Genomic DNA, 144179 nt, shown 5'->3' on the forward strand with positions numbered 1-144179 from the left:
CCAACGGAAGACCTTATAGTGATTGTTAGGTTTTTTCTTTCTTTCTTTCTTATTAAGGTCTTCCGTTTCCAACGGAAGACCTTATAGTGATTGTAATGTTTCTTTTTATTATTATTATTATTATTATTTTTTTCCCCTTTTTCTCTCGTGAATTTCTCAGAGATGTCTTGATGGTTTTTTATAAAATTTTCAGGAATGACAGAAAATAAAAAGATCTAGAGGATTTTAATTAAAAATGTTCTAAATTCACTTCCGGTCGTCCGTTTCCTGTCCCGCGACAAAAAGCTTGTCACCTCGAGATCTAAGAAACGGTAAAGACTTAAACATTCAAACTTTGTGGGATGATAGACCTGTAGCTGTAGATGTGTTTAAACACTTTTGTTTTGTTCGTCATAACTTCCGGTCGTCACCGGAAGCACTTAAAAAATATTTTTTTTAAGCATCAATTTTTTTGTCAATAGAATAAATATATAAGAATAAATCTATTCATAGGAAATCTCTGCGATGTAATATCAACAAAAAAATTCTACTTCTGGTGAGATATCTCAATTATCTCAGGTAGCTTTTTTAAAACACATTTTGTACCCGCGAGATATCAGAAACTATAAGCGATCAAGACACGAAACTTTCATAGATGATAGACATTTGATTGAAGATGTGTTTAACCGGTTTCATTTTGTCTTCCGTCACTTCCGGTCCATACCGGAAGAGTTAAAAAAAAGAGCTGTCTATCAGTTTAACTGTTTTCCATTGATATATTTTAGTTAGATAAATGAAAAATAATGTACAAAAGGCAAGTATACAAGAAATATTGAATACAATTTAAATTAAACAGTTCCGTTTGCCCGTTTCCTGTCCAGAGACCAAAAACCTGATTTCGACGAGATCTCAAAAACAGTAACGACTTGTTTTTATTATTTTTTTCCCCCTTTTCTCTCGTGAATTTCTCAGAGATGTCTTGATGGATTTTTATAAAATTTTCAGGAATGACAGAAAATAAAAAGATCTAGAGGATTTTAATTAAAAATGTTCTAAATTCACTTCCGGTCGTCCGTTTCCTGTCCCGCGACAAAAAGCTTGTCACCTCGAGATCTAAAAAACGGTAAAGACTTAAACATTCAAACTTTGTGGGATGATAGACCTGTAGCTGTAGATGTGTTTAAACACTTTTGTTTTGTTCGTCATAACTTCCGGTCGTCACCGGAAGCACTTAAAAATTAATTATTTTTACGCGTCAAATTTTTTGTCTATAGAATAAATATATAGATATAAATCTATACATAGGAAATCTCTGCGATGTAATATCAACAAAAAAATTCTACTTCCGGTGAGATATCTCAATTATCTCAGGTAGCTTTTTTAAAACACATTTTGTACCCGCGAGATCTCAGAAACTATAAGCGATCAAGTCACGAAACTTTCATGGATGATAGACATTTGATTGAAGATGTGTTTAACCGCTTTTATTTTGTCTTCCGTCACTTCCGGTCCATACCGGAAGAGTTAAAAAAAATCGAGCTCTTTATCAGTTTAACTGTTTTCCTTTGATATATTTTAGTTAGATAAATGAAAAATAATGTACAAAAGGCAAGTATACAAGAAATATTGAATACAATTTACATTGAACACTTCCGTTTGCCCGTTTCCTGTCCAGAGACCAAAAACCTTATTTCGACGAGATCTCAAAAACAGTAACGACTTGAACAACCAAACTTTGTTGGATGATAGACCTATGAATGAAGATGTGTAAACACTATTTTGTTTTATCCGGCGTAACTTCCGGTTTTCACAGGAAGTACACCCAATTTTGATATTTTTAAAAATATTTTGGTTATTTAGCATTGAAGTAACATTTTAGCTATAGAAATAGAAAAAGTCATCTACACACGGTAAAAAAAAGATCTACTTCCGGTGAGACATCTCAAATATCTCAGGCAGCCTTCTTTTTTAAAAACAAAGTACCCACAAGAAACTGATAGATCAAGACTTATATAGATATTGGACATTGATTGAACATGTGTTTAACGGGTTTCATTGGGTCCTACGTCACTTCCGGTTAATACTTGAAATGTTCAAAAGCAATATAACTTTTTTTTAAAACTTTTAACTTTTTTAAAAACATTTTACTCAATGTGATGAACAGTAACGTACGTAGGTAAATGAACTAACATATCTACTTTCCGTTTTTTAAATCACTTCCGTTTGTTCGTTTCAGGACCCTATATAAAAACTTTTTTTCAACGAGATATTATAACTAACGAAAACTTGAACATCCAAACTTTGAGGAAAGGCAAAATGTACATATATCCATTTTCTGTTTACAAGATAACTGGATTTTTTGTGCAGATTAATACATGAGGAACGGAAGACCTTTTTGTTGCTATAGCAACAAGAGTCTAGTTATTATTATTATTATTTTTTTCCCCTTTTTCTCCCGTGAATTTCTCAGAGATGTCTTGATGGATTTTTATAAAATTTTCAGGAATGACAGAAAATAAAAAGATCTAGAGGATTTTAATTAAAAATATTCTAAATTCACTTCCGGTCGTCCGTTTCCTGTCCCGCGACAAAAAGCTTGTCACCTCGAGATCTAAAAAACGGTAAAGACTTAAACATTCAAACTTTGTGGGATGATAAACCTATAGCTGTAGATGTGTTTAAACACTTTTGTTTTGTTCGTCATAACTTCCGGTCGTCACCGGAAGCACTTAAAAAATAATTTTTTTTACGCATCAAATTTTTTGTATATTAATAAATATATAAGAATAAATCTATACATAGGAAATCTCTGCGATGTAATATCAACAAAAAATTTCTACTTCCGGTGAGATATCTCAATTATCTCAGGTAGCTTTTTTAAAACACATTTTGTACCTGCGAGATCTCAGAAACTATAAGCGATCAAGACACGAAACTTTCATGGATGATAGACATTTGATTGAAGGTGTGTTTAACCGGTTTCATTTTGTCTTCCGTCACTTCCGGTCTATACTGGAAGAGTTAAAAAAATTGAGCTGTTTATCAGTTTAACTGTTTTCCTTTGATTTTTTTTAGTTAGATAAATGACAAATAATGTACAAAAGGCAAGTATACAAGAAATATTGAATACAATTTACATTGAACACTTCCGTTTGCCCGTTTCCTGTCCAGAGACCAAAAACCTGATTTCGACGAAATCTCAAAAACAGTAAAGACTTGAACAACCAAACTTTGTGGGATGATAGACCTTTATATGTACATGTTTTTAAACTATTTTGTTGTGTTCGGCGTAACTTCCGGTCGTCACCGGAAGCACTACAAAAATTACGTTTTTTCTTTATTTATTTCTTTTACATGGAATGAATATATCAGTATACAATCTTAGATGTGTCATCTTTATAATGTTAAATTTTCAAATAAGTGTTACTTCCGGTGAGATATCTCAAATATCTCTATGTAGCTTTTCTTTTTACAAATTTGACGCCCGCAAGATTTTTGTCACTGTAAGTGATTGAGACACAAAGCTTTCATGAATGATAGACATTTGATTGATGATATGTTTAGTGGGTTTTATTTGATCAACTGTCACTTCCGGTTTTCACCGGAAGAATTCAAATTAATCATATTTTTAACAAGTTTAACTAAATTTCTTGGGTGTTTCATGTAGCCTGATAAACAGTGATGTACGCTTAGCAAATGTACGAAAAATACCAGCTTTTTTTTTTATTAATCACTTCCGTTCGTTCCGTTTCCCGTGTCCAGACAAAAACTATTGTTTCAAAGAGATTTCAGACTTGGCAGAAATGTTAACAACCAAACTTTGAGGAAAGATTGACTGATGATTGTACAAATTTTTGTTTAGTTCGGCATTACTTCCGGTCGTCACAGAGAGTACTTCAAAAATTGATTTCTTTTTCAATCTCGTTGTTTTACATGGAAGTAACGTCTGGATATATCATTCACAATAATTTTCATATCAACTATTTTCTCTATGTGAGAGAAGCAATGTCTACGGTTTAATTGATTCATGTATATCAAAACGGAAGACCTTTTTGTTGCTTTTGCAACAAGAGTCTAGTATTTAATATATAATCGTACGATGGTTTAAAATTATATAAATATAAGTAAATGATCACTTCATAATACTCAAAGAATGATTCCTTATTCCTTATTAAAAACAGCCGACAGACAACAGGATATATTATGAAAGTTAGCTAGTTTTAAACTCATCTTTTCACCTACATTACGCAGATCTCGTGTTTCTGCGCAGAAAAGTTAATTACTCGCAGTTTGGCACATGTGGTATACATCACTGCTAGAAGTGACATTTATTGCTTTCTTGTATTCATAAACAGTCTTTAGAACATGTATTCTTTTTACGGCTACTGCGGCAACCACACAATATTTATGGGGTCAAATCAAGTGATGGTGTTTCCTTGATACCATTTTAACCTTTACAGCTGTTAATTAGAAATAAGGATAGTTTTATGCTTATTGTTTAAAGATTGCTCCCATTTGATATGCTTTGCACGTAACAAAATGGCTGTGATGTCATAAACCCATCCGATACAATCCATGAATATACCTTAAATAGCCAAATGATTATCAAGTTTTCGCTAACGCATTTGCATTGTCGTCCTTCAAACTACCTTTCTTTCAAAGGCATGCTAGTAAATAATCTGTTTGTAATTAGCAAATAACTTGTACTCATCTTTTTTAAAAAATTAAAATAACGCCATTCAATTTGTGTAGGATATTTTAAAACTGAAATAGTTTTAAAAAAACAAAATTCAAATATTTTTCAACTTTTAATAAAAATAATAATTCATATCAATGTAAAATACTAACAACGTATATACAATATCCTCGACCAAAAGCGATTGTCCTTCGCTGTCATTTTAAAACAGTCACTTTCACACCTCAAGTTAAATGTTGTCCTTTCAAGATTTTCCTAATTCGGGTTTAAGGTCCAGCAGGTTTAGCGTCCTTGGCCTTTTTACCCTTGTTTGATTTCTTTGAGCCATTTGCTTTCTTATCCTTCTTTTGACCTTTCGATCCTTTGTTTTTCTTATCCTTCTTTGGTGCTTTAGGACCCTTGTTTTTCTTATCTTTCTTTGCTCCCTTGGATTTCTTTGGTCTCTTTCCCGGTTTGTGCTGTTTAGGTCTCTTGGGTTTCTTTGTTTTTTTAACAGGTTTTTTGGTAGTAGTCTCGGGACCGGGTACAACTGGGCCGGGTGCAACAATGGGTTCCTCTCCAATGACAACAGGTGTTCCACCAGGATTACTAAGGACCGCGCGTCTATGTCTCAGTTCTGAGAAATTTGAGATATGACTTTTATTAATTATAAACTTTTTTGGCAAATAAAAATTTTCGAAAATTTTTTCGTACATGTACTTAAATTTTATATCCGAAACAGATGCTTAAAATTGTATGAATACAAACTTACGACCAAAATTACTCTCCGCAATTTCATTAGTCTCTGCACCAACCTGAGGGAAAAATGTTTATTTAAATTGTTTTCTTAGTTACAATAAAAAATAACTTTTGATTTGATTTTATCTCAAATTTTATTTTGATGACATGATTAGCTATTAAACATATATTCAATATACCTGGTGCAAATATTCTGTTGCTAGAAATCCACACAACACAGCCAGCACTGGGAATGCTGTCTTCATTTCGGACGATGGAGTTTTGATAGAACAGAAGAAGAAATACAGGTATATATAGGAAGATGTCCGTGCTTAATTATACAAACAGCTGTCACGTTTTAAAATTTGATCATTTTAAAAACATGTCAGTCTTTTTTAATACGCTTATACGATTACGGAGTTGGATAGGCGTTGAAAACATTTCTGAAATGCATTGTATATAATTATTTATATTTATGCAAATGTGACAGCTTTATTAATTTGTTACACGTAAAATGCAGTTTAATCTGGTTTGAGCTGGCTAGATCTTGTTGGAGACCATGTTTTGACTAACCTTAGGATCTGAAAGACAAGGGGGTCGATCAAATGAAAGAATGAATACGGGGTTAGAATTTTTCATCAGAGCAAAAACTTTTAAGTTTCTATTATTAATTTGACAAGGAAATAAAAATCGTTAAAAATTTTGAAAGAGCCGACATTTTTTGTGCGGATATTCATATCGGTTTTACAGTAAGTTTCGATATTTCAGGTATAACAGTTGGAATTCTGGTACATCTGAATGAATTGATACACTTTTAATATGTTGGACTACATATTTGAATAATAAAATGTGTGATTTCCGATGCCCCTGTCCCTTTATAACCATTACCTGTGATAATTTAATACATTTTTTTCTTTTATATATTTATAAAAACACAGCCGACAATATGCACCTTTTGACAATAGATTTGTACTAAAACAATAAATTTAAATACATGCAATTAAGATATATGCATCTCTTTAAATCAACTGAGACTGTATGTTGTTGTTGTTTTTCTTTTTCTTTTCATCGTAAAATTAATGTCTCTTTTTAATTTAGAGCCGAACAAAACAATTATATAGGTAAAAAATGTATCCGTCTTCTTCATTTCATTACATATATATGTACTTTCATATCATTGCGTAGTTGTTTTCATTACATAAATGTCACTATTTGGTTTTTAATTACTGGTATCTGGTGTTTTTGACATTTACTTATCTAAATACATGCTCTTATTTGTGATTATTTTCACTAGAAGCGGTATGATTGGTAATTGTTTTTACATAGATAAACAAAAATCTTTTTTTTTCTTGTATTCATAAACCCATGAAGTATCAACTTAATACGAAATTGTTTTTTTATTTTTTAATTCAAATTATTGTCTTGTCCGCCTCTGTCAGATGTCATATGAGAATGCAGAGAGAAAACGTGATTGGATTAAAAACAGTTTTAAAGATCGAATGTTGAACACGATTTTTAAAAAACCCAGCTCCGACAGAATACAATATGAGTTTCACAATTATACATTTTGTTGAAGCTGAATTTATGGCATTAATCATTTGCATGCCTGAAAGTTAGTACAGGTATGCTAATGCAGAAGTTAATACCGTTATTTATTGGATATAGCGTAAATAATATCTCGGAGGATTTTACAGTATCTGGATTTAATTCTGTAAAAATATTTTTGTAAAGGTAATATTATTAACTTCGGAACGGTGTTTATAGATGGATATTTTGAAGATGTTTTCTTGAAATTGTTATCTTCCAAAGTATTATTGATCTTTAAATATATCTATATGGAAAGTAAAGAAAATTTGAAGAAAATGGGGGAATAAGATGGCGCAACTGCCCGTTTGGTTAAGTCGTAAAATACAATTTCAAATTTAACATTTTTTCAATTAAATATATTTGATATGTTATAATTCAAGTTGACAAAAGGGTAATTTATAACTATATTCAGTTTGAAATATTTCAAAAAACGATAAGAAAAAAATTATAAATCCTTAAGTTTTGATGGTATCAAACCCACAACCTAAAAACTTAAGTTCTATAAAGTTACTTAATGTCTGGTGCACTAACCACTGAGCCATTTCATTCACAACAAAGAGCGTTGTTAAAATGCTATATGAGAAGTTGGCCACGAATTTATGGATTTTTATTATTTTTCTAAAACGTTCAATTGTTGGGCTACCAAATGACATTTTTAAAGTATAGTGGGTCATCTCTCTACATTTCCGTTGATTAAAATCGGCTTAAATTCCATTAAACCGCATTTAGACTATGACAAAAATATGGAGCTCAGACCCACTCTGTAAAAGAAAAGGCATTGAAGTTTTAAAAATGTCACTATTTTGAGGTTTTGACAAGCATACGCCAGTTTAAATCAACCTATTGCAAGTAATTAAAATATTTATGGGTTACATACCGATGTTACGTTAAATATACATTGTTCTCAATTATTTTTTTTAAAAGTATCAGATTTAATGATATTTTAATTTTGCAGTATCTAATCATTCCTCTTATGGGCATTTTACATGCCTTATTCACCCATCTTCTTTATCATTAGTATTTTTAATCGTTTTAGTCCGTCATTTAAAATTTGTACGCGTATTTGTGAAAATGAAATCCACTCATTAGACTAAGAACCTTTCTTTATTGTGCAGAAAACAAAGAAAAAAGAAGAAGACGTAAACTATTCTAGGAAATTATGAATAATACATGATAAGAAAGAATCGTTAATATAACAAAAAATCGTAGTCAAAAATATAATCAAGGTCATTTTTTTGTCCGAGGTCTATAACAGCATGGCGCCCGGGGTGGTGGGAGTAGTATTTTGTTAACTATCCTTTTATAGAAAATTAAATTTTTAAGCGAACTTGTCCCTCCACTTTTTTCAGACATTGTAAGAAAATTACATTGAAAGTTGATGTATTTATTCTTTAAGATATTAGATTTGCCCCCCTCCCCCTCCCCGTTTTGGAATTTGGGGTCAAGCAAGAGTTTTCCGGTTTCGATGCTTCGTACTGGATGCTGTTTAAATACATGTATTTCACAATTTTTTTTTAAATGTTTTAAAACGGGAATTGCTTTTTGAATTTGATATTCTTTCATCCTTATTTAAAATATCACAATATGTCGCACACAACCTAAAATACCCTTATAAAACGCCATCGGCATCTAATGGATTTTTTTTTATAACTCAGATTTATCCATCAAATAAAATTTAGAAATTGAATACTCTGTCACATCAAACTTCGTCATCAGTTTTCACTTCGCTAAAGATAAAGAAAAACGCATTGTTTTGTACATGTCCATCATAATAAGGTCATCCTATCCTATAAAAGAATATTATGTGACCATTCACTGTTTTGTCAAGCCTTAAGTTTTTGTTGGGCGGGCAACATACCTTATTTACTGCTGCATAGCATGAATAAACAGTCATCCCCTTTTCCGTTTACTAGGTCAGCGAAAGGTAAAAAACTATGATGCAAAACCTATTAATGTGTCTGGTTTTCCTTTCAAATTACAAGTGTATACTAGTATATCAATTTAGATAAATTTTTTAACTCCTGGGGCCCGTTTCACAAAGCATACTTAGGACTAAGTTGTATCTTAGGAAAGAACTTTTTCCTAAGTTCATTGCTTATCCGTTTCACTATTCCAATCTTATCTTATGAATTTCCTAAGTTATGTCTTAACTTTAAGACAGGTAAATCGATGTCTTAAGAACAAACTTAACATGGCGACTGTCTATCTTAATTGATTATATGCATATTAAGGTTAAACAAAGCTATTATCAAGATTTTTAATCTTTTCAAAAAGACGCAATATATGTTCCTTATAATGTAAAAATTAATGACTGGCCATAAAAATGCGAGATTTATATGGTATATGGTATAAAATTATTCATTTCAAAGCTCCGTCGATAGATACATTACCCTAAACTGCAAACTTAAAAATTATCAAAATATACCTATATTTCTTCATGATCAGTTAAATTTGTGGTGTAGACTTCTAATTTTTACATTTTTTAGATTATCTGATCGCACACGCAGATTGATAGCGGGTATAGTTATAGCTAGTGCACTGATGTTAATTAAAATATTCACGCCCGGGAATCACTGATCTCTTATATCGTTTGATAAAATCAGGAATACATACTAAATAAATACCCAATTACAGATTGACTGGATGAATTGTCCTATCCCTCCAAGAAATAAGCCTTTTTTACGGGAGAAAATTTAGGTGCTAGGTGTGTGTGTGGTTTTTTTTTGGGGGGGGGAGGGGGTGTTAATTGATTTTTTTTTGTTGGGGGATGGGGGTAGGAATGACCGGGGAGTGTTTTGGGAATGTCGACGCTAAATCCTCCATAGGGATGCTGTTTTACACAGTAACTGAAAATCTTGCCTTACATCTTCGTTTCATCTATCAGCCGAGATGCATTTATTTGCAAATTTCGATTTTTTTTTCTTTTTTGTATAAAACTAAACAAAACACACCATTTTTATATCAATCATTACAAGAAAACTAGCGTTATATAAAACTTAGTTTAAAAGTTCCACATATGTCCATTCCAAATCCTACTTGTCACTGCATATGATTATTGTATTCCATTTGGAACATACCCTATGAAACAGTAAAATAATCTGGATATTTCAACGATCGTTTTCAGATTTAGGAATAAGCATACAATGTATCAGTATTCGTTAACACAAGCTGTTTAAAATGGACCAACTAGACAAAAAAACCCACACTCGAACATTTATAAAAATAACAGAAATTATAGCAATGACCAATGTTTCCATTAATTTATGCGGTCCAAAAAATAATATTAAAATATAAATAACGAAATACATGTATATATAGCTAAAAAATATAGTACGATCTATCCATTTTCTCAAATAAAAAAAAATAAACTATACGAATTTATTACGTAATTTTGATCTACTCTTTTATGCATGTGAATGTAAAAATATCATTCAAAATTTTAGTACATGTACATAGACACTACACTATTTACATTCTATTTACACGTTTTACTTTTTTTTTTCTAAGATGTTTCTAGGTGAATAAGGGAATGGATTTTTACATTCATTGAAAAAGTATATATACAATCTGTCATATTGAAATTTAAAGAATTAAAATAAACGGTATCAATTTAGAGTTACCAATATGATATGAAAGTGGCTTACATTGTATCTTAAGATAAGTCAACTGCGATATGCTAAGAAAGTTTTGTGAAACAGCTATGACAAATCTTAGGAACTTCCTAAGTTATAACTTAGGCATATCTTAAGTTCTATCTTAGGAAACATCTTAGGAAATCTTTGTGAAACGGGCCCCAGTTCTATTTTCACTCACAAAGGAGAGAGAGAGAGAGAGAGAGAGAGAGAGAGAGAGAGAGAGAGAGAGAGAGAGAGAGAGAGAGAGAGAGAGAGAGAGAGAGAGAGAGAGAGAGAGAGAGAGAGAGATTCTCCATGAATTGTATAAAGTGAAGCTAAATTTGCATATTCTTTGCTTTAGAGAATTACAAAGAAATTCTCTTGGTTTTTTTTTTAAAGAAAAGACTTTATTTCAGATGTATTTTCGTGTCCATTTCTCTATTTAAAATTCCTACGAAGATTCTCTTCATAGTAAATGTGATATGTAAATGTTTGTGACATATTTTCTCCAAAGGCAAACCATAATCAACAGCGGTCTATACATTGCTTTGTTTTTACTGTTTGTTCCTCGATGTTGTCAATATAGCGGTAATCATTGATTTTGGTCGCTCATTAACGTCCGTCTGAAGAATGCGATGATTCCAAGTCATAGCCTTCATATGTTATGTTGTTTTTATTACTATAATGAATACAAATATCATAAGAATAAAAGACAAGCAAGGTGCCCCAATATTAAGGTATGTACATGTAATAATTTTTAATTTCCTAAATCTAAGGTGTTAAACATGATTGTAATATCATATACATATTACTGATTCAATTTCTTGCTTCGAGTAATATTTAGTGAAGAATTTTCAATGACACTCGTAAAATCAATCAAACAGAGTAACAATATATTTTTCCACTTTAGACTTCTAAAATGCAAGTAGCGGTATTTTTCCTTGTCACCTTTGGCAGTTGTGCAGGTGTCAACGTGCCTATTTATGAAAAGGTAATGCAAATGCGTGAATGCAACTAAAAACCAGTGTCATATTCATCCGAAACTAGGTAAAATTGAGTTTCAAATCATTTTGATTAAAAACTTAAAATCTTAGCGAATATGTAAGACAGAAAAGTTATATTTCCATAATTACTCGAATATCTTATTTACAAGTACCCTGGTTATAATTCGGAGCAACGTGGCATCAGGTGTGACAAGTAATTATATAGTCAAAAAGGCGCTCAAAGATAGATAAATAGTAACGATTAATTTATCATAGAAGTTTAACAGTACATGCCATATTTTGCATCAAACACTTTGATAGATGGGTATTTATGTGTCTTTTGAGTTAAAACATAAGGTGACCATAATTTTTTTTTATTTAAATCTCATCTCACACGAGAGTTCCGTATAAATAATTAATTACGATTAAATATGAATTAAGTTTTTGTTCACTAAATCACTCAGTTTATGAACTTTTTAGGCTTGTCGGATAATTTGTTGACACCAAACATTCAGACAAATGAGAGGAAATCTAGCAACGGTCTCAGTTTCATTTTTTTTTTTTTTTAGATGAAATGCATATTTACAAATAAAAGTAAACCTAATTACATTTTATTACATTCACATTTTACTCGTGCATTTTTTGACGCTGTTTCCAGTAAAGTTTTGTAAATATATCTCTTATAAAAATGTATATTAGTTTTTATTATTGTTTTGTTAAACAAATATCAGAAGTTCTGAAATACTCCTATCTTAAACAAAGAGTATCCACTGTTGGAAATATTACTTCCAAATTGATTCCAAATATTTCATAGTAAAGATTTATTTTCTGACTTTTTCTGTAATAATCACTTTTTAAATTAATACCAGTAATAAAATAAATCTCTATTAGTTTAGAATTTGAAAGCAAATATCTCCAATTTGAAGGGAGGAGGCTTATTTTGCATGCTCTAATACTATGCAAAAACATAACGCGTCAATTTTATTAGGAAGATAAATTTCCCAGCGAAGACCCTATCTTGTCCATTAACAGGTGAGTTAATTAAGATTCTTAGGGAGGAGTAGACCTCTACGATTAACTGCCGACATTTCGCCCTTGGCAATGGCATTTTACGTTTTCTCCACGTTTACATTAACGTGTAGACGCGGACAAATTGAACAAAGCATCAACATGACTGACCCACATTACGCCATGTGGGCAATCGGTTTTGGAACGCAGTCCGCAGTTCACTATTCGCAATTCAAAAATGAACTGCACTCTAGAACGCAGTTCGCAATTCAAAATTTATAATTCATATTTGGGGTATGAAAATTTCATGGTATCTACAGTCCCTGAAACGTTCTACTTTCCCATTTTTAGTGCGTTCCCAGTGCACTGACAGTGCGTTCACTTGCGTTCTCCGCTCCGATCGCGCTCAATGTGCGTTCATAAAAAAATTTGAATTATCAAGGAGTTGGCCCCCACTTTTTTTGCAAAAAAAATTGATTTGAAAATATGGAAATGATATAGATGTTCAACATATAATCATATTAATAATATTTTACTGAATTCAAACTTATTGAAATCCCAAAGCAAAATCTTTTTTTTTTTCATATATAGGAAGTAAAGATGAATTATGGGTAACCAAGTGATTACCAAGTGGTTAACTCAGTTAACACAGTGTTAACTGAGAGTTTCGGAAAACCGGGCCCAGGCTATGGAGTAAGTTACATCTTTCCGTCGATGAAATCCTTTTAATAGCCATTTCGATCAGACAACAGCCATTTTGTGATGATGTGTTATTCCACCTTATACAATCTATTCTATCCATTTAAAAAAGAGATTTCCCCGGAAAAGTTTCTGGCATTATATTTTTACCCGAGTAAGCGTACTATAAATATCATGTTCAATGGCTGTTCCGTCTTTTATCGTATCGTAACGTGCGGTATGTCGTAGAGAGGACACTAATGAACCCTCTTCATATTATTTCAGATTTTTAAATCTTCAAAATTAGTCTGTAGCTGCGCAGTTCGACAGCTGTTCTTAGCGATGAAAAAGGCATCCTCCTGTTCTTGTATGCATACTTTTCAAACAAAAAGACATGTAGGACCATATTTATTGCTTTTATATCTTTTGGCAACAGTTTTGGCCAATTTCAGACAGAAATATGCCAGTTCAAGAAATATATACATTCTTATTCTCAAATGTACAAGATGACCGCACATCCCCTTTAATTCTACAGACTAAATTCATACTGAAATGATGTTTTATGTGTAATACAAGTTTCTTTCTACCTTTACGCACGGATTCTTTTCTCATTCCATTTCATCACGGATTAAATTCCGAATAGAATGATGTTTTATGTGTAATATATAAAGTTTACTTCTACCTTTACACGCGGGTTCTTTTCTTATTTGCTGTGACTCGGAAAATCCGATCCTTTCATGTTGGAGTTCCGAATGAAAATGACTGAACGATAAGTGAACGCTAAACGAAAGATGAACGCTATATGTAAATTTTTAAAAAAATTGTTCTTGCGAGAAAAAGTGTGGGGGGGAGGGGCAGCCCCCCCCCCATGCTACGTGCCTGCATTTAGTATAAACGACACACATGTTCTCTATGCACACGAGGCCAGACAATACTCTCTGTGCAAACGAAATCAAATACCTTAGCCATCTTCCAAAGAGTATACTAGTACCCTTTCATTTTTTATTGGTTGTAGTTCACGCATGTATCCAACTGGAAAGCAACCGACTAACAAATTGATTGAAACTTGAAATTAATTATAAAAGATCCTGATTAATTCGATTTTGTCAATAGTCGTTTGGACAAACGGGTATAGAGAAAAAAACTCAGTAGATCCAATTTAGTAGAGCAAGTTTCTCTTAGCTTTGTCCAACTGAAATTAAACGGAAATTAACTAATCCAAAATGAATACACACCATGTACACAATAAACAAGAGGCCCATGGGGCCACATCGCTCACCTGATCAACAATGGGCGTTCAAAAGATATTGTGCCATATGGTCCCTCGGTAGAAAAACAAAAAATAAATATTGTCAAGTATTCGAATTTTACACTTATTTTTGCATACACGTAATCTTTGTACCTTCATGAAATACTATTTTTTACCAGAATAAGAAAATCCTACGCAAGATATAAAACTAAACATTTGGTAGGGGTACACTGTTAAGCGCCCCCCCCCCCCCCCCCACTTTGTAAAGCGATCAAAATATATGAGAGCATATAGGTACATTTTTTTCATCAATTTTTTCACTAGTTATTGTATTTTAAAAAAAAAATATACCCGAATAGTTATTGTATTTCATTTAAAAAATCCTACATGTATAGATGTGAAGAAGAAAATTGTACCTCAATGTGCTCAATTCCTCAAATTAAAAACATTCAAAAATATAATTTGTCTTCTCCATTATAATTAAATGACTGTTATTTACCTCGCGTACAAACCAGGATAATTTTCCGCTGTGATATTTTCTTACGAATAGCGATAATTACTTTATCCCCGCAACAGAAATGTGTCAGAACTATGGAAACTGTTTTAAAGATGTCGTTTTTATTTACTCGTGTCTGAAAAACTATCAAAATTGATGTAGATTTCACATTATTTATTGTATAAAGAGGGGGCCCCAGAGAGTAGGTATATACAGAATATCATTCTTTTATTTTGTTTGTACAAGTACATACTCTAATTCATATAGAATTTCTAATCTTCAACCAAAATTTCAGCGTCAATCGTAGAATTATAAGCAAGAAACAGAGCTCACAGTTCCCCTAGATTTGAGTCATATTTTGTTCAAATGAGTTTTTTATATTCAGCTTAAGATTTTTATCTTGGTATTTCCTATTCAGCATTTAAAATGGAAAAAAAGGAATGGCCAAAGATTTTCAATTCTTTTATTCACTCAAGACCAGTTCACTGGTATTTGAGGTTCAAAATCAGTTTATACAAATGTACACAAACACAGTGAAGGATCACATGTACAGTAGGAGTAATAATGATGAAAAAAGGTTAAGTTTACAATACAATAAGTTGTTAAAGTTGGTTTCTGGAAGAACAGACTTTGAAAATTTTCTTAATCAAATATTGACAAATTTTTTACTTTTTAAATCTTTTGTTTTTAAGATCTAGCTGTGTACAAACATAAAATTGGGAGCAAATCTCTGTATCTTGCTTATAATTCGAAGCTTAACACTCAAATATGGTTAGTAAATAGAAATTGTAAACAATTAAACACAAGAAACATGCACAATAACAAATAAAGAACACAATTTATTTTTCGAAATGAATCATATATATACATGTATATACCTACATATTTCCGTCAGCGATATCAAACTCTATTTAAACTGAATAAACTCGAGAAAATGCCGAGCATCTCAACAAAACCTATTGCATTAATTAATCTACCATTACGCAAAAGATAATGCCGAATTACCGATAGAATGAATTGTATTTCAGTACTTTTTTGATACATCAGATTTTGCTTAATTTGCGCAGGTAAACAGTTAACTGTTTGATTTACCGAAGTCTCTGTTTGATTTGATACGTAAAAATCACGAAATACAGACGAGAGTTCCTAGCTAGGTTACATAGCATAAATAATGAAAACGAAACGAAAATCAGAACAAGCTAACACCAACGTCATGTGTGAAAACTCAATCTCCCATGCAGAGTTGTCGTTCGTTCCTCTCTCAGTGAATGTATAAGCCGATGGTAGAGAGTGGTGAAAACTGTCAACGCATTGAAATATTTAGCCTCAATTTACTTCACAAAATCGGCACCAATATATTTTGCATGTTTCAAAAATTTCCATTCATACGCCAACTGTTGCATAACAAGTAAATTCATCATAGTCAGATCGAACCTTTTTCGTATAATGTCATAAACTACGTTGAATTGGACTCAGTAGTTCTTGAGAAGAAGATTTTTAAAAATGCACCCCCTTTTTCTACAGTTTCAAGGTTTTCTCCGCTTTGAATACAGATCGGACTTTTATTTCTGCAATTTATAATCGCCCTCCCATAAGGATGCTTTGTGCCAAATTTGGTTGAAATTGGATAAGCGGTTTTAGAGAAGTTTAAAATGTAAAAAGTTTATAGAGGGACGGACAGACGGACAGACGGACGGACGACGGACAAAATGTGATCAGAATAGCTCACTTGAGCTTTCAGATCAGGTGAGCTAAAAACGAATATTTTTGTTATCTGTTTACATAATGAGAGACCAAGCCCCGGGGCCAAAAAAACTTAGATGAGCTCACTTTTGATCTCATTTGTTATCTGTTTACATAATGAGCTCACTTTGATCTCAGTCTTACTTTTCCACAAGGAATATATAGTAGAAAAGTGGGACTTAGATCAAAAGTGAGCTTGTCTAAGTTTTATGGCCCCGGAGCCAGCTCAAGACGGGGAATCTTATATATGAAACTGTTTTTTAAAAATATTCAAAATGACTAACTCTTAAATCATTTCAGTTTGTGCAATCCATGAGTACTCAGTTCTCGCCAAAAGTGTTGAAAAATATAAAGTTGAACTTGAAATTGTTTTTCAGAGGTAACTTTATAAATATTATGATATTGAATTGAAAAGAACCACACAAGAAGTATGCACGTAGCTGTTTCGTGGCAATTATCACTTTAATTCATAAAATATTATCTTATTACTGCTCTCTCATTAAAACTTCCTGCGATAACAGAGAACTCAATTTCCATCCATCTTTCATTCGCAGAGCTAAATGAACCACCGAGACATAAACGAGGTGCTGATGTGATGCCAAATTCGGTTCGAGATTTCATTCATCTCATTGGTAGGACCAACTCTGACTCAGCAAAAGAAAGTGGGCGGACGGCGGCAATAAACATCAACAGTTCCTTGGACTACATCGCCACAGATTTCACAACGCACGTACTTCCACACCTTAATCGTCTGCTGGGAAAGATCCGGGTACTTCAGAAAAATGGCGCTGACATTGGAAGCCATGCTCAGGCATCCATTTCCTTTGTACAAGACAGTCTCGGTAAAACAGTGTCCGATATTGATGGGACAATCGTCCAGAGGGCAACCAATTAACTGATCAACAAGAAATTTGATATCTTAAAACCCATGAACATACGACCATATATTATCATTTAAGATGTGCTAAGGTTTATGAACGAATTCTACCATTGTGATTAATTTTTTGCAAATAATTAAAAGCTATATGCAAAATGGAATTTTACATCGCATTGTTATTTTTAACTAAAATTAACTTTAATCCAATTAACTAATCCAATTTGTATCTTCGCTAGCCAAGGGTTTTCAGTCCACTCCGCTCCCAACAGAAAGGGTTGTGAGAAGAGGTGCGGATCAGAAACCCTTGACTTGGGAAGATGAAATATATGTGGCACCTTGACATTATATTCTGAGTATTAACAAAATCTGTTTACAGCCTATTATGGACAACAGTTGTTGTCTTCAAGAAATTTATACTCAGTGGTAGTAGATATGTACAAGAGTCTGAGTTGGTTAAGCACAAGGTAGCATTTTTACATTACAAACAACAACACAGAAACATTCGTTCTTTTTATTGTAAATACACGTAAAACGGGTCAAGGCAGATCACATGTGGAGTAGCACTAGTCACACATACGTATCAACATGTGTTGATGACACCTCGCCATTTGTCCAACTTAACTCTTTACAATGTATATCTTGGTTTCAAAGTGAAAAGAACTGTGATTATAGTTTGGGAAAAAATGTTAAAAAGTCTTGATAAAATGGAGGAAAGTACCAAGTAAAAACAAAGAGTTAATAAACATTTGAACACCTTATACTGAACACATTTCTATCGATTATTTAACTTCCGCTCATGTAATAACATAACACATTAAATTTCTCATCATCAAAAGGAATACATAAATGTACGACGAGTTTTAAATGAACTGGTCATAAAGACAAAATATTTCAATTTTTTTTTATAAATGCTTCAAAAATATTGTCAACTAAGTATGAAGTCCTAAATTATTTCACATTTATCAAGACAATTGGAAATTTCCTTTAAACTGAGATTACCGAACTCCTGTCTTCTTTTATAAACAATTGCATCATGATTTGGGGCTATAAATATTACTTCTACACTTAAAATGTACACATGAAGTATTGAGGAAGACAATATAGAATTTATTTCAAAAGTTTCTACTCAGTATTTGATAAGAGGTAAGTCCAAATCAAAATGACAGCTCAATTTTGAAATCTTACCCTTATTATTTTTTTAAAATAGGAAGTATAATTTAATAGATATGGTCAAATCAGCCAAACTGAATATCAATCTTCGTTTCAAATTTGTTTCCTTAGTTCTAAATACTGATGCACATCAACTATATATTGTGAATGTTTGCAGACAACATGTATTCAATAACTTGAAGCACTGTTACCTTTTCATGAATTCAGGTGAATACAAGTGGAAATGTAGATCTAAATAAATACTCATTTGAATTTCTTGCTATCTTTCTGATCATCACAATACACAAAGTAAGAAATGGAATATTTTTAAAACTCTCTCATACACAATGATTAAAATTGACTAGACTGTTCTTCGCTGTAATAAATATCGATCATTATAATCTAAATATCATTATAATCATATCTATTGCTTCTCAAGAAATCTCACTCCCTCACTGCAAAAATTTCACAAGATTAAAAAAAAGAAGACTAAGTCCATGCTTTATACATGGGAAATAACTCATAATAATGATCATGGCCTTCTTCTGTTTGCAATGTTTCCTTACATCTATGCACAACTAGTTTACAAGTGCACAAGTTTACACATATCTCTTGAAAAAGACTGCAAGTTCTCATATTACTTTGTTCTTCAGTCATCGTTTTCTAACTTCCTTCGTCTCTGGATGAACTTCTTAAGGTCCCAGTTCTTGTGGTTCAACATGTGCGGTCCATTGTAGACACAAAGGTACGTCATGTTGCCGGCGTAGTTCATGTCGGGCAAGAGCTGAAACGGTAAAAGAACAACAGATTAAATGTAAATATATGAAAATAACATCTGATTGAAAAAAAAGTACGCGAGAAATTGGATTTACACAATGTCTGTTCCTAAAACATGAGAATAAGCCATTGGTCAAAAACAAACAATACTCTAAAAACTACACTGGTAAACAAACCATTTTTTGTGTTTTGACAACATGTACCAGTATAATCAGTGATTCACAGCTAGATGATAGGATATATAATTATTTACCTTGGGACTCAGCAGAAAGTACTGTGACCTGGACTTCTGACAAACAGTCTGGACAACCAGTTCAAACACTTTCCTCTCATTCACCGGATCCATGCCCTGTTAGACGTAAACATCATCAAAACACAAAAGTTATATATAGCAAATCAAACCCAATGGACTTCATACTGTAAATGTACATATGCAATATATTTGGTGTGTACGATATTTGGGGGAAAAAAGTTTTTGAACAAGTTGGCGTGGATTTAAATTGGCGTATTCCTGAATGTGACTATTCTTATATATATATGCATGGCATTTAGCGATGTACTTGATTTAACGGAAGCCGCATTCCGCCAAAAACGCTCAGAATACAGAGGGAAATGTATGTTTACAGTAATTCATATGAGGCAATTACTACCCAGTAAATCATTTTCAGTTCTTCCAATGATCATGTTACCAAAATTTTCTTCAATGTCAAACACTGAAATGTTCAGTACATGTAGATGTAAATATTGTACTGTGACTACCGGTAGTTAAAAAAATCATTCTCAAGACTTGAACCTAATTAAGATGTCTTTTCATGAGAAATTACCTTCCTTTTTCTACCAACTTATACAAAATATCGCACTGTTGTTTTGATCTCTGCCCTGGTAACAACCCGAGTGGTTGGTATCAGCCAAACACAAAAGAGTGCAACTGATACCATCCTACGGCTGATACTAATGCTAAGATCAACAGTGTGAAATTTTTGTTTTTTAATATTTCTGAAACAAAAGATAATTCTTAAAAATCAAATCTTTATTGATAAGTATTTTTCAAGATTAAATGAGCTCATTCATTTTTAATTCTTTAATTATTATATGTTTGACACAGTAAGAGTTATCAGACTTTCATCACTGAATTTTGAAAAGAAGGCCTGAAGGGGCCAAAGATGAAATATTGTCTTCTAGAATTCAAATTATCGACAAAAAATATAAAAAAAAAATGTGAAAATCTGACATTTCATGCACAAATTACTATAGGGTCCAATAGTGCACAAAAATCGATAATATTTTAATCTTGAAATAATTTATATGGTAATAAAACTTCAAGCAACTTTTTTCATCAAAATATCTAAATGTAGATAAGAAATAATTAAACTCAGTCTCGTTAAAAACATATACTATTGGGTTACAGGTCTCGTTAAAAAATATTATTCTATCAAGCTACAACACTGAGCTGAAAAACACGTAAATCAATTAGTGTTTGATCTTGTCAATGTGAATTGCATAATCTACATTTTGAGCACTATTTTAAAGAAAAGAACTCTAAATTTTGAGCTCAATTTAGAAAACATACTTTTAAATCATGCTTGAACATTTCACTGACATACCTGGTTGATTTCGTCGACACATCTGAACGGACACTTGGCGAGTTCCTGGAGAGCAAGCAGGTAGAGAACGGTCGCCACGCTCCGCTCGCCTCCACTCTGGTGGTACATGTTCAGCTCACGTAGCTGCTCCGCGTCCCTATATTTTACTTTGATTCGAACGCCATACTTCTCATAATCCTCCTGTAAAACAGGCAAAAATTTGCAATTAGAACCACAGGCACCAGATGTTATAAATTTTTCCCATAATAAAAATATAAATATCCTTTACGTAATAATAGGTATAGGGTATTTATTTTTATTATGAGAAAAATTTATAATGTCAGGTGCCTGTGCTCAGTACTATAGATTTGACCAAGAATAGATATTTTTTTTTAAAAATTACATACATTTTCTTTACATAAGTGTAAACTTTATCTTTATTCATTAATATTAAATTTTGTTTTAAAAATGTTTTTAATGATTTAATGACATGGATCCTTTGTTGAAAATGATGCAGATAAAAATTAAAATAAACAGAGTCGTATTAACTTATTTTAATATACATGTGTAAGGCTATCTTTGTTGTTACTTTCATTCCTTTGAAACTGATGTTAATTCACATCCAGGGTTTGACATTAAGTTTTTGAATTACTAGACCAGTTGGGCTACCTCAGCAATGTTTCACTAGCCCCGACTCCTTTATCACTAGCCCTGATCAATTTTGACAAAAATTAACATCACCAAATATTACAGACTTTTTTTCTGTTTAATTGTATTGGTTTATCTTTACCAATAATGAATCATTCAAACCGTGTTTAAGATTCAATTCAATCAACTTGTATGTAGAGGATTTTTTTTTTAAAGATAACTGTAATCAAACTTTATGATTATTTAGCATTGATTTGGCAGAGTTATTAACTATAATTACAACTTACCAACCAACTGAAATATCAACACTGGGTCTAGCCTAAAAGTAATCAACATTGTTTTGCACAACATGTTGTTGCATCACCTGTCTTGATCGACTTATTCGTCACAACAGGTGTTAATTAACTTAGTCTGAGCGGATGTGTTTAGAATTAGATAATTATTAATTTATTACATCTGTGTTCATTTAACATACACGATTGTGAACTCAGTGTACAGGGTGACTTGAACTTTTCTTTCAGAGGAAATTCTGGAGAAGTAACCGATCAAAAAGCGAGTACCGGTATTTCGCCTACATCATCTCCTAGGTTAGTCATTGGGTTGTACTTGAATTACGGTAGTTTGTAGAATTTATGCCTTTTATAGGAAAAGGTGCTTTTAAAGTTATGTGCACATTTATTTTTTTTTCACACGACCAGTCGGGCTACACATTTTACCCCGACGGACCTATCATTTACTAGACAAAGTTGGTTGGACGTGCCTTAGTGTCAAACCCTGACATCTTTTAAAATAAGTTCATTACTTTGTTTATTTTCAGAAAAATTAAAAACAGTCACTCATTTGCATAGCAAATAACATCACAGAAAAATTCAAATTGTATACATCTACATGTACTATAATATTAAAGTTTTAAAGAAAAGCAATCAAATGAAAGATGTATGCCCCTGTTTACTGTGGAATCATTTTTATTCATAGGGGTCAATATTGGTGGGTAGCAGGCTTGGGGTAATGCTAAATGTAATGGCAATGCATTGTAATGCATTACATGTTTTCAAAGTAATGCTAGTAATGTGTAATGCCACAAATTTAGCATTACAAGTAATGGTAATGAAATGCATTACTTTCCAAAATTTAGTGTAATGCTGGCATTACATGGCATTACTTTGCATTGCTTTGTTTTTTTATGCATGCTTATTTTCATAAAACTGTGATCAATTGAATAACTGAAATTGTATATGATTAAAAATTGTTTTAAAGAGGAATAATAATTCTTCAGATAAAAATATTTTAATCAAAGATCCATTCCTAAATTGTCAATATAACTAGCTATAACAACACAATTTCATAACATTATAAGAGTGTTGTTATTAAGAATCTTTAAACATTTGAAAAATTTATTCCAAGTTGTTGTGTATTAAATGAATTCTTTACTGTGGAGAAAGTGACAACAACACACAATGCCCCAAGGATAATCTTAGTATCAAAACAATCTATTATTTTAAGAGGTGCTAAACACCTCTAATGCCCACCCTTCTCTTCGCTGTGTTCCATTAAAACAGAGAACAGACATACACTCTTAAAAGCGAAAAAGAATCCACTTAGAATGCACTGTCAAACCAAGTGAAGAGACGATATCAGTAGTAAATTGCATGAAGAATTTAATGCTTTTAATTGTTTTCACAGAATTTGTGTATAAATAAGGTAAATTAGTCGAAAACTAGCGCACGTGTTTCTGCGCAATAAATATACAATTTTTTCAATGGGTGGCCCTGTAGCTCCCAGGTCGTCTGCATGCAGAGACTTTATCATCTTATTAAAAATAGGGATGATCATGTCAAATGTACATACACATAAATCAGTCTGACATTTTATAAACTGTATTTATTCTCAAACCATTTTCAAATGCCCACAGCTAAATTATTTTTTAAAGAAAACACTGACTCTCAAGTAAAAACTGCTTATAATTGCACGGAAGCTGTGTTCTGTTCATAACTTGCAAATTTGCATTACATTTTGATACATTTACAATTAGTAACCATTGCAAGGTTTTCTTAAGAGTGTATATTGGCCATAATTTGAGCCTCTATGGAATTTTCTTTTTTCGATATAAAGTGTTTTAATACAACACATACTTAAAATTTATTTTTTCCCATATAGGTATACTTATCAAAATTTGAATGTTGAGTTATCCTATAATCAAAGTGGAATAAACACCTGGAAAAAGTTCCTCAAATTAACAGTAAATCATTTTGAATAAGCAAAAAATTTGCAGTTTGGGGATAAAAAAAATTGATCTAAAATATTCAATTCAGTAAGCAACAATAAAAGCCCTTTTGGGATTCGAACTCTGGATGTACGGATCACAAGCCCTACACCTTATCCACTCAGCTATGGGGAAAGTTTCATGTTGCTGTCGATAAAATCCTTTTAATAAAACAAAATGTTGATCAGAGGTCAGCTATTTTGTGATGACAGATGTATTATTCCACCTTAAGGGGACTGAATGGCCTAGGCCATATTTGGAAATTATATTTACTAAATAATAGTTTATAGCTTCATAAATCATATCTAAAATTTTTAGATAGATCTGAAGGCTTTCTTGTTGCCCACCCAGCCTTATGGTATTCTCTATTCAGCAAATCTATGATTGTATAAACAAAATCATATAACAAGCCTTCTTTACATAAAAAAAGATGCACACCAAAATAGCTTTCATTTTTCCTATCTAATTTCTCAATAAACTCTAAAAACTCACTTCATTGGCTGGTACACTGAGGTCCACTTCACCAGCACATTTCATACAGGAGAAGAAGTACCCAAAGTTCTCGTTGATCTTTTCCATCAGTTCGCGTAAGGGTTCCAGCCATTGTCGCTTGATTTCCTCAATCTTCTCCTGATGGCCACTCAGAGCACGTTCTCTGTTTTCCACATCCGACTCCAATTTACTTATCTCTGCCTTGCGATCTCGATATTCTTGTACGACCTGGTAAATAAGAAGTTTTCAAAGTCAAATTATAGATATGATAACATTTGTGATCATTTTCTAATGAGCAGATGCTATATGAACATTCTACTAGCTGTGGTGGCAGATTTTAAACAGTTTCTTGCTTTCACCCCCTCCCCCCTCCCTCAATATGCCCATTAGCCTGCATTCATAAGATTGCTGTCACATTATTCAGCTCTTCTGTACTTTACTACAAGACAGTAATTACCCTCTCGTCCGTCTGATAGAGAGAATCCGCTCGTGCTTCCTGTTCATGAATGGCCTCATCTATCTCCTCCACAGTATGGGCTCTCACTCTCTCAAAAAGCTGCAACATACAAGTAAATGTAGAACATATCATAGCCATTACCATCTATCAAACTGATTCTAAGCTGGAAATACAATATAAGAATATGTTTAACGGGAATTTTTTAATTTTCATGATGCATTGGAAAGATAACTATTTTTAAAAAAATACTTTCTTTGGTGATTCATGCAGGTTTGAAGGTAGTAACATTGCAAAATAAAATACACAACCAGTATTAGCGGCCAGGTTCTGTTATTTTTTTCTGCAATGATCGTTTATCAAGAAATAGCCAATCTTCTTTTATAAAAATTTGAGTCTGACATCGATCATCATTAGTATTTTGTGCAGTCCCTGAATTTTTTAACAGATTGATGAAATTTTCGACTCATCTGGTTATATAGAACAGAATTGTGTAGATTTCAGCCCTGTCAGTTTCTACACTATAAAGCTATGAATCACAATTGGTTTTCTTAAAAAATAGAGAAAAAATACTCAGTAGATGTAAATATATTAACATAATTATATAGATCATAATTTGGCTGGTAGAAATGGTGGTAAATGGGTGACTGTGTTTTACATGAAGACTTTCTGCTATTCATTTACTTTAATGTTTACTCAGTGTGAAACATCTTTAACTCATGAAGAATTTGTCCAAATTTGCTTATTTTTCCATAATATACTGTTTGTGTCGTAATCCCGATAACCATATTTCTGAATTCATTAATTACAATTCTTTTCATCGGGTCACGTCTAACTTTTCGACCCTCGATCCACCCAAATATTTTTTATGACTCAGCTGGTCATGCTCTTCAACCGATTTTTTTTTTTTTTTTATAATTTATTGTTTTTGTTCCATACATACTAGTACTAATGTTGACATTATTAAATTCAGTTTTTATAAATTTTATACACATGCATACTCACTCACACACAAGTATAATTACATACATTTTTCAATATTAGTGGTAAATGGTTACTTTGCTTCCAAAAAAAGAGAAAAAACCAAAAAAAATAAAAAACCAAAAAATAAATAACAAATAATAATACGAATAGTAATAATCATAATATCATAAACTAATCTAAAATGTTTTTCCATGTAAGCCAGAATTTTTCAAAATTGCGCAGCTTTTGATTTTGGATAGCAGCATATTTTTCTACATGGTATTTTATTCTTAAATGACTGAGTAATCCAAGAAAATTTGGCATTTTGTTTTGCATTAAGGATATAAAAATATATTGTTTAACATATAGAATTATGAAGTTTATAACCCTGTTATTGTTTGACAATGGTAGATCACCGAGAATAACATTCGAAACATTGAAACCAACTCTTTCAGAGGTTTTTCTGTATATATGAAGACTTAAATCACTCCAGAGTGTTTGTACTTTATCACAAGCAATGAAAACATGTATTATTGTTTCAACATTTTCCATACAAAAACCACAACAATCAGAAGTTTTAATGTTAATTTTCTTAAGGTATTTTCCAACAGGAACAATTCTATGTAAGATTCGAAATTGTAACCACTGGGCAGAAGAATCACTAGTGGTTTTATAACAAATTTTAAAAACATCTTGCACTGATATTGTGTCTACTCCATATGGCCTAAGCTCTGCCTCCCACTTGCTGATTGAGGTTGGAATAGCCTCATTTTTATTCAAGAAATTATAAAAGATTTTTGAGCATTTTTCAGAAGATATGAGAGGTTCAAAAAATAAAGGTACATATGGATTAGGAAGTCTTTTGAAAGAAGACCTATCTATTAAGAATGATTTCAAATATTTTGAAATAGCTGTAACAATGCTATTGTATTGCATCACACAACTATCAGATAGATTGTATGTGTTTTTAAGAACTCCAAAGTCTAAAAGATTACAATCATCATCAAAAAAATCTTGCACAACCTTTATTCCCTTTTCATACCAGGATTTAAAAAAAACTGGTTTGTTGTTAACTTTTATATTAGAGTTATACCACACTGGAATATAATGAAATTTGTTTTTAAAGTGCGGAGAATAAGTAAAAGATTTCATATAACATGACCAAGCAATCAAAACATCTTTCCAAAAGGCGTTATTTTCTTTTAACAAACAATCAAACACAAAACTATCTCCAAAATCATACAATTTCTGTAAAATATCATCTCCATTGAGAGCATAGAAAATATCCATCCATGGTTTATGTGAGCAAGTTAACCTTTTAATCCATGTACATTTAAGTGATGTAATAAAACTTCTAACATCTACCATTTTCATACCACCTGACAAGTAGTCTTGTGTTATAAGAGACCTTTTAACTTTGTCTGTTTTGGATTTCCATAGAAACTCAAAAAAGGCTTTGCATATAAATGCTACAATCTCCTTTTTGGGAGTAGGAAGCGATATAAATAAATGATTTAGTTTTGGAATTAACAAACTCTTAATGACAGTGACACGACCAATTGGAGTAAGAATTCTTCTTTTCCATTGTTCCATAAGTGCAATGATTTTTGGAATCTGATTACCAAAATTAATATCAACAATTTCAGAAAGTTCAACGGAAAATTGGAAACCTAATAAATTAAAAGATGTAGATCCCCAGTCTAATTTCCATCTGGTATGATGAAACACTTGATCAGAGAATTTTTTTGAACCAATCCACACAATTTTTGTCTTAGATGTATTAATTTTAAGTCCTGAAAAGCTGGAGTAAAAATCGATAGTTTCTAATGCTTCGAACAAGGATTTTGGTGAACCATCAAGGGCTAACAAAGTGTCGTCTGCATACTGTGATATTATATGTTCTTTATTATGAACAAAAATGCCCTTAATATCATTGTTTTGCTTTATAAGAATTGAAAGGATTTCTGCACATATAATGAATAAATATGGAGCAACAGGATCTCCTTGTCTACAACCCCTTTGTATGTCAAATTGTTCTGATAAAAACCCACTTTGTAAAATGCAGGCACGGAAATTTGTGTTTAAAATTTTTATCCACTGGATAATATATTCTCCAAACCCAAAATAACTTAAAACTTTATAAATAAATGACCATGACATAGAGTCAAAGGCTTTTTCGAAATCAATGAGGACCAAAAGCCCTGGAATTTCATGTATCTCTGTGTACGACATCAGATCATAAACAAAGCGAGTATTTTCCCCTATGTATCTACCTTTTATGAAACCAGATTGTGTATTTGAAATAATAATGTCCAAAACTTGTTTGATTCTAAAGCTTAGGCAACCAGATATGATCTTGTAGAGAACATTTAAAAGGGTTATTGGTCGCCAGTTCTTTAGAAACTGTCTTGGTTTGTCCCCTTTTGGCAAACATGAAATTATTCCAAGTCTTTGAGAGATAGGAAGCTCTTTTTTAAGAAAAATACAGTTAATAGCTCTAACAACATAATTTCTAATATCACTCCAAAAAAACTTGAAAAATTCTGCGGTATACCCATCACTACCAGGGGACTTATTATTCTTCATGTGCTTTAATACGTTAAGAACTTCTCTTTCCTCAATGTCTTTCTCCAGACCTTTGGACGTATTTGTATCCATTTTAGGATTATTAGAATTCAAGAACATTTCTTCTAAATTTATATTAACTAAACTTGAATCTGCACTTTTATACAGAGTTTCATAATATATCTTAACTTCATCTAAAATTTCTGTTTGTTCATATATAGTGCCAGTACCCTCTAATTCAATTTTTTTTATTGTTTTATTTAAATAATTCCTAGATTCTAAATTACAGAAATATTTTGATGGTTTTTCACCCTCTTCTATCCAGCGAGCTCGGGACCTTATCATGTGGCCTAGTAACTTTTCTTTTCTAATACTCTCGAGTTCCTTTTTTTTTTCATCTAATTTATATAAATCAATGAAAGCATCTGATTCTAAATCCTCAATTTCTTGCAATAGTGTTTTTTCTTTTTGGTCTTTTTCTTTTTTGATATATGAAGAATATGAGATAGTATTTCCCCGTATTTCCATCAGTAGTACCTCAAGAAATAAACTTTCATCCATGTTATTTTTACATTGGAAATTTTTACTCTCTGCATTCTCTAAATATTGATTACTAACACACTTTATTACATTTTTTACCTTTTGAACGTAGTCTTTATCTGTAAGTAAATAATTATTAAATTTCCAAAGACCACGCCCTCTCCGGAAGGGATTAAATTTAAGCTCGAGCAAAACTATAGAATGATCAGACCTGTATCCAGGTTTGATAGTACAGTTTTCAACAAGATTTGTTAAGCTGTCAGAAATGAGAAAATATAATCAAGGCGACCTTGTTTTAGAGGATTTTTTTTCCGCCATGTATATACTTTTTTTTCAGGATTTAGGACTCTATAGTAATCTATGAGGCATAAGTCCTCCATTATTTCCAGGACTTTACTTCGAGCCTTTGGATTGTTAACACTACAGTAGTTATAAGTATCCTGCATGGGATTCAATGCAAGATTAAAGTCCCCACATAAAATAAAATATTCATTATCAAATTCAAGGAAGATACTTCTTACATTTTCATAAAACTCAGGGTTGTCAATATTAGGACCGTATATATTAATGAGGGTAACCTTGTGGTCCTCAATTGTCATGTCCAAAGCTAACAAATTACCTTCACAGTCGTTTTTCACTCTATGAATTTTAAACTCAAAGTTGTTATTGAAAAGTATACAGACCCCTCTTGAGTTAGATGAATATGAATTAAACACACATTTATATCCCCACTGTGTTTCTATAAACTGTTCATGTTCAGAAATAAAATGAGTATCTTGCAGGCAAATGATAGAATAATGTTTTTGTTTATAGTAGTTAAGAACATCTTTACGTTTTGATGGTGTGGCGAGCCCCTGACAGTTCACCGTAGCTATTAAAATGTTGTCAGACGACATCATATTTACGTATTAAATAGAAAATAACAGAAGCAACACATGTAAGACAAAGAAAGTATTCAAAAATAACACATACGAGAAGCAAATAACCACTTACCATTACCAAATTTTCTGATCCAACCATACCCAAAAATATTACACACACATAAGAAACTAAGCATCCTACCAGTTCATTAAGAACACTTATAAAGGGAGAAACACGCACACTCACACATACACACATGTCTAAACAGAAAGTAAACAGTTCTGAAATTGAGATACCGATCCCGATCTGAAAACCGTTGACCGATCCCGACCACTCCGCTGTCTATCAAAAAAGTGTACTAGTGCCGTTTTAGTTTTTCAGAAACATTGTCCAGAATATCGAATCTGTGGCGGCGTCCTTGTTCGTCCAGCGCAAAAATCTTGCCGTTGTAGTACCAGGCAGACTGGATTCGAGGGTCACCATTAAGATTGCGCAAAAGTTTTGCGTTGAAATATGTTAGGTGGTCATGCATGGTAAAACATTTTTTGAGTTTGTCATTCGATCGATTTTTGATGACCGCGATCTTGACCTCCGTGTTACGGAATTTGGCGATCACAGGGCGTGGCCCTTTCCCATCTCCCCCAGGAATCCGATGAATCGCAAGAACATCCGAGGGGTCCAGGTCCATCTTCACTGCCTCCTTGAGAATTGTACACAATTTACTCCTGAGGTTTTCGTTTTTCTCCTCGGCCCAGTTTAGAAATTTAATATTGGCTTTCTGCGAGTATTGTTGATTTTGATTGGCGAGGGTCATTGCAGATTGTGCCGCAGATTCACATTGTTTGAGCTTGTCGTTGAGAGATCTCAGTTCACTGGCTTGGGAGTTCAATTTTTCTCTCAGAGTGTCGAAATCAAGATTAAAACCCTCGGAGATTTCTTTTGTTTGTGTTTCGAACTCTTTACACTTTTCGTCGATTTTATCTTCAAACTCTTTCTTGACTTTGTTTTTGATACTTTCTTCGAAATCTTTTTTCATTTCATTGACAATTTCTTGTTTTATTTCACTTTTTATTTCATTTTTCAATTCTAACAATATTTCCGAAACCAAGACCTTGACATCCGATTTTTTCACCATGGACTCTCTTATTTCTGTCAAACTTTGCTGAATTTGATGAAGGTCACCTGAGATATTAACGTGCTGGTCAGATGTACTACCGTCGTGAGCAGGTGTATGATCACCGCTGCTAGTTCTCGGTTTTTTCACTGCGGCCTTTTCAGAAACAATGGATTTTCTTACGGATACTGGTGCCGATTTTAAATCGAGCTGAACAAGTTTTTTTGTTTTTGTTTGTTCTTTTTCTGGTGTTTTTTTAAGTACCCCTGACTTTTCGGCCATTGTTACTATTGTCACTATTAGTGAGTAAGAGTTCACCACAGTCTGATATTTTCAGAATGCTTCTTAACAACAATATCAAGGCGTAAATTTCTAAAATTATATAGCACTCACCAAATTGAGTTTTAAGTCCTTTATCCAGTATTTTGGGCACTTTAAATATTACAGAGACGTATTTAAAGAGAAAAAACAGCGGAGCTTCAAAAATATGGTCAGTCGCAGACCATCACGTGACCGGAACCCACGCATCCTTCAACCGATTTTTGTCGGACAACCTGAAAATCTCCCGATTCTCGGATTTGGTTTGTAAATCATGTTGCGCGATTGACTTCCAGTCATGAATCTAAGCTGTGCTTGGATTTACATAAAAATGTTGATGGCTTTAACAAGTAATTGTTCAGTTCAGGCAAGTGTTAATTAATATCATGAGTTGCTTTTATCATTAAGTGCAATGGCTTCCAATAAGAAGAGGTCTTAACCGTGGCCAGCAGAATGAAAACAGACAAAAAGAAAACAATATCTTTGTACCTATCAACATATCTGGGAAAAGGTATTCCCATGGGTAAAACAAAGTAATCAAGGACAATACGAGGCTTTTTATGTTCTATGTAATGTGAATATTGGATCTGGTGCCAAAAACAATCTGACTAAACATTAAAAACCACAAAGTCAAGTAAAAATTGCTTTTGCAGAAAACTCTTTTAACATTATTAAAGAAAATTCACACTGAATTTTGCTCAGAACAATGAAACATTCTTGTAAATTCAACCAGTCGTTGGATTGCTTTGAGTATATAAATAAATACCAACACCATGTATCAGAAGTATTGAAAAATTCAAAATCAGCAACTGTTCGTTACGTATACATTGCTTCTTTGCAATAAAATATTACACATACATTTAAACACATATTTCTGCTGTATATACCTTTGAAATATTCATACATCATAAATTTTTATGTCAAAATGGAGGAACAAATATTTTTTTTTTAAATATGCTCCGGCGAAAATATGATTTTCTGGCTTTAAAAGAAAGAGACAATTTTGTGAAGTTTTAGGAAATATTAATATATATACTCCCCGTTAGTAAACTGTTCAATCAAAATAAATTTTTGTTTGATGTTCGTACCCAAAAAATGGAAATTACATGCCACTTAAAAGTGGATACTGAACTTTTGGGCTGGTGGGCTTGAATACTTTTATAATAAGTATTGATAATGAAATGGTGAACTATAACTGCTAATGAAAAACAGATGGAAAACAGGAAAAGAGTAAGGTTATCATGGAATTAAATATATCTCCAAATTATAAAATCTTAATCAACATGTCTCTGTGAAAATATTACTTCTTCAGATGTGGTATAAATATCTTAAGATCAAACTAATTACTTTCAGTCATTTGCACAATAATATATACGCAATTCAATAAATTAATTTAAGGCTGCTAGTGGAGAAGTAATAATTAATAGAAGGATATGACTAAATCAAATTAGTCTACACCGATCTCAACGGATGAATAACTATTTTGACATGTAACAATCTCCGATCCTCAGCCACGTTTCATGTTCTAAATTATCCAGATTTTTTATTCCTACCTTAAATAACGTAAGGTTGAAGAGTTCGAGCCACTGTTACCTTTTTTTTTAATCTCAATTTGTATATTATTTTATAATGCCTAAGAAAAAAAATGTGTTTAGGGTAACACTGATGGAAAAAATTAGATTAGGTATAGGTAGGGATTTTTTTTTTTAAGTTTATCATTTTTTTTTCTCTATGAGGACACAAATAAAAATATAAAATCCTAAGACTGTTTGTTTGTGACATATTTAAAAATGGGTTTTTAATGGAAATTACATCCCTGATAATACATGTATTAATGGCACAAAATGACAAAAGATCGTCTGCAGACTGAGCAGAATAGATTTAAACACATACAAGCCATCTCCTTTGAAAGGGTAACAAAAAAATTCTTTATAACAAAGCAACAGAGCGGTTATCATCAACTAACACCTTCCAAAAAAACTACAGTATACAGATGTTAAAGCAATATGAGCTGCATTTTTCATGCTGAATTTTTTATTTTTACTAAAATGTTCTTTTCTTCTAAAATGACAAAAATATCATGGTTTTTAAATTTCTGTTAGCCATATTTTTGTGGAAAAGGCCGTTAAAAAGCCTTATTTATAGCAAAATTGAATTATTGTCGTCCTGTACAAAAATTGATTTGCTATATATTCCTTAGAAGAGATATATTTCCTTTGACAAAAATTAATGATTTTTTCAAACCTTATTTATCATAAAAGTTTAAGTTATATGCAGACTTATCATACTAGCAGGTTTTTGCAGCAAAATAAAATTCTAGAAAATACAGAACATATTGCTTTAATTGTTAAATTGATATGAAATAACCTATATTACTGTACATGAAGAAAGAACCTCAGCATTTTTTTTAGCAAGCACACTCACCGTTCTGATATCTTGAGAGAGCTCTTCATTTTCAGCTGTTCCAGTAGCTCTCTTGGCAGTCTGTAACAACCGCTTTGCCCTCTCTTTAATATCTCGTACTCTTTCTTTAGCTTCCTCAAATTCTCTCTGCAAATATATAGCAAAGATTCTATAATGCACTGGTGTATCAACATTTGGATATTAATCTATTTACCGATTGCGATCCAGAAAGAAATTTAATGTCAAGTAACAGGTACCAAAACTGCTATATATGTTAAGAGAAAGACGTTGTTGTAGAGACATTTTACTGATGTTAATTGCATACTGTATACAGGAAAATAATTCCCCCCATTTTATTTTTGCCCTCGTTGTCAGTGGGCAAATTTAAGAGTGGGCGAATTCCAGTGTCTCCTATTCTGTCCCTTTTAACACAAATTGCTGGGCGAATTCAAGACTGGGCGAAACTGTTTGAAAGCGTAGAAAGGCGAAAATTACACGGGGCAAAAATAACCCTGTATACAGTATATCTAGTTTATGTGATACTTGTATTGTTTCAAAAGTCACCTCTCTGAAACCATCTACAGTATATGTATTTAATAGAGAATATAAACATAATTTTAGATTTACATCTTTAGCTATTTCCCTTATAGAGGATTTGAGGTTTAATTTAAATAACACTTTTGTTGATATGATCTTTGAACAACTGAACAAAATCTTGTCTTCTAACTCCAACAGGAAAACTTTATTTCTACAGTAAAATATTAAATTCTTTTGAGTATAAATTACAAGATTACTTAAAGTTTCTCTTAATTGAAAAAGCAAGAAATATCCCAGCTATCAAGATTCAGAGCACATTCACAATTTATTGAAACCGGCAGATATTGTAATTTAAAACCGATTATCCCTAAGGAAAAACATTTATGCTAGGCATGCAAATTATTGGTTGAAAATGAAAAACTATTTTGTACTTCATGTCCTTTTTATGACAACCTTTGATTCTAATACATGTATTATCAATGATATTTTTAATGATAAATTATGCTGTGGTAGTGATCCCATTAAAGATATTGTTTATTCATGTGATTATAATACAATGTACTACAAAACATCTATGTGTCAACTTCTATAAATGATTTTAAAAGACCAGTGTCTACTTAGATCAATGTTTTTAATATGCAGAGAAAACAGTTCAAGGGACTATAAAGAATTGTATAAAATTGTCTTGCATGCTATAGCCTTTATGTTATGATATTCTTTTGTCTGTCAGTTGATTTCATTTTGACTGTATGCCAACATGGTGATGTAAAAAACACTGAACTGAAGTGAAAAAAAAATAATATACAGTTGGTCCCTTTGAAAATGCAAATAAAAATTGCACCCTAATCAAGTGCACTGTCAAATCCAAATGATGATTTGGACACTTTTTCATTTTTTTTATATTCTAAAACTCTTTACACCAATCATTCTCAACCTCTTAAACTTTCAAAGTGACAAATCACATTACCAATTCTATATCAATTCAAAGTTCTTTAAAAAGCAATGTCTTACCTCCAAGTCTTGCATGGAGTGGGACTGCTCTCTTTTTGAGTTCTCTAGATTCTCCAAGTCTCGAACTATCGATGCATGTTTTAGACTTAACCGAACTTTATCTACACTGAGATTCAAACATTCCTGAAACAAAAACAAAATATGAACAGCCTGTTTTATTGTATCTCTAATACAATGTATTTACTTTTGAAGGAGGTCTGTTTGACAAAAGCTACATTTATTTGATACTGTTAAACATGTACTTTTAAATATCATGAATTGATAAACAGTCTTAAAGAGTACAACTTTTTTCCATAGAGTGCATGTTTCATGTCATTCAGTAATATGAAATAAATGATACATGTTTATAAATAACTAAATAATTCCTCTGAGGACTACAGTAAAAATTTCATGCCAAATGTAATTCTTTTTAAACATTCCATTTAACCCTCCATATGGATTTTAAAAGACTTATAATTATGCTAAAAAATGCGCTATTTCTGTGAATTTTGATAAACTACACTTAGAAATAAATCAGATGCATCATTTTAAAGATAAAATCATAATTGAAACAAAATTAAGGAAAACAAACTGCAGCATTTGAACCTAGGTTGCCTGGGCATATGTCCAAAACTGTAACAAATGGGCTATGAGGATTCTCGCTTCAGGACTTTAAAAGGGCATGGTCCCGATTTTGATCATAAATCATTTTTCCAGTTTTAATTTTTATAATGCTTCAGTAAGGCATTTTTAATATGCAACCAAAATTTGAGTGTCATTCTTTGAATTATGAGCGAGTTACAGAGCTTGCAATTCTTTGCTATGTAAGCAAAGCTCTTGTTTACATTTTCAATGTTGAGGTGAAAATTCCAGCTTTAGACCTAAAAACAAATGTTTTAAACATTAGAAATATTTTCTTTATGCTTTAAATGAATAAGAAAATAGACAAATCAGCTTGAAAAAGATTTTTTACTGGTGTATTGAACCTATGTAAACAAAAACAGGGCACGAGCCTTGTTTACATGACAAAGAATTGTGAGTCCTGTATCTTGCTTAAAACTCTGTGACTGACTCTCAATTTCATTTGATCATTATAAATACATTCCTAAATAATAGCATGAGAAAAGCTGTCAATGTGACAGCAACCAGGTTTTCTTTTGAACAGTATCCATAATCCATTTGTCAAGCCATTTCAATAACTGGATTTTTCCTTTGGAAAAAAACAGAAAAATAGAATTTGACCAAAACCATGACCATGCCCCTTTAAAGCCAAAAATGTTGAGAGTGCATGGATCAATTTTAAAACAAATTTTGTACTCTGCATTTATTAGAGCATCTCCATCAATCTTAGTTTAAAAAAAAATAAAAAAATAAGGTTTTTTATTTCTTTCCGGTGAAAAAAGGAAGTGACTGCAGATGTTCAGATATGCAGCTGGATACTCTCTTACCATCACTAAAAATTTAAAATTTCTATTTACTAGATACTTTTTGAGAAAAATTGTGAACAAGCAAAACAAAGAACCTCAATATCTTGGGATCGACATTGACAAGAGGCCAACAGGCCTTAACAGACACCTAAGTAACATAGCCCATCTACAGACCCTTTAAGGATTCTCATACCGGTACATGCATTTAAATAAGCTTCATGCTGGAGCACAGCCCTAGAGTCAACAGTGTTTTTAAGGTCGTCCGTTTCCAACATATAAACATAAAAGCTATACTTGACAGCTAACAAATATGGGACAATTATATCCTATCAATGTCCTTGTTGTAAGACTTCAGGTAGGAAAATGGTGATCATTATCATTATATCAAAAATTTTATTTTACTCCAGCATGAAGCTTATAATTAATTAAATGCATGTATCATCCAAGCAATAATGAACTCTAGTCTAGTTCAACCAGATACTCGGCTGTCTCCGTTAATCTCTGACAAGCAAGAGATACCCTCTCCCAATGTGTATAATGCCAGGTCACGTGATAGTCTGATGACGCGACCTCTTAATATATGCTTGTCAGAGATTTACGTAGACAGCCGATGGTTGAACGAAACTATATTGAACTCTGGCTTAGGAATACATACGACTGCAAAAAATGTCTAAATTGTTTGTACTATTTAAATTCTGACTATTTTCAAGGTACTTATACCTCTTTCTTGAATATTTTTAATGTTTCTGAAAACTATATTTGCAAAATACTTTTTAAAAAATGTTCGTAGATACTGAATTAGCATGTGAGCCAAAAATATCATCAAGTATTCTTTGTAAACATGAACAGTCATGCAGTTTTGCCAACAAGTATTTTCCCTTTCCTGCAACTTCATCATCCTCTTAATATATACTTTAAAAAGAATACAGTTATTACATAACATTTTTTGTTTGTTATCCTTAATTAAAGGAATCTACAAAGTAAAAATTATTCATTTATAATGAGAAATATTAAGGCTGATACATGTTTAATCGAATCAAACCAAAAAAAAAAACCCAAACCGTAGCACTTTGAGTCGAAACCGAATCGAATCAAAAGAGCCCTGAATCGTCCCAGCCCTACTGTTAACTTTTAATGAATGGTGGAAACCAAAAACTTGGATACAGCTTCAGGGTCTATCAGAAGAATGGAGCCAATGAAACTCTCTTCTCGAGTGAATGGGTACCTTTGTGTTGTCCTTCATTTTCTGCAGGCAGACACACATCTTGACATTGAGGGCTTTCTTCTTCTTGTCAGCAGCTCTGTTCTCTGCATCAAGATCTATGGCCTCTGCTTCCTCCGTCTGTATCCTACAAAATACAAACAATATTCCATTTGTGTATATAGCTTTCTGAATTCAACATTTACCATCAATTTAGACGGAAAAAGACTGCAAGAACTCTCCTTATCTATTCTAAAATATACAATGTGCATATATTACCTTTGCTTTTTGGATTCAATCTGAGATTGGAGCCTCTTTTTTTTGTCTTTCATTTGCATTAAGTTTTTCTACAAGAAAAGCATTCAATATAAATATCACATAGGTAGTCAACATGGGTATTACATACGTGGTCAGTAGGATTATAACACGTGGTTGATATAAATACAACACAAGTTGTAAATTATGATTAAAACACAAGGGGTCAATATGATTACTGTGGTTTCATTAATATTCAAGGGTATCAATTTTTGTGGATAAAGTGAAAATCACAGTTTCAAGGATACATAAATTCGTGGCTAATGACCCTTTCAATACAAAATGTTAATAGAAATTGCATTTCAATGAACATTTAAATTCATGGATCAACTTAACAACGAAATCCACGAAAATTGGTATTCAAAGAATATTGATGAAACCACAGTATAACACAAGAGGCCTATATGAATATATAACAATGCATTTAACAAGTGAAAGCTGTCAATGTGACAGCAAACCGGTTTTTCCTTTTATGTGAAGTGTATCAATAATCCATGTCAAACCTGAATTTATATGGAGTACCCTATATGCAATATTTTGCCCAAAAAAAGTTCAAAAGCTGGTTCTTTTTTCATAAATTATCAGAAATCAAAATCCTAGCAATATATGCACACCACTAATATAAACAATTGATCTGCAAAAGAACAACTTCCTATCTTGAAAACTGTAGGAGGAGTTAAACGTACAATGAGGGTACCTTTTTTGGCAGCCGCCCACCCACCCACCCACCTGCCCGCCATTTTTACCCGCCCGCCATTTTCAATGCAACACGCACAATGCAATGCAACACAAACAGTAACACCATGTTACACACAGCATACATCTGTGAAAATGGATGATTCCAGGATAAAACTTCCTTGTTTTTTTATTTAATTATTTAAAACAAAATTTTATATTTATTTCATTACCATAGAGAAACCAAAGGAAAAGAAACGGACAACAACAAATTACAGGACACACAACGTTTAGACCTATGCAATTGGTCCGATAGATTTCTTGTGAGACAATTTTAAAAGCCAAAAAAAATTGCCAACATATTTAAGGCTTGATCAAAACATAGAGGATCATGTGCAGTATGGTCAAATATCTGCCGCCAATTTTAACCAATTTTCAAATACACATGTAGTATCGTATAAAAATCAAATTTCCATAAATCATTGTACAATGGAAGCCTATCACTTGAATCTTAATTTTAGTCATCATTGCTCATTCACTGTTTATCTATGCTGTCACCTAAATGATCTAATTCCTGCAAATTTGCAAACAAATAAAAATATTATCATTTTTGCTTTATATTTTGCATTTGGAAATATAGAGCGCAGGTCTGCTCAAGTATGATTTTAACACGTTTTTCTTCAGATAATTATACACATTAAACATGTAAATCACACAGTCCTTTTTAAGTAAAATTGTAAGAACTTTGACTCTAATATCGTTCGGGCAATGTTCTGATCACAAAACTACAGTAATTGCGCTTGGGTTATAAAATTATCATTAAACAACAATAGTTATTTGGGAAACTGGTGGCCGTCAATTTTCATCTGAGCTATGTCCCGTTCACAAAATTACAGAAATTGCACATGGATTATAAAATTATCATGAAACATCAATAGTTTGGGGGGAAATGGCGGCCGTTGATTTTGCCATTTTTGGGGTGCATATTTTACATAGGACCTGCTGTTTTTTCGCCATTATTGGTCAACTTTGGGGGGTGCGTATTATACATGAGTGCGTATTATACACAGTATTTTATGATAATATATTTTTATTCTAAGCCTCAATTAGTAAAAATCATATTCTGGTAAAAGATAACATGTATATAGTGACTTTGCTTCATTTATTATTACGAATTCGTTATACGGATATAACGAATCACGGATATATCGAAGTAAATCAATTGGTCCCTAGGACTTTGCTATAACTGAGTTTTACTGTTTATTGTTAACTCCAATGTAAGAATGTACATTCTTCTGATTTTTATACATATATATTATAGACTAAATTAAAATATCATAATACTTTCCTGGATATTAAATCCTTATTTAAAATGAAATAACAATTGTCATGTGTCCAAACTTTTTGATTTACCTTTGTATGCATGACGTCGCATTTTAATGTTCAGTAAACTTTTGACGTCTTGCTAAAAACGGAACAGTTTTCAGTATGAATTTCATGACGCAAATATATGTGAAAAGCAGCATATTTTGGCCAGTAACGTCACTTGTTCTTATGGATAAACAAGGGTCTCGTGCTCCTTGCTGATAATGATTCAATTAAATTATTTGCACAAAATAACAGGAAATTGCACTGCTTGAAAGGGCTTAGGCTTTGTTTTACAATAAATAACACTTTTGATTAGAAAACAATTAAGTGTTTACTGACACTTTAATTTTTCTGTCTGGATAGAAGTAGCAATAATAATAGTTTACATAAAGTTGAAACATTTGGTGAAGGTGGGCCAGTGAGAACTTTCAAGACTACATGTATACCATTTAAAAACACTGAAAACCTATTCATATCGTAGAATTATTCCATATATTACAATGATAATCTCACAAACTATATTCACATAATTTCTATATAGATTTGAATTTTGAAATTTGAACACCTATTGGGGTACCAGTTTTGATCTGGGGGTCTCAGTTTTTCCAATTCAGAATTTACCCTATTTGCACAATAATTTACAAAGTACAAATTGCAGTTCTTGAGAAAAGGACTTTTAAACATTTTCCCTCTATATTTCTATGTTAAACTTAGAACCCCTCCTGAGGCAGCAGTATAAGTCTGGGGTTCATGGTTTAAATAACTTAGAATCTACACTATCTGAGATGCTTGTGCATAGTAAAATCACAAATTGTAGAATTGTTGTTCTTGAGAAGATTTAAAAACATTTTCCCTATACATTTATATTTTAAACTCTGAACCCCTCCTGGGGCCCCAGTAATGATCCAGGCGTCACACAGCTATCAAAATCGGCTTTTCATTCAAATCACCATCAACCTATTTGGTGAACTTTTTACCGGGAAACTGTGATTAACAGACTTGTGATGTCCAACCTAAAATACGTGCATTCCTTACCTGCAGTTGAAATTTTAAAAAATTATATGACTTTTACCCTAATACCTACTTTCTGTTCCCGCAGTCTGTTCATCTTTGTCTCCAATTCCTGTGACTCTTTCTGGAGGGCATTGTAGTTATTCTCGTTCTCTTTCCTCTGCTCCTGACAACTCTGGATGTTAATTTTTATAAGTTTAAATTACTGGACTACACATGCAAAACCAAGAAACTTTTTAAAACATCAATCACAAATTTCTTTAATAATATCTTTTTTCAACTTTTACAAAAATAATCAATTTCAACATCTTGTGAATTGTGTGTTCAACACAATCTCAACTTGTTGGCCTTTCAGAGAAAAACACCTTGTGTTATGCCTACGTCCATGACATCCCCTTCCCCTTTTGATAACCATTGAACTTATTTCCATGCAAGAAATTTTTGCAAAGTTTACAAATTGCCTTGTTGTCGCAAATATTTTCCTCTGCAAACCAGTCACTAAATGTCTCTGTCTCGTATTTTATTTTCCAGGTAATCTGCATCTTGATTGTGAAAATTCGTGATTGGAAACAAGTTTAACTTCAATTAATCGCGATGAAAATTTGCTGGAAATAAAAGTTGGTTTACTGAAAATTCTTCAACTCATTGATAAGATTTTCAGAAGAAACTCATTCAAATATCATTATGCCTTCACTTCCTTCCTTCATTGGAATTTAATGAGATTTCCTCTATGCACAATACAGAAGGGCAACAAGCTTTATTGTTTTGTTTTTTCAGGGCAATCCTGCATCAGGTCAAACTAGAGGTACTGTGAGCAAGCTCACAATTGATACCCCCCGCTAAGAAAAAAATCATAACGCGTGTATTTTTGCTATTATAGAAAATATTGGATGAATCTATTTCACTGTCCATTTTCTATAAATAACAACTGCTTTATTTTTGAAAACTTAATTTTTAGCTTCTAATATTTCCATTAATACAAAACATGACACAGACAGAATTTAGCTTTTTTGAAACAATGACCTTGAACTTTCTCAATTGACCTTGGGTCAAGGTCATGACACACCCTTTAATCATAAGCAATCTTTGTGTGAAGTAAGAACTTCCAATGTTTCCCCATAAGAAAGATATGGACCGGACACGAATTTTGCATTTTTTCTGCCAGTGACCTTGACCTTGCCCAAATGACCTTGGGTCAAGGTCATGACACATCCTTAGGTCATAAGCAATCTTTGTGTGAAGTAAGAACTTCCAATGTTTCTCCATAAGAAAGATATGGACCGGACACGAATTTTGCACTTTTTCTGCCAGTGACCTTGACCTTGCCCAAATGACCTTGGGTCAAGGTCATGACACACCCTTAGGTCATAAGCAATCTTTGTGTGAAGTAAGAACTTCCAATGTTTCCCCATAAGAAAGATATGGACCGGACACGAATTTTGCATTTTTTCTGCCAGTGACCTTGACCTTGCCCGAATGACCTTGGGTCAAGGTCATGACACACCCTTAGGTCATAAGCAATCTTTGTGTGAGCCTCCTAAAGTCTATGCCCCACGTCCCTGTCGTAGGAGGTGGAAACGGGTTATGCCGGCTAACGGGGCTATGCCTGCAGCATGGGGCCAGTCACCCCTTCTGCGGTGAACACTGACTACAGAAACAGACACACAGAGAAAAGTATTACCTGGTTCACCAGTAGGTAACATCAGAAATGAAAGCATGACGTCTAGTCAGGAAAATCATCAGAGAACTACTAGACTGAGAAGCTACCTTCTGAGACCAAACCGCAACATCAACATAGCAGCATGGAACGTGCGGACTATGTTTGAAACTAGCAGATCAGCACAGATCGCCAAAGAGATGAAGCAATATGATATCAGCATTCTTGGCATAAGTGAAGCACGTTGGACAGGCTCTGGAAAAATAACTTGTAATAGTGAGACCATCATCTACTCAGGCAAGGATCAAGATCACCAGAGTGGCGTAGCAATAATGATGAGTAAAGAAACATCAAAGACACTGATAGAATGGTACCCTGTGAACGACAGAGTGGCGTAGCAATAATGATGAGTAAAGAAACATCAAAGACACTGATAGAATGGTACCCTGTGAACGACAGAATACTGTACGCTAGGTTCGATTCCAAACACATCAAGCTCAGTGTGATTCAGTGTTACTCGCCAACCAACGATGCTAATGATGATGAAAAGGACACTTTCTACAATCAACTTCAGAGCGTGCTACATCGAACACCGAAACACGATATGGTGATAGTTATGGGAGACCTTAATGCTAAAGTGGGAAAGGATAACACCGGCAAGGAGGCATGTATGGGAGCACATGGCATTGGACAATTAAATGAAAATGGAGAACGTCTACTAGACTTCTGCGAGATAAATGGACTAGTGGTCTGCAACACAATCTTTGCACACAAGGACATTCACAAGTACACATGGGTTTCGCCAGATAAGAGAACAAAGAACCAAATAGACTACATCATGATCAATAAGAGGTGGAGGAGATCAGTTATAGATGCTCGGACGTACAGAGGTGCAGATATTAACAGCGATCACATACTCTTACGTGCCAAAATACAACTTAAGTTAAAGGCAACGAGGAAAGTGCAAGGACGTAGGAAGTTTGCAGTGAATAAACTTAAACAGCTAGAGGTAAAGGAAGCCTTTAAACTGGAACTGAGGAACAGATTCTCTGCACTAGAGACCATGAATGATGAAAACAACATAGACGGAAAGTGGGATAATATCAAGGACTGTTTTACTTCCGCTGCAACTGACACATTGGGATATAGGAAAAGTGTGAAAGAAGAATGGATAACATCAGATACATGGACTCTAATATCAGAGAGAAAGAAGATCAGATCTAAAATATTAGACTGTAAAGACAACACAGAGATGGAATCCTTGTCAAAGTCTTACAGAGACAAGGACAGAGAGGTCAAGAGGAGTGCAAGACGTGACAAACGAAAACGCATAGAAGACAGTGCCTGTAGAGCTGAGGAAGCAGCAAGGACTGGAAATATCCAAGAACTCTATAAAATTACAAAAATGATGTCTGGAAAATTTACCAACAATTCAAGTGTTGTGAAAGACCATCATGGCAACATTCTTTCCAAGGACAGCGACATCATGAAAAGGTGGGCAGAACATTTTAGATCAGTTTTGAACAGAGGAGACCCATGCCAACCACCAGACATTGACAACGAAAATGTAACAGAACTTGACATTAGTGTGGAGGAAATAAGCCTAATGGAAATACAGAAAGCAATCAGGAAAATGAAAGACAACAAGGCTGCAGGAGTAGATGACATCCCAGCAGAATTACTAAAAGCAGACATTGAAGCAACATCTATTGTTATGCACAACCTTTTCCAAGATATTTGGAGAACCACCAAGATACCATCAGATTGGAAAAGTGGAATTATTATAAAACTTCCAAAAAAAGGAGATAAAACAGAATGCAACAACTGGAGGGGAATCACACTTTTACCAACAATAAGTAAAGTTTTTACCAGAGTTCTCTTGGACAGAGTAAAACACCAAGTTGATGCACAACTTAGAAAGGAGCAAGCAGGATTCAGACCAGGTAGATCATGCTGTGACCAAATCTTTGTATTACGAAACATCATAGAACAGTCAATAGAGTGGCAGTCCTCTTTATACCTCAACTTTGTTGACTTCGAGAAGGCCTTCGACAGTGTACATCGGGAAAGTTTATGGAAACTCCTAAGACTGTACGGACTACCACTGAAGATCATTAACATCATTAGAATACTACATGAAGGATTTCAGTGTAGTGTGATGGTTGACAAAGGCCAAACCGAGTGGTTCCCAGTAACATCAGGGCTGAAACAAGGCTGTATGCTATCACCTCTACTCTTTTTAGTGGCCATAGACTGGGTCATGAGAGAATCCACCAGAGACCAGAATAACGGCATTAGATGGAATATGGGAAACAAACTGGATGACCTAGATTATGCCGATGACCTATGCCTTATCTCTTCCACTCATCAGCATATTCAGGAAAAAACAACCAAACTGCACACAACATCTACAAGCCTAGGACTTAACATCAATTTAAAGAAGACCAAAATAATGAGAATAAATGCACGGAACAAGAACTCCGTACAAGTAGATGGAGAGCCTTTGGAAGATGTAGACACCTTTACATACCTGGGCAGCATTATAACAACATCAGGAGGTACGGACGAGGATATTACATCAAGAATTAATAAAGCCCGTCATGTGTTTGCCATCTTAAAACCAGTATGGACATCCTCCTATATGACCACAAGAACAAAACTCAGGATTTTCAACAGCAATGTAAAATCAGTATTGCTATATGGCTCAGAATGCTGGAAGCTCCGGAAAGACCTCACAAAGAAACTGAGAGTATTCGTAAACCGATGCTTACGGTCCATATTCAAGATCAGATGGCCAAAAGTAATATCTAATAACGAACTCAGAGATATGGCAGGTCAAGAAGACATATCCGTGGAAATCGCTAGAAGGAAGTGGAGATGGATCGGCCATGTGCTCAGAAAAGACCAGCACGACATTACCAGAGAAAGCATCTTCTGGACAGCTGATGGGAAAAGGAAAAGGGGTAGGCCTAAAACAACATGGCGAAGAACAGCAGAGAGTGAGCTGAAAAAGATAGAGTTAACATGGAAAACAGTGGTGGCAAAAGCAAAGAATCGGACTGGGTGGAGAGACTGTGTGGCTGCCTTATGTGCCACCTGGCATGAAGAGGCCTAAGTAAGTAAGTAAGTAATCTTTGTGTGAAGTAAGAACTTCCAATATTTCCCCAAAAGAAAGATATGGACCGGACACGATTGCACAGACAGACGGACGGACAGACAGACAAACAGACAGACAGAGACAGACAGACAGACTGACAGACGGACGGACGGACAAGGTGATTCCTATATACCCCCCCAAACTTTGTTTGCGGGGGGTATAATGATGCCATATTGAAAAGTTTTATTGCCATGTTGAAAAAGGAGGGAACTCAATTTTTTTATTACAGTTGAAATATAAAATTGGAGATATACCCTTTTGCAAATACATGTACCTGTCAGCCAAATTTTATTTTGAAGTTTTTGGCCAGAGAAACTAAAGTTCCAAGCTTTGGGCCTAGAACTGTCCAATCACTATTTTTTTGTGCATCTCATCCTCTGTATTTATATAGAATCCTCCGAAAGTTGTTATGCTTTTACTATGTTTAATCATGGTCTGACTGTGCTACTATAAAAATAATGTTTCCCTTTTTCGTTGATTTCCTTCCCTCACCTTAATCTCATTGTTTATTTCTTGAATCCTGGAAGCATCCACAGAGGCAGACATCCATTGAGGGTCTCTGCAAAACAAGTCATTCAAGTAAAAATCAAGTCATTCAAGTTAAAAATAAGCCATGCAAGTTAAAACAAGTCAACAGAGTTAAAAACTAACAAAAAGGAGAATGAGGCAGATTTCCAACTTACCGACATTATAATTTGGTTTGTGACAAAAAACAATGAAACATACTGACAGTTAAACTGCTTTTGCATTTTTTCTTTTTTTTTTTTTTTTTCTTTTTTTTTTTTTTTTTGGGGGGGGGGGGGGGGCTGCATTAACTTTCTAGAGCAGGATGAGCATGCAGATAAATGAAATAATTTATTGACTGATAAAAGGATGAAGCAATTGCAGACACATATCAGCTGCAATCTCCCCTAAAATAATTTGATAAGACACTTTTTTAGAAACTGCATAAGAATCCTTAAAAAATGATCAGTTATTTCTGTAAAGTGTCTTAGTATTGAAAACTCATTCTTGATGACTTTACACAGGTAATTTCTGGAAAAATTCCTACCTTGAAGACTTTATACAGGTAATTTCTGGATAAATTCCTACATTGAAGACTTAATACAGGTAATTTCTGGATAAATTCTTACCTTGATGTCTTTATACAGGTAATTTCTGGACAAATTCCTACCTTGATGACTTTATACAGGTAATTTCTGGACAAATTCCTACCTTGATGACTTTATACAGGTAATTTCTGGACAAATTCCTACCTTGATGACTTTATACAGGTAATTTCTGGACAAATTCCTACCTTGATGACTTTATACAGGTAATTTCTGGACAAATTCCTACCTTGATGACTTTACACAGGTAATTTCTGGACAAATTCCTACCTTGATGACTTTATACAGGTAATTTCTGGACAAATTCCTACCTTGATGACTTTATACAGGTAATTTCTGGACAAATTCCTACCTTGATGACTTTACACAGGTAATTTCTGGACAAATTCCTACCTTGATGACTTTATACAGGTAATTTCTGGACAAATTCCTACCTGATTTTGGTGCTTCTTGATGACACAGACTTATCATATTTAGAAACTCGACAGGAGTACTAGAATTAAAACAGTACCACACAGCATTATTTCATGTTCAGTTTCAACTGGCTGTAACACTAGTTTTTTTTTTTATTCTACTGTGCATTCAATACAGGTATGTTTATTAGGATAATCTCTATTACTCAAAAAATCATTTTTTCAATCTAAAACATTCATTAAAATAAACATACAAGAAAAACATGTATGAGCACATATGTATTCTTCACTAAATTGCATCAGTAAGAATATTTGATTAAACTGGTAATCTTGGTGAAAAATGAAGCTGACATACTCTGATATTGAATTTAAATTCAGATAATGGTAACATATAAACAGATTTTCTTTAAATTGCTGCCACCTACCCCCCCCCCCCCCCCCCCTCACACACACACACAACATTTTATGATACTTTGGTACCTGGTATTCATCTGTATAAAACAGTCTCAGTTCTGGACATCGCAGTTTGATTTCCTCCACAAGATCTTTGGTTCGTCGGGTTCCTACGGGAATGTTATGGACATGGTACTGGGCACACAAGTACCTTCTGACCCCCTCAGCACAAACTATGTAGTCATTCATGTAGTTTACAAAACCAAACTGACTGAAATTACATAACAGGAAAAAGGCTGACTGAAAAGTGCATATCATCAACCAACTTTTATTTGCCACATTTATCAAAGATTAACTGCAATGCGGCTATTATTTTTTGCTATTAAGATGTAGATTACCTGGAAAATAGGTTAAAAAAGACATTTGGAGGCTATAAGTTCACAGTAAGAAATATGTGCTTTAGAAAGGCTCTTGCAAACCTCGCAAAAATTTCCTGCAGCTGAGAAAAACGTTGGTTTACATTATCAAAAACCATTCAATTCTTACAGATGTTAAACTTGAACTGACTAGGTAAAATTTTAAAGTGTTTTGTTTTCCCTAGGACTATCAGGCGACATATTTATTAACAAATAGCGATGATCTACGCAAAGCCATGTACAAGATGCCTAACATCTCGTCCAATTTAACTCATTTAAACTCTTCAGAATTTTCAATCTCACCTTTCAAATTCTCTTTAAAAATCTTTGCTTCACCCATGTTTACTTACAATGTTTTGTTGTTATTCAATTTTAAAATGTTTTCTCCCTTTCCTCTGCAGAGATTTGAGCAAATTGCGACGCTGTCATCTTGTTCTGCTCCAGACAAAACAATGTGACGTCAATATTCTAAGGGCAACTACTCTAATTTTAAAGAATTTCAAAGGGCAACTACTCTAAATACTTTAAGAACTTACGGCATGCGGTTTATGTATTAAATACTATGAAATGTTGAAATGAGTAAGCGAAGGGTCGACCAATGATGGCCATATTGCCTAATATTATTTCTCACAGAACAAATATAGAGATATATGAGGCAATCACGTGCTATGTTTAAACCAATGAAAGTGTGACATTTCAGTCCAAGGGAAAACAATATACAATATTGTATCATAATATACAATACTATACATAACGATATCATGATACAATATCATAACATAAAATATCAAAAAAATTTATACAATATCATATCGTATCAAATAACTTTTTATAATATTACATATGATATTATATTGTATCATATTAAACAATATTGTTTCATACCATACAATACTATATCATAGGAATCATGTTATATCATTTATCAACAAACACATCTATCTATCGAGCAGTTTTGAGTGAGGTAGGAGATTTCTTTAGCATCCTTGATGATGGAGATCAGGCTCTGCATCTGAAGCAACCTCTGCGTTTCATTTATAATATAGTTAAATCAACTATGCAAGCTATCATCTATAAAACATGTGACCTGTTCCAAAAAAACTAAACCTCATCCAGCATCCGAAACCTATGGCTCAGATTCAGCATTCAAGCCTGTCAGGTGCATCAGTATACATAAGACGCATCTCCATGCAAGTTTGGTGAAGCTCAGACCAGTAATAACTAAGATATCATCATCAGAGGGCACTAGCAATTAAAACCTTAACCTGCTCCAGCATCCACAACCTATGGCTCAGATTCAACATCCATGCCTGTCAGGTGCATCTGTATCATAAGACACACCATCCATTCAAGTTTGGTGAAATTAGGACCTGTAATAACTAAGATATATTTTTTAGCATCCTTGATAATGGAGATCAAGCTCTGCATCTGAAGCTTCCTCTGTGATTCATTCATACTACAGTATAATCAACTATGCAAGTTTGAAAAAGTACTATTATCTATTAAACATGTGACCTGTTCCAAAAAACTTAACTATATCCAGCGTCTGAAACCTATGGCCCAGACTCAGCATTCAAACTTGTCAGGTGCATCAGTATCATAAGACGCACCATCCATAGAAGTCTGGTGAAGGTAGGACAAGTAATAACGAATATATAATCATCAGAGGGCACCTGCAACAAAAACTTTAACCAGCTCTAAAAACCTTAACCTCCTTCAGCATCCGAAACCTATGGCTCAGATTCAGCATTCAAGCCTGTCTGGTGCATCAGTATCATAAGACCCACCATCCATGGAAGTCTGGTGAAGTTAGGACAAGTAGTAACTAAGATATAATCATCAGAGGGCACCTGCAACAAAAACTTTAACCAGCTCTAAAAACCTTAACCTCCTCCAGCATCCAAAACCTATAGCTCAGATTCAGCACTCAAGCCTGTCTGGTGCATCAGTATCATAAGACACACCATCCATGCAAGTTTAGTGAAGTACGGACCAGCAGTAACTTAGATATTGCTATCAAAGGGCACCTGCAACAAAAACTTTAACCAGATCCAAAAACCTTAACCTCCTCCAGCATCCAAAACCTATAGCTCAGATTCAGCACTCAAGCCTGTCTGGTGCATCAGTATCATAAGACACACCATCCATGCAAGTTTGGTGAAGTACGGACCTGCAGTAACTTAGATATTGCTATCAAAGGGCACCTGCAACAAAAACTTTAACCTGGTCCAACAACCTTAACCTCCTCCAGCATCTGAAATATAAGACTCAGATTCAGCATCCAAGTCTTTCAAGTCCATAAGTAGGTCCAGATGCATCATCCATGCAAGTTTGGTGAATATAGGACAAGTAATAGCTTAGATACAGGACCTGCACCAAAAACTTTAACCAGGTCCGGACGCCGACGCCGACTCCGACGCCAAGGGTATAGCATAAGCTCCCCCTGACTTCGTCTCGGTGAGCTAAAAAGTGACACAAATTAACTATTGCTTTCTTCGTATGGTCATTTAACAACAGTCAAGACAAGCCTTTAATTCATGTTGATTATGCTAGACATGTGAGCATGGCGACGTAGAGTCCCCTGCAGAAGTGCTGCTGAATAATATAGGGCTACCAGCCCTAAATAGAAAGGTGGATGATAACAGAGTTGAATGTTTTACATGGTTGAATTTTAACAAGGAATGAACTAATGGGTAAAACAATTCAAGTTTTATCAACACTTCTTTTTTCAAAGTCATACAAACTGGCATAGTTAGGAATAAAATTTTAAACTGTCAACTGTCAAGAGTTTTAAGTATTAACAATATAAGATAAAGCACAAGTTCTTTGAAACTTACAATTCCATCCTTCATTTATGCAAATACATGTACAAAATTAAACATTTTAATGAAGAAATCAGAAAATGAATTTTTATTATTCATATCCACACCACTGCCTATACCTGTAATTATTTTGTTTGCTAGGTGATTACATCTACAATTCCTCAAAACGAAAGATAATGAAAATCATATTTTATTTCTATGCTTTATTTCCCATGTTACAGAACAAATAAAGTTAAAATTTGAATTTTCATACCAGAGAATTAAAATGATGAACAAACTTATGTGGCCTAAAAAACTGGCGTACTGGGTGTATGTTTGTAACAACTATGAGGTTCCCCTGTTCTTTGACATTTTACCATCCTCAGTCTAATGAGTGTTACGTGCATTTTGCAGACTGTTTTTTTATCTGAATATTTTTGTTCATCTCAAATACTAATGAGTTAAATTCAATAACAATGCAGGAAGCTCAAGGACAGAGATGAGTAAACCTTAATAAACACAGTGGATCCAGCTAAATACACTGATGGTTAAAAAAATGTCTGAAGAATTTCATCAGATTAATAGAAAATTCCACAGTTTATCATTCAGATAGATGAAAAAAAGAGTGTTGTTAGCCTCAAGAAAATTCATGAAGGAATATATTAGAAACACTTTGGTGTTTCATTATCTACCTGGTAATTAGAATGAGCGACATATCGACTTATAAAATGACAAATAAAGCTAAACTTACTGTAGTATGTTTCATCATAACGGGTATTTTTGATATAGGGTACATACAAAATTATTTTTGTCCCGTGTTATTATTGCCCTTCTATACTAGCTCGCACGCTGTTTCGGTTCATCTTGAATTAGCCAAGACACAGTTGGGTTTAATCAATTAAAGAGAGAAATAATTTGACACATTGGATTTTGTCCAGTCTTAAATTCACCTGCTGACATTGAGAGCAATAGGGGCGAAAATAAAACGGGGGTAATTATTTCCCTGTATACAGTACAAATAAATTATACCTGTAATGAGAAATGTTGTGTTTTGATCTGAAGCTACTGAGCGGTTGAGGGGGCACCTTCAGTGCATTCACTTTCAGATTCTGCCTATCTCTGACTTCACTCATAAACTCATTGTAGTCTGCCGTGTTCTCAAAAATGAAAGCCCTCATGTCATTGGCACTTATAGTCATCTCTATGTATTTTGCTACAGCTGGGCTGGTTGGGTTTACCTACAATGTAAGGTATCATGTAATATCTGAACCTCACATAAAAACCCCTGAATCAGTTCTCTTCTTTTCAGAAGAAATATCTTTACCTGAAATTGAAACACATCCCTTCATCTTAATGTCTATTTGACAAAAGTAAATATCAAAATGCCACTGATTCATAAAGCTACTGCCTTCATTTTAGTTTAGTTTTCTTTTTTCAATTAACTTCACAACTGACAGACTGCAGCCTTTTTTAGACCCCAGGGGTTATAACTGGAATTTAAATGAAACTTAAAATTGATAAATTTTCCCAAACAGCTTTATTAATAATAATAATACATTTATATTACAATTATACATCTGCTTTTTCCCTGACTTAGTAAATTGAGAGGAATCTTTTTAAGGTTTTCCCAGTTGAATATTTCTAATAACGCCCAACCCTAGCTCAATAGCCCCCAACTTAGTGGTCATGAAATTTACAGTTTTGGCTGAGGTCCTACCCTTTGCTTGATGCAGTTGCAGGAAACTGTAAAAGTGGTTATTTACTGGTGGTTATGTCAAATTGTCAAACAACACACGTGGATTTAATATGCCAATGCATAATTTGCCACACTTAAGTTTTGATTTTTTCCCCATACATGCAGTTTTAGGCTTACCATGTAACTAGTGTAAATTTCCTCAATGCATTAATAACCACGTTAACAGTATTTATAGGCAGCATCAATTATTACAGTTTTCAATCAAAATTTTATGCCCTATGAAAGTCATATTAAAAATTTTTAAAAGTTATCTCCCTTCACCTAGCTTACATGTACATATGCTATATACCAAAACTGAATACAATTAACGCACTTGAGATGAAAGTTATATATGCGACTTATGAAGGTTGACTGGGATTAGTCCCATCAGTCACTCAGGTGACCTTTTTCTTCCAGGAAAACCTAGTCTTAAGTTCACCATGATCTGACACTCAACATTGGCATCCTCTAATTAGCTGTTTAATGGTAATATATGGGGACATAGTTAGGATTTTTTTTTCAAATTTTCCTTTTAAAATGTTAATGTTAACAATGCTTTCCTGTAACTAAGGTATTTCCAACTGTTAGTCTAAATTTTACAATCTGTTGTGAAGTTATAAGCAAGATACAGAGCTCACATTTCTTTGTTAACAAATCTTATACCAATGTTTTTGATAACTTAAGATGTACATGTGTATACTGTAAAAATGTCTTTTTTCTACCTGCAAGTCAATAATGAACATAATTTTACAGTTTCTAGTATTGTCACTTCTTCCTTTGTTTTAGATAATGTATTTTCTATTCAACAACCCAAATGCAAACAAAAACATGGCATGAGCCTTATTTACATTACAAAGTATTGTAAGCTCTGCATCTCACTTACAACTTAAATTGATAAATGCCAGTAAATTTTGACTGACCAGTGAAAATTTCTTAATGGATGCAAACATCCAAACTTGAAAAATAAAATTTGAAAAAAAAAAATGGCTACCATGATATCAAGTCCCTTTAAGTTGTACATGTACTTACAGATAAGAGAAGGGGGAGATGAACCTGTCCTTGGAATCTGTTCTGGTTGTCCTTAAACCACATCACAGCATCGTAAGTGGGCTTGTGTTTATTTCGCAACATTTCTAGTTTTCGATTCTCAATGTTTTGAATTTCTTTCAGTTCCTTTTGGTAACCTTGAATACCAATAAATTAATTTTTACACCAATATAACATTGTACCAATCAGTTGTTCTGCAGGTAACCAAATTATAAATTTTGCTTATTTCCCTGTATATGCATTTCTATAATTCACAAAAAAACAAATAAATTTTTTTTTATCTTAAGTTTACAGCAAAATATGGGGATTCAAGGTGTCTCAAAATTCATTTTCCTGTGCTATTTTCTTTTTGTATAACATTGCTTTTTGACAGACATCATGATACAATGATGATGACAGAAAAAAGTAGCATAGAGCATCTAAGCTCACTGACCACAGTACCTTCAATCTGTCGCTTCAGGCCGTCAATTTCCCTCCGCACCCTGTCCCCATCCTGGGCTAAGACGGTCATCCTGTGGTTAGTGGCTCTCATCTCATTAGTTGTCTCCTCAAGCTGGGGCTTTTAAAAGAAATCATATGTAACTCGCCTAACCTACATTCCTCCCACCCCTTCCTGTTTACATGGCATGAAGTCTTTGCTTTTAACACAAATGAAAGTGATGCTGTTAACAAAATCAAAACTTATCCCTTGCAAAGGTAGCCAAGGTAAAGCTCATAAACTTTGAGCCACAACAAAATACTTTAAGAATCACTTAAGAAGTTTGTAGATTTTATTGTGTCTGTGAATAAACAGTATGTATGTAATGTACAAGATACTGAATTCTTCATGTGGATGTATGTTTTCGCAACATGATGGAGGATAATTACTAAACACCAAGTTCATTTGAATGCCCTGGCTTGTAATTTCTCCATGTTAAGTTTTGACTGTTTCTCAAATTACATGTATCTTCCTTGATATATTAAATGTACAAACAATAAATACTGGTAGCTGCAAGATTTAGGAATAATCTCTACTGGTTGATATTTGGCTATGTTAACTTGTTTTGATTATGATGAATACAGTATGCATATGAAATAAACAAAATTACTTCTTGTTTGTGAAAAGTTATTCCCCCTTATTTGTGAATGAAAAATGCCTCACATGATACTTGGTCTACAGAAACTGGGCTTCTACCTGTATGTTTGTGGTTTCCACTGAGGTCCGGAGTTCTTCCTCCAGGGCATCCAACTGTCTCCTTAGATCTGTGATTCTAACAAAGTTAAACTCTGTGTCAGTATCATCGTCAATGCCACACTCAAACCCAATTAAGATTATTGTCTAGCAAAAATTACTGTTTACCCAATCAATTTAGCATACATTAAAACATAATAAATGCATTACAGTAAAACTTGTTTAATACGAACACGGATATAGCGAATTCTCGGATATAGCGAAGTTTTTTTGAGTCCCCGGTAAAATTCCTTATAAATCTTTGCAAAATTTTACGGTTATAACGAATTCGGATATAACAAATTTATATCATTACGGATGTAGCGAACTGATTTTGAGTCCCATAGAGGTGAATAATAACGAAATTTAACACCTTTATAATGAATTTCTTTACAGTTTAAAAAAGTTTTCACTACCATTTAACAAAATGGTTTGAATGAATTCATTTTCATATATTTTTCTTTCAATTCACAATACGATTATTAAAGGTTCTCTATCAAAGTAATGTATTTTTATTTTAAACCTCAATTAGCGAAAATTATTATCTAGATCTAGTGAAAGAAAACATGTATATAGTGAATTGACTGTAGACATTATTACCAATTCGTTATACGGATATAATGAAGTTATTCCATTGGTCCCTAGGACTTCGCTACAACCGAGTTTTACTGTTTAACCATTTAAAAAATAAATTATTGTTTATCATTCTGCCAGCTTTTCCAAATTAAAAGATAAAATGTGCATGATAAGAATAGGGGAAATCATCTGGTTCATACAAGAATAATTTGTATATTTGAATTGCATATATTCATATTTATCTAATTCAATTTTTCTTGCCTTCTTTTTCTGCTTTCTTCTTCACTTTCCTTTTGCTTTAGAAGATCTTGAACCTCTCCAAACTACATAAACAAATTCACAATAACGCATGTAAATTAATCTAATTATTGTCTACAGGAAATGTAATGATTTCAAAATAATTCATTGAATTATTAATTCAAATACCCCGGTAATTAATGAATTCAACAAACAAATTCTATTCTACATTGTATTAATTCTCTCAAAACAATTCATCTAAAACTCAATAAGATGTCACATATGTGGGAGTGGGCCTCTTTAAAAACTTAATTATATGATTCATATATACACTAACTTTTGGAATTAAAAAGATATTCACCCTTTCTAAATTTATATTGTCTATGGTGGAATAACACATGGACATAAAATGGCTGACCTCTGATCAAAATAACATTTTGTTTTATTAAAAGGATTTTATCAACGCCAACATATACAGACCCTGAAACGTGCTACTACACCAGTTGCACGGTTCGGTTCGTTACGCTTTTTGAACGGTACGGTTCGCTTTGTGAACGGTACGGTTCGTTTTGTGAACGGTACGGTTCGCTTTGTGAACGGTACGGTACGCTTTGTGAACGGAACGGTTCGCTTCTTGCACGGTACGCTTTGCTAAAAATAGCTGCACGCTTTGTGAACGGTTTGCGCGCTTTATTAATGAGGTAGGCGTGGCCTGAACGCTTTGATTTTTCTCGATATAATTTTGGTTAGTTTTGCCCGATCTACTTCAGCAAGGTGGTAATTGTGACAAGAATTTTTCTTTATTTATATGATATATTACAAATGTATTTCAATCTATTTAAAATCAGAACTTCCATCCGTTCCCCCGTTTTGATACGTTTCGTGACACGTGTACTTAGTGACAACCGGGAAGCGGGGGTAATTTTTATTTTTATTTGTCTGTTGTTATTATTAGCATTTAATTTTAGATAAATGTAATCATTAGAATAAATTAAAAGGACTGTTTGACTTTAATCCGATATATTTTTGTTAATTCAGCGAGCTGTCGATAATTTTACAAAGCATCTAAGTTTTTATTTCTATACATGTACTTGAATTGAAGTCATTAAATATTTCTAATCCATTTAAAATTGCTATGAAAAATTGCCCCGACTTAATTCAGATACTTCTTAAGTTTCCTTTGTCGTTGTCTTGATTCTCGGCTAGTTGTTATTTTTACAAGCATCTTTCTTTTTCTTTATTCATAATTCGTATGATCATTCTTTATTGCGTACTACTATAGTACTATTGCCGATCAAATTCCCCTAGTGAATAGACGATGTAAAAGTTAATGATAAGATAAACAATGAACTTCACATAAGACATCTTGAAATCAACTGTTATATAGTTTTTTGACACGAATTTTAATTCATTTAAATAATGATTCTATGATTTTCTGCACTTGTTCGTATACACAGATCATACCTACATGTAACCCGTCATCGCTTCTCCTATCTGAACTAAGATCGCGTGTATAGTCAAAATATAACTATTAGTTTTTGCTTTTCCGTTAAACTATACATGTACATGTAACATATTTCTTACAACATGTACGCAACTGGATATACATAACAAGTCATTAGCATTTAATTGCGATATTTATCATTCTGTTGAAAAAGTGCCCGCTCTTCACTGTATGCATGCGATTTAGCTGACGTTTTACAAATGCTGACTAAACTGTTTATATTTCATTTACCTTTTCACTCACATACTTGTTCTAAACAGGACACGGAAAAATACCCGGTTATCAACAAATGAATGTTTAAAGTGATAAATATATTAAGAATTTATCTAGTAACAAAAATAATACGGCAGCGAGGGAAAAAGACTCTGATCGCCGGTACATGAGTTATGTAATCATGAAGTCGGAAGGAAATTATTTTGTTGAATAATTTCAAATAGAAACACTCTTTTTAATGGGGATTTAAGAAAACATAATACAAAAACGTTTTTCATGCGATAATTTTCTTCTAGCCATATAGGAGGAGCCAAGTAGCACGCGGCGCATGGCGTGATCTGTACTGTTATACTTAAACTGATTGACAGGCGAAGCACGTGGAGTCCTGAGATAAAATCCCGCTCAAATGACCAGTTCAATGATAAAACTTTAATTTAAGTAATATAATCAACACACAAGTTCTCTCTCTCTCTCTCTCTCTCTCTCTCTCTCTCTCTCTCTCTCTCTCTCTCTCTCTCGTAAAGTGTATGTAATTGTGTGCAAACAATTTGGAATTCTTCGATTTTTATTTGTATGAATTTAATCCATTTATTTTAGACTCGTGGTTTTCAAAACGATTTCAACACAATGACTTTAAGTTTGTACAGTAGACGGTGTATTCAGATTGATCTCGACGGTTAAAATTTTGACGCTATTTCACATCACACATATTAGATTGAAAATAAATTTAAAAAGAGCTGTTTTATGCTTACATCTACTTGCAAAATGTTATAATCTCATTCAATTATTTACAATGTAATTAATCAGTTTTTTGATACACTAAGGTACCCGGTAAATGATATTTTTATCGCAAGTTAATATTTGTGAAAATCCCCCATGTATAGAGAGCTTGTTCTACGGATCCACGCGCTGATAGTCTTACGTATAGTTGTTTGTGTATATATCTACAGACTGTTCTTTTGATTTTTAGGGATAAGGAAAAGTCAAGAAACTAACAAAGTAGAAGTAAGATATATTCAGACTATACACACGACAGATTGTGATGAGTTACCTAACAGGTGTGAATACCGGCATCTCGTGTACACCTGTTTAAGCGTCCAAATATACAGAGTTAGTTGTAAAGTACAATAACTGCCAAAAACAAAATAAGACAATAACACCTGGTGTGTATAGAACCTAAGATGAAAGACGCTGTTGTGTTTCTGATCAGTTCCTGTACACAAAACGAGTGATTTTTGTTCATGTGAAATCACGACGCCATTACCAGCTATGCGGGAAATAAAGTTGAAAGTTATTTTATGGAATGCGTGTACTTTTTTCGTTCAATTTAATTTACTAAGATTTTTTTAACATGTAATTATCTATGATTTATCATGTAAGAGTGATTTTTTGTTTATTTATTGCTACATAAATAGCTGACGTACAAATCACTCGAGTCACCGGTAATATGTGGTTGTCATTTACTACAGCACGTCCACATATATTTAAAAAACATGATCTGAAATGTTTTCTTTTCTCATTTTTAATTGGTTTAAAGTTAAGCTGTAGATTGATTAACAAATCAAAAGGTGTTCTATCAAAATGGTTTTTCCGATAACAGAAAATAAGACGCTAAGGCAAGCTCCCGACATTTTAATCGGATCGTCAGTTACAGCATCACGTCTGTTTAGGAAAAAAAGCACATGACTTAAATTGATTTGAATTTTGATAATATATCAATTGATTAATAAATATATTTGGTAAATTAATTTGACTTTATCTTAAAACAAATAAATTAAAAGGTACCCATGCATTTACGATTTCAGATCACAAAAATTTAACTTCACGTTAAAAGCACCGAGTATTTCTGGGTCCGCGTAAGTCTATGTAAAGTCTAGTATGTACCCAATGTTTCAAACATTTCATAAAAATAGTATAACCATGACTTGTGTGAACATTAATAGTTTACAATGTTTAAGAAATCGGCAATGGAAGTTTTGTCGAAAACTAAAGAAATGATTACTGTCTTAGAAAGGAAATTAAATTAAAATATTTTGTAACTGTTTTAAGAATAATAGTTTTAAATCTTAGTATGTGTTATCTAATCCCGTATGAAATAATCTAGCATAATAATGAACTTAACTGGTCAGCGATAATCTCCGTCCGTATTCATCAGAAGACATTAGGTCAATAAGCCGTATATGGAAGTTGCACGCTTATTGCACGGTACGGTACGCTTTTTTGTCCGTCTGGAGGCGGGCCTTGCATAAATTATCTTGCACGCTTTTTGAACGGTACGGTTCGTTTTGTGAACGGTACGGTTCGCTTTGTGAACGGTACGTTTCGTTTTGTGAACGGTACGGTACGCTTTGTGAACGGTACGTTTCGTTTTGTGAACGGTACGGTTCGTTTCTTGCACGGAACAGTACGGTTCGTTTTAGAGGTGTAGTAGCACGTTTCAGGGTCTGTAGTATAACCATGACTTGTGTGAACATTAATAGTTTACAATGTTTAAGAAATCGGCAATGGAAGTTTTGTCGAAAACTAAAGAAATGATTACTGTCTTAGAAAGGAAATTAAATTAAAATATTTTGTAATTGTTTTAAGAATAATAGTTTTAAATCTTAGTATGTGTTATCTAATCCCGTATGAAATAATCTAGCATAATAATAAACTTAACTGGTCAGCGATAATCTCCGTCCGTATTCATCAAAAGACATTAGGTCAATAAGCCGTATATGGAAGTTGCACGCTTATTGCACGGTACGGTACGCTTTTTTGTCCGTCTGGAGGCGGGCCTTGCATAAATTATCTTGCACGCTTTTTGAACGGTACGGTTCGTTTTGTGAACGGTACGGTTCGCTTTGTGAACGGTACGTTTCGTTTTGTGAACGGTACGGTACGCTTTGTGAACGGTACGTTTCGTTTTGTGAACGGTACGGTTCGTTTCTTGCACGGAACGGTACGGTTCGTTTTAGAGGTGTAGTAGCACGTTTCAGGGTCTGTAACTTACCTCATAACCGAATGGATAAAGTGTCGGGCTTGTGATCCGCACATACCGAATTCGAATCCGGCAGGGGATTTTGATGTTACTTACTGAATTGATTGTTTTAGATATTCATTTTTTATCCCCAATTTGAAAATTTTTCGCTTATTTGACATATGTATAGTTTATTTATCATTATATCTTTCATAATCAAATAATTTACAGTTAATTTGAGTGACTTTTTCGAGTGTGTTATTCTACCTTAAGCTTAAGTTGACTTACATTTCAGTGCAATCTGCTAGTAAAGAATTTGCCATGAAACCCCTTGCTTTGCTCGTTTTTCTTTGGTAGTCACTTTTGTAAAGCATTGGTTAATAGAATCTCATTGGTTATCAAGACATCATGTGACTTGATCATAATCATACTAGTACAAAAGATTTTTATGCCTATAAAAAGTGGATTTTAAGCATGTGTTCAACATTGACAGATGATCTGTGTCAGACCTTACATTGGAAATGATGAAATTTAAATAATATCTTAGGGAATCAGATTCTCTCGTTAAAAAGGCGGAGTTACATTTCTAGCTTTCCAGTTGAACATGACTCATCAATAGGCAGTAACCATCACACAAGTATAAACCCTTTGATTGCATTACATCTGATTGCACATCCAAAACTCATGGCCAACGTGTAGTATACCTTACAAGGTCTTGCATGGGTGGGTTTACATCTAATATTCTGTGTTACTCAGTTTTGTAAAGTTATCAAATTTAATGCACCTATTCCAACCTACATGTAAGAGAAAAGTAACATCAAATATATAGGCAATGTGTTGCTTTCAAACAGCAAATGTACATAAAACAAGGGATGAAAGGATAAAATCTAAAACAACTTCTGCAAAATACTTTGAACTGTTAAGATGTCTGCGGCTTATATAAGGTACATAGGGATAGCAACAATGAAAGAAAATTACGGTAGATAGTGAGTTTTACCAGTCATGTTCAGCTGTAACTATGACTGTATGAAACCTTTATTTATAAAATTTAAGATAAAAAAGAGATGTTTGTAACACACTTATGCCCTTTCCCTTGGAAAGAACTGCTAAGAAAATGAACGGAAACTACAAATAATTGAAATTTTTGTAAGTCCAAGGCACATAACTCTGTCAAAAAATGCTTGAACGTACCAAAAATTAAACTTGACCTAAATATTATTATGATAGACCTGTATACCAAATTTCAATTCAAGTGGTGCATCCTATGCCAAGAAAATGAACGGAAACCAATTTGAAGCGGGGCATAAATTTTTTTAATTGATTATTTTATTGTTGTCAAACATTTTGTAGAAACATATGTATGTCGTATATCACTTGCACTTGAGAACCCCCCAAGAAGTCCTACAAAGACATGTGCATGCTTCTGACACCGGAAATTGATAATCAAACAACGACCACGCAACAATTCAACAGGTGGCTGGTTACGTAGTGGCAAATACACTGGCAATAACTTGTTTGATGCGAGGAGGAGTGGTCAGAGTGGATAAACATCTTAATCCATGGCAATAAAATAAAGAATAAGGCATTTCTGACAAAGTTTCGTTTACATTCAAACAGTTTGTTGTATAACACGCGATATTGGCAGTCATACTCCCGCTGTCTCCAGAATCACTCCCTGAAACAGTAGGCCAATTGCCCTTAACAGTCACCTGAGTAGCATATCACCCATACACAAACTTGTCAAGGAGTCTCATATATGCATTTAATTAATAAGGTTTCATTCTGTAATAGAAAAAATTATAATGACGACCACCTTCCTGCCTGAAATCTTTCAAAAAGAACTATGGAACCTATAATTTTGGCGAAAAACTTCAAGATCTGGTCTACAAAATCATGAATTCAGTTTTCCTTTTAGGCGGTCGCACTAAAAAGCGCCCGGGAGCGCCAGAGAGCGCCCGGGATTATATTATAGTGTCCGGGAGCACCCGAGAAGCAAATATAGGCGCCCGGGATCCTAGATTCTTCTAAGATTGGTCTTAAAAACTTTTATCGTTAATATGTATGCATACACTAGAATAAAAATCCGGGGAATTTTAATAATGCAGCAAACAAGAAAGACAACTCTAAATTGTTCAATCGCGTGTCATAAACCAATTATTTACCTGACAGGTAGCGGTATCACAGCTGAGTTCGTTAGTTACCTGTGGTGCGGACTAGCAGGGTACAGGATAAAGAACTATACAAAGCTGTCATATAACATCCCCTCTCCACCGTCTCATATAGCATGTCACGATATTTCAAACATTACCTGTCAACCTTGTTAGTTATAAAATTGTCAAATTTATCCCCATCGTCAATGTACAAGGATGTGTTGTCAGTTTGTTAATTCTCCAAATTTTTACATAAATAATCAAGTCTGCAAACACAAAATCATTTCCTATTTGCAAATCATACGATCAATTGATTTTTGGTTCAGATAAGGAGAAGGCAATGACAAAAGCCATTAGAAAATGTTTTCCGGAATCCTGCCATGTTTTATGCAACAGACATATTGAGGAAAATTTCAAGAAGCAATTGCGACAAATGATTGGAGAAAAGGATGTAAATTTTCGCTCCATTCTTAATGACATTTTTGGAGACGATGGCCTCTTAAATTCTCCCGGTGACGTGGAGTATGATTTGAAAACTATGGAATTAGAGGGAAAGTATGAGGAACATGTTCCACCGTTTGCGAAATATTTTAAAAACAACACAGACAATCTGAAGAAGTTTGTCTGGGAGCCAAGTAAAAACAAAGTTGTTCCCGAGAAATGGACAAACAATGCTTGCGAGTCCATGAACAATATTTTGAAGTTGTCAACCAATTGGAAAACATGCAAACCCTCAGAGCTCGTCGAAAAGCTTCATAAAATTGTTCAGGTGCAATATCGGGATAATCGGCATGCTCTGTACGGTGAAAGGAACTGCAATGGCACCCTTGACACGAAAATTTCAAGTCAGCCACGTTGCTTGGAATACAAAGAGTGCTGAGGAAAAGGACACACTGATGAAGAAATTTCAAAGATTCATCCTTAGGAAGGAAAAAGAAATCTCATCATCAGATGGAAACCTTAAGATCCCTAAAACGCCAACTATTGCCAGAAAGCCAAACCAGAAGAAGCGGATACGAAGTACCAAGACCACTACAATTAAATTTGAGTGACGTTCCACTAAGGTATGTAAACAATTTATTGTATATAGTGAAATGTTTGTAGATATTTATCTTAAAATAACGCAACTTATTACAAATTCCATTTATTGTATATAATGAAATGTTTGTAAATAAATGTATTCATATTAAAATAACGCAACTTACTACAAATTCAATGAAGTTTGTACATAGTATGTTTAATAAACATTTTTTTCAAATTAAGTGTTTTTTAATTTTTTTTTTCAATGATTTAGTTACTTATATAAAATATAACGATTTTTTTTTTCAATTTATATAATAGCAAGCCTTATTTTTTCCTAATTTTTCACAGATCAACGTTTTATTCTCTATTTTTAGTCCTAATTTATAAATCATCTTTATTTCTTTAAAATTATTTGGTTTTATTTTAATTTTTGTAAAATTATATTTTTTTAACTGGTATTTAGAAAATATTTTATTTATCCAACGCAATCTTTGGCTTTAATATTTTTTACTATTTTTTTATTCAAAATTATGGCTCTTAACGAGGCGGCCTCCACGTGGCAAGAGCTGGGCAACGGTATCTAAATTAAAATCTTGTTTAAAACATAGGTAATCACAGATTACAAAGCTCACCGAGACGAGACATCACCCTTATGAGACTTCACCTTTATGAGACCACCTTTATCATATTAAATGAAAATCATACTTTATGATCTTGGATATTCATGGATTCTGTTTTGACACAATATCGTATATCATCTGTTAAAAAATTGTATGACAATCATATGTTCATATGTAAATCAATACAATAATATAAAATTAAATATTGCATCCTATCATATTTACAACATATATCATATAATACAATAAAATACCATAATAAACAATGATGAGATATGATATTGTTACGTATCATATGACATTGTATTGTGTAATACGTTATTGTATTTGATCACATAATACAATATAATAATATATTAAACAATACAGTATTATATTACAATATCATATTACATAATAACGTTGAAACATATGATATTTTATTGTATAATATAGTATGATATTGTATGATGCTGTATCATTTTTGAAACATAATATGATATTGTATCATATGATACAATATAATTTGATACAACATTGTATCATATCAAATGATACAATATTATGTGATAAAGTAAAATATATAATACAACATTATACATATTGTATCATATGATACAATAATATATTGTACAATATCATACAATACATTTCATGTGATGTGATTATATATCATATTATAAACCAATATCATATTATACAATATCGTATGATACGATATTATATAATATTACAGTATCATATTATACAATTTCATGTGTCTATATAACAGAAACTTATATTGTATTATACAATATCGTATGATACAATATTATAGAATATACAATATTGTATCATAGGATACAATATTATATTTTGCAATATCTTATGTAATAGTATCATGTGATAAAATAATAAATTAATAATACAATATAATATTATACAATATTGTATCATAATATACAATACTATACATAACGAAATCATGTTACAATATCATAACATAAAATAAATATCAAAAAAATTGATACAATATCATATTGAATTATATAACTTTTTATAATATTACATATGATATCATATTGTATCATATTAAACAATATTGTTTCATACCATACAATACTATATCAGAGGAATCATGTTATACCATTTATCAACAAACACATCTATCTATCGAGCAGGTTTGAGTGAGGTAGGAGATTTCTATAGCATCCTTGATAATGGAGATCAGGCTCTGCATCTGAAGCAACCTCTGCCTTTCATTTATAATATAGTTAAATCAACTATGCAAGCTATCATCTATAAAACATGTGACCTGTTCCAAAAAAACTAAACCTCATCCAGCATCCGAAACCTATGGCTCAGATTCAGCATTCAAGCCTGTCAGGTGCATCAGTATACATAAGACGCATCTCAATGCGTCTTATGGTGAAGTTCAGACCAGTAATAACTAAGATATCATCATCAGAGGGCACTAGCAATTAAAACCTTAACCTGCTCCAGCATCCGCAACCTATGGCTCAGATTCAACATCCATGCCTGTCATGTGCATCTGTATTCTAAGACACACCATCCATTCAAGTTTTGTGAAGTTAGGACCTGTAATAACTAAGATATATTTTTTAACATCCTTGATAATGGAGATCAAGCTCTGCATCTGAAGCTTCCTCTGTGATTCATTCATATTACAGTTTAATTAACTATGCAAGTTTGAAATAGTACTATTATCTATTAAACATGTGACCTGTTCCAAAAAACTTAACCATATCCAGCATCTGAAACCTATGGCTCAGACTCAGCATTCAAGCCCGTCAGGTGCATCAGTATCATAAGATGCACCATCCATGGAAGTCTGGTGTAGTTAGGACAAGTAACGACTAAGATAAAATTATCAGAGGGCACCTGTTTCAAAAACTTTAACCAGCTCTAAAAACCTTAACCTCCTCCAGCATCCAAAACCTATAGCTCAGATTCAGCATTCAAGCCTGTCTGGTGCATCAGTATCATAAGTCGCACCATCCATGGAAGTCTGGTGAATTTAGGACAAGTAGTAACTAAGATATAATCATCAGAGGGCACTTGCAACAAAAACTTAAACCAGCTCTAAAAACCTTAACCTCCTTCAGCATCTGTAACCTATAGCTCAGATTCAGCATCCAAGCCTGCCTGGTGCATCAGTATCATAAGACACACCATCAATGCAAGTTTGGTGTAGTACGGACCAGCAGTAACTTAGATATTGCTATCAAAGGGCACTTGCAACAAAAACTTTAACCTGCCCCAAAAACCTTAACCTCCTCCAGCATCTGAAATTTAGGACTCAGATTCAGCATCCAAGTCTTTCAAGTCCATAAGTAGGTCCAGATGCATCATCCATGCAAGTTTGGTGAAGATAGGACAAGTAATAGCTTAGATACAGGACCTGCAACAAAAACTTTAACCAGGTCCGGACGCCGACGCCGACGCTGACGCCGAGGGTATAGCATAAGCTCCCCCTGACTTCGTCTCGGTGAGCTAAAAATGTAAACAGATACCGGCAAACAACCTCATCCCTAGATTAAAATTGTTTGTAACGTTTTTTATTAAAGTAAAATTTCCATGAGACATTGGGGTATCTCTGCTAGCCGTGTATATTTTTATACTGGAATTATCGTTCTTCTTTCGCTCACTCGGTTACATAATGTAAGCAAATGTGAAATAATAGTAATTTCTTAACATATTTCTATTAAAATAACATAAATAATCTCCCAGGCGCCTATTTTTGCTCCTCGGGCACTCTCGAGCGCTATTTTATTATCCCGGGCGCTCTCAGGCGCTTTTTAGTGCGACCCCTTTTAGGTGTGTGGGAGTAAAGAAGATAATTTTTAACATCATATGCATAAACACCTATACATCCATTTTGGCCCTGCCCTAGAGTCAAAACCCATACTCCTGGGGACATGAAAATTAAAATTTCAGTAGAGGACTTCCTTGGTAAACATAATTATATCAGTTTTTTATACAGATGTGCGAGAATAGAGAAGAAAATTTTTAAACATTATATGCATTTACACTATATTGCCATATCCCCCCCCCCCCCATGTCCTGAACCCCTGACCCAGGGGCCATGAATTTCACAATTTAGGTAGAGGAGTTAGTGGACATCATAACCATGTATTCAGTTTTTTGCCCACATGTGTGGGAGTAGAGAAGAAGATTTTCTAGGATTTAAAACATTTTTACTATATGGCCATATTGGCCCTACCCTAGAGCCTGAACCCCTAACAAAGGGATCAAGAATTTCACAATTTTGGTAGAGGGCTTCATGGACATTATAACCAGGCATTTAGTTTTTAACAAATACATATGGAAGTAGAGAAGAAAATTTTCTAAGATTTAATACATTTTTATTAAATGGACATTTTGGCCCCACCCTAGAGCCTGAACCCCTGACCCAGGGGTTATGAATTTCAAAATTTAGGTAGAGGGCTTCATGGACATCATTATCATGTATTTAGTTTTTATCAAATATATATAGTAGTAGAGAAGAACATTTTTTAAGATTTAATACATTTTTACTATATGGCCATATTGACCCCACCCTAGGGCCAGAACCCTTGACCCAGGGGCCATGAATTTCACAATTTTATTAGAGGGCTTCATGGACTTCATAACTATGCAACCATTTTTTTCCTCACATGTGCGGGAGTAGAGAAGAAGATTTTTGAAAATTTGTCTTTTTTTGCATATTTGGTCCCACATGTGGTGCCCCGGGGGTGGTAGAGCCATGAATTTCACAATTTAGATTCTTCTTACCATAGAGATGCCTCACATCAACAAGAGGCCCATGGGCCACATCGCTCACCTGAGGAACAATAGGTATGATAAAGTCAGCTTAATGGAGTCATAATAAAAACAATCTGGACAATGTACAATAATACATGTAGATCCTGTATAAATAAAATCCATTTTCCCCCCTTGGAACTGGGATAGCCCCGATTACTGCCAATATTTACAAGAGCAGACTTTAATTACCGCTCCTGCACATGTATAGGGACTCAACGTTACGCAGGCAGGGATGTCTGCACACCTACGCAACTCAACAGGTACCAACGTTAACGCAAGCAGGAATGACCACACACTTGCGCCAACAGCTCAACTTAACACAAGCAAATATGACTGCACGCTAGTATTAATGCGATACAGGGCAGGAACGAGCACACACTCTGTGTCATAGGTTAGAAAACACGAAGATTAGATAGAGCAGGGATGTCCACACACTCAATCTATCTGTAACTGTTCAAGTTTAACCCCAAACAGTCGGACATTGTGGTGCAAGAGACACTGTCCCTTTATATGTGCCGGCCTAAAATAATTCATAGTATCTAAAAATTGGAAATCAAAAAATAAACTAACTAATCCGGCCTAACCCAAAACTACTTATGCAGAACAACTTATATACATTGAATATTTATTATTGTATAAAAATAATCATCACAATAATTGGTTAACAGTGGATGCATTAATTAAAATAATCAAGAATCAATAAATCAAGGGCAATAACTCAATACAGTAATACAAAAAGATTTTAATGAAAAAATAGCTGCCTGCCTCAATTTTATAGTCATATCACATGTTGAGTATTGCAGTTTTCAAAAAGATCCTTTTCAATTGTTTATATATGGGATATTTAGCTGCATCAAACTCTGAACCTTCTTGTGAGGCCGAAGAATTGTCCTGGAGCCAAAGTCTTAACAATTATAAAGAATCATCTTGCTGATCCGTTTCTAAGAAGAAGATTTTTAAAGATTTGCTCTATATATTCCTATGTAAAACTTTAACACCCCCCCCCCAATGTGGCCTCACCCTACCCCCAGGGATCATGATTTTCACAACTTTCAATCTACACTACCTGAGGATAATTCCACACAAGTTTCAGCTTTCCTGGCTTATTAGTTTCTGAGATGAAGATTTTTAAATATTTACTCTATATATTCCTATGTAAAACTTCAACCCCCCCCCCCCCCATTGTGCCCCACCCTACCCCCAGGGATCCTGGCTGAATAGTTTCTGAGAAGAAGATTTTTAAAGATTTACTCTATATATTTCTATAATTTTAACACCCCCCCCAATGTGGCCTCACCCTACCCCCAGGGATCATGATTCACAACTTTGAATCTACACTACCTGAGGATGCTTCCACATAAGTTTCAGCTTTCCTGGCTGATTAGTTTTTTAAAAGATGATTTTTAAAGATTTACTCTATATTTTCCTATGTAAAACTTCGACCCCCCATTGTGGCCCCACCCTACCCCCGGGGGTCATGAATTTCACAACTTTGAATCTACACTACCTGAGGATGCTTCCACACAAGTTTCAGCTTTCCTGGCTGTTTAGTTTCTGAGAAGAAGATTTTTAAAGATTTACTCTATATATTCCTATGTAAAACTTCGACCCCCCATTGTGGCCCCATCCTACACCCTGGGGTCATGATTTTCACAACTTTGAATCTACACTACCTGAGGATGCTTCCACACAAGTTTCAGCTTTCCTGGCTGTTTAGTTTCTGAGAAGAAGATTTTTAAAGATTTACTCTATATATACCTATGTAAAACTTCGACCCCCCATTGTGGCCCCACCCTACCCCCAGGGGTCATGATTTTCACAACTTTGAATCTACACTACCTGAGGATGCTTCCACACAAGTTTCAGCTTTCCTGGCTGTTTAGTTTTTGAGAAGAAGATTTTTAAAGATTTACTCTATATATTCCTATGTTAAAACTTCAACCCCCATTGTGGCCCCACCCTACCCCCGGGGGTCATGAATTTCACAACTTTGAATCTACACTACCTGAGGATGCTTCCACACAAGTTTCAGCTTTCCTGGCTGTTTAGTTTCTGAGAAGAAGATTTTTAAAGATTTACTCTATATATTCCTATGTAAAACTTCGACCCCCCATTGTGGCCCCATCCTACACCCTGGGGTCATGATTTTCACAACTTTGAATCTACACTACCTGAGGATGCTTCCACACAAGTTTCAGCTTTCCTGGCTGTTTAGTTTCTGAGAAGAAGATTTTTAAAGATTTACTCTATATATACCTATGTAAAACTTCGACCCCCCATTGTAGCCCCACCCTACCCCCGGGGGTCATGAATTTCACAACTTTGAATCTACACTACCTGAGGATGCTTCCACACAAGTTTCAGCTTTCCTGGCTGTTTAGTTTTTGAGAAGAAGATTTTTAAAGATTTACTCTATATATTCCTATGTTAAAACTTCAACCCCCCATTGTGGCCCCATCCTACCCCCGGGGGTCATGAATTTCACAACTTTGAATCTACACTACCTGAGGATGCTTCCACACAAGTTTCAGCTTTCCTGGCTTTCTGGTTCTTGAGAAGAAGATTTTTGAAAATTTCTCGAAATTTTCCATTAATTTCTAATTATCTCCCCTTGAAAACGGGTGTGGCCCTTAATTTTCACAACTTTGAATCCCCTTTGCCTAAGGATGATTTGTGCCAAGTTTGGTTGAAATTGGCCAAGTAGTTCTTGAGAAGATGTTGAAAATGTGAAAAGTTTACGGACAGACGGACAGACGGACAGACAGACAGACGGACGGACAGACGGACAGACGGACGACAGACAAAATGTGATCAGAATAGCTCACTTGAGCTTTCAGCTCAGGTGAGCTAAAAATGGTAACAATCAGCCTTGTAGTTTTTAAGAAGTTAAAAATGTAAATTGTTAATGCACGTCGCACGACAACGGACAAAACGGATAGCAATAGGTCACCTGAGTTTACTCAGGTGACCTAAAAATGGGGTGGAATTTTGTTCCTTTGCATAACACGCACCCCCCACTTCTGATCAAATCTTGGCTGAAAAAAGTGCGTGTTATACATGAAACTTCACGGTATGCATTTAGTTTTTCTCAAAGAACTATATAAAATATGAGTCAAATTTGGCCCCCATAATTTGCCATTTTTTAAGTGTTTCAAATATATTAATTGAATTAATATGTTACATGTACTTACATGTATGTTATTTTTTAAAAGAGTTGATTTGAGATATATTTTTCACCAATTTATTTGATATTTTTTGCACTCACAGTCAGAAGTGGCATCTTTTTTATAATTCGATTGAAATCAGTCAAATTGTTATTCTTGGGGGTTTTTTTTCGAAAGGGATATATACAGCAACACTTTTAACGTGGAAATTTCTTTTGTCACTAATTAGTCTTGGATGGATACATATTTGATGAAAATATTTTGTTTGTTCAATCATGCACTCAATGTTTTTAGAAAGAAAATCTGTGTAAAAACCAGGCATTTAATGCTAAAACAGATGTGAAATGGTGGGAAAAGGTTAACTATATGATGCTATATTTTTCAATAGTGAGCATTTAGATCAAAATGAACATTATAAAAAAAAACTTCATTTGTATATCAAAACAAAGAATTACAGTTTTTTCAAGCCGTCATTCTTGATACCACGGAAGTACCGTATTTTTCCGACGACTCGTCGATGCGGACGACTCGTCGAATTGCCCATTTTTAGCCAAAATTTTAACAAAATCCTATGATACGTCGATCTCAGACCATACGTCGATCTTATCACTTCAAAATGGCCTATAAAACTGCAGTAACATTATCAGTGTATGATGCCACGATGTCACCGATATTGCTACCAATTATTATTAATGATTAACATTTAAACAATTACGCTTTATACTTATGCATCAAATTTTCAAATACCGGCAACTTCTACAAAGTCGCTTGCATTTTAAACAATTCCCGATATCGCGTGTTATGCAAAACTAAACTTACTTTGTCAGAAATATTTTATTCCCAAGCATTAAAATAAGTATCCACTCTGACTATCGCCAGTGTATTCGCCATTACGTAACCAGCCACCTGTTGACTTGGCGCGTGGTCAATGTTTGTTTAACAATTTCCGGTGTCATAGGCATGCACCTGTCTCGTGTCGGACTTCAAAGGGGGATCTCAAGTGCAGAAAGCTTAGCAATTACTATGATTTGATGAAACTTGTTTACTTTGTATCCAGTAATGCAGTTACACGCTATTGTTTTACATAGACACTGTTAGAAATAGATCGATCATTTGTACGACTTGATAATGACGATATACGACATACATACGTTTCCTAAAAAAAATTATCTAACAATAATCAAAGAATTGGACAATAATTAATCAATGAACTATAATCACTCTTATAACGGTACTCTTTATATACACAGGGAGTGAAATTGCCGTAAAGATCTCAGCCTTAGGGCAAGATTATTAACACAACCGGTGTCAGCCTATTGTATAAACAGTAGTATTGATAATTGCCGATTACGTATTTTAAGATTGAATTTGACCATTAAATACTTCTGATTTATACTTTCCACTAACAACTCTTTACAAATAAAATAATTAAATTTAAAAAAAACATCCCCCGGACCTACTGCAATATTTTCTTCCATTCAAACTTGGTTTCAATTTTACTGCGCAATGTTATCTTCCTACTAGTGATACATAGAACCATGTGACGATGTGTTTATAAAAACGGAACGGTAAAACTTTTAATTGATAAACGACAATGTAACATTTTTTAATAACTGTTGTTATTATTATGTATTTAAGTGTTGACAGATGAGTGAAAATGATAATTATTAAAGATGAACAGTGAATTCAACAACGTAATTTTCAATCACACAGCCAACTCAAGATGATTAAAACCAAGATTTTTAACGCTATTTTTAAAAAAAATCTTACTACGAGCCTACGACAAGTCGAACAAGACGATAAGTCGGGTGCTCTGCTTCAGATGAAAAAAATACCGACTAATCGTCGGAAAAATACGGTAGTGACTGCCAATATAGCATGTTATGCAAGTTGTATGAGTGTATACTAAATTCAATGCATCATAGATACCTTATTCTTAGTTTTATTTTCATGTATTGAAATATTTATCCTCTCTCAACACTATTTCTTGCATCAAACAAGTTTAAATATCACCAGAGAATTCACCATTACGTAAGCAGCCACCTGTTGACTCGGCATGTTGTCAATGTTTGTTTAACAATATCCGGTGTCAGATGCATGCACCTGTTATCATTAAACATCAATAGTTATTTGGAAAAATGGCGGCTGTCAATTTTCATTGTCTGTGTATGTTCCGATCACAAAATTAAAAAAATTGCGCATGGATTATAAAATTATCATAAAACATTGACAGTTTAACTTTTGAGGGAAATGGCAGCTGTTGATTTCGTTATTTTTTTGGGTGCGTATTATACATAGGACCTGTCTTTTTCTGCCACTTTTTTGGTCAACTTTGGGGGATGCGTATTATGCACGATACTTTACGGTAGTCCTTCGTATGGGAGAAGAGAAGAAGATTTTTGAAGATGTTCACTATATTGGTGCTGCCCTAGGGTCTGAAACCGATCCAGGGGCCATGAATTTAAAATTTTGGTACAGAGCTTTATGGACATCATAACCAAACATTTAGGGTTTTTTTTTGCACATTTCACATTTTTCGCATATTTGGCATCAACTTACGGGCCCCAGGGGTGGTAAGGTCATAAATATCAGATTTTAAATTCCTCTTATCCTAAAGATGCTTTAAACCCAAAATTGTAACAATTGGCCTGGTAGTTTTATAAGAAGAAGTTAAAACTGTAAAATTGTTAACGAATGACACATGTCATGTACAAGACAACTGTAGACCAATGGCTGAGTGACTCAGGTGACCTAAAAACATGCATAAAATGGCTTACAAAGTATGGTACATACCCTCTGAGGAATTTACTGTAAACGTATTATATTTAGCTGCATTGAATTTTTAACAAGTTAGCGTGGATTTGATTTAGCTTATTTCTGATTCTACCTATTTATGTACTTATATTTTTTACATTTGGCGGTGTACTTGATTTAGCGGAGGACGTTTCCCGCCAAAAACGCTAATTAGAATACACAGCCAAATGTAATACGTTTACAGTATATTAACATAATTTATGTACATGATGATCTATAAATTTCTTACCTGATCTGCATGCTTTTCTATTTCTTTGCTGTTTGCATGAGCGTCATTGGCAAACTTCCTTAAAACATCAGTCTGAAATTCAAAACATTCACAAATGCAAACATTCTATAGAAAGGTGTGTGTTTATATCAATATTATTGGACATGAAAATCATAAGTGAAAACCTTTGATTTCATTTGGGCATCCATTTCCTCTTTCTTTTTCTTGAGGGCATCAATTTTCTTATCCAGAGGATATAGCTTTGACCTGGCAGCTTTCAACTCTTCTACCTTTTTATCTTTGTATTTCTTCACTTCCTCATGTTGTTGTCTGTGCGATTCATATTCCTACCACCACAAAATGACATGTAAACAAGCAATAGGATTCATTACTAATTGGAAACTTAATTTTCATTCAGTATAAATTAAAACTATTAAACCTCTCTAATTCATTCTAATTCAAATTCATGTACAATACTTTCCGATAGTCTTTTTTTACTTATTGTTTCGTTACAAAAGTTATTTGATATTTTATTACATACTGTTGAACATCATCAACAATGTATCATAATAGTAAGCTTTTGCAAAAAAATGATGGAAAATACTGCCCCCAGTTAATAAACAGATTAATAAATTTCACAATTTCTGTTTCATTCAAGTCATGTTTTTAATCTTTGATATATGTAACCTCATAGAATCCATTTTTCATCAAAGATGAAGAAGTCTTAACAAGAGCTGCTGATATATGTTATTGGATTCCATCCTTTACAAAAATAATGAACACATGTACTTTAAAGGCTTCATCTTATAAATTCTAGCTACATTCATTTAGATGAGAGGGATATTTAAAATGACGTTTGATTTTTCAACTGTATTCTAAATACGACATACAAGCTACCAATCCAACTGAGCATACATCACCATAAACTTTCACTTAACAAAAATCTAACATCATCTTACCAGCCAAGGCCTCTTCATCTGCAGGATTCTTATATTATCAAGATGCTTTTCCCGCTCTTCAAAGTTCTTGACGTCTTGCTCGAGGCGGGCATTTCTCTGACGTAGGTTCTCCAGCCTCTCTTTCATGCTGTTAAAGTTCATTTCCAGCGATTTAGCCTCAGTCCGGGATTGTTTCAGACGCTGGTGGTTTTCAAACATTTCTGGTATACCAACCTGAATGCAAGCAAATGTTGCTGACTTATAATATCAAAACACTTTAATTCATGGCTTACCTGTAATACACTGTAATAACATGTACAAAAGTATGAATTACATGCACAGTATTCTCTCAAACTCTTTACTCCATCTATGAAAATCTCATACATACAATTTTAAAATAACAGAATAATAAGATTTCATTCTACAATGTTCATTAGAAAGTACAAGACCAAATGAAAATGAAAATATATATCAAAGCTATAATGTTTTTGAGTGATTAGAAATAAATCAAAAAAATAAGCTTACAGCTTTTTCCGTGTTCTCCAACAAATCTTCAGGAGTCATTTTAGCAAAGTCTGCAACTTTTTCTTGTGGAAGGAACTGACAGAGGTTTCCAACCTGAATGTTTAGATTTGCCACCAGTTCATCCACCTAAAACATATAAATGGTGTTAAACAATCTATAATTCAGGTTTACACTTTGAAATATTTCAAGAGACTGTAAAAAGCACTAAAACTAACAATGTATCAATACAACAATATACCTTTAATGTGTTAATATTTCAATTATATTGACATACTTTAAAAAATAATACATGTAATACTCATAACGTTGGTTATATTAATGTTCAAGGGTATCAATTTCCTTGGATTAATTAAGGCCTAAAAAAAAAATAGGTTTGTTTCCGCTTTCCCGACCGACCCTAACTTAAACCCGCCGACCCAAAAAAATTTTTCGAGTTTTTTCGTAAATTTCCGTTTTTATCCGTTTTTTGTTAAAATTTCGTTTTTATCCGATTTAAAAATTTATTGTGTCCTCCAAATTTAAGTCGTAAAAACGCTTATAGAACTTATTGAGATGTCATCAGTGTTGTGTAGATGTTTGTTATTTACAAATGGCAGCACATGTCGTGCCAGTTGAGCTCGAGAAATGTTCCCACCAGCCGGGGAAAAAGTTCATCACATCATTTAAATAATGACAACAAATACTTGTTTTTTTTTTATCTTACCCAGTTTAATAGATAAATGGTTTAATATGCACAATTGAACAGATGGAGAGGGAAAAAAAAAAAGATTAAAAAAAAAAAAAGCCGACCGACCGACCCTAATTTTTTTTGGCCTGAAAGCGGAAACAAACCTATTTTTTTTTTAGGCCTAATTGACAATCACAGTTTCAAGGATACGTAAATTTGTGGCCAATGACCCTATATCAATACAAAATGTTAATAGAAATTGCACTTCAATGAACACTTAATTTCATGGATCAACTGAATAACGAAATCCATGAAAACTGGTATTCAACAAATATTCATTTGGTGAAACCACATTACATGTACTTTATTTAATTTTTTTAAAATTTACAATATTTATGGACAAAAATACCTTAAGTTACACTTTATTCACACATTTTTACCGATTTCATGGTGGCTGATCTTCCATTCACTGTCCAAGAAGAGTTATTGTTCTTTTGTATCTCTCTTAAAATTATCCAATTTTCTCCATTTTTATTATACCTGTAACACAATCAAGTAAAGAAGATCCACAAGTACAAGAACTATATGTTTGTTAACATTACCAAACCACAATCAAGGAGATGAAAAAATATACACGTCAAGTACATGTACATAGAAAAACCTTGGCTTTTCTATATATGCTCAACCAAAGTCATCATGCTAATCTATTTTTTTTAATAAAATATTTGCACTGAATATTAAGAATACTGATTTTTGCATGCTTATAGTTAAAGAATGCACATGGAATTTTTCCAAAATAAACAAAATAATTAACTAGTTGTTTGACCTACATATAGAATGCTACAACTTACAATTCCAGTTCAATCTTTGCCTTTGGACATCCGTATTTAATGTAATCTCCCACCTGCTGGGCACGACCCAAAAGTCCTGTCTTTCCCCCAAGCCCCAAGCATATTGCACAAACAATAGAGCTCTTTCCTGTACCATTGGGACCAATTATTACATTTAGGGATGGTCCAGTAAGAAACTCCACAGAGTCGTATGTTCTGGTAAAAAAAAAAAAAAAAACATTTCTGCATTCAGTCTAGACAGTACTAGGTTCACTAACGCATGTTATTTTTTATAAAACAAGTCCTGGGACGGACAATATGCATGGGAGGGTAAGAGTGGAGGACATCTCATATTGTTAAGAAGGAATTCTGCGGCAACAATCGATCTGACAATTAAAAGCGCACAATGTGTGAAGTCTCTTCACTCACTGGCTGATACATAGGCACTGGTTTCTGTAATATAAGTTCACCCTGTAGTGTATAACATGTACAAGTATCTTATCCGAATATTTCAGGTACCCCTTTGGTATGGGCATTTTAAAAACATTCATTTTTTTTTCTTTTTCACTGAAAGTGAAAAAGATTACAATTCACAGTAGGGGTAATCATGTAATTTGGAGTTACTCAGTTACAGATACCTTGTGTTCTTATCTTTCAATTGGGTGAACTTTTGTAGCAGAAACAAGTGACACTCGGTAGGTACACCACTCTGACTCTCAATTGTACTTATCATATTATATAAATGATATAGGCAAGGGTTAGAGTAAGAGGAAACTCGTCTAAGCGTTATTCCATACAGCCAAATCTTAACCAACAGCTCAAGATACACTGAAGTTCATAGAGCTTTTAAAAACGTGTGAAACTTTTTTTCAAACATGAAATAATGCATGGATAGACATTAATGAGTAAATGTTTCAAGATATCAAATATATTAATAAGGCTTTAACTCAGTTAATACCGAGAAGTCCGTTCTAATACAAGTAAACAACAAGAACAATACAGTGTATTCATACAAAAAATTATCGAGCTTTATCCGGACGATAGACCCATTTTCTCTTTCTGAGTTTCCACGCTGTGAAGACTTCTGCATACGACCAACCAATGTTTCAGTGCTAAATTTTCTTCTAGTTCCCATTTTCATTATTCAAATGCCCCTTTAAATAAAAAGTTAAAACATAAACGATTAAATATGAAATCAGATATCATTCCCGGGTAAATTCCAATCTGATCTAATTTTCGGAATCCCGATCTCGATGAATAAAATAGAAATGATTTCCTTCATTTTTTTAGCATTGTTGGCGTTTCTTCAGTAAAGATTATCTTATTATTAGAAACTGATATCATTTTGATCTTAAAGGAAATTGATAAAAATAATACATGTTTTGTAATCTTTCCATCAGTAAACGTTATGAAGAATAAGATTTTTCCCAGGTAGGGGGTTAAAGATTTTATATATATGTATCAGGCAATAAAAAATATAACACTAACACGTAAACATATTTTAGCAAGTCCCCCAAAAAACAAACAAACAAACAAACGAACAAAATCACGCACACTCTTTTCACAATCTTTCATGCAAGCCGCTTGGCCACTCTCTCTCTCTCTCTCTCAAAAAAAAAAAAAAAAAAAAAAAAAGAAAGGGTAGAATAGTTTTTACATCGCATACAATATGGGTATAGTCAACTAATGCATTTTCCATAGGCGGTAATGTTAACGTTATGGTTCATAGCCCCGGCCTTAATTTTCGTTCAGCAACGAGGGACCTCTTGAATGAAAGCTCATCAAATTGTCTCTTCCCTGTTAAAATTTCGTGGTGTGAAGTCAGATTCGTTTTCCGGCAAAATGCGTCTGTATTGAAAAACTCTGAAAATGAAAGTAAAAGTAGGGAATTTCTCAGTTTTGGAAAGGGTGTACATCAAACAATTTCAATTCTTTTCTTCAAATGATAATTCAATTTTGACACTTTTTTTTGAAATTGCAAATCCTCTTTTCTGACATGTGTCAAGCATTCTGATTTAAAATGTCCCAATAAAGGTATATACACTCTGCAAGTAGAGGGACTATTTTGCTTAAAGGCACTACGGTACCGATTCTAAAAATAGTTAGAGGGATATACCCATATCTTACTCAGAAATGTACGAACAGCAATTATTCAGTATTCATTATTTTCTTTTTTTCAGACTGAGAGATTACATCATATACATGATATAAAAAAAAATGGAATGCATTTTTAAAATTGCGATAATACATGTATATTAAGAGCATGTCTACGAGAAAACCATGCAAAAGGTGGTGGGAGCAAGGTTCTCTGATCAACTTCATATTTTGTGTGTAACAGTGTGCATCTATATGAATTAATTTGCCACAAAATTTTTTTTGATGTGGTCAGTCTAAACTTGGTTTTGCAGCACTGTTACTAAAAATAGCATTTTGACCCTTTTAAGAATAAAATTTTGTATAATTCACCAAATTATTGTTAAGAAATCTGAGTTTAGTTTAAATACGAATTAAAAAAGTCATTTAGAGTTAACACTAACAAGATACACTTGTGTAATTCATTTTGTGAGAATCCCCATATATTCTTTCTGTTAAGTGCAGATAGGTCACGAATCTGGCATGTTTCCAACTTTTTGTAAAATTGTAAAACTATACATTTTTTAAATGCTTAAAAGTCAAAAAATGGCACTTTAAATTCACTAAATCTGTTTCTAGTTATAAAAGGACATTTATCTTTACAATATATCAAAAATCTGTCTTTGGACTCTCAATAATATTGCAAATATATTGTCTTAAAGTTGGACATTTTTCTACTTTTAAAACTCTCCAGAATCTGTAGTTTGGCGTTAGCTTTACATTGTCACATGTATATTATGGGGAAAAAACCCGACATATTCGCGAGCCAAACAATATTTTACTGAACTGAAGGGTTGCTTCAACACATTTCAGGTTTTTTTTTTTTAAATCAATGCCATTAAAACATGAGAAATCATGGGAAAATGGGAATTTGAATATACCTGTAAGTTGAAGTGGACTTATTTGCCAGTGCTACACATTAAGACAAGAAGAGTGCCCATTAGATACACGAATGAATAATAACAGGGGCAAAACTACAAAATTCAAAGTACTGAAGTACTTAAAGCCGGGCTCTTTTGGTGTGTAATTTTACATATTGTTTACTACAGATGGACAATCTCTCCTCCCCCTCTCTCTCTCTCTGCTAATTACCGTCTTCCTTGGAAGACGGTATAAAGAGTTGAAACAAGCTTATCTTTTAAAAAGATTGGTGAGCTAGCGCTGTAGCCATCGTAAAACACAGAAGCAGATTTCTAAAACATTGGTTTATATTTCTAAATCGATTAATTAATAGGAAGGCACAGTGGTGTAGCCTACTGGAATTGTGCTGGAGTGGGGTCTCAATTTAGAATTGTGACTCTACAGTTGACGTCACATCGGCAATGACATAGCTTATTGCCTTAATCATTATGTAGTTACTGTAATTTCAATTTCGAGGTGAAAATTTTCAAGAACCATTGGTACTGTTTTGTAGCAATCGTATCAGTCTTCTCGGGCCTTTCCGGCAAGCTCGGAAAACATATCCGAAGTTGTTTTCCGAACTTGAAGGAATTTAAGAATTTAAGATAAGACCTTTAGGTATTGTTACTTTTTGACTTTTACAATAAAACACAAAACTTCAAGTGAATATGATAACGAAATTCATATGGTACAGTTTATCTACAGTAGTAATGTATTCCCAGAATCCCCCACTATGGAGTCGAGCATGCGTATTCAGGCACGTAGCATCGTTTTTGAAAGTGGGGGGGGGGGGCTCATCCAAAAAATCTTCACAAGCAAAAAAAAAAAAAAATTCTAAGTTTCCCAAAATCTTCAAAATCCTAATCCGTTAATCCGTGTGTGTGTGTGTGGGGGGGGGGGGGGGGGTTGCTCTAAAGACGGTAAGCTTTTTTAAAAATCTAAACTTGTTCGATAAACATAGTGATACATGTATTATGTATTCATCTTTTCGTTTTTTTATACTTGAAGTGGTGATCTTTTAATTCAGGAAGTAGGACCAAATTTCAAAGCCCCCCTCCCCCCAAAAAAAACCCCAAACCAAACAAAAAAACCGCGAAACAAGCAAACAAACAAAAACAAACAACAAAAGGATCACCTCCATGAAAAAAAAAAAGATTAAACATATTTTTGTTGAATTTAACAGACGATTTTTTAAAATGTCGAAGTGGTGTGGAACCAATTGCAAATGTATGTCCATCACATTAAATGATCGAAGAATAAGGTAGATTTGGTAATTATTTTTGTTTGACAGTATAAAGGATTGGACTTTTATTGTTTGAGGGGTAGAGGGACCCGATATTAAGCCTGAAAAAATGTTAATAAAAAATATGATACATTATAAATTATGCTTAAAATTTGTAAATATCAGCGTAATATAATATAGAGACACATTTTATTAGCATTTCATTTTTTCATTTTTTAATCACAAGACAATAAGAGAGTGTAAAAATTTTGACTTTTTTATTAGACTGCTTCATAACTCTGGGACCAGGTCTTCTTATGATGGGTTATAATTAAATGACATCCCAAATAACAATCCCACAAAAACAAGTTATGATGTCTATATTAATATTTGGGATAACTTTTTTTTTTATACCGGTAGTTTATGTTTATATTTATATGCGGTTTTTGCAGGTTGATATCCCCGGTGGAAAGGGTAATCTCACACCTCATTTTTTCCTTTACAACTATATTTTAATTTTAAGAAAAGGTACAAACTTTATTATTTTCCAAGAGGAGATAAACTGTTAATAGAGACTGAGAGGTAGGGAGTAAGCTCTTTATTTATTTTAGATGTACTTACTGTGTTATATTCTCAATAACTTAAAAAACCCTGGCCCCCTTCCCGTCATTTTAAGATTCCATGAAGTCTAACCTTAACATCTGAAGGGTAGTTTTTAGATGGCCAGTGAAATGTACACGTATAGAAATGTGATGTCTATTGCAACAGACTCCGATGATAACGATGAAAAATTGCACGAGGCATTCCTAGTGAATTCCGAATTATTTCAACATAGAAAGAATAATCTTAGCGTGACCAGGCTACACTCAGGTCAAACCGGGTCCGTAGGACATCTGTCATTTTCAACATACCCCATTATAAATTAAATCTTTGTAAGAAATCAGTTCTCGTTTTTGTGGATTTTTTCGAGTAAAATATGATAACCTGTGAATGAGATTATCTTGGAAAATTTCCCCTTCATCTATTTTAATTGCACTTCTATCACAAGTTTGAATATTTTGATTAAAGTTCGTCCAAATGTGCTGCTTAATTATATCGGGACAGAAAATAGCAGTTTATAGATTAGATACAAGTCTCCATCAAACTTCAATATGTGATATAGTGAATAACACTAACAAGATTGGGCAATTTTTGTGCAATTAAAATCATTCAATATCATAACATATATTAACAACACTCACAGCATTTCTCAATACTTGACCTGAACTTGAACTTGTATAGCATTGTCAACATTCTGACTAGTTTACCTTCTCTACAGAAGAGCGGAACAGGGGAGACAATTCTAACAGTAGTAATGAAATGCAAATGTAATGAATAATCTGTTCTTTGAGAAACAATTATAACAACTAATTTTTTTTTAATTAAAAGCAAAAAAGGGTGTTTTTTTCATTTTTAATTACAAATATTGACTTGAGTGGATTAAAATCCCTTGTAAAATAAAATTTCAAAAACCAACAAATTTTTATTTTATTTGAAAATGGGATGTTTTTGTTAATTTATTACTTTTTAGTCCTTGAGAGTCCAAAGATGGATTTTATATATTTGTAACAATACATCAAACAGTTTCTTATCAACACAAAATTTCAAAAATTAATGCGCCATTTTCTGAGAAATTCTTTCTGAAAAATTGACAAAAATGTATAATTATCATTTCTTGGCATCCTGCCAACATTCACACCCTTGGGACTTCATGGTGTAAATAGAAATATGAAAAAAAAAATATGCAACGATTAAAGGTTTGAACGTCCTCTTTAAGAATATGGTCTTATTTTTTTCAAACATTGTTTATACATTTTGTAATTAATTACTGAATTTGACAATTTTTCTCTTAACTTTTCTGGATTTTAGAGGCTAATTAACCAGAATGCAATACTGGCCGTTACTATAAATAGAAACATCCAGTGCAAAAACAAACGTCATATATCTGACTCTAGATGGGTATCCTTTAAATCCATGATAAATTTCTGTTCATTCTTGAGACTTGCTGCCGCAGCTTTTTTCCATATTTGCATGGTTTTCTCGTAGACATGCTCTTAATTACATGAGTTACGTCATATGAAACCAGAAAATAGCAACAACTGCACAAAGTGCATAAACAAATCTGTGCATTAGAATATGCTCAATCGGCTTGACAATGTGTGTTTACCAAAAGTCTTTTCATTGGGGTAATCGTCCAGGTTTTTGCAACAGCGTTGCAATTGATTATTTTGGCTAGCTGCAGTGACCACAAAAATCCCAAATTCTCGCTAATCCTTGTACATATATACATTATGAATTTGTGTAGCTCGAAATTTTAAAAATCTGAATCAAAGAAGATTAGATTGGTCAATTGTGGATTTTTAGGTCACCTGAGGTCAATATGGCCATATAGTAAAACCGTATTAAGGTGGCTCTATACACCCACAGTTTATGCAATTTCACAGTTCAATAGAAGACCACAAAACATATACTTATCAAATATCAAAATGATGATGGGGATACTAGAGGTATTTTTATAGAATTTTCAAATGTTTTTTCGTGTTTTTGTAAAATAATTTTTAAAAAGTTAACTATTAAAAAATTGAGAGAAATGTTTTTGTCATATGATGGATATTTCCTTCGGACACCTAAAAATAAATATAATACTTCTTAACATTCAAAACTTTTATTATTGCAATTTTTTTTAGTATTTCCCCAAATCACATTTCATATTTTCTTACTCTGTTGACAAATCATCTGAAAAAGCTGCTTGATGTTATAACAAAATCTATTTTAATAACTGTGACATAAAAAAATTGAATAAAATCATTGCAAATAAAAACAAAAAATATTTCAAATTTCATTTGGTATGAAAGTTCCCCATGTAAGAGTTAACAAAAAGATAACATACAAAATCGTTAATTTCAGGGGGAGTCATTGGGATACTATTTCCTACTACCATGTCCAGTTGTTGGTTAACTTCTGTTTCACTGGAGATTTTAAAACTGCTCATACGGTACCTCACTACACCCAGGCTTTTTGAGACACTACGTCACAAGATGGCGATTTGAATATTTTGTTAAACTGTTTATATCGTTCAATTCGGTTGTATATCGTCGTAGCTTAGTGGCTAAAGTATTCGGCTTCTGAACCGCAGATCATGAGTTCGAATCCATCTGGAGCTTTTGTTCATGTTTACTGAATCAAATTTTCAAAAATGTAATTTTTCATCCAAAATTGCACATTTTTTTGCCTGTTTGACTTAAATACTTCTTATCCATTATGGTATCTATCATGATCAAGTAATTTTCTGCTGATTTGAGAAAAATTTTCAAGGTGTAGTGAGCCACCTTAAGATCAGTTAGGTAAAGCAGAACATTTGAACACTGTTAATATAGGAATGAGGTCAGATGGACCTGAAAGTGCACCTTCATTAAGAATTTCATAGGATCTGAGAGACATGAACATATGTGTATCAGAAAAATTATAAATCCAACATGGTATTACTACCAGTGAATATATATCTACATCTATAAGATATATACTTTAGGTGATGTTGCTCTACAAAATGCCTAGTAAGCTCGCTTAATTTATATAGATTACATATACAATTATTCAATTTTATACAACTTCCGGTAAAATCGCCAGTCAAAAAAGACATGCCCGTATCTTGAATAATTATTGTAATAATCTTGTTATAATGACAATTCATCCTCAAACAGTTCGATATTGTTCTCAGCTGGGAGGTACGCAGGAACGTAGCATCGTTTTTAAAAGTAGGAGGGGGGGGTCATCCAAAAAAATTTTGACAAGCAAAAAATAAAACAGAAACTTTCTAAAATCACGAAAATCCGACAGCTTAATGTTTACACTTGCTAAATGAATAGTAGTTATTAGTAAACCGTACAAATACCTAGTGTAACTTGGTGGTAACTTGTGTTTAAAATTTATGAAGACTGTTAATGGTAAAATTCATATATAAATTGGTCAGTATAACAACAGATCACACTTAGGCCAGAATTGGGAGGTAGTTTGCGGCTGGTATAATTACTGGTAATGTTGTACTAAACAGTACTATCTCACCAACGTTAACAGAGACTAATTTTACATCAGAACCTCTGACCCTGGAGTCCTGAATTTCACTATTATTACTCACCTTTATTATTCATTCAGTTTATTGCATATAATGATGATCCTCAGGAATTAAGATTTATGCATTAATTTTTTTCACAAAAAGTTTATGGCCCAAGACTGAGGGTGAAGATCACAAACATCAATTAAAATTGTTTCCTCTTGCCCTTCAGGTCTGTTGCACACCGATTTGGTCAAGACCAGCAAAGTTGTTTATTTGAAGAATAAGACTCAACATATCAAAATTTAAGATTTGTGCATGATTTAAGTCATATTGCTCAAGAATTCACCAAAATTGGAACAATATGTTATCTGAGTCACTCTAGAGAACAAAAAGGAAAGAAACACCACAATCAAAGGTATTAGAAAATGTATTTGTCATTATTACAATTTTAAAAGAAAAAAAAATAAAAATCAAATAAAATTGACAAGAAAATGTATAAATGCTAGGTGTAAATCTTTCAAAAAATAAATCTTGTTTATCAAAATAGAAATGTATCAAAAAATTCAGTTTTACTAAGTTGCGTCATTAATTAAATGTAATTAAATTAAGTTAATTAAAAAATCAAACTCCGTTTAGGCAGCAGCCGCAGAAGAGAAAACGGAGAACTTTTTTGAAAATATTTTTCTATAAAAAAAAATAATAATGTTGATACTGATTACATTGAACATATACTTATTCTAATTTAGAGCCTAGAAAAGACAAGTTTGTAATTATTACAATAGTAAAGAAAAGATATACTAATGAATAGTATAGCAATTTGTAAATGATAATTGCCCATTTCATATAAGGGCATGTAACATACCTGTCCTCTGTCAATAAACATTGCCTTTGGCTGGACCAAGAACTAAAAAATGATATAAAAAGTAATCTTTATAAAATACTTTTTTAAGCTAAATTATATCATTTAAAATATCACCAGCGAAGCTTCTATCCATATAAAATTATATTGTCTGTTGTCTATTCAGTTTATGTATTTTATAGAGAGAGAAAAAAAAATTATATAAATGTTATAAACGTGAGTTGTAAATTTACAAGCTCGACCTCAGCTTTTGTCATTTTTTTCGTTGGGTCTAACTCGCTACAGTCAAGTTCAACCTAGTATTAAATAAAAACAATTAGTAAATGATCTTGCCAATTCCATGTAAGATGTATGTAACATACCTGTCCTCTGTCAATAAACATTGGCTTTGACTTGACCAAGAATTAAATAATTAATTATATTATATAATTAATAATTATTTTATAGAGAGAGAGAAAAAAAATTATATAAACGAAGTAATAAAATGTGGGTGGTAAATTTACAAGCTCGATCTCAGCTTTCGTCATTTTTTACGTTGGATCTAACTCGCTACAGTCAAATTTTACCTGGTATTAAAAAAAATAAAAACTAGATGCTGTCATTAGACAGTAATACCCGCACCATTTGTTTGCCCCTAAATAACACTGTTTTGTACCAGTTTAATTAAAAATGAAGGCTATATGCAAGTTCCGGTAATACAATTAAAATTTATAATTTTCATAACTGAAGGATGAGATCCCTTCCCATATGATAATACACATCGTGACATGAGCAGCACTTTATGTGCAATTTGGAGTAGAACTGTTTGCATTGAATTTTCAGTTAATCAATAATCTTAACATTTAATGTCATAGAAAGTATAATGGTCTATATAATTATTACAAACAAAATTAAAAATTAAATTATGCCCCCTCCCCGTGGCGGTTGCCGGTTTTAGATTTGCTTCTGTGTGCCTACATGAACATCATCGTGTGCACAGATTTAGAGAAGGGGTGGGAGGGAGGGGTCCAGACCCCCCCCCCCTCCCCATGAAAATTCATTTATATCAATTGTAAAAGTACCAAAAATACACCTTGGACCCCAATGCTCCTACAGACATGTAAACGCTCAAACCCATTGCGCTTCAATGTTAGGTAACATTATTTGGGGGGTAAATATTTAATCAAATGAATATTTGATATACTTTATTGTTTATCTCAATAGAAAGTATACATGTACATCACAATATGCAGGTGTCCTGCACCACCTTAAAGCTGTTATTTACCTAATAAAATAGTGCAAGTGGATTTGAAAAATAGGTCATAAAAATACATGCATGTTACAAATGAATGATCTTTGTCTGAAGTTTCGTACACAACACAGGTCTGCATGTCTCATTAGCGGGTACTAGTTTTACCCAGCTCTTCGATTAGATGGGTTCACGTGTATACATATATGGGTGTTGCTAAAACGCGGAACGGAAAGCGGAACGGAAGGGAAAACGGAAAATCTTATCTAATGTTATTTACCTCATAGATTTGTTAATCATGCTAAAACGATATACTTTATGTACCTTTTTATTTTTTTTTTGAAAGATTAGCAATATTAGATTATTTATTCAAGAATATTTATTTCCTCAAAATTAACAGTACATGCATTGACCACTATATTCTGTCCCAAAATATCCTCGATTCACTTTTTGCTGTATATTTATGTATACCTCAGGGTTCAAGTGATTCTCTTTTAGAAGCATTACACATTCTCATTATTCTTTCTTTAAAACGTCCTCTCTAGCTCATCAGCTGGTATAAATACACGGCTAAAACAAAGAAGTCTACGGGGTTTTGCATTTCAACAGACCCGGATTATAGTGTTGAAAAATTGTGCAAGGTCTTCTGAGTGACTTCCAAATGGAGAAAAGATGTCAACATTTTCCATTATAAATCGTCCAAATGTGCTGCATTATTATTTTGGGATAGACATACTATAGTCCCAATATATAATCGTAAAATCAAATTAGGCAACGTCTAGAGCTCTCTATTCGGATCATATGTATATAGCTGCTGGAATAAACAACTGCTTAGTAATGCAAACGTAAACAAAATATTGCATTGCTAAAAATACTAGTTTCACAAATTACTAGTTTCACAAATTACCGGGTATTTTAATGTTTTCTGTATTTTAATTTTTAATGTCGTCAGTCCTAGGGTTTTTTTTCTTCCATCTCAATGATACTGTATCGTCTGTATGGTAAAAGATCGTCTGGAACACCGACAATTCAATTTTGATGTAAGTAAATACATGTACATCATCATATTTGAAATATAAAAATACTCAAAACACGCATAAAACGCTTTCACTAACTGCGTACGTTACGCTGATATGCCAGCAATACCATATAAGAAAAATAAGTAAAAAGTTATAGCTAATTTGCTCGTTTAATCATGTAAATGTTTCACAATTCGTATACATTTGATTTTTCCGTTTCGTACTCAACTAAAGCCGAATGAATACAATGCAGGCACGTAGCATCGTTTTTGAAAGTGGGGGGGGGGGGGCAGACTCATCCAAAAAATCTTGACAAGCAAAAAAAAAAAAAAAAAAAAAAAAAAAAGGAAAATTTTAAGTTTCTCAAAATCGTCCAAATCCTAATCCGGGGGGGGGGGGGGGGGGGGGGGGGGGCTGGCGTACTATATAACTTCAATTTCACTCCTTATTTCCTTATATTCATATTTTCATATCAATTTTTTACATACTCCCAAAAAAAGTGGGGGGGGCCAACTCCATGATAATTCCATTTTTTATATGTAAATTTTAAAAAATTTGTTGCTGCGAGAAAAAGTGGGGGGGCCAGGCCCCCCCTGGCCCCCCCTGATGCTACGTGCCTGCAATGCTATAATTGATAGACATTCATATGAATATTAATGAGATAACAAAATGTTGATAATCATGCATTAGATATTAATAAAAGATAAAAAGTAAATCGTTTCTGGCCAGTCTATACCCTTTTTAAGCATCGATAAACGTGATGATATTTTCCATTCCGTTCCGTTTTCCGTTCCGCGTTTTAGCAACACCCATACATATGCAGAAAAGGATTAGGCCCCTAGTTAAGATCAGCTAAAGGAATTCATTATTGTGTTTTAAGTGGATTATCATTATGATGTTGACCAAATTAGGTAAGCATAATACATGTAGTAGCAGTAGCGCAATATAATGAGATGCCAGCATGCATATATAAGTTCTACTTTCACTTTCTAAATGTGATCTCCCTTTGACAGCATACTCTATCATCATCTTTGAATATTTAAATAAGCTTATCATCGTTACCTATCTTTTCGCATTTGTAAAGTTTCTGTCATTTTAGTTGCAAAAGTTATTTTTTTTCATTTGTCAGACTGCATGATCATGCACTATTGAGTTGACCCCATATTGACCCTGTATAAACAATTTCTTATTAAATTTGTGTATTACATGTAAGTAGGTGTAGACACTTATCATTTTTATATGAATAATAGGAAGGAAGGAGTATTTCTTCCCTAATGTATTATAATGCATCAAATACAATGTAGGTCATGACCTTATGGGACTGTTCTGACCCCACGAAACAGGAAAATACAAAATATCTTCTAATGTCATTATGCATGCATGATGCATCAAATGGTGTAAAGTACATTAATGACCCCCAGGTGTTGTCTTTAACCCCAACCCCCATAATAATGTATTTTATCTTATTCATATGTTATACAGTAGTGTTTGATCCATGTGGGTAATTCCTAGCCTAATGATATGTCACTGCTTTGTTTAGGAGACTTTACAATTGCCCCAAATAGGCGAATACACATGGAAGTGATGCAATTGAATTAAGCAATTTCCAAAATGTTAATCACAAGAGAAAATTAAAGCAATCAAGAAATGATTTAAAATTTGCTACTGTACACAAGTAAGAATGTATTAAGAAGACTGAATCTTTTTAACCAGATTAGATTGGGGGGGGGGGGGGGGGTGAATGTGGATATAAACATTTATAATTTGAATAATTTATTGTTATTAATTTTAACTTGTCGATGAATACTACTTAACTATTGATCCCAAGGTAGAAATATGACCTCTGATCATATCTCAATAGATCATTTGTCAATTATGCAAGGTGTAATATAATTTTTTTAAGAATAACATTTTTTACCAGTTTATGTAAGTTTTTAGACACCCAAATTATATTTTAATTTTAATAGATCATTCGACAAGTGAGGGGGGGATAACAGTTTATATTTGAGTTTGTTTGGGAGTGGGGTTCCAAGTCATATATTTGACAATTTTTTAATGTAATTTAAAATAAGACTAAGCCATACTACAGTCATGAACATGAATAGTATAGAACAAAACAAAAACTAATACATATACATGTATATATACATAGGAAGTATTACAAAACATAGATGATTGATCAATATCTGTGTTCTTAAATTGAATCATATATCATGTACATATTATATTATTGTTTCTTTGTTCAAAGCATTTAAGATGGTATGTAGGTCATGATCCCAAGTGCTCTTCCTGAAATTATTAAATATCATAAAAACCATCCCCACCTTAATCCAAAGATATTATTCCTCCTTAGGTAATGCAGGCGCATCAGATCATTATGGCATGTAAGTCATGTTCTTAAGGGGTCATCCTGACCCCCTTAGAATCAGAAATTGTCAATTATCTTTAAATTATTGATGTTTGATGATCGTATCTCTATTTAATCTAATTATTAAGTCTCCCAAATGAAATTTGAAGACTTATTGTTTTTGTACGGTTCTTAATACATGTATTATTATTCTTCATCTTCTTTTTCTTCTTTCCTGCTCTGAACTTGTTTCTTAGAGATGGCTGAACAGAATTGTACAAAACTCTAGGATATGATAGGCCTGCATATTATCTAGTTGTGCACCCTGGTTTGATTTTTCTCATTTTGAGTTAGACAACCACTTTTCGGGGGAGGGGGGTGTCAAAAGGGTGTGGGGTCTAACATTGAACCTTGTAGGAAGAATCGTAGACTCTATTGTAAATGGAAAACGGACAAAGATAATAATATAGGGTTTTCATAATCATATATTGGCTGTTACTGACAATATATAGGGTTTATTAGATCTGACCCCAGGGGTCATCCCCACCCCCCAGGAATTTGAAATTACTATATTTCTCAGAAACTGTTATAATCATGACCCCTAAACCATATATATTCATGTTTCTGATGTCAAGGGGCATCAAATGTTATGTAGGTCATGGGCCCTGTGGGTGGTCCTGACCCCCTCAAACAGCAAGTCCCTTAATATCTTCAAAACAGTTGAGATCCCCACCCTTAAACCATATATATTCTTGTTCCTTGTGTCAAGGGGCATCAAACGGTATGTAGGTCATGGGCCCTGGGGGTGGTCATGACCCACCTTGAACAGGAAGTGCACGAATATCTCGAAAACGGTTGAGATCCCCACCCCTTAACCATATATATTCTTGATCCTTAAAGGGCATCAAAAGGTATGTACCGGTAGGTAATGGGCCTCAGGGTTAAATTTAATTTTTCAAAACTGTAATGCACATCTATGGAACAGTTCCTATCATATCCCAAGATATGATGTGTCTATCCATTAAATCATAAAAGGATTTCTAGGATCTATGTTTTTTTTGAAGTGATAAACGTCAATTTTCTGCTACTTTTTGACTCCCTGGATGAAATTTAAATTTTTAAAACCTTACTACACATTTATATAACAGTCCCTATCATATCCCAAGATATGATTGTCTATCCATTAAATCATAAGAGGAGCTCTTGGATCAATGTTTTGTTTTTTAGTAATAAACGTCAATTTTCTGCTACTTTCTGACTCCCTGGATGAAATTTAAATTTTTAAAACCTTATTGCACATCTATTGGACAGCCCCAATTATATCCCAAGAGATGACGTAGCTACTCCAAAAGTTGTAAGAGGAGTTCTGGGAACCATATTTTTTTGGCCAAAAAACATCATTTTTTGTTGCCCACTGATCCCCTTAATAAAAAAAAAAATCTGGAACCTGATCACGCCTCAATATGACACCCCCAATCATATTCTAGAAGATCATTTGGCTACTGCCTAAAAAAAATGACGTTTTTGAAACCAGTTTTTTTGAGAAAAAAACGTCATTTTTCAGCCATTAAATGACCCCCAGGACAAAATTGAAAATTCCGAAACCTTATTGCGCATCTATAGGATACCCTAAAACATATTCCAAAAGATGATTTGTCTACTGTTGAAAATGTAGGAGGAGTTCGAGGAAGAAGGTTTTTTGTGAAAAAACGTCATTTTTTACCAATTATTTGACCCCCAGGACTAACAGAGAAATTTTGAAACCTTTTTACAAAACAACATGATACCCCAAATCAAACTCCAAGAGTTCAGTTTGCTGGTTTATAAGATGTAAGAGCAGTTTGAGAAAGTAAAACGTGACAGACGGACGGACGGACGGACGGAACAGGGTAACAACAATATACCCGAACTTTCTTTAGAAAGTGCGGGTATAATTAGTAAATGATTCTGCCCATTCCATGTAAGAGCATGTAACATACCTGTCCTCTGTCAATAAACATTGCCTTTGGCTGGACGAAGAACTAAATAAATATATCATTTAAAATATAACTAGCAAAGCTTCTATCCATATTAAGTTATATTGTCTGTTGTCTATTCAGTTCATGTATTTTAAAGAGAGAGAGAAAAAAATTATATAAATGTAGTAATAAAATGAGTTGTAAATTTACTAGCTCGACCTCAGCTTTCGTCATTTTTTTTCGTTGGGTCCAACTCGCTGCAGTCAAGTACATCCTAGTATTAAAAATATGTGTACTCTAAGCCTAAAAAGTAGCTATAATTTTGTATTTGATAGAGAGTAAGATGGAGAATTATTATTATCATTTCATACATTGTAGACACAAACTCTAGCAAAAATTGATTAATTCTGTACTGCAGTATACACAGAAAGGTGAAGTGATATTCTGGTTTAAAATAAGTTGGAGAACAATACGACAATGTACACAACTTTTATAATTTGATTGTGTATAACTTTTCACAATGAATGAATGTACTTACAAGTTAGTGGTCCTCCGTATGCCTAGTAATTGGTCTGCCGAAGGGTAAGGACAATTGGACCCGCTCTTTGTCTCTCTTTTGGCATTCTTTTTTTTTTTTAATTCTGAGTGTTCAGCAATATAACAAACTTCAATTACATATTTCCAAGGTAGGAATATCTATATTTATCTTTTATTTTATCAAAAAAATACGATCTCGATGTTAAAACAACGCTTGTGAAATAATCAAAACCGACAAAACACGACACGTATGTCGCAGCTAATATAATACATATGTACAGTGTCTAAATATCAAGTAAGGGGAGCCGACTCAATTGACAACACAACAAGCCTTGGTTTAAAATCTGGACAGCTGACAAACTTTTAAAAAAGTGGCACTGTGGCTGAAACAGCTTAGAAGAAATAATTCACAAAGCACATACTTTGTCATTTAAGATAAAATGTTGACATATTTTTGAAAAGCTGATGATCTTGAGTTTCAGCTCTTTCCACACATCTGCAGATTGTAGAGGGTCAAGTTTTTATCAACAGATACACGAGTATGCCTGGATTGAAATTTTCCAACGATAACTGTTTATGTAGTTTTGTGTAGGCTGGTGATCTGATCTTTGCTGCATGCCCCTGTTTACTGATAAAACAGTGATACTTTGCTATTACATTTTTGTATAGAATGTTTGCTTTTTCTCGAAATTTAACTTCAAAAAATTACAAATTGCACCATGGAAACAAACACCGTCTGAGATTAACCAAAAAAAAAATTAAAAAAATAAAAATCGATAAAATATACGTTTTTAAGATACAGTAGCCTTAACAAAAACTTCTTTATTTCAGCTTCAGGTCATTTGGGCTCATATCGTTACTTTAACAAACTCAATGCCGATCAGAACTCATATCGTCCTCTAGAGCTACAGGTCTGCTATACAGCAAACATACAAAATTTGCACAGCACACCGAGCAAAACGGAAATGTGGTGAATTAATCGTTTTCTTTTCACAGCTTCAGATATAGTTCTTAACACAAAAGAAGTTGGGAAAGAAGAATTAAACATCGCCAATGGCAAATTAGATTTGAAAACATAATTCAAAATAATGATATGCAACTTTATTATTTTTTTAAATTGTGAGTATCTTTCATCCATGATTGTATTTTCACCGTTTATGCATGAAGTATAAATTACTTTGATCTTCCCTCGTAATATAATTCTTCCAAATTTCATAATTGGAAAAAATAAAGGTATATGCATTAATTTTATATTAATCAACTGTTGATTTTTCGCTAATTTTTTCCTAAAAGGAACGGTGTCAAATAATTGTGAATTCATATAACTGTTCAGGTAATTGTTAAGAAAGAGGGAAATGCATGTACGATTTACACCTTTTATAATATATATTATATTTCCTAGTTGCATACTGATATCTCGAATCCCGTAAACCTATTTCAAATTTCGATCTGGAATGGGACTTATGGGCTTTCGTAGATATGATATAACTCATTTAAATGTAATATTTTCGTAATTTATTTCAGATATGCTAGCTTTTAATTTGCTTCTATACAAAAGAAGTATTAACTACAAGTACATGCTTGTAATTATCTATATAATCTTGAGCCGAGGTCGTATAAATGTAATTCGTGAGGTCCTACACCTACCCATGAAACAACAAACACTATATGTCCATTGAATATTTCTTTAATTTAATGAATATTTTAGCCTCAAGAAATGAAAATACAGAACAGTTCTTCGAAAATAAATATTTTTAGATCGAGATGAGCGATACAAACTTATAGAGCCTTCATGACGTCCTAGTGCAAACAAACAATTTTGCAGAAAATTCTTCGGGAGATATTTATATCGCATTTATTTTGTATGAAGTGAAACGATTGGCTACAGAATGATTCCATGAATATTTATAATAACTCATCGTCATGCTGCTAACCACATTTCAAGTAGTGTGTTAATGAATCAAATTAAAATGCATGATTGATAATTTTAATCAATTAACCAATTCATTCACTTTTTATATTGAAATAAATTATAATAGAATTGACGTATTGTTATGTATTTTGCATTTTACAGGTTTTTTTTTTTTTCTTATGTCAACGTTTGAGTAATATTTCACAAAGTCATGAATTTTGTCCAACAACTTATAGATAAAAGAATCGAAAATTGTCTATTTGACAATTGAGGCATGACATTTAAAGTTTAGAAGATGAATCTTAGATTCTTTTCATAGTTTTTCAATTTATAGTTTCTTTATTATTAAATATTTCTTTCTTTATTTTCCCATTGAATAAATTTGACTTTTATCTATATTTGGCGTTTTACATTAATATCAGTTAACAAACAAAACTTGGTCCCTTTGATTTAGTAAAAGGGGATGTCCGCCGTCATGTACATGTGTGGACCAAAAATGTTAACATTTCTAGATCTTGAGCTGGCTTGTTTATGCCCAAAACTGTTGTCGAAAGACAAAAAAGCAATAAATATGAGATTTTACATGTTGATTGTTTTGGATGCAAATTGCACATAGATGTACAAAATAATACTCTTTTTCTTATACTACGCAACTGAAGACTTGATTTAAAGATTCAAAAATTTAAAATAAACTGAAGGGGAGCCATTGATGTCCATTTAACGACCATTTGTTGAGAACAAGGTTGATTCTTGCACATTTATGCTGTAGCTTTGTCTCAAAAGAGGGCATATTAATCAAGATAGTTATAGAAATGTTAAGATTTTTGGTCCTCATTTATACAAGATGACCGCACTTCCTCCTAAAGGTCTCGAATTCCTTTTGTAGCTCGGGCGAGCCAGAGGCCAGTTTACCTTATCTTAAGGGGGATGTGTGGCCATCTTGTACATTTGGGAAGAAAAATGTAAACATTTCTTAAACTGGTTTGTTTCTGTCCAAAACTTTCTAAAACTATTGTCAAAAGATACAAAAGCAATAAATATGACGTTCAACATACATGTTGTTTTGTATGCAAATTGTGCATACAAGGGCAGAACAATGCATTTTTAAATCACTACGAACTGCGCAGCTACAGACTTAAATTAAGGATTTAAGAATATGAAAAAATATGAAAGGAAATAATTAGTGTCCACTCTACAACCATTTGTTGAGAAGAACGTCAAGCTTGCTTATTTAAGCTGAAACTTTGTCTCAAAAGAGAGTACCCTATTCTAAAAATGGGTCTTAAAAACCATAATTTGGCACGAGATATTTTTGTCTGTGTTTATGAAGGTGCATTAGAGTAATACTTTCATTGAAAAATATATGTATAAATTTTCTTTAAGCGCTTAATTTTTTGGACCCTCTCCTACTTCTAAAAAGAATTTAACTTACTTTATACTCTTTTAACTAAAACAATACAATTGGAATATGTATAGAGATTTCTGTCACATTCAGTCCAGATTGTTTTGAATTGAGATTTATTTTTATTGATGAAAATATAACGTCAATGTGCCTCCATAGGCATGGGAGTTTTAAGCCTGGAATTTTCTTGTTCTAAAAATAGTTCCCAGATAAAAAAATAGAGTGCCCTATTTTGAGGCAAAGTTTTGTATTTATGTGCAAAATTCAACCTTTTTCTCAACAGATGGTTGTAAAGAGGACACCAATGAACCCCCTTCATATTTTTCTATCTTCAAAATTAGCTGCGCAGTTTGACACTATTTTTACGTGATTAAAAAGGAATTGTCCTGTTCTTGAATGCATAATTTGCATACAAAACAACATTTAGAATCTCATATTCGGTGCTTTTATATTTTAAGGCAACAGTTTTGGTCAGTATCGAGCAGAAACAAGCCAGTTCAATAAATGTTTACATTCTTATCCTCAAATATAAAAGATGGCCGCAAATCCCCCTTCCGTTCTCTCGTTGTCAATATTTTTTCATTATGATTTTATATGATTGTTTCTTACACCCATGAAAATGGGCCTACAATGTATGACAGTGGTTTTTAAAAATGAATTGAACCTATTAATGAAAAGAGTATTTAAATTCATAGATTTTCCCCTGAATTATTTTCGTAACAATGTAAAACAAAAATGAATTGTTTATAATGGGATTCGATCATATCTTTTTCGGGACCATTGGAAAGATTTAAATGTAAATTTTGTAATTCATACATCTAGACTACAAAATGTGTTACGCATCGAAATCTAGAATTTTTGGGCATTAGTTGATTTTTAAAACAGGTAAATTATGTACATTATGCAGAAAAACAAATCCAATAAGTACAGATAAAGTATGTATCTCAGGCGCCGTTTTGATGAGTTCAACAAAAAATCTTTTCTTTTCTTTTTTTTACATCAGAAAGCCCTTTTAATGCCAGAAAATCTTATATAAAACTGTATTTTTTACAAAAATTATTTGTTTGATATAAACAAAATTCAAATTATTGATATCAAGATTTTTTTTTACATAAGAAGATATTCAAACGGTGCCTAGAAAATAACTCCCAAGTAATTCAAAATTATTCATGTTAATTATTCATTAAACCTATTTATATGCTGGGAAGTTTCTGTCACCTTTGTTTAAATGAAACCTGCTGTCCATATATATTTCAAATTGATAGATTTCTAAAGGAAACAGTTCTTTGCTAGTGTCTTTTAGTATAAATGTAATATTGGTTTTTTGAATTATGTAAAAGTACTCAAAGGGGTTGCACACATTGCATTAAAATGTGCAAATCATCCAGTACAATGGCTCTCTTCATCTTTGAGTTAGTGACACCTCACGACATAGATGACCCCAAATATGCAGCAACGCTTATTCAATGTTTAGTTTTCCTGTTGCAAATTAAAAGCTAATAAATGATGAATTGGGCGTCATCAGAAGTTTAAACAAGGACAGGGAATTTCAATAATCGATCCATCAAACACAGAATGTATATGAAGTAATTTTTTTAAAGTCACCTGCATGTCCTATAAACAAGAACCCAACTCGTTTGTGTCACTGCGTTCGATTTTATCAAATAAGCTTGGCGTATGATAGCTCAGAAAAACACATCCAATCGCTGAATGCAAGAAACAATACATATCACGTCATTAATTAAAATTGAAATTTTAAATACAATGAAACAGTTTCAAGTGCTTTAGCTCAAAATTTTGTCAAAGATGTGGCATTTTCTATCATCAATGTATTTGATAAAAACATAACGCAATCCGAGATTATAAAATATGAATTGTGAAATTTTTCCACTAGTAGCTCGACAGCTTACTCTAAAAGTTGCTGTCGAACATTTAAAAGCATCCAACCTATAACATTGTTAACGTTAAAAAAGGCAGAATGTACTCATTTTTGGTAGAAATTGTGACCATCAAATCATTTCTAAAAATGTTTGGTTTTATGTGTTATCTATACATTCATGTCAGAATATTTTTATACCTTGGATAATTTTTTGGCTGCTTTTCAAATTTAACAGTTAATGAATAAGAAGAATGATATTTTGAAAGCACTAGCAATAAGATTTAAGTGATTGAAATACGCCATTTCAGATTGATAAATCCCAAATTTACATATCTGCAGTAATTTAAATGTTCATATGATTCAAAATATAAATAATATTGGGAGAAAGTGATTTCGAGCTTCAAACACTTTGCGGCTTGTCCTTTCATTGTTACCACTATGAATAAAATGTCATCAAAAAACCATTAAAAAACAGTTTTCCTGATCGAACAGGAATAAATGAAGATCATTCACTCATTCACAAGTCTTAATGACGAGCTAATCTCCTTCAATTGACTAAAAAGTTAGAAATTTCATGGCATTTCAAAAAGGCAACTCTGTTGCTCTGCACTAAAAAAAATTCAAAGCAACATTTAGCACAAAATCAAAGCATTTGTAAATTTTTGTTCAAAATTCGTTAAATTTAGGACCAAGTTAACATATTTTTGAAAAAAAAATTGAAAGTGCATCATTAAGATTAAAAGTGAATGTGCATCAACACCTTTTATAATCAAGGCACATAAAACTTTACTAAGATATGACCTTGGAAAAAAGTCAGGAACATCAAGATCAAAATTGGACAATTCTTACGTTGTAGTTCGAAGGTAACTTTGGAACATCTAATTTTTCATATTAGTTCATGCAGATAGAATTTGTGGGACTTATGCAAGAACAAACCATTAAGCATTTCGACAGGGAAAATTATACATGTACATTAATACAAAAGGTATAAAACCAGTAATTATAATTTGTGTACATTTACAAAAATATACATTTATTTATATATATTTCAGTACATTCTTTGAGTGTAAACAATTGATTCTTTTGTCATTCAAGTAATACATAAGCACGCGCTTTTTCATAGTAAACTTTGTCATAGAAAATAAAGTTACAAACATAACCATTTTTCCTTCTTTAATCTGCAATATAGAGAAAACATGTGCAGGTAATGTAAAAAAGGTACATACATACAGTTTATTCAACTTTTTGAATTTTCTGTAGATTATTTTCCAGAAAGAAGTGATAAAAATTAAGAATAATTATGCACGGCTTTTATATACTCTCTAGCCAAAGACATTTTAATATATTTATGGCCAATAATCAAAGTGAAGAAATTTAACTTTGTGCAGTTTATTAAAATAAGTGGATACTTTTCAAACAGTATTTGCGGAGAAAAAAATCGTCAGCTCCCAGGCAGACATGTAGCAACGGAGAAGGGGAGAATTCTGGATACCTCTCATTAGATGTAATGAAAGAAACGTACATGATATCAAAGTTGATATTAGAATAAATGAATATGCTCCCCCCATCCTAGATTAGGAATTTGAGGTTTGTCGGAAATGCTGGGACTGTAGAAATGATTGCCTTATTCCATCGGTCATAAGAAAGAGCGGCACAATAGTCCCAAGTTTTACAATAAAATGCTGTTTTCTTTAAAAAAAAGTTTATAGTTACACACGCAATCAACTAAAATATAACTTTCATTGCATGCTAGGAGTACAGTGATATAATAATCTATTTCTTGTCCCTATCTGTTGTTATGTATAAATGATAAGCGATTTCCTGTCTTACATTTATCATAAACCCTCTCACGTTGCATTGCAATTAATAGGTCTTCAGTTCAGCATATATCATACTCAAAATTAAGTTCATTAACCCTCAAAGGTTTAAATCAACATCATTTGGACCTATAATTGTCTATAGAGAGCATTTGGTTTAAATTTAGCCACAAAATAAATTTCTGAATTTTCAATCAGATGTCATTTAAAGAAAATAATTTATGTTTGCTGCAGTAGATGAACGGGAAATCATTTTGTTTCTGCGTATCAATATTCAGAGTCAGTTAAAAGAAGTTGAATTATTTTTGCAGCAATACTTCAATAGGAAGTCATGTTGTTTTTGCCCTCGAATAATAGAAAAAAGGAACAATGTTAATAAAGGAACAAAGCTAATTTCGTATTCGTAGTCCGCTCCGGCGAGATTATTCAGGGGAAAATATATACGAGACCTATGATTTATAACAACTAATTCTAAATAAAATATAAATTGCTGCACAAGTTTGAATATTTTGTTTTATATTTTGAAAATATCAAAAACAACAAAACGAATGCTCTTTATCTAACTTTACGTAGGGATACTTTAGGTTAAAAAAATAAATTATAGGAAAAACATAATCAATAGCAAAAAGAAAGACAAAAGTATATTAAAGTGTAAAGAACGCATGCAGTGGAAAATTTTTCTAAACATCGCATTCCAGTAGTATATATACATTATAGGTGGTTTTTTTTTTATCGAAGCATCTGGGCTTAAATTAAGTAGCCTTTTTTCTGTCCAACTATCATTACGTTATAAATAATGCAGCATTTTTATGTATCGACAACCAAAGGATGTACATATGTCAAATCCTCGAAATTTATGCGATAAAAATGACTAGCTCGTCTCTTTGAAATCAGGTGTGCTAAAAGATATTTGAATGACTCCAAAACAACAGTTTAAAAATTAACATACATTTGATAGGACTAGTGACTTACATTAAGAAACACAAACAAATATAAATTGAGTGTAGTTTCTTGAAGTGTACACGTACCGAAATTGCACAGCTGTAAGAATAAAAACTCTCTCTCTCTCTCTCTCTCTCTCTCCACACACACAAAATAAATTATAATTAAATGAATAAGAAAAAAATATGCTTGCCTCATTGCATTTACGTTTTCACAATTATTAGAACTTGAAATGAGGTGAGATATGTATATGTACAATGTCTTGTTTGAGAGATACTTACACTGTCGTGTTTGTGAGATATGTACACTGTCCTGTTTGTGAGATACGTACAGTCGTGTTTGTGAGATACATACACCGTCGTGTTTGTGAGGCCATTTCATATTTATACCTTAATTAAAGTATAATTAGTATGAAGTATTTGATTCAAAGAAGGGTTTGTTTTAATAACAGGTCTAACTAAAAATACCTTTAGATGTTATCTTTAAGTAGAGAAAAACTCCAAGAATTATAAACTTTATAATTATTCTACACATTACACTTTGACGATGTAGTTAATATCTAAAGATGCATAATATGAACTTGTTTGACATAAAACAAAGCACCATCCTTTAAAACAAAGGACAGCTATCATGGGGATTTTTTCGATAAGCCCCGATGGTTTTCTCTCCAAAGTAGTGTTCGTAATTGTCACATCATTACGCTTTCCTTGTATGACTTAATTAGTTTTGCTTCACTTACTCAACATGAACACAATGGGGGAAACGAAACCACATTTACCTAGTAAACTAGACCTGAATAAAAGAAATCGTTTCAAGTATATTTGTTTGTTCATTAATCAAGAATACTAAAAAACACTAGAGATGAAAAATCAAATATGGAAAAATGACAGATCTTTAGATACGAAAACATGAGAGAATATTGATAACAAATCATAGATTTGCTGGTTATGAAAATTATCCATGCCTCAATGATTTCCCATGATAATTTAAACAACTTTTTAGAATTGACAGAATAATGAAAACCCCATTATCTAAAATTAACACTTTAAACAGACGGATGTTCTTTTTAACATACACTAAATAATTTATGATATTCTCCTGTCATTATCTTGTAGTTGTGTTTAAATTTAGGCTATTAAAGCAAGGATATTTGTAGAAGGAAAGCGTATTGGCAAATTATTCTCTTTTAATTGTGTTAATTAATGTTTCATTTTGAAAACATATTAAATGAGACCCCAATAACTTTTCCATTAAATTTAATGGATCATATTTGAAATATTACATCATATTTCATTTCTAATATTAGACATGACTCTTTAGGTATGAAATCATTAAAATTAATACGAGAGTACATTTTGATAAATATTGAAATTTGATTCAGTAGAAAACAACGTTCAACAATTATGCACCAGGGAAATCTAAGATTATTGCTTAACAGATATTTATCAATTTTTCATACCAAAACATAACACAGAACGCAATGTTTAACACAAAACTACATATTCAACTGAACGTACGTATAACTGACAAAATATTATAATCTTAAACAAAGAATAGAGATCCTTATTATTTATACATGACGCATGGTATATATTTTACTAAATTTATTGATTGTCAAAAATAGACATTTGAACCGAACCACAAAGAAGAGAATCTACATGAGGAAATGGTTTGCTTTGCTGAATCAGTCTATTTTTGGTAGACACCCAATCAACTGAACCTAATCGCATGACGTAACAACACTTATTAGGTATAAAATGCCCGTTAATGAAGGACCTGTCACCAAACAAATTTTGGGGTTGGCAATTTAAACTGTTTTCAAAGGTAAGAAGTCTTGAAAGTTTATTATTTCTTTGTTTATTTTAAAATGAATAAAAAAATGAAAATTTTAAGGGAAATTTAACAGCATCGAACACTTAAGTAGCTTAAATTTTACAAACTTAAGACCTTTTATGAACATTCTATCCCTTTATTTATCTAAACAATATATAATTCAATAATATTGAATTGGATTAGGCAGCAAGCATAGTCTATTATAGCTTTTTACCTTTATACATGTCAGACTACAGAAAGGATACAAATCAAAAAGAAAAAAAAATAGAGAGAAATAAAAACAATTATTCTGATATCGGTTTGGGAAGAAAGGGTCAAGATTACATTATTGTTTTATTATTTAGACAAAGCGTTTTGTTGCTGCAATAACAGTATGTATAAAATTGCATTTATATTTATACTCGAACAAAATACTTCTTAAATTGAATAAAATAAATGTAGGTGCCTCTTGAAGCAGACTATGTGATGGGTGTAATGGAAAAATAAGTGTAGTGCCTTTATAGTAAAAACTTCGTTTCCAACAACCCCATAATCAATTGAATTTGCTGATAACTTTAGGAAACGCTGAACTGCTTTGAACAAGTTGAATATATACTTATTCAAATTGGAATTTGTATATTAACTTTAAATTGATTCCGGTAGTTTAGATTTGTTAAGTTGCTCGTATTATCAATTCCTATTCAAAGAAAACTTTAAAAAAATGAATATTTGGCACTGTTGATTTTGAGTTGCTGTCTTCTTTATTAAATCGTGAAAAATATTTGAAGCTCTATGGAAAATATGAATGGATCATTTAATTTTTCAGGTAAAATGATGCAATACTGTTTAGCCGTTCTGTTGGTAGCCTGTGTGGCTGCTATCCCCAAAAATAACTACGGACATCACGGACCAGTGCATAGACCAGTGCATGGACCAGTTCACGGGCACGGCCATGTTTACAGAAACCCCTTCATCGGGTCCGCTGGAGGACTCCAAAACAGTCTCCTTTTTAACGGTTTAAATGGCGGAAGAAGGCTCTCAGGATCCGGCGGTCACATCACAAAGTCCCTAACTCACCATGGAAAGTCCATCCACGTTAACGACGGTCGTAACGTAGCCACCGCCACCGCCCACCACGACGGCAGAGTCAGTGCAAACGTAGTCCCAAGTCATCTTGCAGGTCATGGAGGGCACCTTTTTGCCGGTGGCCCAGCTGGTGGACTTAGACCTGTCGGAGGTATCGCCCCAGTAGGTTTGGGACCAGTAGGAAGTTTGGGACCAATTGGACACGTTTCTCCACCGGTTTATGGACATGGAAACCGAAGAGGAGTAAGTCTTGTTTTCATTTTCATTTTATGTTATTGTTTGAAAAAGGGTTGGGTTTTGGGGTCTTTTCAAATGTTTTAGAATTTTAAAAGAGCCTTTTTATTTTATTCAAAGTTTAATATCACGATATGATTTGATATTTGATAAATATAATACACTGTATATCTAAATTGTATTTTTTTTCCGATTTCAGAAGAAATATTAGACGACGCTTTAGTACACGAGTGATCTTGGTATGGGAGTGTTATGTTTGTTTGGAATAAATTGTTTAACATTGTTACTCACATAAAAAGTGTTGTATTTTGTTTGAGAAAAGAAAACAAGTTCGCTTTTTAAAACTGCCAACAGGAGAACATAATGCAGGGTTGAAACTGAGAATTTGAATATCGATTTCTAAATCCTATTTACACACAGTTCTCGTCAGTAAGAATTTAAGCCACATTAAGCAATCTGATAATGATAAATTTATAAAACTTACCGCCTGCTGGACTCCAAGCATCCAAATGCTAATGCTAACGTCAGTGGGACACGTTGGATTTGGTGCACTTGAGTAACAGAGGTTTTTTTTAAACAATCGTCATCAGAAAGTGAATTGATAATGAAATGTAAGTAAGGGGTTAAACAGATCAAAGAGGAGCAATCATAACTTGACGTGATCTTATTTTGAAGCTTGTCCACCATTAGTTGATGCTAGCGACAGGGAAGTATCACTGGATTGACGTTCTTGAGAAAAGAGTACTCAGTTTTACATACATTTAAGAATTGGCTTTGTCGTTACCAGTTTGAACATTATGTGTTTGACTGAAACACGATGATCGGAACTTTTATTTAGCATCCTGATTCGACACCTTGCGTTTATTTCCCTTTGTTCTTTTGAAATCCGATATTATTCATATAGGATAGAACGCCAGAGAGTAAGAACCACAGTTACAAGTGAAAAAAATAACGATTCGAAAAAATAAGCTAAAAATAAGCTAATCAATTATTTGTAATAAAAAAAAAATTACATTATCTGTCAAACCATCAATTAACACGTACACAATTCTGTGTAGATAATCAAAAATAATGTCATTCTTACAGATAAACTGGTTTAGATTAGGTATGGTTCAAGGTAGAATTCAGAACAGTTATATCATCTTGTGTAGCGACAAAAACAAGGAAAGTATTTCCTGATGACGCATAGAAATAATGGAAGGATTGATTTCATAAATCTTTAGATTCTGATATTTGTTTCTAGTAATTCAGTGTAGGCAAATAATGTTATTTACTTAACAAATATTTAATTACCTGTTTAATTATCCATACAATAATGACATAAATTATCGTACTATTTGGATTGTATTAAATCAGCCACTTAACAAAGTACATACTTTTTTTAAAAAGATGAATAAGTTTTAATGGTTTTAAATCTTGAAATACAGGGTTTAGTGCACAGACCAGTTTGGGAGCTAAAAGTTTAGATGCATTTTAGATTCTTTTTCGTTCGATGCATTGCTAGAGCTATCTTCAACAACTGTTATGAATCCATAGCGCTTTTTTTTCTCCAAAAATCTTCTAGAAATCAGTCTAACCTTACTTTTCAAACAGAAAATCTTATTTGATATTTCCAAATATTGAAGTTATGGTCCATAACTATAAAATGTGTTCAGGCTACCATTTGTTCATATTTCAATTACAGAGATCATGTTTTGTATAAATATCATTAAATGGAAAACTTAATATAAGAATAACAAACATATTTCACTTACAAATATTATTTGAAAGTGGGTTTTTTTTAAAATAATAGATAATAATAGAGCTTTGTGTGCTTTGTCACATATCTGTAGCCATTTTTTTACAGTGATTACAGTCTCTAAAACGTTCTACTTTCCCAGTTGAACGGTGAGTGCACGGTGATCGCACTCTGAGCCTACGATGAGCGCATTCTGAGCAAACAGTGAGCGCACGCTGATCGGAATTCGGTGAACGCTAATGAACGATGAAAGATAGGCGAACGTAGAGCGCAAACGGAGCGCAAAGTGAACAGTGAACGCACCAGCAAATTCATTCACATTACAAACGTGAGTTTCTACAGACCTCCAATTTTTAAAGGGCGAATCAGTCTCATTTACCAAGACATGCACAATATGTATTTTTATACAATGATTACTACCTTCATAGTCCTTATTTAACACTGAATAAGTATTCTATTTTTTTATATTAGCATCAAATGATGTGAATATTTATCAATATTAAACGGTAAAAGGCTCTAAAGGCACGTAAATTATCATTATTGTTGATCAGCATGTTACATTATAGGAAAAGCCAATTCTTTTATATATATATATATATATATATATATATATATATATATATATATATATATATATATATATATATATATATATAATTCCAGAAAAAAAAAGTCACAGTGGTTGGATAAAATATAGAAAACATAAATGAAAAAATAAACAACATTTTATTCATTAAAGTTCGAGCACCTCTGGATATATTACAATTACACTTAGCAACGATAAAGAAAACATTCCGAACACATTTGCAGGGGTGTTGTATTTTGCTTTTGGGATTTTTTAGATGGTAGGCGGTTTGTTAATGTACTTTTTCATCACCGTTAATCTTAGGTTGAGGAAAAGAGAATGTCCCTTTTTTCAACAATGTAAACGTTCGCTTGACATTCAGGTACCGATTTTCCTAAGTTCTTTTTACATAGTTTGTAACACTAATCAAACAGTTAGAACTAGCATTTATGTCGTCGGAGGACAGGTGAAAACGAACCACCTACATAATTATTCACTGGGAGTGTTTTAAAAAAATGTCAAATTCTTACGAAGGAAATAAACTAGACACATCCTATCCTATATTATCAAGTTTCAAGACATTTTTATTTTTTTAAATCTTTATTTTTAACACTATTTTCAGTATTTTTTATATATATAATATAAAACGGCCAATAACGGCTAACAATCGGTGCCAATAAGCGTAATCTATGTCAATTTTAAGCTAGTTTTTTTTTTGTGGAAAATGTTGAAATATAACAATATCAATTTAGTTGTAACAAAAAGACAGGCCAAAATGCTTGTTAGTAATTAAAAATCACACATATTGATACATGAATCTTGATTTTTTTCCTAATAAACTTTTCACTAAAATTTGAATTTGTGTATGATCAGATCGATAACATGCCATGAAACACCATGTTTTGCACATTTATCTGTCGCTGGATGAAAATACATATTAACATGAAAATGATAATGAAGATGGGGCTCCAAATTCGAAGGCTTAATATGTCTGTGCTAGTTATTGATATGAAAAAAAAATTGACTATCCTTAGTCGATTGGCGTTCAAAAGTAAGCACCATGTTCATGTGCGGCCTTTACTTTCAACTCTTTTTCCCCAGAAAATTTTATACATAATATAACAGAGCTGTTTCCATATGTCAGTTTCTCGTGAGGCACTTTTTTCTAGCTATAATTTATCCTAATTCTTTTAATACAGTGGGTTAGCATAATATGGTTGGACAATTAAAGCAGTGGAATATGTATATGAGAGAAAGTCATACTATCTGCCTTTTAAGCTGCTTTGTCCGATTTTTTTGTTATTACAGTATCAAATAATTTTCCATACAAACAAATTATCTTAGAAAATTGTAGACTTTCTCCTATTTAAACCAGCAGAATCGGCCTCCTTTCAAAGTTAGAAATATTCAAGGTAAATAAAAATAATTCCTTTTGGGAAAAACGAAATTAAAACGGCAATATGCATCGTGGGAATGTTTAGAAAAGAGAACCATTTGATTTCGTCCCCTGAATGATTGGGGTTGTCCAACCTACATGCTTTGCATCGATTATAAAGAAAGCAAACTTAAGAAATATTAGCGAACGAAACGTACACATGTTTCTTTGTAATTTGCCTGAACATTACGATCTTTATATATAGCGACGTAACAGTCGTAATACAACTATAACCGTCTCGACATCAGGGGTATATTTTAACATGAGGCGAAATAACGCGATACCTTTTTTGCGTTTGTTTTGTTAACTGTACATAATTTTGTTCTTTGAAATTTGGCTTCATTGAATGGGAACACTACTGCAACTGTATTATTACACATATACATAGCACAACCATCGTTTAAAAGCGTGCACAAAATTTGATATAAAATCGAACCAAGCAGCTTTAATTTTTATTTTATTTTTTTTAAACAACTTAGAATGAATAATACCAAACTTACAGTCATAACGCAAAATAACAAGTATTGACGTTAAATGTTTGGTTTTTAAGCCAAGAATGAATTGTAGCACTCTTACACATTTTGTCTTTTAAATTCTGTGATTTGCAAGTATATGTACATGTAAGTATTGATATTGATGCAAAACAATACTTTAAAGATGATTGAAAAGATAATCGATTCATAGCAAACGCGCTTTGATTGTATTAATTCATTAGTATATAAAACAACGAAGATACTCTTAATTATTTAGAATTAATTTCCCCATTCTTGAGCTTATAATATATTCATAAAATTAAAAAATCCCAGAAGTTGCTCAAAGCGTGCTAAAGCATAAAAACTACACTTGAGTTGTTTACCGTTAAAACAAACTGCACACAACACAATTACAAACATTCCTTCGAAATATGGAACATTACTATGTAATTTACGTTAATAATAATTTTATATTTCCTGTAAAATAGTTAACATTGGGTATCAGACATGAAAGGCCTAGGCACTTCGTCTTCAAAGCCGATGAACCCTTCTGCGAGTCTAGGCCGGAAGTGAAACTACGGAACTCTCTTAACTGTATGTAGTGTTATTGCTCGCAAAAACAAAAACAATCATTCCCTAAAAGGTGTGTAACGATAGTTGACGACGATTTGATTTTTTCTGAGTTATAACAAAGTTTCAAACATAAAATAATATGTACAGAAAAATGATTTTTTTTTTTTTAAATCTCAAGTAAATCACAATCCCAAACAATTTCAGGAAATCGATTGCTCTTGATTCTGAAGGCAACACTAGCGTTGCTATTCGATAAACATAACATATAATGCGGAAACAAAATGGGATTGGTAAAACGCTTTTGATAGTTTTAAAACCGGAAGAAAAAGGTTTGCAATGGAGAATGATATCACCACGTAAATTGTAAGTTATGGCTTTTGATTTTTTCTGTCTATCTTCATCAACTGCAAGGTGTTTTATATGCATTTATAAATCAATGCTTAAACAACAGCAAACGAGTGAATGCCAAAAAAAGCTTATATCATTTTTTCAAAGATTTTTTTAGATCCGTAATAAAGTATGTAATTGCTAAATAACACATTCGTGGGGAGTGCATGCAGATTATTTCTAATTTTATTCATATTTTATTCACACTGTTTATTAACGAACTGGAAATAAAAATGATTATTCTAAAGTATCAAAACTATTATGTACTGTATGCAAGTACCTTAAAAATCAAAGTACTGAAAAACTGACGGGAGTTGATTTTGTCGATGTTTATTTATTTCAAAATCAATGATATGTTATTTTGCATGACAAGTACATGTAGTTTCTAATTTGAAATACGCACATTTTCATAATATGAATTTTTCGACAAGAATGTCGAGAAACCCCCATATGAATCTTGTTAAATAATATTTAAAGATAAAATTAATTCAATCAAACTATGTATATATAAGTAAAATAAAAATAAAATAAATATATCTCGAAAATTGTATGGATCCAAGCAATATTGAACTCTAGTCTCGTTCAACCAAACGCTCGGCTGAAACCGTAAATCTCCGACAAGGATTTACGGAGACAGCCGAGCGTCGAGTTGAACGATAATATATTGAACTCTGGCGTAGGAATACATACGACTACAAAAAATATTTAAATTGTTCGTGCCATTTAAAATCTGACTATTTTCAAGGTATTTATAAATACGTTTCCTTGAAAAAAAATGCTTTAGCATACATTACAACGAATTTATCAATTATTTTTTAAGAACTAAGTCTTGTCAGCAGCAATGATTTATGCTGAGGTCCTAACACTGTTTCACTTTCGGGTTGTCTGAGTAACTGCATAGGAGAGTTGATTAAAATCAACTCCCAAAAAGAGTCGCTATTTTACAAAAATCGTCAACTATGATTTCAAATTCCTCAACCTGTATTTCAGCCAATACGATAAGTATGATAACTAAAAAAAATTATGGACATATTTATATCCAGAGTTTATGACATGTCAGTGTTTATTTTAATTGTAAAAATATAATTTACATGTACTAGTACTAGTACAATGGGTTTGAAGTAGAGAATACTTTATGAATAGTTTGTTGATTAAAAGAAACGTCTGAACACATTTAAACAGTGGGACGGACAACTCCGGAATGGACATTTTTCTGGCGTTGCGCACCCCTTTCCATTCACACTATCGACTAAAGTTTGGTACCAAATGGTGGTTTTTTTTATTCTGAAAAAATTTATGGGGAAAAAATTTAAACATTTTTAGATAGTTTTTTAGATATTTGAACTTAAAAGTTCCAACCCCATGGGATTTTAGCTTGGAAAAATACCCCACAGAAAACCCCATGCAAACCCCATGGGGTTTTGCAATAAACCCCATGGGGCAAGAAACCCCATGAAATTATATATGGGGAAAAAAACCACCATTCCCGAAAAAAATCCTTTTAAAAGATATAGTTCAAACATGTATCTATTAACATGTACCAATATATATATATAGGTATAAAATCTTTTTAATTTTCTATGATTTTCCTCTATATTTAGATTTCCATTATTCCATGCATGTACCAATGGCTGTCTCCTGATTTAACTTTAGGCGGAACAATTCTCACAAGTTCTCATAAGTATATATACAACAGGAAGAAAATCATTGTCGAAACTTAGCAGTAGTACAGCACAGGTTCTTTGATGTTTTTATTTACCTTTCTGAGTTTCTAAATTATTATTTCATTAATTATGGTCATTGAAATTTCTAAACAAAAGCAATTGTTCATTGTGTATCTATGCTTTAAAACTCCAAATTATTATAGCATGGCAGGTGCTGGTCGCAGAGTCAGAGGGTCGTACGATGTTGCTACAACCAGCAGGAAGCAACCAATTGATTCCAGCCAGCTACCTATGCCTACCCCTCATAACGTTCTAGATAAGAAAATATCTAGAGGATTTGACGATACATCCTCAGTTCACGATGGATTTAGAACAGCACCACGCGCTAAGAAAGCACCAGCCCCTCTTCCAAAAGAACCATTATCACTACCAAATGAACCACCTCCTGCTCCACATATGTGTGGTCCGCCTCCATTACATTCTTTAAACGGTGTACCGCCAAGTTTCTACACAAATTTGATTATGAACCAGGAAGATACTATTGATATGTATACGTGTAAGAAGCACAGAGGTGAACCTTTAGAACATTACTGTGAAACATGTCACACAGCAGTATGCAATACATGTATGCTATCCACACAACACAGGCGCCATCTATGTACCATTCTGTCAGACGTATTTGAAGAAAAAAGGGGATATCTTGTGACATTTCTTAAGACATTGGAAGAAAGTACAATTAAAAAACTAGAAAGTCAACTAGGATCTTCTGCAGAAAATGTTACAAAATACGAAGAAAAAGTTAGCTGTATAGAATCAACCATAAAGTCGGAAAAAGAAATGCTCAAGAACGAAATTGATCGAGCCTTTTGTGTAGTTGAAAATGAACTGTCTGTTTTGAAGCAAATAGATATGGGTAAACTTGAAAGTGAACAAGAAAAGGTGAGGTCTCAACTAAAAAGCGTACACAGCTTCATAACAGATGCTAAACGTCACTTAAAGGGTCATGACAAATTTCGTCTATTACAATTCATGAATGAACTTCCCTCACCTGAAGACATGACCCGAAACTGCATCTGCATGAAAGTCGAACCACCATCGTACGAGAGTGCAGAAAAGGATTTCAACCTTTTGAATGCTTTTTGTGGCACTATCTGTCAAAGTAGAGAAATGCCTGGTAACCATAGTCCTCTCGTCTCACCGAGATTTATTCGGAGACTACAAAGGCAGATGTCGCGAACACTAATGCATCTTCCATTTGTGATAAAATCCTTTGAAATCGGACAACAGTTGGATTTGAATTTAAGCCCTTGTAGATCAAAACCAGACTGTATTTGGGTTGGCTATAAGCAATGCAAAATAGTTTTGATCGATAGCAATGGGCAGAAAATGAAAAAATTCAAATTTGGATTTCACGTGGAAGATTTTGCGGAATCAAAAAGCAACGAAATTTTCATTACATTATTTAGGGAGCGATACATAAAAAAATGTTCACCTAAGGGGAAAGTGAAAAAGTTTTTGGAAACTGGAGATTGGTCACCGTCTGGTATAAGCACGGATCGGAATGGTGACTTGCTGGTATCTCTTACCAGGGACGGCATCGGGAAGCTAATGAGAATAGGAAAGGAAAAGAATGTTATTCAAGATGTCATTCCAGAGCACAATGGTGCAGCACTTCTCAGTAAACCCCACAGGCTGACAGAAAACGCGGATCATGCAATTTGTGTCTTGAATCTGCCGGACAGAAAAGTGGTTATTCTTCACGGTAATATGTCATTCAAAGCGGTGTACACGGGGTCAGGAGACAATCAAAAACAGGCTCAGTTTTATCCAACAGCAATTTGTACGGACAAGCGATGCCATATTTTAGTGGCAGATCACAACAATCATTGTATTGACTTGCTTGACAGAAATGGAAAGTTTATGATGTACCTTGTTCGTGAGGATAAGATAAACAACCCTCGCTCACTGTGCGTGGATGGAGACGGTATGGCGTGGGTAGAGTATTTGAACGGGAAAGGTGGATTCAAGATTCTAATGTATCTATCTTAATCATCTGGATAGAGCTATCACAAATACGATTGAAGGTCATGTTGGAATAAAAACAAAAAATTAATGTACCATCAATAATACTAGCAATTGGCAGAATTACATTTCTGTATTATTAATGTAGAGAAAAAGATCAAGTATTGTTTAATTTCAGTTGTTCGATACTTTTAGTAAACAATATATGATGTACATAAAGTTCGACATGTGTACAACAGGTGCAAGTGCTTGAAGAAGACCATTGGTATTCATGCATCCAAAAGAAGGAAAAAGTAACGTTATCATAATTTGAAAGCGAAAACAAATGTAATATATATCCAATATATACTGGTTTTATAGCAGGAAATATTGAAGTTTCATTTAAGTTATTTTTAGAAGATAAGGACACATGTACAGTTTTAATGAACAGGAAATATTTGTGAATGAGTTATTAATAGCGTAAGTGTACAACACATACAGATGATTCTCAGAAAACTAAAATTCAGAAATGTTCAATAAATTTGAAACATCTTACGAAATATTTCAATTTTTCCACATTTCTTATTTGCATTGTATAATTAAGAAAAATTAAAGAATTTTTACTTGCACACTTAAGTTGTTTTATTGATTGGTACAGAGTTAGATTTCCCTATAAAGTCAAATACTCTTAAACATGGAAATGAGCAATTAACGTCTTCTCTTTATAGTTATGACACACGACATGTGCGTGTAATTAAAGCTTAACAAACAGGATTGGCAAATTATCCTATATTCAACTTATATCATCAAACGTAACTTTTATGTATTATATTCCTTTTCTGACTCAGAAGAAGTTAAATTACATAAAAACTAATACTCATACTAGATTATCAGGACATGTAAATTCAAAACAAATTTGTATCCACGAAATCCAATAAAATTTAGCCACCACGACTAATATATAAACAGACATGGGAAATATAAAAAAAACACTTTAAAAAACCTGAAAAGTAGCTGGATGTTTTTTTTAATATTCCGATTATAATGTGTATCTTTTCACCTCAGTTTTAATACGTTTTCTACAGAAAACAAAAAGGTGAAATGTTTTAAATTCATTCTCATTCAACTCCCAGAATGTTACAATCATAGCAATAATACGGTCAAGAAAACTCTTCGGCACAAGATTTAAACAATAAAATGCCTTCTTTGGCGATTCATTCGTGATATAAAGGTGGCGACATTGCAGAAAATATAAATAACCCACGTCCTCTTAATCAATTGATTGACTGTAAAAAAAGAAGAAGTAAAATTCACAAAATTACTGTAAATGTGTATCAGTAAGTTAGCTAAAAGAAACAGCCAAATCGTCGCCTATGGGAATTTGAGTCTGACATCATCATGATTATTTCTTGCAGTCCGTGATTTTTCAACCAATCAATAATGGGGGCGTTTAGATTTCAGTCCTGTAAGTTTCTATATAGCTATGAATTTAACAATAAATTTCCGTAAGAAATAGAGGTATCATATACGGAAGATGTATGTGTGTGCATTGGCAATCAATAAAATTGATGAAAATTATATCCTTTTAATTAAACAAACACCCGAGGACACGGGGCTACGCTCTCAGTCACAGTTAAAACTGTTGATCAAAATCCTGTGAAGGTGATTAAACTATCAGAAAACCTTTCCCCTTCCGCAAATGCCTAAGCTTTGGTAGAAACAGTTAAGACTTTCCATTGTAATGCGCAAATTACAAAATTTAGTGTCTAAATTTTCGCCATGAACATGAATGATCAATTAAAATCATATTCATTCTTGTTTGATTGACCACGTTTTATCAGTTGTTGTTTAAGACCGGTCAACCGAGCTTTTCAGATATTGGAAAAAAATCGAATTTAGTATGAGGAGTCAGGTTCATGAATTTATGAAAAACATAATATTCACAAGAAAAATCAGCTTACAACAAAGGAGATTTGAACCCATTTTAAGAGGGAGAAGATTTTCATTGGACATGTCTTCAATTTGTTAAAGTGTCGGATAGGAGTGGGTGGTGGTATTATTACAAATTTGTGCGAAAAATGTCTTTTTTCAGTGACAGCGTTTGAGATTTGTGCTTCCACCATTTTATGCTTGATATTCGATAATCATAAATACCTTTGTGCTCAAACTACGCTCATCCACTAATATAAAAAATGTCCAGATTATCTGTTTTGAAACGCCCCCTTTACCGCAACAGGTTTTTTTATACACATCCCAAAATAGAAAGTCTACGGGGATTTTGCATTGCATCAGCCATTAATAAGCCCGGGTGATAAAGTTGCAAAATTGCGCGAGGTATCCCGAGTACTTCCAAATGGAGAAAAGATGTAAACATTTCCCATTAAAAATCTCCGTAAGAAATTTTTTTTCGTTCCTGTTAACTTTTATGAGTGAAAAGGGATAATTTGTCAATGAAGATATCTTGGATATTTTCCATTTCATCGATTTCAACTGTACCTCTTTCACAGGTATGTGTATTTTTTATTTAAAATCATCAAAAGTGATGGAAACAATAACTTGGGACAGAGTATAACATCATCGTGGTGTCTCTTTTAATTTTTATCTGTTGTTAGTTTACCTACAAATCACTGAAAGAAAAACCAATTTATTGTATAGTTAAATACATGTATTTAATTCAATGTCGTGCTGAACCTCAATACATTCTTTATACCACATAAAAAGAAAAAGAAAAACTGTCGGATGGCTAAATCTATAAAATACATTATTTAACTATCAATCTTAAACTGTTGCTGCCTGTTTTTTACTTAAAAATATATGAGCTTCATCTAATGACTATCTTTTCCAATGTCGCAGTTAATAACTTTACGTAAAACACTTATGGTGTAGACGGAATCACCGGAAAAGTCATACTGCAATATAATATCACAGATACATATTGTATCGAACAAAAAAACAATCAGTTATCTTCAATATCTGAGAGGTTGGGACGAGAACTGACGGATGAAATGGATGCGAGGTCGTCCTGGGTGAGGAATGTGTCGACAGTCGACCCAGAGCTGATGTGCTGATCACTGGGTGTGACCACTTTTCGACCTAGGGACTTTGGGTGGACGCAGATACCAGGCAATATGTCTCCATCTGTATGTACAAATGACATTTATGCACTGTGTACATGTTTCAATGCTTACATGTTATTTTGCCACACAATATTATTTTTTACTTTATCATGGAATGATAACGATTTTACATCAAGCACAACATTGTGCCTGCATTGTCTTAAAAACGTTATTCCGACGAATTTTACTCCAACAATTAAATGTTTCTAGCAAGTTGGTCTATTCTTTTTAATATATATGAGCATAATATATACAAGTCAATTCATTCTAATTAATACTAAAGGGAGAATCAATCTGGAGGGGGTCGTTATTTTAATAATAAGTTAAATATATATGGTAATCATACAAACATTTCCAAAATATAATAAAAAAAAGACTAACGATTAACTTGTTTTATAAAACGTAATCATACCTGCTCGATTGAAGCAATTGCTTGCATAACAGGAATGTATATTTCTACGGCGGTCTCCAAATCGACGCATCTTTGGAAATATTTTTGATGGTTGAGCAATGTCGTTGCAAACATAACACGGACTAAACGTGTTGTTCATTTGTCCAAATCCTCTAAAATTCGCACCAAAAAAAACATTATAATCGAACAATTACAAATCGCATGTCAGTTAATTACAGTAACTTATCTTTTATGTCTTGAAATCCAAAAAAGAAGACTTGCTTTTAATGAACATCATTAGCTGTTTCAATGAAACTCAAAAGCTTACTCACTTGAATACATTGCCACAATTTCCACAAGTAAATTCTGCCACGCCCCACTCGCTTTCTTTTGGTACTGCATCATACCTAATTCTACACCGGTGACATTTCGAAACCTACCAAAGAGTTGTAAGAAAAAAATCTCAACTTTGTTTCTTAGTTTTTATATCCCATTTTCGGAGAATCTTTGAACGAATAAGTGACATTTGTTTCATCTTTGTTACGTTTTATTCACGTTTTGTTTCTTTTTTTGATGAAGATGTTTGAATTATTTTGGATCAAAATTGCCGGGGATTTTTACAGGTTTTGTAAGAAACGAGTTAAAACTTTGCAATGTTTATACAATACTGCACAGGACCTGAATTGTGACAAATTTCTCGCAAACTCATAATTGAATCATTTTATGAAAAAAATTGGTATGAATGCAGTCTTATCCAAATTAGATGCTTAATTCGGTTGTTAAGCGAATTTGTTAGCGGATAAAACTTTTTTTAATTTGTTTACTAGTAGTTCTCATTAGATTGAGTAATATACATTGTAGATGGTAGTTGTATATATTCCGTACGCTTACGTCTATTTAATGTAAATTTCAATGAAAACTCAAAAATCTTAACAATTCTGGATTATCATGCGATTGCCAATGTGGCCTTTTTTCATATGTAGGTATCTTTAAGGTGCAATTTTCCCAAAATTCAAATACAATGTACGTGTATATGAATCTTTATATAGATTACTAGTACTGATATGTCCACAATTGCAAGTATAATCAACATACTGATGAAAGCAGAGGAAAAAACCCCAGAAGGTTTCTTGACTTGTACCATATAGAGGATGGTAACGGAAAGGAACTGACTTTGACGTACCGTCTTTCTTCCGGGCACTCGTCTCCACCACACCGAGTCACAGGGACGGCAAGCGAACTGTCTAATATCAATAGAATCAATTTGCTTCTGCCTGGCTAACTCCCGCCAAGCTCGCCTGTTTAACACTTCCAACCACTAAAATTGATTTGTATAGTCATCATAACTAAGAAACGCATCAAAATTGTAGACATTAAAAGGTACAAGAATAATCTAAAATTACTTAGTAAATACTTAGTACCCTGTCGTCTTCAGTTCCAGCAATTTCTTTGACTCGATTGTGTTGTGCTGAAAAGATCATATATATGTATGTATATGTTTGTATAATATTTCTTATGGCGTTGTGCTTAATCACACTTTATCAATCCCAAACATCATCACATACCCTCAAATACAAAATCCACGGTAATCTCCAGAGCCCAACCGTGATGTGTCAGTAAGCGACGAGCCTGAACTTCGGAAAAACGACCTCGGAATAGTTCTTGGAGCTTTCGCATCTGTAAAAATAATTAATTGAAATATTTTATATCATACTAAACAGTAGGGATGTCAACGAGTTATCGAGTACTCGATTATCGCTCGGTCACGACGATCATCTACTAAATCTTCTTAGTCGATTATTCGCTATAAAGTCAATAAAATTCGAAATACTTCATTCTTTCCTTAACGCAGCAGATGGTGGGCTACAAATGTAAATAACAGCCTTCTGTATCGCCATTTTTGGTATGTAAGTTACAGTCTTTCTTTCGGTGCCCTAAATGTATATTTTAAGCAGCATAGACTTTGGTATCCTAGACCTCTTTTGATTTTGTAGATCGATTTATATTTTTAATAAAAGCACTTATACATTCAATCAAAAAAGTAAAAATTATCTTTTTTGGTAGGCAGGTGAGTGGATCGTGATATCTAAAACACTAGGTCATACCAATGTTAGTTATAAAGATGTCAGTAAATTCACCGGGCTTTAAAGTATTGCGATATGCAGGGATAATTAAGGAGAGACTTTCATATATGCTCCCACCACCCTTGATTGGCCCAGCATTAGGAGGGGTTTTTTTTTATTAACATAAAAACGCCATAAAGGACAAGATAATCTATTAGATTGTAATTTAATTTATGGTCACTGTGATTTTTGTTACACATATTTACTGTAAGTGTGGAAAGTTTCAATGAGATACATGTATAAGCTTATCTCAGAACTAACTACACGCATTCCTAGTATTCTCAGCATTATTGACCCTTTCACAAACTCCAAAAATGCAGTTGGCATAATCTGTCGATAGTACATTTACGTATAAGGCTGTTATAATAATAACGCTGCAAAAACATTCTGGCCCAACGTCAATTTTCACAACACAGTGGGGTTTTTTCATCTTTATTCGCCCAATCGACTTTAAAATCTAGGGAACGATTGAAATAACATCAAATTTGCAGACATATGTAATTATCTTTGGATTCGAACATTATTCATTGGTTCTAATAAATGTCAACAGAATACATGTACCTGTATTTTTATATTATTTTGAGATAAGACCGCGGAACATTAACCGACAAGACTGAGATATACAGCTTACATCAACTTCACCTGTTACAGTCATAACATTTGAAATAGGAGACATCTGAGAAAACATTGGTTATAGGAAGTGTATTTTAAATCCACATCAGCGTTTCTAACTTGCTATATAAGTCAAAGCGATCGAAAAACCTTTTACTTAGTATCAGAAAAGAGATTGATAAATAAATATATTTTATTTCATCTTTAATTATACAATCAGCAAACATGAGAAGATCCCAATTTGATAGAGATTTTACGCAACGCAAAGCATTGTCCGATGACTCCACAGAAACATGCAGTAGTCACAAGTCTGAAATCAAGTGTGACATTGTTGAAACGGGTTCATTCACAGAGGAGAGTTAATTCAAATTCCGATTTAATAAATTAAAATTATGCACAGATAACAAAAAAAATCGTTAATGTCATGTATAGAATAGATGTGCGCGTTCATTGTTTATATCAGAGACATAAATAACATTTATTATTTTTGTCTCTGTTTATCTATAGCTATACTCTATTATAACTATACACTAACTTGTGACGACAGAGTCTTCGGACAATGCTTTGCCTTGCATATAATCTCTCCAGAATAGGGATCTTCTCAAATTTGCTGATTGTATACTTATATATGAAACAAGATATTTATCAATCGCTTTGCTGATACTAAATAAAAGGTTTAACGATCGCTTTAACTTTAGTTTTTATAGGAAGTTGGAAACGCTGAGGTGGATTGAAAATATTTTTTTTTTATTTAAGGAACTTTGAACGTACACGTTTAACTTTTGTTCATCTATATGAATGCCGAATTTGATTTTTGTAGTTATGTCAATGATGATTTTATAGCACCAGTCAACGAACTTTTGATAACTTAATACGCATTTTTGGGGTAAAATTATTTAGATGAATAGTGACTTTGGGGAGTAAGATAAGTTTGTAATAAAGTTAGTTTATATTGCTTTTTGTTTCGAAACAAAGAACTTCACAATATGGACGTGCCCCATACGCCGCACAGTCACTAATCGTCAAAATAAATTTGCCCAAAAAATGCGTTTTTAAAAGGTAAATTAAAATTTTAATTGTCCCGGCGGGATTCGAACTCATGACGTAAAGACGCTCTAATCCTGAGCGCTAGACGCTCTTGCTTATTGCGCTACGCTATTAGGTAACATACTTAAAATTGCGAAAGAACAAACTTATAAAATTAAACTGAATTTTATTGTTTATTTCGATAGGTAGCACTTTAAAATAAGGAGGTGTTCCATAGTACAACCATAAATATCTCCTATTTTTGAATTAACACACCAATGGGTTTCATTCAGTGAATGTGCAAAATTATCTCTCTTTGTCTCTACGTAACCCTCCATACTGAGAATCGATATATATATATCCATATATGGTACGCTCCAGGAAGTCCAGGATGTAAACATATATATACAAATACCAACACCCAAATAAAATAAATGCTACCAGGTCTATCGTGATACGTGTTTTGTTTACCTTTTTTTCACGCTGTAATTCTTCAAGTGCATCGTCCATTGCACCTGCCATATTGCACCAGATCAACGATACAGGTCATGGACAAATGTTACGTAAGGTTACCCACTAGTGTCTTCTTCATTAACATACTGATCGTAGATTTAAGGACGCACGAGAGGTTCCTCAATTTTATATAATTTTTCTTGATATATTCCTTATTTATTAACATTTAAACCTGTTAATTCCCAAAAATTATGGGAACGTTACCAGGCTATTTTCGGAGCTAGAATATTTAGAATTTTCCTTAAAATAGCATGCAAAATTCTTATATTGAATGCTTATAAATAAAGTCATAGAATACATTTTTAATTGAACACTATATGTAGATAAAAAATGTATCATATTAAATGAAAATATAATTATTGAATTACTTAGCGGAAATCTTCACATTGTGGAGATAAAAAAAAAATAGAAAAAAATGGAAGATAGGTCGCGTCTGACCTTAAACGTAACCTTTTTAAGTGTAAACGTAAGAGTTGTTCGACTTGGTTGAGATACCGTCACAGTTCGATGTACGTTCGCAAGAAGGGTGTTAGATATGATATTAGGCCTAATATAAATATATGATATGATTACAAAATTATTGATCGAGAAAGTTTCTTTTAAAGTAGAATAGTTTATTTATCGCAATTTTTTTCTTGAACTTTATAAGTTTCCTTGGATACATTGCATAGAAATCTATAATCTACAGTTGTATACATTCATGAATCTTCACCATTATATTTTAAGGCTTTAAAAAAGTAAAAGTGGCCAAAATAACCCCAGGCGACCTTCTTAAGTCTGAAAAAATCTGCCAACCCCCATCAACTGTAATTTACACACCATTGAAATACATTACAAGAGTTAGTTTATTTTTATTTTTTTTTTAAAGAAAGAAATCGCAATCTTACGCTCAATGAATGTCAAATTTACGGTGGCTTGAAAGGGCCAGATAGAAAAAAATAACTTGTATTTGTTTGGACGAATTATCCATTTTTTTCGGACGGATGAATTTTTTTGTTCTTATTTGTTTGGACGAGTTAGGATTTGTACGGGTGAATTAGATATTTGTTCGGACAAATATATAATTTGTTTGGACAAAGTAGTTCGTCCAAACATTTAACTCATTCGTCCGAACAAATCCTATTTCGTCCTAACAAATCCTAATTCATCAGAACAAATAGTCAATTCGTCTGAACAAAAAACTTATTTGTCTGAACAAAAAGGCTTGACCGTCGGAACAAATAAATTACTCGTACGAACGTTTAAAAATTCATTTTTAAAATTTATTTTTATCTGGCTTTTCCACGTTCCCGTACAACTCGAATGGATATACCTATTAATTTGATTTGAACATATTTGTTGTACAAAATCACAACTGGGAATGGGCACAAGTTCAGAAACTGAGCCCGCACTCTCCCAATACAAGTATATAACACAGTACAAATGATGTATGCACAACATATAATGTGGCCATTTTAGACTTTTTGAACTCCTTTAAAAGAAGCTAGATCTCTATATAAGAGTATAAGAAAATGCCACAATTTAAAAGGTAAATTACATGGATTTTTTCTTTACTACATAATACTTCATAGCTAATGACATTATATGTAAAACTTTCAAGAAGATCTGACAGCTCATTCGTTGACCATCCAGGCTCATTAACGAGCTTACAACGTACATGCATGAATCACATCGGAAATCCAACATATGTAGCAATTAAAGGGACGTGTAATTAGCCGGATACACCTACATATTATATATTGATATATCGAACTCGATCGGTGTAAATAAAGTTATTAAATCTCATCTTGGTCTTTAGAGTATGAGTAATCAAAACAAATTTTAGACTGTACATATCCATGATGATCTCTTAACAACAAAAGCAAATGACTGGTGTTCAAAATAATGTTGTTAGAACTTGAGACTTAGCTTCCAATTTAATTCTTTGTTTTTTATTTAAATAATTAATTGCATTTATTATCCTCGTACAGAAATATACTGATTGGTTCTGTTAATTTTGGAAGATATGTAAATATAAATAAAAAGTATTTTAAAATAAATAAAATACTATCGTTGCTATCATGACATTTCTTTGCAAATTATAAATGCTATACATAGTATAAACGTGTGGTGATTTATAATATCTTAAGAATGTGAAAAATAGCTTTTGATCATATTGACTTAGAAAAAAATTGTTAAAAATTTAGTACAAGTTTGCAAAGAATGGTATTACAGCTACAATCCACTTGCATGATCATTATGATAATAATATAATGATTAAAATCATGCAGGTGTAAAAACAACTGGATTTCATAAGACACGAAAGAAAGATAGGAACTATTCTTCCTGATATAATTTAATTTAACAAATAAAATATACATAATGACAACTGTATACATGGAAATATTCGCCCCTGTTTTATTTACGCCCCTTTCGCCCTCTTTGTCAGCGGGTGGGTTAAAGACTGATTCCAATGTTCCAAATTATCTCTCTTTTAACACAACCCTGTCTGGGAGAATTCAAGACGGGGCGAAACTTTGGAAATTTTGGAAACTTTGGAAATTTTGGAAGTAAAGCTGGGCAAAAATAGCACGGGTCGAAAACAACCCTGTATACAGTATTTTAAAATAGCCAAGTTGTGTATTCTATTTGTTGAAATAAATAGCTCAAGTTCATGTTCTTCATTCCGAGAGACAAATGTCTCATAGGTTATACATATGAACATATTAAATAAACAGTAAGAAAAACAAAGTGTACATAATCAATTTGGATAATTCACATGATGAGTTCGTTGCTTGTTTGCATAATATAAATATTTACCTAAATTACACAGTTCTTTAGTATTAGAGGTAGATAATAACTGCATAACTTTTTAGACACTTGGTTTTCGGGAGTAGTATTTTTTAAAGCTGCTTGGTCCGATTTTATATCAAATTTTATGCACGCTTTTAAACGATGGCTATGCTTAGTATATGTATAATAATAGACAATGCAGTAGTTTTACCCGTCAATTATGCCAAATTTCAGTGAAGAAAAATACGTACAAAATTTGCTAACAAAACAAGCGACATTAAAACGTACCGCGTTATTTCGCCTCATGTTAAATTTCACCCTTGACGACGAGACGGGTATGCTTGTATTACGAATTTGACATCGCTTTAAATAAAGGTCGAAATGATCAGACAAATTACAAATAAACATGTGTACGTTTTGTTCACTAATATTTCCAAAGTCTGCTTTCTTTACAATCGATGCTTAGCATGAGGGTTGAATAACCCCAATTATTCGGGGGACGAAACCAAGGGGTTTCCTTTTCTAAACATTCCCGTGATGCATTTTGGTTTGTTTTTTCGTTTGCCCAAAGAGAAATTATTTTTATTTACTTTGAATATTTCTAACTTTAAGAGGAGACTGATTCTGCTGGTGTAAATAGGAGAAAGTCCATAACTTTCTAAGATAAATGATTTGTATGAAAAAAATTTTCATACTGTAATTACAAAAAAATCGGACCAAGCAGCTTTAATATACTTATCTCTTAAACTACGAAGTGATTGACAAAAAAGTAAAAAATGGAACTCATCTTCAATTACATTTAAGTTGCAAGATTCACATTTTCGACAATCACGTGTTAAATTATCATACCTCCCTGTTTCAATCTTTAAGTCATGTGAGTACAACCGTAAGCGTGTAATTAATTTACGATATTTTACATGAATTGGTTTCTTTAGGTAAACTTGTAAACAAAAATGATCAACAACATGTTTATATAATATACATTTTGATGCATTGCTTATATCGTTAACAACATTTTGATTAAAGACATCACATATTCTATTAAATATAATATCTAGAATAACAGATTCTTTCGTAGTACTTCGATATAAATCGGCTAAGCCTAAGGTGGACAATTCTTTCCTAATATTTGAAATCCATATGTCATTATTTTTCATCATGTCTTCGTAGCATGCTTTTAAAATACAGTTTTTACTGTTTCTTAGTTTAAACCAGTATTGAAAAATGTTTTGTTTCCTGAAAATCTCTAGTGGAAATCTACATACTTCATAATAAACTGCACTGTTGCAAGCATACATAATTAAAAACATATTAATCATTTGTAATTCAATTGATGTACAATTAATTTTTATAAAATATCTTTCAAAATCATTAAGGTACATTGAAAATAATAATGGAGACAATATTTCACCTTATAGAACTCCAGCTGAGATTCTAAATGTTTCTGTAAATATACCTTTATGTTTAACACATGCTCTTACATTATTATAAAGAGACTTAATAATACGTAACAATTTTCCTCCAAAACCCTCCATTTGCAATTTTTACCATAGTTTTGATCTATCAATTAAGTCAAAGGCCTTTGTATAATCCACAAAACAACAGTACCATCTTTTTTGGTTTTTTAAAGTTCTACTTATGAGATTCTGTAGTACAAATATGGCATCAATTGTACCTACCCCTGGTTTAAAACCAAACTGAGCATCAGTAATGATATTATATCTCTGGTCCCATTCTAACAATCTAGTATTTATAATACTTATAAATAGTTTTGCCAAGCAACTAACTAATGTGACACCTCTATAATTGTTTAAATCTTGCATCTCACCTTTTTAAAAAAATTGGTACAATACAACCTTTTGACCAATTGTCTGGGTAAAAACCAGAGTCGAATATATTATTAAAAAGTCTAGACAAAATAGGTATCATAACCTCTTTACATTTTGAAAAAAAAAAATCTTTAATTACACCATCTTCAGCATTACTCTTGTTACTTTATATACTTTATAATATCTGGAAGGACAGAACAATTAGGAGATGTACGCACGTAACAATGTAATTGCATTTGTATGGTTTATTTATATTCAAAATTTCAAAATACATCACACAGTAATTATTTAATTTACAAAATTTACAAACAATGGTAAGCTTATGCAAGCAAATTCATCAGAAAACTTATACTAAGTAAGTTAAAATCACACATATGGGCACTCCTTTGGAATCATCATTGTTCGTGGGCAACCGATGTTCGTGGCTCAGTCCACGAAATCACCTATTGTAAAAGATCTTATGTTCAGATATTATTATAATATATTGATTTGCAAAAATCATTTATTAATAATCACATCATGTATGTACTCGTAGCTGCTATTTATTATATGTTCATTAATATCTTCCATATCAAAATTATATGAAAAAAAAGCAGAATAGATTAATTTTGTTTAGCTTTGTTTTTCTAACCAGTTACCTTGATGAACTTAAGGTTGTGTCACCCCCATCTCCCTCCTTTTCTGTCTATGACAAAATACAATGTATAAATAAAATCGCTTTTTTTCGACCCTTTCTCTCTCTACATCTGTATCTGTCTCTCGTGTTGGAGTTTTCGGCGACATGCCTTTGATCCCGGCGAAGGTTTGGGGCAAAGGAATTTACTTTTCGTTTTGCATGCATTAAATTTTTAAACCCTCATAAAATACCCTTTCTATCCAAAAGAAAAGAAATAAGCACTTGTAAGATATACTTCATAAGTGATGGTAGGAGTACAATGTTTACATTCAACCGCAATAGACGCTTAGCTTCACCTCGTTTGAAAAAGTTTGAAATACACGGGCGCAGTTAGGTACATTTTTCTCCTTCAGCTAGTCAATGTAATTTGTCAAACTCTATCTAAATTTGAGAAAAAAAAGTTTTACCTCACTGCGCTGATATGTAACTGTTTAAAGATGCAAAAGTACAGTTGGTTTTCCCATTCAGTGTTGTCACAGCTTAGTGTAAATTATGTGGATTTATATAACGTGCACTTACTGAATCGGCTCGTCGAAGGATCCGCTCTTTTTTTTTTTAAATGTTACAAGGAAATGAATTGGTTGATATTGCTTCTTTTTTTCTCTAGATGAATTCCTCTGTTATACATTATAATTTTCAACAATGTTTTTTAATTCAGTTATGTATAATAAAATATTTTTTGTCACGAATTGTTATTGTAATACGTTTTCGGTTACACGTATTATAGGCACAATTTCTTACAAACATTCATGCAAGAAACCAATTCACTCTTTCCAACGTGTGAAATTTACATATACATATATGTAGTAATCACTTTCGCAATAACAATGTTAATATACGTTTGAACTCTTGTTTCTCTAAGACTTGAGAATGTACGTTTTTAGTTTATTTCATAATAATTCCTGATACAATAGTATGACAATCATGATACTGATAACAAGATACTGCAATATACAACATAGATGGCAATGGACCAATCAGATATAATGATGTATAAAATGCCATTCTTTCTTTTACTATAACATAGTAAAATATAATTAAAATCACAATTTTTTTTTTCTATTAGATGATTTCTGATATTTCATTTAAACTGAATATCATTTCATGATTCAACGCTTACTGACAACAAATTCCATCGGATGATAACATATATATATAAACATCTTCCTGGCTGTCTAGTCCTTTTCAATGCATGTTTACCGGGTATATAATTGAATAAAGCACAGTATAATTCATGATAATAACCACTTTATATATTTTTATCGATCAATTATATATGATTAGCAACTTTAAGTATAATATTGTTAACTGCTTTCTGTGAGAATACAAAGTCTGGGGAAATCGGCCAGAAATGATTGATACATTTGTATGCCTTAACACTGTTCTGTGGAATGTGTTTTTTTACCATATAAAACTCATTACAAACATTCACTTATATCGAACAAAACAATGTTTTTTATGAGAACATAAGTATCTTATTCTAGAGCACTTCAATTTTTTTACTTACAAATCTAGTATATGATAAATCTAATTCAGATTTTTCTTGTAAAAAACATGATAAATACATTCAAAAGAAAGACATTGCGCTACGAACGAGTTCTGTGATTAGTCATTTTTGTGTTGGAAGGTTTCCACAAATTCATGTATTTACTTAATTCTATAATTAAAAGCTTTGTACATCTTTTTTCCTTCCATCACAAAGCAATATAAGTTACCCTGTCGATTTCCTCGTCATCGCATTTTGAAATCCATTGCATATGATGCCCCCAAAGAAGTTCATCTATATCCCGTGAGAGTTGCTGTATGCGCCAAAGCTTTTCTGCGCAGCTCTGCTATGCTGGTTCCTCTCCAAGCATCATCCACGTCTTGCATGCCACAGTTGACTTGCGGATGAGAAATCGGCGGAGAGTTGGAATTTGCCGATAAAGGAGAAGCACAGCTGACGGATGGAACACCGAAGCAGGTGCTGTGTAATGAAGCACCATTATTTGGCATTGAAATGTTGCTTGCAATCGTGGAGCACGCATCTTGAAGACCCGTAAAAGGTACTTGAGAACCAAAAGACTGACCCAGGGGTGTTTGGCGAGGCAAGGAGGATGTGAGGGCAAGAGGATTCCCGTTTATTGGTGACGTCATACTTGGAATCGAGGACCAGCGAGAGTCTGTAGGACGAAACGTACAGAAAGCGTCATTCATAGTTCCGAATGGTGTCATCCCTGGATTAGGCAACAAAGCCCCGGGTGTACGAAAAACATTTGTGGTCTTCTTCCTTTTCTTCCATTTTGCACGCCGATTTTGGAACCAGACCTGCGCAATACGAAAAAAGAAACATTACCTCATTGTCCATTTATAAAGTTAATACTGATATCTACTTTTAAAAAGAGAAGGAGTAAGAAAAGGTATACTTTTGTACAAATTAGTCTGCTACCAGTGAAACCGTGAACATTTTAATGTTTTATCTGATTAAAATCGTCGAAAGGGTACAACAGGCACCGCTAAGAGTTCGTCTTTGAATGACATTAGCGTATGCATATGTATGTATTGCTGTCAGCCAATCAGATGACCGCTTTTACATTTTTGAACTAAAATATATCAGCGCATGTAATCTTCAAGTGCTCTCAATTTTCTGATCAGGTTTATCCTTCACTAGATTAATATTTGGGACTTGTTGTTTACTTCGTTTTACATTGAAGATAAATCGCAACATCTCGAACCTTGCAGTCAGAGCTCAAATGTATTATCATCGCAGGATGTTTAATATTAATACAAAATGAAGTTGTCTCCTATAGTTTGAAATATTTGCTAGAAAGAGTTTAAAGCTGGCTTTTCTCTAGTTATTTTGGTTATATCGTAAGGATAAGATTTAATGTAGTTTAATGAAAATTTTGAAAATTACTCATGTTAAGATGACCTTATTTTTGTTCCAATGGGTGGGGTTTTTTTTTCAAATAAAGAATGTCGAGGACATTGAACGTTGTTTCCTCCGCTTATGGGATAAAAATAAAACCGAACAGTTGCATATTGAAACTACGATATGCATTGAAAGGAACATTGTGATGGAGTTCGCACAAGACCAATTAAATTCAGTTTCATTCAGCAGAAACTTCTCTTTCAGTGAAGAAAATTTCTGCATGACCTCTTACTAGTAATTTTCACTGGAAAAGAAGTTCACATTATTTGTGTCCGAATTTCCTCGAAATCTCTATACCACATGAAACGACATCCCTCAAATAGATCTGAAGAAAAGGTTGCCATTGTGATTATGGATCAAGTATTGCTCATACAGTACTCTCAGAATGCTATCTATTAGCTTATCTTTTATTCACTTATGATAATATTGTTTATCAGAATTGAAACATTTAATTTTGTTTAGGATCACTTCCATAAAATGATGTACTTTCTTTGAAATAAACAATGCATTTTTCTAATAACTTGTACATTTATTTTGTCAGTATCTTTCAGTGCTATAGGTCCATCGTGCAGGTCGAATGCCCCGGGGGCTTTTTACATTTGTAAGAACTTTTAGAATATGGTTATCTAACTGTTTCATATTTGGGGTTTGATTTTTCTTACCAAATGATAATGGCACTTATGACGTACTTTCTGCCATACTGATATTCCCACACAGCCTCAAGGTTATTTTTCATGGTTTATGAAACACATTTTACAAGTTGCATTCATATGTTCGTGTAGTTCATTGAAAACAATCACACTCCATGATATTTTGAAATTATATTCTTTAAAGGAATTAAGAGTGAAAAGTCTTTTTAAATATTTTAGTACATTCATGTAATGTATTTCTGTGGTAAAAAATGAAGATTTATAACGTTTTAATACTTAGCTTTTGGAATTTTCTCAAATTGATTCAGAATTACATGTATAAGCTTTATAGAAACTTGCTCACTCATATGATTGTGTGTCCATTAATAATTAAAATTCCGAATGAGTATGGCATGGACTTGTTGACAATTAAAAATTGTAACTTAGTAAAAAACATATTAAACAATCTGACAATTTAAGTTTAGTTTTGCCAATTTTGATTGCCAATTCTTGTTTACTTATATTTTTAGCGTACCTGTTTGAAGTTGTTGCCAACAAAGCAGTCATGTTTTCCTGGTTGTAAAATGATTGGTTCTACATTACTAGTATATGTTCGAGAAACACATCCACCCACGCAAGAATGATTTCAACGTTCGGTGACGGTTTGACAAAAATTAGCTCTCGTCCTAAAGTTTACGTCACCCTATACAAGCGCTATCGGTGCGCGGTATTCTCGCGAGATGAGCGTGTGTTTGGACATGGCAGGCCCGTTTGCCAATAACAAAACACACGCAAGCTCGGCGGCCGTTAGAAAATGCTAATTGTTCTATTTGCACATCTTTGACAGGGCTGAAATACCGTTGTGTCATGAAATTCCTTTGACAATTTAGTGAAGTTAATAAAATAATTATAAATGTGTCAAGCGTGGATAGACTGCCATTGAGAAGATAATTTGTATGTTAATTGAAATGTTCCAATGGCGTGAGAAAAGAATGCATCAAATCTTGAGAATTGATGAATCTATATCAGCTTTCATTCGTGTATCTACGATTCCATGATATCTTAGAAATTAAAGCAATGAATGAAAAGACAGTGAGAATGATCAATATTATTTAGATTTCGCGAGTGTTAAAATTTATTAAAGGGTATTTAATATTAAAAAAAAAATAACGCCTAACAGATGAACGTAATTTGTACAACCTATTTTTATAATGTCTACATTAGACGAATGGAAGGTTATAGCTCTGTTACCTGTGTATTAACTATAATATTTACCTCATTCTCACAAAGCATTATTTCCCAGCTACAATGCAGTTAAAACGCGATAACATTGAATGCAGATGAATGTGTTTACATTTCACAGGTTTTATTTATTTTAAGCAATTAATAGAAGAATAAGAAGCTGTATAAATCGGCAAAGATCAAAAGCGGTATTAATAGGATTTGTGTACGGTAGAATATCAATACGAGGAGGTCAACCGTCTCGCGTTTTAAGTTTGAATCAACTTTGTCTATAGTTTAGCCAATGTCCAGGTCATTCTATTTAAACAACATTCAAATGTACATACGAAATTTAGAATCGAAACAGTCTCTTTTTACTGAAATGAAACTCAATACAGACAATGGATTTTGTGTATCCGGTAAAAAAGGCTCAATATGCTGGTCACTTCAAAGTAAAAATTTCCCTTTGAAGTTCTTGGCCACGTAGTTTTTTATTGTTGAACTGCGATTTTTTCAAAATGTAGAATTCAAAAGTTTCTCGATTTTCTCTAAATTTAAAGTACGTGTACAAAGTTATTTCATAACTGTAATTTATCAAATATGGGATACTATAGAATTGCATTTCATCGAATATGGGGTACTCTGGAGAAAAATAAAACAATGGGAAATAAATAGTCTGATTATATTAGACATTACAAGAGACTAGCGTAAAGGGTAACATATTTATATGGATTTTAAATTTCCTCCATTTCATGAAAATTATCACATGCCCCAGATCACATTTATTGACATTCTCGTTGATATAAATATTTTTTTTAATCAAGACCAACTGTGTGGAACTAAAGAAATAGTTATGAAATCGTTAAAAAATATTTAGTATAAACTAAACCAAAACAGAGTACTGTATAATAAGAAACGGGTTTTAAGACGGGGATGCCACAAATTCACAGTTTTCGCTTGTTTTTGTTTGTCATGTCGAAACCGTTAGAGGTACCCAATGAAATCTATACACCTGCACGTGGCAGTGAGTGTCAATGAGAAGGTTATGGGCGCAAACCCGCGACAAACTCGACCAAAGGGCGATGAAGGTTTACAAGGGCGGGTAAATGTTTCATAATATGTCATCGTCACAGCAAAATCCGCAACCATGAGTAAATTTTAAGAGCAGAACGTCAGAAATGACGAGTATATGTTCCTTTAAGAATTGTTTTCATCAAAGCGTAGATGATTTTTTGTGTGTCTGTGTAAGAAGATAGGTAACGGCAGGAGGTCATCATTATTTAACAGCAGGTTGTTTCTTAGCCTGCCTTTATATCCTTTGTCGGACTTTTATTAGGTCGTCTCTAATTACATGTACCTTGATTAGATCTTTTTAACTTATGTATTTGCATATCGCGACCAGTATGTGGCGTAGTGGAGATATATATATACTGAATTGAACTGTGTGTTTTAAAAATTTCGTTTTTTTTTAATTTATACACTTTTGAATACCATTTCATATATTTTTAAAGAATTTGAAATGGGAACACTAGTTGTTTCAGCAATAAGATTAACTTCAATTTTACTTTACCGCCCCCCAAAAATAATTAAAATACAATATCGCTATTAAAAAAAATTTCTTTTGATTGAAATTTACCAAAGATATATTTATTTCTTTATTTTCTTATGCGGTTCTTTTATTGTATGTAGTACTAAAACCCACAAACCTGAACCCTCGATTCGGTGAGACCAATCCTTAGAGCCAGTTCCTCCCTCATAAAAATATCGGGGTAGTGAGTTTTGGCGAAACTTCTCTCCAGTTCGTTCAGCTGGGCGGGCGTGAACCTGGTCCTGTGTCGCTTCTGTTTAGAGGGTTTGTCCCCGTCCCCCATCCTGTCCTCACCCCCACTGTCTGAGTCTCGGGAGGGGCTTTGCGGGGGCATCGGACGTGTCACTGGGTTCCCTAAATCCGCTTTCAATCCTAGGCCTGAACCTACCAACAGATTTGTAATTTGTTTGGGTTTTTAATTTAATATTTCAGTATAATATATGGTAGTTTTATAATGATTTTTTTTTATTACCTATTGATTGATGTTTAATTTCTTTTTCGATATAACTTTGTTTGAAATTTTTTGACTCGTTTTATATATTGTCGCAGACTCGTTAATTGTCCTGATTCTATACTGAATAGAGTATCATACATACTTGCTAATTGTAATTAATCAGTCTTGGCTTTGTCAACCACTAATAAATTAAACTTTATCAAATATTCAAGAGATAATTAATGTTAAAGACTTTAAAAAATTAAAAAAGGTCGTTTATATTGCATATATGAATGGAAAAAAATATTTTAAAAATAAATTCTCAATAGATAATGTTTCAAAATGAATTTTTTTTTTTAATTTCAAACAATTAGACAGGCATAAAGTGTTCGTATTTAATATCAAGATTAAATAACTAAAGCTGGATTTCGATTTCTCATATTAGTGAAGATTAAAAGATAAGCGATTTATTAAAACACACAAAAATTGGAAATAAAAACATCTCCTTGCCGGTTTTTTTTTCTTGGGGGAGAATTACTGGCTTTACTTCAAGATAAGGTGTTGGTTGCTACTAATGATATTTACTTCATTATTTCCAGTACGGATTAAATTGAAAAGCAATGATTTCATTACCAGCAGATGAATTAAATAAGAGCAAGACCAACCGCGGCTTTCAACCTTAATTTGCTTTTGTTATAAATGAAGAATATGGTACGAAAGATGGCCCTTACCTTGCGAACTGCTTCCGAAATTCCCGGGCATCGGCATGAGTGTTGTGGCACCCAAATCCATATTGTTCTCTTATTTGTCGGAGAATCAGATATGAAAATTATTTTTTAAAACCTTCCATTTATTTTTATATCAATTGTTGGCGTAATTTTTGATAAGCATCTCTAAATGAATTTGATTGGATGATATTCGATCCGCAGTTTGGCATAGATACGCGACCACTTTTGATCCTCCCTCCTCCCATCGGATCTGGCAACAAATTCCAACGGCTATCAGCGCTGGTGAGAAATGCCAATAATATCTCGCTACATGAATATTAAGTGATATTGATCAAGAGCGAAGTAGAGAGAGAAAAAAAAAGAAAGAAAGGAAAAGCAGGGGTTCGGCATTTTGACAGCAACAATAATACGAAGTTTGTTTTTCTTCACGGGCAGTCAACGAGAAACGGGTAGCACACAAATGATACTTATACACATAAGGATTGTGGGAACTTCTGATCAATGGCATTGAATAATATTTACTTCTCTCTGCAGTTAAATGGGAGGAATTTTCCAATGCCTCAGAAGGGTTGTTTGCTTTGCCTTTTGTCCGAATCTTTTCATTTATAATAAACAAAATTACATTTCCACGTAAACACTAAATGGATTGAGTGACTCCGATAATTTAGTTGTGAAAAGATTCTACATAGCAGGTAATTTTCGTGCTAATTGCAAACACGTCGAAGACTTTGTTGGATTCTATCACTTAATTTTTCAGTAATATTAAATCAAATCAATGGAATATATTTTCTGTTTTTTAATTGATTTTAATTTTGATCTTTATGCACATTTTACACCAAATATTCAACGATGCATTTTGATCTCATTTTCATCTTATGGAATGCATTATAACTGAGCGGTTTTACTTTTATTAATCTCTCTCTTTTTCCCTTATTTTTAATATTATTTAATAATTTATATACTTTTATCTTTATATTTGATTGGCAATTTATATTTGTTTCTTACCTTTAATTGATATACTTTCCTAAGTTTTTTTTTGAGATGATTGCATTGCGTCCTGTGAAAAGATTTTGCTCAACATTGTGTGTGTGGTCATAACGTTAGTTTAGGTTGCCTGTTTGAATGATTAGCAAAATTTCATATTACATGATTTTTATAATTGATGTTCAAGTGTTCAAGTGTTTTTTCATGATATCAAGTTCATTAATATCTCTCTCTCTCTCTCTCTCTCTCTCTCTCTCTCTCTCTCTCTCTCTCTCTCTCTCTCTCTCTCTCAGTGCTGGATATAAATATATTTGATATCTGAGATTATTAGGCAGTCAACGAACAAGTAAATGAAAAATTTTCTACTGAAAAATTAATTAAATATTATCATGATATAGGTCAATGTTTAAATCATTATTGTGTTAATTTCTTAAGTCATCATCAAGGCCGTGTTTTTTATTACAGTTAAATTAGAATAAACTCAGGAAGGAATTGAAATGAAAATTAAGTTAATTTGAATATTAGAAAATAAGAAATAAAACATGAAAAATATTTATTCTTTGAAATATAAATCATTGGATTCTGTACATGTGTATCCTGTTTTGATTGTTAATAGATTTGATTTGGATATCATTTCTTACTGAAAATACGTGTATTCATAAAAGCTTGCTGGGTTTTTTTATTTCAAACCTTATCAGCAGAATCAAAGGTTTAAGAGAATTTTGATAAAAAAAAAAAAATTATAAAAAAAATCAGCTTAACTTTGACATGAAGTAATAAATTAGAATTTTCATGTAAATTACACGATAAATCATGCTCATCTACACACACACTCTCTCTCTCTCTCTCTCTCTCTCTCTCTCTCTCTCTCTCTCTCTCTCTCTCTCTCGCCGCTGTTTCAAATATGGTAGACGAGATATCCATAAACAGTCTATCAGAAATCAACAAAGAAGTGTCGCAGATATAATAATAATCAGATAAATCACTGCAATCCATCGTATAAAACTGTGAGATTTACCTGTATTAACACTGGAGTAATACGACTTTCGTCGGTACAAGCAAAAAAAGTAAACCAGGAACTAGAATTCAGTATATATATATTTTTTTAAAAAGTCTCCAAAAGATCACATCCTTGTATTTAATTAACTAATAAAGTACTCAGAAAACTGTTTTATTTATGCATCAATATCCCGGAACATAACAGGCATTAATCGCAGAGACAATGCAATATGCAGTCGGAGGAACTGGAGTTGGACTGCCGAGTTTACTTAATCATCGCCTGTTTCCTGTGGAGATTAATATGGCGGAGGAACAGTCACGTGATCTGTATTACTGCACGAATTGTGTTTTAACGGTAGTGCAATATCATAATTATTCAACTGGCCAAAAATAGTATACGGATATTATAGCACACAATATTGCACTTTTTATTCATGGAAAGTCGGTTTTATGAACCATGAGAATATTTCCTTGTTGACAATCTTGCGAAGATTAATATTGTTAAGAGATACCGGAAGTTTTACATAAATAAGAGACAAGTTACTGTATAGCGCTTTATTTGCGTGATGGTAAATGTAAGTTCATGTATGTATTAATGTTGCTGACATTTCGCATATCGTAATCAATGATTAACAATTAATGATTAAGAATTCGCAATACCATATCTATGGTTATTGTTATCAAAATCCAATTATCTTCAAAAATATTTATGCTATAATTTACCGTTTCCCTTGAGCATAACGTGACATGGTAGGGAATATGGATGAATTGTGATATATAAAATGTGGCTAATTAAAATCCTTCTGTTTTATTTGTTTTACAGCTTGCATTTGTCACTTTAAATAGATATAACAAAACCGGTGAAATCTGCTACAAATGCGTTTGTAAAAAGCTAAATTTCTAATGTGTCTCACAACAATATTATAACAATTGTGTCTTTTTTTTCTTTCTTTTTTTTTCTTATATATATTTGTATGATTTAGATATACACATGTACGACATTGAATAAAACAATTAAAAAAAAAACCGCTAAATTTCTGGTAAAAGATTCTTAAGTTGAAGTCGTATGCAAATTCAATTTTTTTTTTTTTGACGGAAAGGGCTACAGGGAATTATTTTGTTTCAGTACTATGTGAATTGAGTCCATGTTTATGACAACAAAATATGGTAGATCAACATTGAATAGTTTGAATTGAAGAGTTTTATTTCCCCTGCCCCCTGCTTTATAAATAAATAAATAGATTAATATGTATTCAAGTTAGAGAAAGTTTTGGTGAATAAAAAATGTTAATCATTAAAACTGGTTGTAGATTTGTTTCAAATTGTCCAATGCAAAATAATTCTTAATATTATAAAGCGTTGTCATGATCAGTATCAATGATTATAAAATGATGAAAGGTCGACAAAAAAAATGAACCAAAAAAAAAAAACCATATGATATGTAATGAGCCGCAGGAGATAGCGGTTGGAAGAAATGCTAGTTTCAAAGATCCATCTTCTCACGAGAAGTTTCCATAAATGAATCTGAATAAAATATTTAACGCTCATTCATTCTTTGCGTTAAGTCACGCCGGGGGATGGAAGAAATGACCCAGCCGAGAATTGCTATCCAACTCTTCTTCTAGTGCCGTACATCACGATGCAGGCAGACATTGCAGCCCTGTCTCTTCCCCGCAAGACTGTCGATGAACTTCTCTGATTGTCTACATTTTCCTCCATGAAACATCTCTCAAATGTCTCCAGTACCGACACCATGTCGGGGATAAGAAATATGGGCAGTAACTATATATTTTCTCTTTTCTTTCTTTTTTCCCTTTACGGTATAAAACTTTGCCCTTTGAAAGCACGTAGCAGCGGGATGTGGGTGGGGCTACTTTCCTTCTTTGGATCGACTATTTCTTATATTTATATACAGAGAAATTAATTTAAAAGCAACACCACCTATTGAGACTGAAAGTTGAAATTGAGATGATATGAAAATTGCATTTGAACCCTACCCACCCACCCCCAAGATTAGGACTTTTAGGTTTGGCAAAGTTAGTGTCATCTCCGCCATATCTAATTACCGATAATTTAGGGATTGGTACGCTCCCTAAGCACACTCTTTAAAAAAAAACAAAGCTGCGTGCCTGCATGATTTTTTCATTATTATGCATATTCGATTACATATGTACCTTCATAACGCCATTAACGAGTATAATCAATGTCAAATTTTGAAGTACCCTATCAGAAGTCACAATCTAACTCACAGAGAGAAAAGATTTGCTAAACTTGTCTTATTCAGATTTAACTCTTCGAAATATATTCTTAAGATTTGACATATATATACTATATGTAGATAATTCGAACAAAAAAAAAATGATCAACAAACAGTATTTTTCCCAATATAACCTCTGAAGTCGTTGACATTAAACATTAATATATAGGATATTGTTTGATATTAATATATAGAATTTCTATGGCAACAAATTTCTCCTTTTAAAGTAATTTCATTAGGGATGACAACGATAAATACTCGAGTACTCGACTATTGGCCAGTCTTTTTTATCATCAACTTATAGTTTTTCCGTTGTAATTTCCGTAAATAATATTAAAGTATTCTGGGGCCCGTTTCACAAAACAATCTTATGACTAAGATCTGTCTTAAGACCAAACTTTGTCGTAAGTTTTCATCACTGCTGTTTCACAAAACTGTCATATCTTATGATTATCATAAGATCCGTCTTAATCTTAAGACCACCATATACATGTCATAAGGCCAAACTTAACATTGCGGCGGCCTTTGTTTTGATTCAAAACAGAAGACAATTAAGAAGAGAACGGGTGTTTAGAGATAGAAATAATCCCTTGGACTGTATGGACGACGTAGATATCATAGATAAGTTTCGACTACCGCGTTTTCTGATACATTTGAGACAGTGGAGTTTTGTTTTGAAAAAAGAATGTCTTTCTTACTTAATTTCAACTTCATCTGTTAAAACAGATATTTCTGCAGCGAGCTCACATAGTTTTGTTTTTCTGACCGCACGGACTTTCGATTTCCTACCCGCTTACTGGTCACAACTGAGTGCATTCAAACATCATGCTTTGTTTTTTTTTTGAATAGACACAAAGGCAGGGGTGGATCACATTACTTGTAATGATATGATTACAATATATTTTATATCTCTTATTTTTTGTTAAAATTTTAGATTTTAATTTTTTTTTTCAAAATTGTATTCCATGTGCGTACATTGAATACTAGTATAGCAAGACAACAATTCCCTTACTTCCGAAAAAAACACTTATGAATACAGCAATAAATGCAATTAAGTATATTTTTTTTAAAAACTTAAGGTAAAACATATGAAAATTGTTTAGGTAAGTTGAATATGTTTTAAAAATCAAAATATTAATAGATAAATAATGAAATGAAAATAATCCCAGTGTGAGCGCATCTTTTTTAACGTATCGCATTAAAAGTTGTATATGTTTAAAAAGTATATACAAGTATAAACATATCTTAAGATTTATAACACTTAAGATTGTTTTGTGAAACGCAAGTGATAGATCTTATGATTGTCATAAGTCAGATCTTATGACAATCTTAAGATCTGTCTTATGACAAATCTTATGATACTTTTGTGAAACCCAGCCCTGATTCGTACTTATAATGTGTGTTGGGAGGGGGGGGGATCTTGTAAAATCATAATTATTATGGAGCCTTAAGAAAAATGCCGAAAATTGCGAATAAATTTTTCAATCGTTTAATTCGATGAATATTTCTTGTTTTTGTTTCTGGCGTTGTTGATGTATAAGCTATGAATTGTTCAACTCAAAGGAACCTCAGAGAGATTTATTTTCTAATTTTTTTCGGGCTCTTGTGTGTGTTCAAGATCTAATCAAATATATGTTTCAAACAACCAATGATTAGTCAGGGGATACATGTTGCTCACTCAATACATTTATATGTAGCATGTATGTCATCGACCCACGTGCGATGTTGCGCATTTATCTCTCATGTGTCGTTTTAGTAAATAAATGAGAGGTAATGTATTTATTAATTATCCACAAGAGAGGAAAGATGAAAAAAAAAAGAATATTTAGACAAAAAATATTTTCAAAAATGAAATATTATCAATTTCAATTTAAGAAGAACTCGACTACAGTTCGAAAAGAGCCGCTGAAGTATTTACTAAGCTCACCGCCTAAAGTAGATCCAGTGTTCTGTGATGTCACACTTTTTTTGTAAAACTTTGAATTCTTTAAAAATTGTGCAAGGTAGTTTTATGTGAATTTTATCACATGGATGTAATTAGAATTATTGGTAGGTTCAAGATATTTTCGCACTTAAGTTTATCCTAAATTTCCAAATCTTTATATATCTTATCTATGCAAAGGGGAAATAACTCTTTTTCTGACTTTTCTCTAAGTTGTATGTCTAAATGCTATTTTTTTTTCTTATTTAAACGATCAATTTTAAAATGTTTTTGTAAATTAAACAAGAAAAACAAATTTCTGCCTACAAGATTTTACTTTTAACAAAAAAGAAATACGGTTTTCTAATGCTAAAATATGCTTTAGTTATGTTTATCTGGCATCTCAAAAAGTGTGATGACATGCATATTTTTTCAAACAATTGATGACATTTAAGTCTATTAAGTCGAAATCAGTTCGGTTTTTCAACTTTCCTCAGAGAATTTTACGAGTAGGGAGCTACCTTAAAATTGAAACCATAGTTACGTACAATCGAAAGACATAACGCACTCTTTCTACGTCATCAAATCCATAAATATATAGGCTATGTTTATGACACTTATAAAAGATTTCACCAAAGATTAACATTTATCACTTTTGGTCGCCAGATATTGGTCCACAGTAGTTGTATTGGTTTCTAAATTTAAAGTTCATTTATTTCTCTCCAAACATATTTGATGTTACATGAGGTACATAATTTAAATTATAATTCTAGAATATCAATATGATTATAAACAAAATAACAAAACTAGTATAATAAATTTGATGATTTTATTTATGTATAAGTAGCGTAGAAGGTTGATTGACATAGAATGAAAAAAAATGATTCATTTGAAAAGCGTGGAGCATCAAATGCAGTTTTATTTTTTTTTTTTCAAGAATTGATTAAAAAATGTTCGAAAATGAAATGTTTGCTTAGTAATCTTCAAGGAACATTTTTTTAATACGTAAATTTGTTGACGTATCGTAGTTTTAAATGTGTTGTGCGGTTCACAATTATAATTATTACAGAAAAAAATGAGGTTTAACGTGGACACACACGTGATAAAAAGAATATCATGATTTGCGAAGATAGCATATGATTTTATCCAACTCGTTGTGTGGTTTTTTTAACCTCTCACCAAGGCTCGGAGATAGAAAACACACAACTCCTTGGATAAAAATCAGATACAGTACCATCGCAAATCATGAGAGATCCAATATATTTCATATAGTTGCGCTTGCTACATGTATTAGTATATGACGCAAGAAATTATGCGGTGGTTTCAAATTAAATTAATGCATTTGATTATTCATAATCATTATCAAAGGTAAACTGTATATGAACTGGTCACCTGAAATATTTATCCGTCATTTTAATAATATCACACATGCCACAAACATGATAATAAACAACAAAAATAGGACAGAATGCTCTAGCCTGACCCCGGCGACTGTTCATCAACTTTTAAGTACTTATACCGAGTATTTTCCCCCTTTTTATACTAACAAGAGTCCCACAGGCCTTGACGGTCGACTGGGTACCATTATTATAGCCCGTAGATGGACCTGTCTCATTTTTGCGTTTTAAGCTTCAGTTTGGAGTCTAAACCCTAACTCGAGATTTCTCTGACTGTTACCCCCGTTTTTATTATTTGATATTTGCAAACGTTAATTCATAAAAGGGGAGCAAGTGTTGGAAGAATATCGTATTATTTATACCCAAGCTCCAGAGGCCGAAAAATTGTATAATCAAGGGTCATGAATTTCACAATTTCTTAGGTAGAGAGCTTCATAGACATACATGTATACATGCATTAAGTTTATCCCCTCCAGATGTGAAAAACTCGAAAAAGATTTTCTTAGATTAAACACATTTCACTACAGGGCCATGTTTGCCCCGCCCAAGGGCCTAAATTCCTGACACTGGGGCCATTTATTTCAAAATTTTGATAGAGGTCCGCGTCTTGATCATCAGAATATTGGCCCCGCCCTGCAGCCTGAACCCATGACCAACAAATTTCACAATTTAGGTAGAGGGCTTTTAGAACCATTATAATCATGCATTTAGTTGTTTTTTTTTCGGGGTGGTAAGGTCATATATTTTACAACTTATTTTTCTCTTACATGAATTTTAAATATGCTTCAAACCATAAATTATAAGAATTGGTCGTGCAGTTTTCAAGAAGTTTTGATAACTGACGACGCACGAAGACCAATGGCTATAGTCACCTGAGTGATTTGGGTGACTTAAAAATCCGATTAAGTGCATAATACTGCTGACAAAACCGAATGGTTGAGATACAAACCATATTCAAATACAGAGAAGGTCTAACTATAATAAATGCGTTATTAAAACTCGGGTTTCAGTTGATCGCGCTCTCCACCGAGTGACGCACACCTCCAGTAAATAATTGTTGAAAACATCCTATTTTACAAATAAGTCAAAAATTAAAAAAAAAAAGGAAGAATTGGTTGTTCCTTTATAAAGTAAGGTATTATTTACTTATTTTTTACCGATTATTTACTTACAATGTACTTTTATTTGCCTTACATACAGATCTTTGAAGACAGAGAGAACGAATGCGAGATAAAGAGAGAGGTCATATAAACAATGAAATATTCTGTTGGTAGTGTACGTGGTTCACATATACATGTACTTGCTGTGAAGATGGCGATCATGTCCATAAAATGTACGTGGGTTACGCAATTGTTTTCCAATGACCGAAGCCTTCCAATAATTATCCTCATTTACCACAATAAAAAGAATATTGTTTTTTTAAGAATAAGATAGAAACAGTATTGATTTATTCACTACTGAAATAGTACTAAGGAGACTGAATGCATGTACGTTCTTAATTTAGTTGTTTTTTTTAGGTTTTGTTATGTTTTTTGGGGGTATTTCATCTATTGATTGATTAAGTGATCGATATACTTATTTACTTATTTTGTTAGGTTTTTTTTCTCTTGGTGGTGTTTGATGGAGAGGCAAGGAGGGGGGGGGGGGGTGCTAAATGAAATCATGGAGTTTTTTCTTCGTTCGACAAACTTACCGCTTCATCTAAATTCCCTTAATACGAAATCAAACATAGAGTTAATTGGATGCGATAAAAATAAATGAAGGTTTTTGCATTCAGCCCATAAATAATATAAACTGCTTTTTTTTGCAGGGATTAATGGTCAAAGAAAATCTCTTTCAATCCATCTGACAAGACAAGCTTCGTGTAGAGCTAAAGTGTCAATATTTTATAGCAAAAGAAAATTCTAAAGAAAGAAATTGCTCTATATGACCAATTCCATGCAGTTAACAGACATTTTCATGTCGTGAAAAAAGGGGTTATGGTTGATACAGGTATATTTTTCTAATTACATCCTTTGTAATTAACTAGATAAAATAGGGGACAATAAATGGGAGGAGAGAAGAATCATAAAACGGAGCTTTGCCGATTGTAAGGAGCGACACAGTATAAACAGTAATTAAAATCCCCGGGTTGAACGTGGTTTGCTTCCATTCTCAACTCCTCTTTATTTTGTCTCCTCTGAAATTCAATATTACCGTTATAAACAAGACAGAGGGCGTGTTGGGCCCTAACAGAGCACAATGCAGCACGCGCTTCAATATGCCGATTGATGTTGAGATGACAAAGTGATTTATCGATGGTTATTGCAGGTGTGGCGGCGTATTCTTGTCCAAATGATCCATTAAACATTGTTAAGATTCTCTCTTACTTCAAAATGAACTTTCTCTGTATATAGTTTATAACAGC

At 33.0% G+C, this 144179-nt stretch overlaps 7 protein-coding genes across 9 annotated transcripts; 3 read left to right on the forward strand and 4 right to left on the reverse strand.

The window, feature by feature from the left end:
- Window positions 1–4772: 4772 nt before the first annotated feature.
- On the reverse strand, window positions 4773–5801 carry LOC128175159 (uncharacterized). The gene is made up of 3 exons (XM_052840587.1): window positions 5593–5801; window positions 5427–5469; window positions 4773–5291 (listed from the first exon to the last, which is right to left on the reverse strand). Exons 1-3 carry the CDS (start codon window positions 5656–5658, stop codon window positions 4942–4944), a joined length of 459 nt encoding a protein of 152 aa, XP_052696547.1. The 5' UTR covers window positions 5659–5801; the 3' UTR covers window positions 4773–4941.
- LOC128175158 (uncharacterized) lies at window positions 5657–17788 on the forward strand. 3 transcript variants are annotated; one of them, XM_052840583.1, is made up of 4 exons: window positions 11259–11330; window positions 11504–11584; window positions 17051–17129; window positions 17305–17788. In XM_052840583.1, exons 2-4 carry the CDS (start codon window positions 11513–11515, stop codon window positions 17643–17645), a joined length of 492 nt encoding a protein of 163 aa, XP_052696543.1. In that variant the 5' UTR covers window positions 11259–11330; window positions 11504–11512; the 3' UTR covers window positions 17646–17788. The 3 variants fall into 3 exon arrangements, with proteins under 3 accessions (XP_052696546.1, XP_052696545.1, XP_052696543.1); XM_052840586.1 differs by lacking the exons at window positions 11259–11330; window positions 11504–11584 and adding an exon at window positions 5657–5700; XM_052840585.1 differs by lacking the exon at window positions 11504–11584 and having other exon boundaries at window positions 11214–11330.
- A 334-nt stretch (window positions 17789–18122) lies between these two features.
- On the reverse strand, window positions 18123–78663 carry LOC128175157 (structural maintenance of chromosomes protein 5-like). Its single transcript, XM_052840582.1, has 25 exons — window positions 78444–78663; window positions 77452–77646; window positions 77041–77140; window positions 75934–76059; window positions 75430–75642; window positions 74656–74817; window positions 74492–74563; window positions 56057–56118; window positions 55184–55259; window positions 54451–54568; window positions 53992–54146; window positions 52257–52465; window positions 48098–48281; window positions 47639–47697; window positions 46588–46654; window positions 41355–41456; window positions 38192–38259; window positions 37937–38060; window positions 35306–35428; window positions 33779–33904; window positions 24997–25095; window positions 24540–24767; window positions 21158–21337; window positions 19807–19902; window positions 18123–19560 (listed from the first exon to the last, which is right to left on the reverse strand). Exons 1-25 carry the CDS (start codon window positions 78569–78571, stop codon window positions 19426–19428), a joined length of 3207 nt encoding a protein of 1068 aa, XP_052696542.1. The 5' UTR covers window positions 78572–78663; the 3' UTR covers window positions 18123–19425.
- A 24752-nt stretch (window positions 78664–103415) lies between these two features.
- Window positions 103416–105108, forward strand: LOC128177752 (uncharacterized). Its single transcript, XM_052844594.1, has 3 exons — window positions 103416–103502; window positions 104317–104819; window positions 105010–105108. The coding sequence occupies exons 2-3, from the start codon at window positions 104322–104324 to the stop codon at window positions 105019–105021; spliced, it is 510 nt and encodes a 169-aa protein (XP_052700554.1). The 5' UTR covers window positions 103416–103502; window positions 104317–104321; the 3' UTR covers window positions 105022–105108.
- Window positions 105109–109480: 4372 nt separating this feature from the next.
- LOC128178542 (uncharacterized) lies at window positions 109481–114277 on the forward strand. Its single transcript, XM_052845774.1, has 3 exons — window positions 109481–109957; window positions 111583–111718; window positions 111849–114277. The coding sequence occupies exon 3, from the start codon at window positions 111850–111852 to the stop codon at window positions 113692–113694; it is 1845 nt and encodes a 614-aa protein (XP_052701734.1). The 5' UTR covers window positions 109481–109957; window positions 111583–111718; window position 111849; the 3' UTR covers window positions 113695–114277.
- Window positions 114278–114641: 364 nt separating this feature from the next.
- LOC128178543 (shiftless antiviral inhibitor of ribosomal frameshifting protein homolog) lies at window positions 114642–121487 on the reverse strand. Its single transcript, XM_052845775.1, has 7 exons — window positions 121386–121487; window positions 118719–118830; window positions 118575–118621; window positions 118337–118471; window positions 117486–117589; window positions 117175–117326; window positions 114642–116784 (listed from the first exon to the last, which is right to left on the reverse strand). Exons 1-7 carry the CDS (start codon window positions 121434–121436, stop codon window positions 116603–116605), a joined length of 783 nt encoding a protein of 260 aa, XP_052701735.1. The 5' UTR covers window positions 121437–121487; the 3' UTR covers window positions 114642–116602.
- Window positions 121488–127572: 6085 nt separating this feature from the next.
- LOC128176675 (homeobox protein orthopedia-like) lies at window positions 127573–134555 on the reverse strand. The gene is made up of 3 exons (XM_052843167.1): window positions 134218–134555; window positions 133172–133437; window positions 127573–129011 (listed from the first exon to the last, which is right to left on the reverse strand). The coding sequence occupies exons 1-3, from the start codon at window positions 134276–134278 to the stop codon at window positions 128481–128483; spliced, it is 858 nt and encodes a 285-aa protein (XP_052699127.1). The 5' UTR covers window positions 134279–134555; the 3' UTR covers window positions 127573–128480.
- Window positions 134556–144179: the final 9624 nt, after the last annotated feature.

The sequence above is a fragment of the Crassostrea angulata genome, chromosome 3 (assembly GCF_025612915.1).
Source record: "Crassostrea angulata isolate pt1a10 chromosome 3, ASM2561291v2, whole genome shotgun sequence".
NCBI lineage: Eukaryota > Metazoa > Mollusca > Bivalvia > Ostreida > Ostreidae > Magallana > Magallana angulata.

Coding starts and splice junctions, on each gene's coding strand:
- LOC128175159 (XM_052840587.1), bottom strand. CDS start 5,658: ATGAAGACAGCATTCCCAGTGCTGGCTGTGTTGTGTGGATTTCTAGCA. Junction 5,470..5,592: donor CAACAGAATATTTGCACCAG/GTATATTGAATA, acceptor TTTTTCCCTCAG/GTTGGTGCAGAGACTAATGA. Junction 5,292..5,426: donor TGCGGAGAGTAATTTTGGTC/GTAAGTTTGTAT, acceptor CAAATTTCTCAG/AACTGAGACATAGACGCGCG.
- LOC128175158 (XM_052840585.1), top strand. CDS start 11,229: ATGATTCCAAGTCATAGCCTTCATATGTTATGTTGTTTTTATTACTAT. Junction 11,331..17,050: donor CAAGGTGCCCCAATATTAAG/GTATGTACATGT, acceptor AAATCATTTCAG/TTTGTGCAATCCATGAGTAC. Junction 17,130..17,304: donor CTTGAAATTGTTTTTCAGAG/GTAACTTTATAA, acceptor TTTCATTCGCAG/AGCTAAATGAACCACCGAGA.
- LOC128175157 (XM_052840582.1), bottom strand. CDS start 78,571: ATGAAAATGGGAACTAGAAGAAAATTTAGCACTGAAACATTGGTTGGT. Junction 76,060..77,040: donor GATCAGCCACCATGAAATCG/GTAAAAATGTGT, acceptor TATATGTTTTAG/GTGGATGAACTGGTGGCAAA. Junction 47,698..48,097: donor TTTATACAGATGAATACCAG/GTACCAAAGTAT, acceptor TTTTAATTCTAG/TACTCCTGTCGAGTTTCTAA.
- LOC128177752 (XM_052844594.1), top strand. CDS start 104,322: ATGATGCAATACTGTTTAGCCGTTCTGTTGGTAGCCTGTGTGGCTGCT.
- LOC128178542 (XM_052845774.1), top strand. CDS start 111,850: ATGGCAGGTGCTGGTCGCAGAGTCAGAGGGTCGTACGATGTTGCTACA.
- LOC128178543 (XM_052845775.1), bottom strand. CDS start 121,436: ATGGCAGGTGCAATGGACGATGCACTTGAAGAATTACAGCGTGAAAAA. Junction 117,590..118,336: donor GAGTGCCCGGAAGAAAGACG/GTACGTCAAAGT, acceptor ACTCTTTGGTAG/GTTTCGAAATGTCACCGGTG. Junction 116,785..117,174: donor CAATTGCTTCAATCGAGCAG/GTATGATTACGT, acceptor TTGTACATACAG/ATGGAGACATATTGCCTGGT.
- LOC128176675 (XM_052843167.1), bottom strand. CDS start 134,278: ATGGATTTGGGTGCCACAACACTCATGCCGATGCCCGGGAATTTCGGA. Junction 133,438..134,217: donor TTTCGGAAGCAGTTCGCAAG/GTAAGGGCCATC, acceptor ATCTGTTGGTAG/GTTCAGGCCTAGGATTGAAA. Junction 129,012..133,171: donor TCACCGAATCGAGGGTTCAG/GTTTGTGGGTTT, acceptor CGTATTGCGCAG/GTCTGGTTCCAAAATCGGCG.